Consider the following 144,179-nt stretch of genomic DNA (forward strand, 5'->3'; position numbering starts at 1 on the left):
TGCATCACCAGAGTATCATCCGATAAATTAATGTGTACAAAATATAATTCTATCACGAATATCAAACCGCGGCATGCAGAATTGATTGCCATATATATATTTAGGATTGAGTGACGTACAAGGATGGTGGGCTCTGTTATCAGATATCATCCTTCTTGTAACTCGGTTAAGACTCTGGATATCTAGTTTTGTCCAGTCATCTGCTCCAAAGGAATAGGACAGGACTGGCAGAACAAAAGTATTGGTGGCTCTGACTTGTTCCGAACTATTAGCCCTTGGTTTTTAGCTCCTGATTTTCTTTAAGTGAGTTTTATAATCGGCCTGAAGTCTTTCTTGTCATCCATGTAAAGAGGATGAATAGGGAGTTTGGGGGTACCTGAGCAATCTCTTTATTGACAGACAGCTCAGATGATTCAAAGACAAACCAAAAGGCAAAGCCAAGTCACGTTGTTGGCCAACAGGCAACAAAGACACATTACCTTGATAAATGTCACACTGTAGCTAAAGCTCAGATCCGTAGCCGTGATGATATCTGGTAGCAATGGCATTCCTGTGAATAATAAATTATATATCCTTTTAAGGGTGATAACAACAAGTGCATTTTATGGATTAAATGTGTAAATCAGTCCTTGAAATTGCTACGGACACACTGGGTGTGTATATTTAGTAACTGACAGGTGTGCGTGTGCGTGTGCGTGTGCGTGTGCGTGTGCGTGTGCGTGTGCTATTGTACAGGTCTAGACAAATGTCAATTTACAACGTTGTCTCACTGACCGACTGACTGAATGTATTTTTCGCTGCTTTCAGCAATATTCTTGCAACATGACGGCGGGAACACCAGAAATAGGCTTCACCCATTGTACCCATGTGGGGAATCGAACTCGGGTGTTCCGAGTGACGAGCGAACGCTTAACCGCTACGCCATCGCTCCTGTGTATATATGGAAACTGAAGCTCTAAGTTGATGAATTAGAAGTAACAATGTTGAATTATCTCACAGCTATTCTGCTGTTGAAAACAGACGAAAATTAAACCGTGTCTACACGTATATCTCTACAATTTATGTAGCTGATATGAGAAAGTGTGAAATATCTGTTGAAATAAGTTTGGCGTAACTACAGCTCCAGCGGTAAATCCCTTACCGAGGAGAGATTAGTGCAGAACTGATTAATGCGGATTTTCTTTTCGAAGTCCACAGCGAATTATTTGGAACAGACCATGCCTTCATGCAGTCTAGTGTGCGATGATATTGTATTATGAAGGACGCTACAGTGAAAGCTGTCTCAACCAGCATGTGTCCAATCCGGCAAGTTGTCAACACCGGCTTATAATCTCGGTCCATGCCTTGTACATTTATCACCAGCTCTACAATCTGGCACATTGTCTAAGCAGGAGTGTTTCTTCAGTCCCAATAAGTGCCGGTTTGGACACCTTAAACTGTGTTTAAATGCCCATTTTGAAATTAGAATTAGCTTCTTTATAAACGATAGCTGACGTAAAAAATACTTTCATGCTGACACGTAAGGATGTAGGTAGCATGGAATCTCACTATCACTACTGCTAGACACATATTAGATGATCCTAAACGCATTTGTGACAAGAGAGGCAGTACAACGAATCGGGCGAGTACAGGTAGCTTGACGATTATGCACGTGCAATACATGCTAACCGTGACATGAAATCGACACCGCTGCTGATTAAAACCTGTCTCGCTACTGTGTAACTCTTGTCTCGCTACTGTACTGTTTGAATACTAACTATTTCTCTGGAACCGGTTATATAAATTTCCAAGACATGTATTCCCGGTCGATCATCAGCGGAATTATGGCCGAAAATCAGCACGTACAGAGAAATAGGAACAAAAGTATGGGATAAAAATATTTCCCCCTTGGTACTCTGATTTAGCCACCACCATTCAGTAACAGATAACTTTTAACATATTAAAAAGTTAAATGAAACACAATTAACTATATGTAGTTATTATCTATTTAATATTTAGCAGACGAAAAGTCAACTTTACCCATTAAAACAACACCGCATATTCCTTCGAATGATAAGACTGCAATTTCAGGCATAAGATACTGATATTCCACGCTAACCTTTAGTTAAGCCCAAGACAAATAGATGATTGGGGCATTGACAAGCATTTTAGATATGCAACAATTTTGTTAAAAAAAACAGGAAAATGCCATTTGCTTTGTGAAATGGATCCGTGGTCCTAAACATATTTGCTCAGCATATTGTGTTGATTCAATTCGTTGGGATTGTACTTGTTCCCAAATCGAGTGTGCTATAACAATGCATGCGTGAAACGCACGAGGAAAATGAACTTCTCGATATTTATCAGACAACCTGCCTCCCTCTTGTTTCAAGTGGATCGTTCTGTGGGGCGTTCCCAAGTATGCAAATTAGGGTCATTTGTCAGGTCGTGGATCATCTTATATGTGTTTACCAGTAGAAAAAGAAACACTTAGGAGGGGTCGTCTCGAGAGCAAAACCAGGGCGGGCGAAGCAGATGATGGTTGGGGTCGGGTTGGGGGATAGAGGTTGGGGATATAGCATGGTGAGTGAGTGAGTGAGTGAGTGAGTGAGTATAAGTTTACGCCGCTTTTAGCAGTATTTCAGCAATATCACAGGGACACCAGAAAATGGGCTTCACAAATTGTGCCCATGTGGGGAATCGAACCCGGGTGTCCGGAGTGACGAACGAAAGCTTTAACCGCTAGGCTACTCCACCGCCCTATATTTATGGCATGGGGCGACGTTCCCATGCAGGTTCTTACATGGTTATCAAGCTAAGAGTGATACCTTAACTTGATAACGACGAGATAACCCACATTGAAACGTCGCTGTATGCAATAAATAAGAAGTTATCAGCCATGAAGTTGTATGTTTCATTTCTGGAAAGAACGTTTATCAATTGTATTCAGACAAAGTTGTGGTTATCTCTATTCTATGCGTGTTTTGACACGACAAGACACTTAAAAGTCATCCACGAAAGATGATCCATCAACTGAATCATTTGAAACCTTACTAAAGAGTATTACAGACAACATACTGCATTTGGAACACCGTGATTCTGATTGCAATGACAGGGTTCCTACTTGAAATTGCTTGCCTGTTAAAAACATGTCAATAAAATGACTTTAACGACCTCTAAAACCAAAATTATTTAAATCCATTATAATGCCATGCTTCCAAGTTGTATCACATGCTTTTTCAAGATCAAAGAATATTGATACTGCGTGTTGTTTACTTATAATAGCATTTTTCTTTTACAAAAGATTCGAATTCGAAGTCACATTGTATATTTGTAATCAGGTTATTTGTTTCCAGATGCCAAATTAATTTGTTCCATGGTTTTACAAGCACAGGTGATGACAGATATGGGTCTGTAATTTGATGAATCTGTATGATACCGGACAGGGTTTGGTATTGGGACCGCAATGGTATTCCCCCCATAAGAAAAAATTCCAGAAGTCCATATTTGGTCATAGATATCTAAAAGTGTCACCAGACATGGTTCAGGCAAGTGTTTCAATAGCTGATAATGGATATTGTCGTGCGCGTTGCAGTGATATGAGCTTGCTCAAGAGCTGTATGTAGCTCATGTAATGACTATATTTCATTGTAGTCATCACCATTATTTGATTCAAAAGTAGCTTTCGTCTTTCTCTGTTGTTCCTGATATCTCTGAAACTGCCTGGACATACATTGCCGATGATGTATTGTGAGCAAGAGTTTCGCCAATTATATGTTCAGTGATGTTATTATCACCATCTTTAAGATGTTGAATAGCAGCTTTTGAACCTTTGTCTTTTATTCTCTGAACTATGTTCCATACCTTGGACCTGTGTAAATCATTTAGCTCCTCCAGCACTGCCGTTTGTTTTGTTTGTAGGTACGACGCGCTTTTGCATTGAGTATTTTAAATTTATTTAGGTTATGGACAGTTGGACGGTGACGGAAATAATGTTCTACCTTTTTTCTCGCTTATCTGGCTTGCCTACAATCTGTATTAAATCATGGTTTTCATACATGTGGACTAGCAGGGAACTTTGGTAAACTCAGCTATCAGCTACTTCCTTTAGAACGTCACGCCATGGTGTACAGTCTTTGGAAAAGGATGAATCACTGCCTCAACAATTTGTACATTTCTTAAATAAGTGTCAGTGCAGTCTTTCGTTACATGAGAAGTCTCGCTACAATGAGCACGTCACAGGCTTTCTGTTCACATCATGACCATATTTTTGACATCTAAAACAAATCAAAGGATGTTGGACTGCAGCTGTGACAGTACAGTAGTCCATTTTAGGGGATTTCGAGATGAGAATGAAAACGGGTGTGTGTTTGTTGGAATCGCGGGTGGTAAACCTTTTTCGACTTATGTTACGCTCTGACCTTTCATTTCCGATGCAGTGTCAAGTTCTGACATATATCCATGTATAGTCTGGCTTCGAACAAGAATGACGAATACTTAAATAACTCGAAATAGGGACGGGTGCTTATAACATATATGAGACACATGGTCCTGAAACCACTTTACCCAACAAGATTTGAAATGTGATGTTTCCTTATCACTTTTCAAATAGTTGTTTAAGAAACATTGTTCCAGTTTCACTCATCCCATTTGGTGACAAACAGTAGGTGCAACAGCAAATATGCAAGTTCATCGTCACATCGGCAATGTTTCAACCATATCGAGACGAGAAAAAATAATTTATATCAATGTGAAAATCAATAAATTTAGAAATTAAAGGTCATATGCAACGTAAAACACAACTTTGCATATTCTGATACCTTTTGGTATGCACTTGTCGAAACAAATCATCAAAAATGCCAATTCAACCCAAAAAGTTGAAAATGAACGTGATGAAAAATGCCTGTGAAATCAGAGTTCAAACGATTCACTAATTTTCCCCCAGCGCTGGGGGAAAAAGTTGTTTCAATTGCTGTGCTGCACTGCCGCCCATACGCGTGCCCAGTGAACTGGTTAGCGGAGCTTGAAACAGTATGCATGCCCGGAGTATGAGGTCGTGAGCAGTAGTCTAATCTTGATTGTGTGCACAAACAATCAAATAATCTATTCGATACCGAAAAAACACATGTTGATTGTGATAACCAGACCCTGTCACAGACAAAACTCTGAAATGTGTAGTATATTGACACCTATATGTCTGCCTGCCTGTCTGCTAATGACAATATGCAATATTCATCTTCAAATCACTGACCACATGAAATTTGAAATTAACACCTATCGGGCTTATACGCCATAAACAGAGAGCCGGCTAAGCGTATCGGCAAATGAGCAACTGCTCTGACTTTGTTCGGTATCCGGGGTCCTTGATTTCATGCGTAGTGGGCCCAAGTACACAATGTTGCACTTTTATTCGTGATTGTACTCTCATAGTTTTGTTTATTTGATTTTTCATAATCAGCAATGCGTATTATGTCATGAATAGGTGATACTTGTGTTTTAATTATGTTGGATTTTTTGGTTGCATGTGACCTTTAAAACCTGTCTCTAAAGAACAGTCAAATTACTAACGTATCACAGATATACAGTTATTACGCTAGTCTTGATATGACCTCCTCAGACTGGACTGACCACCCAGGTGGGTATAACCATTAGTTGGTTTAATAGTCTAATCTAAGGACAGACACTATTGTATTAATAACTTGCTTGGTAACAGCCTCAATACCCTACACAGAAACATCGCACTCATTGCAAAGAATGTGACTAGCCAAAGAACTTGGGTTTCCTTCACCTATACAACTTCTATAATGACTCTCTAAGAAATATCGCATAGGCTGGTTACAAGAAAATTACATAATCTAATAATTTCAATTAAAAGTGGATGTTGACGGGATTATTTGTACCCGAGTGAGGAGAAGAAAGAGAGCTTGAAGAGATTCCATACAGCCTATGGGTGGATTGTTTGCTATATATATAAATCCAACTAAATCCATGTTCATCCTGTCATGAATGTTTACCATTACAGTGCCGTTTAAAACTATTTGGTACGTCTGCAAGCATGAAGCTATCCAACCGAAGATTTAATGTGTTATATGGTGTCGAGATCTGGCATCTCTAGAATCTTACTGATACCTTAGTTACAGGACTGAAAAACACAACACTAGACTTACAGGGCGAGTTTATAAGCGCGTTTTTTCTTTCATCGTATGATTTCTTAAACTAAAGGTTGCCATTAACTGCCCCAAATTCAATGAAAACACATGTAAACTATTAAATCGTGAAACTGAGAATTTGACAATTCAATGTGGTCATTCATATCTATGTTGAAACGATTTCACGACTGTGAAGAATTCTCTATAACATATATACTGTTCATAATAATATATTTAATTGAAAAGATCGGGTTCGCCACAGTAATTCTTATTTAATTCTGTTTTAAAGTGAAATATCATTCTTCAGTGACCTTTAAAGTGAATTAATATTTAAGGTAACATTGGCACAATTTCAGCCATATTGTTTCGAGGACAATCGATACATTAAACCTAAATAAATCTTTACCATAATAACCTGTCGTCAAACTATGGTGAAAACACCGGACTGTGTCAGATTTGGTTTACAATCAGTTTGTAGTAATAAGTGGATCAGTACAGTAAACGACGCCCATTTATTTCAAGTTGCTCGTCACGCCGAAGACGGGGGTTCGATTCCCAACATGTGTGAAGCCCATTTCCGGTGTCCCCTGCCGTGATATTGCTGGAATATTGCTAAAAGCGGTGTAAGACAAAAGTCACTTACTCACTCACTACAGAAAACAATACAGTATGAAAACGGGATACACATCACCAGCACCATCGGGACTTACAATACTTTTGCTGCCTGCATGGAGTCTAACCGATTTACTCCATCCCTACAGGTGCTGGTGAGTTTTGAAAATCGCACCGAACATTAAAAGGATATTTTACTATTGCAAGAAAGGTAGATGTATAAATTCTTTGAAATGTGACCTACGTACATCTCAGGGGGACGATACGTTTATAGTACTTCAACCTGGCTTTGGTTTAGTTTGATGGAATTGTTAACTTACATTAATATATGTCAGTGCTGGAATTTCGTAAAATTATTTTTCCATGATTGTGACATTGTGGTCACGATGACATCCAAATTCATTGAAAAATGTGAACTTTTAAGAATTGTAATGTTTGAATAAATTGGTTTACCGTTCCTGAACGCCTTGATAATAACATGGTGGATTAGTGTAGATTCGACAAACGTTTATGGACAATATGATATGAAAAAAAACATCCTGCTGATCACCAGCCACTGAAGGCACGTCACCGAACCAGGGGCGGATTATCTCCAAACATTATGGCAGTGCCATTCCATCGGGATGAAGGTCCGTTAAATTATTGTCCTTTGATACTTACATTTAGGTCGTAATGACATCTAAGTAAATTGAAGAAAAAGGAATTTTATTTTAGGCAGAGTTGTGTTTGAATGGATGCCTGACGGTTCCTCCAGGGTTATGACGATTGGTGTGTACACAGGGACATGATGATCCATTCTTGCAGTTCCAGGGTGACGCACAGACTCGTGGTGCCGTCCAGTGCAAACAGCAAGACGTGTGTATAGTCAGTCGTGACCGACGTTTAGTGTGTGTCGGTAAGTTATTTAAATTTTGCATTTTCAGATAATATTTCACATTGATCAGATGTGCTTGTTGTGTGTGATAGATAAAATACCATTCAAAGATTGTCGGTAAATTATTGAAATAAGAGACAATATTCCTAAAATTATATAAAAATTATACCAATTTGATACGATCGTTTTGTTTGGTACCATTTGGGTTGTGTTTGTTTCAAATCGACATGGGTAAGCTGATTTTGTTACACATCTGTTGAATAACATCTTCCTTCTTGTACGGCTTCCTCAAGTCGAGTTCGTCATACATTTGTTGGAAGGGCAGATTTGCTTTAAACTTGTTACGTCACGTCGTTTTAGACCATCTGTTTATGAGGGGACAAAAGAGGCGATAAAGTAATCCAACGTGATTAAAACCTAGGAAAACAAATATGTGTTCAATTAAAATACTATCTCCTAAAAATGTATTTAAACAATCTATTAATTACATATTGCGTTCAAACAATCGGCAAAATATGTAACAAAAGTGTTGATAACATGATTTTACACAAGTGCACAAGTAAAAAGTCGACTTTACCTGAAAATGTTGATTTTGATGATATTTCTTACAAGGATTAGAAAGGCATCACCAGAAAGCAACAGAAATCACCTGGCAGGTGAAGTTGTGCAGCAAAGAGCATTCACTGTCTCGCAACAGAAACCAGATTACTTTCAGAGACTCGCATTCGTTTTGACGGAGTTCCAAGGTCAAACCACTACGTGACGTCTTGACTCTGCGACACGGAACATCCCCACTGAATCTGTGTTGGGTTGGAGATTACCAATCTTCTTTTGCCAGGCGTCTGAATGTTAGTCTGAGCAAGATATCATGGCTTGCAGCTCGTTGCAACTGAATAGGTATACCAAATGACCGTCCCGAACAGGCAGGCGTGGCGTTACCACTGTAGCCCAAGATCGGCACATCCGGGTACTACAGTGGCGTGATCGTACTGCCACGAGTGAGAGAGAGCTCAACAACCGGACAGGTTCAAAGAGATTTGTCTAATAGCCAGGAAACGTCGGGGTTGTGCTACGTCGTTACCATCGCGCTCAGCGTCTCCGTTATCTAAAAGTATTCACTTGGTTGTATAGACATTACCTTTGTCTAAAGTTCATGCACTTAAGTCTATTAGTGGATGAGGTATAAATGTTTCCTGTCTATGCGTTTCGTGTTTGGATAGTATGTGTTCCACTGTGTCGTATTATCAAGACAATGAAAATGATAACCGCATATTGCTGGCCTAATGACAAACTAATAACATGTTTATTCAAAATTTTATTTCTGATCCAAGGCAAGTTAAGAGCATAAAAAGAAAAAAACCTGAACAAAAGTGATATTCACTTTGTACGTTATAGGAAAATATTGGAAAAGAGGTGAGGTGAAATACGATATAAAGTCCTACCTGCTCATATGAGGACGTGCACGCGTGTGTATTTGTGCCAGACTTAGACTGGTTTTATAGTGCTAGCTCCGAGTCGATCAGACTATGTGTTCAGGCTCGCTGACTTGGATGGCACATGTCATCGTGACCCAATTGCCTAGATACGTGCCCTTGCTGTTGATCACTGTGTTGTCTGGTTTAGACTCGATTATTTACAGACAGGTGCATTATAGCTGAAATATTAAATACGAAGATTAGTAGCTTAAAAGCCTCACATGTAAAGAAAAGGAAGGATTCCGTCATCTATTTGTTGATCTATATTTGTTGATCTATATTTGTTGATCTATATTTGTTGATCTATATTTGTTGATCTATATTTGTTGATCTATATTTGTGTAGGAGGGCGCCTTGATCCACTCCTCACTACGAATTAGAAAGGACTTTCAACAAGTCAAGCGCCATCAGGGATCTATTTTCAGATATTTGATATGCCGGATAAGGCCCCAGAACATGGCTTCCTTGAAATCATTGATGGTAGGGCCATTTAAAATAGTTATGGGTCCTTTTGCGGCTTATATTTTCTACTGAAATGTTATGCAGTTAGTTTTTGACTGGTGTTTGAAAATTTAAAGCCGTTTTTAAGACACCATTTAATTATTTTGTTTAAATACAACTGAAGTTGCAGTTAAATAGTATGCATATTTAACCGTGAGAAGAAATAAAATCATTCACAAAATGTGATCTATCGATTGAATCATTTAAAACCTTGGATAACTGTTGATACTTGCAGTGTGATAGACAAACTACTACCTTAGGACACCCTGATCCTGAATGTAATAGCCAGACAGGGTTGAAAACACTCGACTTGAAACTGCCTGTCTGTTAAAAATTGTGATATGAAAAGAGGTAAACGACCCCCAAACCAAATCCTTCCAAATGCCATTTTTCCAGGTGGTACTGTATGTACTCTCGAGATCAAAGAATATGGGCACTGCATGTTGTGTATTTGTACTAGCATTTTTAACAAAAGATCAGTGGTTTCAAGGTTCCAAGGTAATGTATTATTGACCATTCGTTCATGTTTTCCCCGACACAACTTGTTGAAGATATTGGTCTGTAAGCAGAAGGATAAGTATGGTCCTAGATAGGCGTTGGAATAGGGACAACAATAGTATTATGCCATGGAGGTGGAAAATCCCCTGAAGTCCATATTTAATTATAAAAAATCTGACTTTCTGACAATGATTCAGGCAAATGCTTCATAAGCTGATTGTGTGTATTATTTGCTGTATGTTGAGATTGCCCAAGGATAATTCGTTACCATGTTCGCCATTATCCAATTTAAGATTTATCCTTTTCCTCTGGTGTTTCTGGTATTATTGAAACTCGGGGTCATAATTTCAAGAAGTAGATTTTGATCCATTGCCTTTACGCCTTTGTATCGTATTCCCAAACTTGGAAATAGGTGTGCGGCGAGTTAGAAACATGGTTTCTCCAAGACTGACGCTTATTCATTTCATGGCAGTTAACATTTTAACTTTGGACGGAATTATGGACGAAAAGTACTTTTGTAAAAACTCTTCCTGGCCTGTTTACATTACTTATTAAACCATGGTTTACGAATGTGTGGAAGCGCGGAGGTCTTGGGTAGAGCTTGGTCAGCAATGCCATTGAGGATATATATTAGAAAACGACTGTTTTGGATTTTCACTGTTCCTAAAAAGCTCATGTTTTAAGTGTTCAACACGCAGAGTCTCACATAATGACCAATAAGCCTCGCCAAAATTCCTTCTTGATAATGGTGGCTCATCACCATTGATAATTATTTTGACAATGGTGGGTAAGTGATCACTCCCACATAGGTCATCACGGACCACCCATTCAAATTCATTACACAAGGTCAGTCAGAAAGTGATGGACCAAGAGAAGAATATGCTCCCGTAGTTGGATGTCCTTATATGGCAGAATAATTGACAATACATTAATTATTACAGGACGTGAATTCCTCAACTGTTTTTACATTTGGTGTTTGTGTTGGCATTTCACCAAAGCTGGTTGTGTCCTTTGAGGTCACCAATGATGAGACATGACTTTGGAAACTGGTGAGATAGATTTTGTCCTTTGAGGTCACCAATGATGAGACATGGCCTTGGAAACTGATGATATAGATTTTGTCCTTTGAGGTCACCAATGATGAGACATGGCTTTGGAAATTGGTGAGATAGATTTTGAAGATCTCGAATATCAGAAGAAGGGGGGATATACAGGCTGCACAAAGTAAGTGCAATGAACAGACGAAAAGCTACAGTCTGAAGACTGGTATTAAGAAATGCGGGGCTATGAATAATGAACTGGCGCATTTTGCTTTATCTCTCGGTGGAGATGTTATCAGTATCCTGTCTCATATTAAAGTTATCAGTATTTGGTTTTTAAATAGGTCTCTTGAAGACCTACTTGACGGTTTATAATCTTTCAACAAACCGGTCTCTTTGAATCTATTTTTCAATCCTCTGCAATTGCACAGTTGGTCCATGGTGCATCGATTGGTGCTCGCTCTCTTGAATGTGAGGAGGATCCATTCCTCCGTCTGTCTTGTGTAGACAGGGTAACCGCCACATCTAAAGACCAAAAGAGCTTTCTTGAGGAACCTCTGAAGGAATGGTAGGGGGATGTTTGTTTAATTTCGTTTCTTTTCTTTGTATTCACAATTGATGGATGAGAAGAAGACGTTTGAGATGAATTGCCTGGCAGGCTATCTGTTAGAATGGCTGACACAACAGGTTTCTCTGACTTGACCTATATCAAGTCAATATGACACGAAAAAAATAATGCAGCCTCGATTACAAGGAATAGAGATCAGGAGTCATCAAAGGAGGACACTGTTCTTGCAGATTCGTCAACAACATTATAACAGGATAAAAGTCCTCTTTTCGTTGTTACATGAATCAGGTTGTTGTTGAGTCATTGTGAAAGGAACTTTGTTCCGCACCACTGTTCCCCACTCACAATGGAATGTCAACAATGACGGTGTCAGTATGCACCAGGGATACAGGGGTGTTATACACCAGATAGTGTGGCGCGAATAGTTGCATTATCTTCCAACTAAATACCAGTTCGGTTTGGCCCATGGCAAGAAATTGGAGACATACACTATTCAGAGGTCATTATCACCAGATGGGCCCATGGGCCACCGCCTACTTGCAACTCTAGGCGATTTTATGTATAACTAATTTGTATCATGAACATCGAAATTAAAGCAAGAAAATAATAAAAATGTGCAGATTGTTAACTATGCACAGGGCTTGGAAGGACAAGCCGATTGATAGGATCGGGCTAGTCCTGCTGGGTACAGTAACGCTGATCTTTGAACAAGTGCCCTCAAACACCAGAATCACTTTTTCCACCGATACGGGGGCGCAACCCAGGGCAAACAGGTTGCCCAATTCGTACAACCAGCAATCGGGTGCTGTAGACCCATTCAACCCCTGGTCCACACCGGGAGCAAAGAACTAATGACGTTGGCCAGCACCCACCACGGTGGGTTGCTTTTCAAGTGTGCACAGTGGGAGTAATAACCGAATCCCCCCCCACCCATAAAAAAAAAAAAGAAATTATCGCTTAGGTCTTCTTGGGGGCAACGGTTCCTACAGGCCATAACACTGTAACAATAATATCCAAATTCTGCAACCGTACATATTATCATGCTTCGGTTGCATCAAAGTTCCGATTGCATATGTCAACCAGTGAGTAGTGACGAAAGAATCTCTGAGGTAATCGGAAACCTTATTACGTTGTGAGGGGCCCAAACCGTAACGTTTCCTCAATGTAAATTGCAATGTTGTTATTACGTTATGGCACAAAGTTATACAACGACGTATACTAACCAATCTGCGGCCTTCTTTAACGTTGTGAAAGCGTTCTGTGTTAGCCGGGAAGCTGATAACCGCATATTGCTAGCCTAACAACAAACTAATAACATTTATATTCATCTTATTATTTCAGAGCCAACGCATGCTAAGAGCATAAAAGAGAGAAAGATTGTGCGTAAGTGGCATACACTTTCTTTACATGTTATGGGGAAGACAGGAATATATAAATGTAACGTGATTTGCTGGTCGTGCCATAGAGGATGTTTTAGAAGTGATTCACCCGTGAAGATCCGGGTTAGAACTGATCTTCAGTGACCCATTTTTGTCGTATGATGCGACAAACAGGATCGGGTTGTCAGGCTCACTTGACACATGTCATCGTATCCCAATTGTGTGGATCCATGTTCATGATATTGATCACGGGATTGTCTGGTCCAGACTCGATTATTTACAGACCGTCGCCAAATAGATGGAATATTGCTGAATACGACGTTAACCAACCAACCAACCAACCAACTTACATGATCGATATGAGTACGCCTGGTTAATTAAAGGCTCATCAGAAGAGGTTGTTAAAGACTTTCAACATCGTATTCTCTGGGACATAGCCTGATTAATCACGAGTTGCTAACACCGTGTAGGTGTAGCAGTGAGTGAGTGAACTTAGTTTTACGCCTCTTTTAGCAATATTCCAGCAATGTCAAGGCGGGGGACACCAAAAATGGGCATCGACTAACGGGATCGGGTCAGGCTGGCTGACTTGGATGACATCGTATTCTCTGGGACATAGCCTGATTAATCACGAGTTGCTAACACCGTGTAGGTGTAGCAGTGAGTGAGTGAACTTAGTTTTACGCCTCTTTTAGCAATATTCCAGCAATGTCAAGGCGGGGAACACCAAAAATGGGCTTCTTCAGCGTGACGAGCCAACACTTTAACCACTGGGCTACGCCACCGCCTCTCTAGGTGTAGTAGGTAACAAGGTGATAAGAGTGTTTGCTGGAACATAACCTCACTTCACTAAAACTGCTGAATTCAACGCTAACGTTCCGCACTAGATTTGCAAGCATCTGCAATTGGTAGTTCCTACCAGATTCTGGTAAGTCTCAAGTTCATTGCATCTGTAAATGAAATGCGGTATGCCGTATTGTTTTACTCTTTCAGGGACCCTTGAAGCTCCAGGGTAACGTAGGCCTTCAGCAACCCATGCTTGTCATAACAGGCGACTATGCTTGTCGTAAGAGGCGACTAACGGGATCGGGTCAGGCTGGCTGACTTGGATGACACATGTCATCGGTTCCCAGTTGCGAAGGTCGATGCTCATGCTATTGATCACTGGTCCAGACTCGATTATTTAGAGACCTCCGCCATATAGCTGGACTATTGCTGAGTGGCGTAAAACTAAACTGATTCGTTACCCTTCCAGGTCCATCAATGAAATTCAGCGAGTACAAGACTGATCGCTGCACCGTCCTTGCAAAGACGTTCCACTTTAGCAGTAGCAAGAATGACAGTTGCCTTGTCTACACCAGCGGAGGTTTCAACAATGAGGGCAACTACTACTGGACCATATCTTTCAAACCAGGGAATGCTACAGTCAATCACAATGTCAGGAAAACCAAGTTGTGTCATTTTCAGGTTGGTCAAATGAACAGTAGCCTTAGAAACGGGTTTAGTTTCCAGTTTATAAACTCGAATCACTCGACAAAAAGCATAGTCAATTTGTTTAAGATTCGCTCGGATCTGAAACTTCTGAGTTATGTAACATTAACGAAAAAGGTATACCTCGGATTTTACATCGATGTGGCGGGTAAGAATTTCGTTGTGGTCGCCCCGCACAAGAATAAAATCTTAGGGTATGTGGATATACCCACGTCTACGGACATTCACTTCACAGGGGATTTGACTTTTCCTTCTGTGGAATCATGTGAGCTTGTGACAGGGGCAGATGATACAAATCAGCCACCACAAGCTCTGTTGAGAATGACACATCTAACGCTAGAATAAGAAGAAGGCATGGCGACAACACAGATCTCCCGTGGACAATATAAAACGATGGAAAGAAGAAATAAAGTTTTATGAATTAAATAAATAATGCATGCAAATTGTTCTCACCTAATTGGTTTTGGTATTAGCCTTTTCAGGTGCGACTACACCGAACTCCTGTGTGCAACATCGAACAAAGGGAAAAAATAAAAAAATGTATTCAAAATGTATGCAAATTGTAGTCCCATAACTGGTTTTGTGTTCTCAGGTGCGTAGCAAGGCATTTCTTTCGTGTAAGCCAGACAGTTTTATATTTTGGTAATATTGAGGGCTTGCCCAATTTTCAAAGCAAAAATCATATGCAAACCCGGGGTTTTTTTTATAGGAGATCGGGAGTCAGCGGTTGGTTGTTGGTCGGTTGTAGTTTAACATCTCATTCCGCAATATTTCAACTATATGGCGGTAGGCAGTTAACGAAGAAAAGAGAAGCAGCCCAGTCGTTTCCGATATGTAATTACTCCAACATTGTTTCCGGTAATGTGTAATGTACGGACCTACTGACATTAGGTATCGTGGTCCTGTCCTGGATCACACACCATTTATCTTCTCCTAAAAATCTTCAAAGCTCAAAACTTACATACAACGCAATAAAAAAATATCAAAAATGCAAGTTCAGCCTATAAAGTTGAAAAATAACGCGATGAAAAAATCCTGCGGATTCGGAGCTCAAACCATTGACTGGCTGGGGTAAAATGTGGTTCCGACGTCTGTGTTGCGCTGCGCACATAACGTATACGCAGTGGTTAGGTTTACGCGGCTTGAACCGGGATGCCCGAATGGTTTAATCCCTATAAGTCGACTCGTAAAAACACAGCAAGTTATGCGTGCAAAGATGTTTCTTGTGATTACAAGCATCTTCTGCCTGTCGTAATAAAACTACACTGCTTCCATAAGGATACAGCCTTTTGAGAAATGGGGGTGCGTAGTCGCCTTTTATGGCAAGCATGGGTTGCTGAAGGCCTATTCTACCCCGGGACATTTACGGATCCCAAGACGTTGGAATATTCCAATGCAAGAAATGTAACAACAAATATGGTATTCTTGTATGCAAGTCATCGCCTAGATGTGCAAATTTGCTGTCTGTGACAAGGATGCTACGGAATTAATGAACCATACAAGCCATGACATCAAATTTATATGGTTTCTTCTTGACCGTAACTCGCCAATGGTCTTGCTTCTATGTGCAGATGTGTGAATCGTCATTCAGCTGACGTCACATTTGGAAACGAGGCCGAAGTAGCGTTCAATATGGCCATTCATTTACATTGACGAAATGACCACGTATTTGTTACTAAAACTGAATTGACACCTGAGTTTGACAGGATGAATGAACACGTATTTTGTCCTACAGTGATATTCCCCTATTTAAACACATCATTACTTCAACGCTTTGACAAAGGGGCACTTTAGAAATAAACCAGTTGCATCCTGTGTGTCTGTTATGTGTGGTTCTTGATGCGACTCCGGTGCGTAGGATGCGACCAACGGGATCTGGAGGTCAGGCACGCTGACATGGCTGACACATGTCATCGTGTCCCAAATGCGTGGAACCGTGCATACTGAACACTGGATTATCTGGTCACTCCTGCACGCAAGCACGCACAAACATACACACTTTGATCTGCACCCAAAAGCATGCTCGAACCACTAGCACTTAAATATACAGTATTGTTAGATCGTTTTCATGACCGGTAGATGAAACAACTGATATTTTTAGTGACTGTGCCCTCAAAGGCGGATTAAAGTGCTGTAACAATTTTTGTCCACCTGTAAAGTAAATTTACGTATACAGGGAACTAATGTATGTCTTATTTTGAGAACAATCGCCAAAGGTTGAAGGATGAAGTAAATCAATCCGGGGGCATGCGGGTAGAACAAGCACTGTAAATCACTATTGTCCGTAGTTTGGTGATCTACTTTCAGTTGTTGGCGATTTATATCGCGTTATTTATATTGTTCTTCTGTTGTACAGTGTAATTTGGTTCTTTTTCAGATTTTAATTACGACCCGTGAAGGTCCCGGAGTAGAATAGGCCTTCAGCAACCCATGCTTGCCATAAAAGGTGACTGTGCTTGTCGTAAGAGGCGACTAACGGGATCGGGTGGTCAGAGACCCGATTATTTCCAGACTGCCGCCACATAGCTGGAATATTGCTGAGTGCGGAGTAAAAGTAAATTCAGTCACGCACTCACTCACATTTTAGTTATACGCTTCTTATCCGTATGCTGAATCACTCCGGGCGCGACATAAACGGTGATGGTTAGCCAGACCCTATGATCTTATACGGTTTCGGTTTGCATCTCCTAAATGCATGAAAAAGAGGCATAACTTATGCCTTGCATAGGGTAAGTAGTACATTCGGATGACCACTGATGTTTCTTTATAATGTATGACTGTATGAAATGCAATTTATCCGTCCAAATAGTCTCAATATCTAATTTATTTATTATTGTGTGACTGTCACCTTCTCTTGCATTGACTTACGAATGCGTTTCAGTTTCACAGCAATTGTATGTACAAATTTACCAGGCTTGTGTATACAGTAGCAGATGTATCAGTAACAAGGAACTGTAATATTTTAAAACTGGAACTGAGTAATTTTTTAATTGGTCAACACTCCACATGTTTGAGATGCAAGTTTGAAGCGTCCATAAACTTTTTTTGATTTAAACATTGTCTGTTACATACAGTTTTTAGACCTGAAAAGTGATTTATCTATTATTCTGTGCATGGGGGATGTGGCCTTTGTTATGTTAAAATCTTTGTTATGCAGAAGCTATTTACAGATTTTTGTATTGTTTTGCTGTTTTTTACCCGCTCAAAGGAATACAGTTTTGAAGATTCCAGTGCAATATGGGTTAAGTTGCAGTATAGTACAATTGTATTGCCTTTCATAGTTATATTATCTCAGCTGAGATTGACACAGTACAATTGTATTGCCTTACATAGTTATATTATCTCAGCTCAGATTTGCACAGTGCAATTGTAATGCCTTTCATAGTTAAGATATTTTAGAGTTTCATACCAGTTTTATAATCATATCCTTCTTAGTTATTTTCACTGTCCATCGCAGACAGTTTTTTGTAATTAACCAGGATTGTTTTTTTTATGAAATTGTTGTATTTGGTCACGATACGACAGAAATATTGCCGATTTGCCGATGTGATTTGATATCAGAACTCACTTACTAACTCACTCTTATCTCTTTATCAGTAATTCATGTAGTACTTATGGCTCAGAGGTGTGTGCGTGGCTAATGATAGTATGGACAGAAATAAACTGAATATTGAACTGCTTGACATCTGTCGAGTTCCTGGTGTTGCATTGCCACGCTGAACTGATATCATGTGTGTGTGTGTGTGTGTGTGTGTGTGTGTGTGTGTGTGTGTGTGTGTTTGCGTGCGCTCAGCTGAAATTGTAGGTCGCACTGACTGTGTTTCAGCCATATAGCGATGAGGGAGATTTTTCTTTGTTCAGCAAAAATCCAGTTATATGACGGTGGTCTGTAAATAATATAGTCTGGATCAGACCATCCAGTGATCAACAACAACAGCTTCGATGTGCGCAACTAGGATACAATTACCACTCTTCAAACATATAACGAGACCAGAATAACCATATCACGAGGACGCCACCGACACCAACGGGGTAAACCACCATCCTTGGGGCCATAAGGTCTTAGTGTACTTTGTTACGTGCAGACCACCCAAACTAGATTTGTGCAATCTCTCTACCTGGTAACGTGCCATTTTAGATAGACAGACGTAAAGAATACATACTATGTTATCAAGACCATGGATAACAGGTAAATGTTTTGAATGAAGAGGAGCCTACTTACCCTGTCAGGGACACCCGGATCTTTAAAAGATCAGGCGCGGGGAACGGAGTAACCTAGTGGTTAAAGCGTTAGATCATCGCGCGGAAGACTAAGGTTCGATTCGACACATGGTGCAGTGTGTGAAACCCATTTCTGATGTCCGCTTTCGTGTCATTGCCTGCAACATTGCTAAAGGCGGCGTAAAACTAAACTCACTCACTTTTGGCTGGTGATTGAAATAACTTCCCTTCATTGCTCCGAACCTTTGCCAAGCCCATATCAGGTGTCGCAGTGATATCACAGGATTAATGCTAAAAGCGGCGTAAAACCAACCTCACTCACTCGCTTGTTTACAATCGGTGTTAAAGCAGTGACTTCCGTACACGTGTACCTTTGTAGGACTTTGGTATGTATTCTTCTGCTTTTCCATTTGAAACATTATTCTAAAATTCCCCTCCACACAAACATGGGGTACATGTACAGAATACCAGAAAGTGTTTTAAGTTAATTTATTCAATAAAATGCGTGTTATCAGAGCAGCAACGGAAGGATCACACATGCGCATAGCGATGCAACAACTTACGCACAATTATACCACATAAATGTAGTAATATTTCTTCATCCATCTGAGAAAACATGTGAATTATTCCAATGTGTAGTTGCGGAAGCCATGCATCACAATTCAGTTTATGTGGACAGTCAGCTTCTTTATTGCAATGGGTGCGACGTTTCGGTGTAGGTTCTGACACCGTTGTCATGCAAGTGATACATAGAGCCGTAACATGGAGTATATATACATGGCTGGAAGTGTTTATATACAATTGACAAGGCTGATGTACACTGGATTGCTGGTGAGTGATTTGAGCAAAGATTTCACACGTAAGATGTTAATCAGTAGATGAGACATGTTCAGCACACATGAGAGAACAAAATATCTTTGAGAAAATATCCTTGTAGAAGGTATTGCAGCTTCCATGTGAAGTAAATGTCAATTGATGCGTCCACCTGCACATAATTTAAGATTTTATTACCCACAGGGTTGACCACTAAGAACTGTCCAATTTTCATGTCGACCAAAAATCCAAGGCAAATGGTTCGTGCGTGTAATTTTTATTCATGAACTTTGACCTCAGTGTGGAATTTAACAATAGTGCTCAAGTTTGTCCGAGGGCCCGTGTCCTCTACTAAAGTCATCTCCAAACTTGAAAGTGAACCCGTCTGTAGCACTTCTGTTCAGATGGTCAATCTGGAAATGAGGCGACTGAGTCTCGTCGTGTGATGGGTCTAATTGGATGTGTATGGTCCAATAGTAACATGCTTTATCCCTGACATCTCCACCAGCGGGTACCAGGTCGGAGAATGATATGCTTTTAAGCACAAATTACCCTTTAATTACGTGTATGCTGAAATCAATGTGTGGACCTGGAAGAGTGGAAGCAATATTGTATAGTATGTATTGCTGAAAGTTTTCGAGTTGTGCTCCAAAAACGAATCCCATCCCTCCATTTTGAGATTAAGTCCGAATCGTTTCTGTGGGAACTGAGAAAATGATAAATCACAAAAACCTGTTAATGTTATGTCCGAATCATTTCTGTCGAAACTGGGAAAATCATAAATCACAAAAACCTGTACATAGCAAAAGACACCACTTTAGGTTCTGATTGATATATCTACCAAGTTTTGCAGAAAAATATTGAACGGTTTTTCAGTTCTGCTCCGGAAACGAAGTCCACGCCTCCTTTTTGAGATTAAGTCCGAATCGTTTCCATTGAAACCGACAAAATAATAAATCTCAAAAACCTGTAAATAGCAAAAGGCACCACATATATCTACGAAGTTTTACTGACAAATATTAAGAAGTTTTTGTGTTCTGCTCCGGAAACGAAACACACCTCTAACTTTTGAGACTAAATTCGAAACGTTTTCATGGGAACTGAGAAAATAATAAATCACAAAATCTTGTAAATAGCAAAAGGCACCACTTCTGGTTCTGACTGAGACATCTACCAAGTTTTGCAGAAAAATATTGAACGTTTTTTTAGTTCTGCTCCCGAAACGAAGCCCATCGCAACATTAGCCTAACACCAAAATGTTCCATGGAAAAACAACAACAAAAAAATATGAATGCCAAAATTTTGTAAACAGAAGAAGGCACAACCATAGGTTCAGATTATTATATCTATCAATTTTAGTCTAAACATGTTGAAATGTTTTTGAGTTATGATCCGGAAACAAAATGAATACGGGTGGACGAACGGGCGGACGGACATACAGACGAGGCGTCGACTGTATCCCCCCGCATTACATGCCGGGGGATGAAAACTGATTCATACGTTTTAGAATTCTTAATGTTTTGTAAAATATAGCCGTGGAGTTGTTGATAAACAATGAAGTTCAGCTGGATATACAATTATTAAATAAGACGTTACAAACATAATATCATACTATCAGATTTATAGTATTCCCAGAAATTATTGAGAATCATGTTGCGTCATGTAACTCATTACGTTTATTAACTTCTGGCGTTTTACTTACATAAACATGTTAAAACATCATCCTTTTACAGTCTCAGTCTTGTTTCAGTACTTTGTTAGACCTCCTCGCTCAGCAATGCATGCCTGAATACGCCTAGGCACACTACCCATCAAAGTTTGTAGGTAATCGTGTGACAGGGTATCCCAATATTGGACCACCTCGGCCTTCATATCTTCAATATTTCTCAGTCCCTTTTGGTTTATTCTGTCCTTCATGACTCCCCACACATTCTCAATTGGGTTTAGGTCTGGGCTGTAACTGGGCCAGTCTAAAACTTGAACATTTTCGCCCGACAACCACTGTTTTGTGTAGCGCGCAGTGTGTTTTGGGTCATTATCATGCTGGAAAATCCAATCATCTTCATACAATGTTTGTGCTGTCGGAAGAAGGTGACCATTTAGAATGTCAACGTATCTTTCTTTTGTCAAGTTTCCCGTGAAAACACACAATGGGGTCACTCCGCGAGCCGATATGCCACCCCACATGTGAAACTTCGGGCTATGTTTTGGTCGCTGGTAGATAGGTTTGACAGTATCTTTGGTCCAAATTTTCACACAATTAGGGAAAAGCCAAACAGAACTTTCATCCGAAAAGAAAACATTATCCCAATCTTGATTTTCATGAGCCCGACACCAGTTTTAAAAACGTTTTTCTTTTTGTGCATCTTTCATCAACGGCGAGGGAATTCCACGTTTTTTCACCCAATTAAGTCTCTGTAATTCCTGCCTAACTGTTTCATTGCATACCTGAGGACTTCCTCTGCTAATCATTTCATTTCTGATGTTCTCAACACTTTTCAATTTGCCCCTACTCACAATCTGCCCAAGTCTTCGGCGATCCACAACACTGAATTTCCTAGGCCGACCTGCCCCTGCTTTGTGCTCTATCCCGGTTCCTGTTTGAATATTCTTCAAAGTTCTGTCTACTGTAGACAGAGGAATACCATGTCTACAAGCTAACACTTTAGCATCAGCCTCACCCCTTTCAAAATCATCTAGAATGAGCTTTCTTTTCTCTCTTGCTGTAAATTCTGCCATGTCAACACAGGAAGCCGTCTGCTCAGACAAGGGAGATAACTCTTGACGTAATGAGCTGCCTTCTAAGCCTTCAAGAGTTGTCTCCTTTATTTAGTATGCTTAGTGCATAGTGAAAGCCCTTTTTCCAATCTTAGCATCATTAGAAAAAAACCCAAAGATTTTCTCAATAATTTCTAGGAACACTGACTGTATATATGTATACTTAGATATTTTGATATTGAAGGAATCAAATGAATTGTTTGAGGTCTTAACGTTGTCTCAATTTGTTTTTTTCGAGTAAATTTTCTACTTATAGTTTTGCAACTCGTTGCGATTAACGACTGCGTTGCCTTAAACTGCTGGAATCGCACGCACAACCGCAGCAACACGTCCGCAAGATCGTCTGAAATATACTCAGTTAGACTAGTCACATCGGAAGTATTTTTCAGCCATATCGTGATTAAAACAAGTTGTAAATTCACCAGAACCTGTCAACGAAGGACAATAAAATCAGCAAAAATATCACATTACTTTAGAAGAAGAAAATAACTTGATCACCATACTTGGGACCACTTGGATCAGTGAGAGTCGTTATGTCAACAAAAGCACGTTCGTGTTTGTGAATCTCTCACCATCAATCGGATGATTCTCATAAAAATGTAGAAGACCGAGAGTGACCACTTCTGCTCAGGACCGACTCACCTACATCACCGATTCGCTAAAGCAACGGACACTGCAGGACAGGTGCCTAGTCTTACGACGTAACCGTCAGAGAAGTGGAAATTCGAGCATGGACCTGTCCTGACCTCGCCGACACGTGTCCAGTGGGCAACAGGGTACAGGCATGGAACTTTGGGAATGCATGGAACACCTTTGGTTCAGCATTGTACCTCGTTTCTCCTTTGACTTAAATGTCAATATCAAAGGACAATAATTTAACGGAACTTCATCCCGATGGAATGGCACTGCCATAATGTTTGGAGATAATCCGTCCCTGGTTCGGTGACGTGCCTTCAGTGACTGGTGGTCACCAGGATGTTTTTTCTTATCGTATTGTCCATAAAAGTTTGTCGAATCTACACTAATCCACCATGTTATTATCAAATCGTTCAGGAACGGTCAGGCAATTTATTCAAACATTACAATTATTGAAAAAGTTCCCATTTTTCAATGAATTTGGATGTCATTATGACCACAATGTCACAGTCATGGAAAAATAGCTTTACGAAATATAACTTATTTCAATAATTTACCGACCACCTTTGAATGGTATTTTATCTATCACATACAACAAGCACATCTGATCAATGTGAAATATTATCTGAAAATGCAAAATTTAAATAACTTACCGACACACACTAAACGTTGGTCATGACTGAGTATACACACGTCTTGCTGCTTGAACTGGACTGTACCGCGAGTTCGTGCGTCACCCTGGAACTGCAAGAATGGATCATCATGTCCCTGTGTACATCAGTCCTTCAGGATATGGTCATAACCTTGGAGGAACCGCCAGGCATTCATTCAAACATAACATCGCCACGATATGACTGAACTATTATTAAATTGGAACTCACTCACTCACTTACTAGTTCTTAAATATATATCTGTGATAGACTAGCTGTTTTACTGTCCTTCATTGACTGGTTTTAAAAACAGTGCCTATAATTATTATAAATATATAAACTGGTGTAGCCACGACAGGGCTGACAGAATGCCGATTTGACCAGACATCATATCTCTTCACTACTTTCTTTTTACCTACATTAGCAGCATTTCCAAAACCATCAACACACGATTGCCAAAACGGAATTTCTCATGGTTCATAGTCACGGTTGGTTTCCACGTATGTCTGCGACAGGATTTCACGATGTGAAGAAAAGGTATACAAATCAGAGTGAGTGAGTGAGTGAGTGAGTGAGTGAGTGAGTGAGTGAGTGAGTGAGTGAGTGAGTGAGTGAGTGAGTGAGTGAGTGAGTGAGTGAGTGAGTGAGTGAGTGAGTGAGTGAGTGAGTGAGTGAGTGAGGATTTAAAGTCACACCGGCAATATTTCTGCCATATCGTGGCAAAATTAATCCTAGTGCATGAAACATACAAGGGCTATTTAGCGCCAACAACTGAAGGAACATCACCATACTAGGGTCAATGGGGACTTACATTACTCTTGCTAGCTGCACGGACTTTATCTGGTTTTACACCATCCCAACTAACTTTTATGTTAAGATTTCGCCATACATTAAAATGACAAAACTTGGTACGATTAAAAACCTGGTAGACTTAAATTTACATAAGATGTTTAAGGACTTACGTATCCTCTCACGTTGTGTTGTACGCTATGTTTCTTTTACAAAAGACAGACGTATGGCATTTTTGACAAAGTAAACACAAATGATACTGGCTGGGGGAACTAGAACATACAGCAGGTGAGGGAATAACTTTAAATCACTAGATGATATTGTTCATGCTCCCTCACCATGCTTCCTGGAATCCCACCGTATAATATAAACTAGTGAGTGATTGAGTTACAATTTTAAGTCATGTCGGCAATATTTCAACCATGTCTAAGAACAAGCTACATTTTCATAATAAAAAAGGTAAAATATGAAACCCTGTAAAGGAAGGACAGTAAAATAAATAAATAAATAAATAACTTGTTTGTCACATATTTCAATTTGAGACTAGTAATAAATTTGTTCACATTCATTGATGGGTTTACCTGCACGTTGTGGCGAAAAAGCGATTTGCGTGTGTCTGTGAAGTCGGTTCAAGGAAAACGTTTTCGTTTATTTGCGGTAAAGTTTCGTATAAACCGTTTTGTTTTCAAGTTGAGAAAATTCCGTAACTACATTTGGATTTATGAAATAATAACAAAACAAATATTTTACTGTAGACTTTCGCAGATTCGCCGGAGCAACAACATTGTGGCAGTTCTGGCTAAGTGTTCACAGCTAAATTAAATGTTTCATGCTATACTCATGGAAACGAATAAGGGAACACAAGAATGTACAAGTGTTCCTTTATTCTTTTTAGGTTTCTTCTCAAGGTATGTATTGCACTGAGGGTGAAATTATTAAAATTAATAAAGGAACACCTGTATGCAGGTATTTTTGCGAATATCGATTAACAAATATCTACATTTCAACAATAAATAGTGCAGCTGTGAATTTGCCTTTTCGAATGATTCTTTTGGTATGTGGGTAACGTGTGATATTATCTTACCTCACACCATGAATGTCGCTTTCTGATTGCCTAAACGCTATTCTATTATTTTCAATGTACCCCGCTTACAGCCGAGGTATTATTTTCAATGTACACCGCTGGGAATTCCGAACTCTTCTGGTGCTTCATGGTAGTACTTCTTTGTCTCGAATACCATTGAATCACGCACGCAGCACGGAAATTACCGATGTTTTGAAAATCGATGGAAGGGAGATAACTCGAAATCTGTTTATATTGTGTCCTCTCCAAAATGGCGATTCTCCTCGCATTCAACAGAAGTGCTTCAAACAGTTAAAAATTAACATTCAGGTGTTCTGTAAGATAAATAAGTTGTTCACTGGTCCTGCGGTCTCGGGGAACATAAACAAACCTCGAGGGTACATGAGCCCATGGCCCCGGAGGGACCAGTGAAACCAAATATGTATAGAGGAAATATGTGACAGTTTTGAAACTGCTGAGATAAATGGCTTGTAAGTCCTCTTTCAAACCAGCAAAATAAAACCACAGATGACTCTGTAATATTCAAATGCATATTCAATAAACAAGTTTACAATGAATGACAGTACCGAATTCTGATTCAATGCAATTGGTTCGCAAATCTAACAGACTGGGTGACAAATCTAAATTGGTAACTCACCAAATTGCTGATATTGCCAGTAAAATCATGTGTAGTGCCTGAAGATTGTTGACAGCTGGGGAAAGTTCAGTGTAAACGAGGCCTCTTGAAACGTTAATGTTAGCAGACAGATGAGCACAAATCCAAAGTAGAATTCCCTAAATACTTCGAATTCAACAACCGTAGCTAATATAACTGTTATACACGTTTGGGGTTGCTAACAAAACCCATTCTACATTACGACAATCTAGATACTACTTTCTACTCACAGCTTAACCGAAACTGGAAGCAAACAAAGGGACGTAACTCAGCGCTTTAACTTTTGTGGCCCATAACAACTAGACGCTAATTGATGTGACATTACAGTCAGCAAAAACACATCCTCACAACGCTCACCTCCTTAAAAAAACCCAAACTTTCGGTTACAATCATAATACGATAACTACCATAATAAGACTGATTGTTCAATCACAAGGGATCAATATTTCCAATCATCATCAATGAAGGAATTTTTTAATTGAATTAGTTCACATTTAATCATCGGTTTTAACAGGAAATTGACTTATTTGATAACGTTTGATGCGTCTAGTTGAAGATGTTTGAATCAGGTTGGATACAATTATTATTATGATAATTATTAACTGAACTTGTTCTTTCCTCGAAGAGTCCCTCAATACTTCAACAACCATATCTAATATACCTGTTATACACATCTGGGGATACTAACAAAAAAACACGCTACATTATGACCATGTATAAATTCATGATAGCTTACAGGTTAACCGAAACCGGAAGCAAAAAAAGGGGACGTAATCCAAGAGGCCACTCTTAACAGGCAAAAATGCACACCTTAAGTTCAAGATGTGAGTTCAAATTCAAACTCATTCATTACAGTCAGCGAAAACACACCCTCACAACGCTCTCCCCCTTAAAGAAAAGAAAATATCAAGGAAACTTTCGATTACAATCATAGTTGGGTAACTGCCATAATGAGACTGATTTTTCAATCACAAGGGGTCAACATTTCCTGTCATCATTAGTGAAGGAACTTTTTAATTGAATTAGTTTACATTTAATCATTGCTTTAAGAGGATATTGACGTATTTGGTGTATCTAGATAAACATGTTTTATTCAGGTTGGATGTAATTAGTATATTAACTGAACTTGGTCAAGGCGATTTCAAGAGGGTTGAAAAACAGTAAAATCATAGTCCTCCTGAGAGGATATGTTAGTCTATGTCTTTCAAGGTCTGTTTGTACCATACACTTTATCAAGATCCAAGAATATCGACACTACATGTTGTTTACTTATTATAGCATTTTCAACAAAGGATTCCAAATCCACTAAATGATCAGTAGTACTTTTGAATGATCAGTGATGCTTCGATTTTTCCCCACTCCATTTTGAATGAATGACAGCTCAATTTTATAGCACCTAGTATCCACCTTATTGCTTGCTCAGTGGCGCTTTACAGAAAGATTACGCAACAATGCTTCAAAAAGACTGTAAAAGCAAATGATGAATGTAGGGGAAGGGTCGAGGATTCAAAGCCAAAATATTGTTTGAATAGGTGTGTTTTAAGTTTTTAAATCCTTGATTTTGCAGTTTTCAGTTCAGTTAGAGGTTCATTCGCCCTTTCGCCCATTTTTGGTGGTTCTGAAGATCATTCAAAACACTGCTGGATCGAGGAGTTCTTTTTTAAGTTTTGTATGAAATGAGGCGTCTTAGGTACTCAGGAGCAGTGGGATCATTCGGGCCTTCACATTGTCGAAAAAGCAGCTTATAGATGACTCGTTGTTGTACAGGAGGCCAGTGTAGCCCATTCAGCATTAGAGTGATTTTACAGTATTTTCTGGAACACGCTACATTATGTACGAGCTCGTGATGTGACGAGCAGGGGTGTCTCGGTAGATGCTGTCGGAGTTTGATGTTTGAGCAAGTCGTGATGCGATACGTGTTTGCACAAGAGACAGAAAGAGACAGAACGACACTAAATATTTGTTATAAAGTTATCGCTTTCAGGTCACCAAATATACAATTCGCTAGAGAGGATGGTCTGTAATTAGACGGGTGATTGATCAGTATATGGTCCTAGCCAAGCGTGGTATTGGGGCTACAATGGCCCAACGTCACGAAGTTTGGATGTATCCTGAGCATACAGCCCATGTAGTGAAAGTAGTTCGTTGTAGTCTACACTGAGAATGGAATTAATTCTTTTTTTTTCTCTGTTGGTTCTTCGCAAGATACTTTTGCTAAGACCGACGCTTATTCTACCTAAAAGCGCATCGAGGTTGGGATTTGATTTTTTACTTTGTCTAAATTAAGGATGTCGCCGAAAATACCTTCCTTACAGTTTTCTTCCTACTCTTTCTAACCTGTTTACAGTCATAGGTAAATCATGATTTACGAATTCTCCTGGGACCCCGCAATGATTTTTTCCCCCTACAACCCAGACAGGTCTGGCTTTATTGTCAAATATGGATCACTTATGAAGGGGATAGACTCAGTTCCAATCCATCGAGCACTTCCCCAAAGTTGTGTTGCAAACAGGTACTTTACGACCCTATGTTACTGTTAACGAATGTATGTCACCTGATGAAATATGTGAGTTAATAAACGATGCTGAAAAGTTAGAATCAGCTGATATCTCGCTTGAGAGATTTAATCTGGACAAAAGCAAAGCTTACTAGAAAGTTTTTACACGTAAAAAGAGATGTCTCCTCCTTCCCCCGAATTCAACGTTCAGACCTCAAACAATTCATTTGAGTCCTTCAATTTCAAACTTTCTGTGTATTAAAATACATATTATTGATAGTATGCTATGTTGTTTGCATTAAGTCTTCATTTAATACTTTTATAATCAGTCGAACTTAATTGCTCATCTACAGATCAACAAATACCCAGGTATATTTTACAAAACATTCAGAATTATACATTATTCTAAATGCACGTATGGAATGAATCTGTTGCTCCGGAAACGAACTTTACCCAAGTCCAAATTGTTGCCATGAAAAAATGATAATAGTAAAAAAATGAAAACTGTCAATCCCCTAAAAGGCACATCTGCACGGTACCGAGAGGCACCATACCAAATTTGGTGAAAATTGTTCATGGGAGGGGGGTGGGGTGGGGGAGACTAACTTTAACTTTTATTCTTTAACAACATGTACATTGTCAGCAGCAGAATTCAATTTGGTTCTGGTGTAAATGTCATACGAACCATGTTAAAACTTTAAATTGCACGACTTCAACCTATTGAACTCTGATACCCATATCTTTCTATACAAGACAAGACAAGCACGCCCCTCATCATCTCTTGAAGCACTCACCAGAACCATGTTGTGAAACCCCTCTGTCATTTTTTCATGAATACCGAACTCTAGGTGCGTTTGCAAAACCATGGAACGCACGTTCATCATTAGATTAACACGGTACCTAGAAATCTAATAATTTATTCACAATTGTTCTGTGTGGATTTTGCAAAAAAATCTTGAAATACTGTTGCCCATGTAACTGAGTTGGTGTCACTTAAGATCGCTGAATGTAGATCACCGTACTAGAGACCATTGGGGTTTACCTTTCAGTTGCTTCTTGTATGGATCCTAGCTGGATTTACGTCAGCTCTGACAATCTAGTAATTAGATTATATACATATGGACATATATACTACGATTAAAAAGTAGTTTAAACTTAGAAGGCTTACATACCTTCTCAGGAGGACAACAATTTCACAGTACTTTAACACCTTTGGGGATACAAGCACTAACAATCTCAGTTTATGATCTAACCTACCAATTTAAAAAAACCCAAACAAACAAAATATTACATATTTACAAACCATATGTAAACATTCGTGCAACAATTCAGTTTCTTTAAAAATCAATATTTATATGAAAATTAAAGTAAGATATCCCTAAATAATGTTTTATTTGGTATTTAGCAGATTCTTGCATTTCAGGGATACAACTACATGCATGGTTGGATGTTAACACTACACAACTGCATTACACGTAACGCTATTCCAAAAAGTGTTCAAACCGATCAATACAGCAGTTAAATTAATAATAAAAGTCTTTAAATGGAACACCCATTTACTTATTTTGGAAGTTGGCATTTTATAATCTCTACGCAACAGCTTATCTGTTCATGGATCACTGCCAGTATGCAACAAGGCAAACGTATTCAGTAACACCAGTCACATGTCACAAACATGTCAAGCACGCATACATAATTCACTGACGATTTGTATTGGGAATATCTCCTTGTAGCTACCGTAAAACTACTGTTAAACCTCAAACGTATTACCATTTCCACGAATGAACAACTTTACAACAAGAGTTGTGTGGTGTTCTTCGGCATCTAAGAACATGTTCAATTATGTTGTTACAGCTGCCGAATGTAGACTGGAAGAGCTAGAATGTGGAATGAAGAGAGAGTTTGGAAAGACGCATTAATCCTTTTTCATTGCATTTTGAATGTTCATGCATAGCTGTAAAATGGTCCGTATTGTTTCCAGTCAGTGAGTGAGCCAGTGAGTGAGTGAGTGAGTGAGTTAAGATTTTAAGTCACATCGGCAACTTTCAGCCATATCGTGGCTAAATCAAATTTTGTTTATTGTTATTGAAAGTAAATTATGAAACAATTGGATTATCGCTGATCTAGATTTAAAGCTAGAAAATTGCAGCTGGCAATTTTAACAAATCAAGTCATAAATTGAAAGAGCTCATATTCTATGACTGAAAAGGTGGTACTTTAGAATTTACTTCAGGTGTTTCTTTCTGGTATGGTGATCTACTTTCAGTTGTTGTCAGTATATTGCCTGTTTTACCTCGTATTGTCATTATCTGATAATGACTCTGATTGTATTGTATCTTTACAATTTACCATTAATTACTATGCTTAAACTTAATTGTTCTCGTTGCGATATGGGTGAAATATTGGGTGACGATGAAAGTTAACGCACTCACTCACTTTAAATGTTTCGGAACTTGCACTTCTTTCCAATGGTTCGGTTCAGGACTTGCATAGATCAAAATCAAAACACCAGACAGATTCACTGGTCAAAATTATTTCTATCTAAGGGTGACAAGTTGATGGAAGGTTATTTATTGGCTGCATCACAGATTTTGAGCGATACTTGTACCCCGATATAGTTTTAAACTAAACTTACACTCCTGAGGCAAATCCGCATGTTTTGTCTATACTAAGAAGAAACAGATCAACCAAGAAGGAACATAACTGCTGACATTTGAACTATGAACCAAGCGCTTTTGTAAACAATATTTCTGGTTTATAGTGCCACGACTGGATCCACAATACAGTTTCCATACATATAGTATTCCCAGAAATTATTGAGAATCATGTTGCGTCATGTAACTCATTACGTTTATTAACTTCTGGCGTTTTACTTACATAAACATGTTAAAACATCATCCTTTTACAGTCTCAGTCTTGTTTCAGTACTTTGTTAGACCTCCTCGCTCAGCAATGCATGCCTGAATACGCCTAGGCACACTACCCATCAAAGTTTGTAGGTAATCGTGTGACAGGGTATCCCAATATTGGACCACTTCGGCCTTCATATCTTCAATATTTCTCAGTCCCTTTTGGTTTATTCTGTCCTTCATGACTCCCCACACATTCTCAATTGGGTTTAGGTCTGGGCTGTAACTCGGCCAGTCTAAAGCTTGAACATTTTCGCCCGACAACCACTGTTTTGTGTAGCGCGCAGTGTGTTTTGGGTCATTATCATGCTGGAAAATCCAATCATCTTCATACAATGTTTGTGCTGTCGGAAGAAGGTGACCATTTAGAATGTCAACATATCTTTCTTTTGTCAAGTTTCCCGTGAAAACACACAATGGGGTCACTCCGCGAGCCGATATGCCACCCCACATGTGAAACTTCGGGCTATGTTTTGGTCGCTGGTAGATAGGTTTGACAGTATCTTTGGTCCAAATTTTCACACAATTAGGGAAAAGCCAAACAGAACTTTCATCCGAAAAGAAAACATTATCCCAATCTTGATTTTCATGAGCCCGACACCAGTTTTAAAAACGTTTTTCTTTTTGTGCATCTTTCATCAACGGCGAGGGAATTCCACGTTTTTTCACCCAATTAAGTCTCTGTAATTCCTGCCTAACTGTTTCATTGCATACCTGAGGACTTTCTCTGCTAATCATTTCATTTCTGATGTTCTCAACACTTTTCAATTTGCCCCTACTCACAATCTGCCCAAGTCTTCGGCGATCCACAACACTGAATTTCCTAGGCCGACCTGCCCCTGCTTTGTGCTCTATCCCGGTTCCTGTTTGAATATTCTTCAAAGTTCTGTCTACTGTAGACAGAGGAATACCATGTCTACAAGCTAACACTTTAGCATCAGCCTCACCCCTTTCAAAATCATCTAGAATGAGCTTTCTTTTCTCTCTTGCTGTAAATTCTGCCATGTCAACACAGGAAGCCGTCTGCTCAGACAAGGGAGATAACTCTTGACGTAATGAGCTGCCTTCTAAGCCTTCAAGAGTTGTCTCCCTTATTTAGTATGCTTAGTGCATAGTGAAAGCCCTTTTTCCAATCTTAGCATCATTAGAAAAAAAACAAAGATTTTCTCAATAATTTCTGGGAACACTGTAAGGAGTGGGTGAGTGAGGCAGTGAGTCAACAATATTCAAGCTACATGGCGACGGTCTGTTGATAATCGAGTTTGGACCAGACATTCCAGTCATCAATAGAATGATTCTCAATCTACGCATCTGGGATACGATGATATGTGTCAACCAAGTCATGTGCCAGCAATTGAACAAGTGGTATATCAGGAAAATTCCACGAATGTTCAGTCCCATTTGTGATTCTTAAAACCTATTCAGAAATATACGTTTGGAAATATATGGTTTGCATCTGGTAATAATTACCTTTCAATATGTCTTTACAAATATTAATTTCGCATGCTTTTAGTTGTTTCAAAGAGGTTTAGTTTGGTTTGAAATAAATGAATAAATATAAACAAAGCCAGCAATAAAAGGCATGAGATATTAAATACCATTGCAATCAAACAAGAACAGATTATCATCCTTGATTAAAATAGTTCTTATGTTTCTACGCTGACATAAAATCTTCGGCTGTTGGCGGAATAACACGAGTTGGTCAGGAATGACTTCGACCACTTTTCCTTGTGAACGCGATCTCTGATCTCTGAACCTATTGTCTTCAAATTTGGCGACAACCTTCATTGGATGAGTAGACACGCTCTAGTCGATATGGGTGACATTAACCTTTTCTTCAAGGTCACCATAACACTTTGACCACTTTTTAATCTTATGTACACGCGATATCACATAAAATTTTTCACCCAATTTTAGCGTTCTAGGTGGAGAATATATTGTCATATCTTACAAACGTAATAACATACAGGTATAAGGGTATGTAGGGTAGGATAATGGGAATGGAGGATGGGGCATCCGGGTTCAAAATTTGGCCCCGTCCCAGCATTAAGACACATTTGTTCCCAGAGTGGATGTGCATCTTCATCTATACACTGAAATCCAGTATGTTCCTGAAATATCTTCAGCGTTAGGACAAGATTCTGAGAAGTGACCATGACTAAAAACTACATCACATCAAAAACTATAAAATAGGTCCACGCGGAGTCAACTAAGTGGACTAGCGCACGTGTGTGCAATGATCTTTGACGGAAAGTTCAAGCCCTTTCAACTCTTATTTATTCATACAACGACCCTATTGCGCCTGTGAGTGATTTTAGTTTTACGCCGCACACAGCAACATTACAGCTATAGAACGGCTGTCCGTAAATACTCGAGTCTGGACCAGACAATCCAGTGCTCAACAGCATAAGCGTCGATCTGCGCAGTTGATAACAGATGATAAGTCCACCAAGTCAGTGAGCCTGACCACCGGATCCTTTTATTCGCCTCTTACGGCTTCGGACGTCGGTGGGTCAGTGGGTAAAACATTCGCTCCCCAGTAGGAAGATATCCAATTGACCACATAAGTAAACTGTGTGCTGCCAATTTTGGGTGTCTCACGCCCATTACTGTTCTGCATTAATACGATTTTATTTTATCTACCCCAGCATTCAACATATGAAGGTTCCTTTGTCCTTTACAGTACTGAACTTAACACTCATTATCTGGGAAGCCTTTTCTATCAATACATAATGTGTCTACCATTAGATAGTATGTATTAGCGTAAATATCAGGGCATGAAATCGAGACATTTTTAGCGATAAAATAATTTTTGATTTTCTAACCCACTGAGTAATCAGGGATGTTATCAGATAGTACGTTCCAAATGTCTTATGTTCTAATGACAGGATCTGAGATAGATCCAGATTGATGTTATCATAACTGCATCTAGATGCAGTAATGTGCAGCAGTTTCTGTTGATATAATAGTTTTACAGGCGTTCATGAAATAAATCCTTCGGTCGATATCATTTGCATAATTTGGATAATGGGGAATTTATGTACTGTGGATGATTGCGGCCTAGCCATGTAAGACAAGTAAACTTTCTTTATAGTGAAAGAAAATTTAACTCAGAGGTTATAATTAAAACTTTAATGTTTTTCACAATCAAGTTGAAACCTTTGTTGCGAGAGTGTGTTTTGTGTAATTTGTATCATAATTGATTAAGTGATAGATATTATTGGGTCACAGCGTATAGAGTTTTGAGTGATAGTTATTATGGATCACATTTCGTATCACGGTAATAGTATTTTAGCGGAACCCATTTTAAGGTAGTGCTTTAGAGTTGCCTCCCTTTATGCGCTCCTCTGCATATGAGTATGTGTTTTTGACTGTTGGTAAACACGAGGCCGAACGACAAAGTTCTAAGTTAATGACGATGAGATTTGAATCGGTTGCTTTGTACTAGAAACCTCTGTCGTGAACCATTGTCTTGCACTTGTTTGCTCAATACAAAATATTGAATATTTTAGACTTGTCTGTGTTATGTTTTCCTGGTTCATAGGGGATTTCTTATATCTTTTCTAACAGCTTAACCGACATATGTATCCTTTCTGTCCAACAGAATTTTTATTTTCAGCTTCAGGAGAGAAGTAAAAGTAGTAATACTAAATGTGGTAGTATTAGTAGTTGTGGGTGGTGTTGGTACTTGTACTTGTAGTAGTTGGTGGATTAGTTTATGAAGTGCAGTGAACAGTAGACAGTGCAAGGTCAGCTGAGGGATAGTGCATCACCTCAGAGCGTGGTGATTTAAAGCTTTCAGTAATTTTACCGTGCATTCTCGTACTTATTCTCACGACATATGCCCGGAAGTAACTAATCTCAGGCTGCAGACCCTCACCAAATAGTTGAGGGAGCCTCTGACTGGATAATATAGTTGCACGTTAAAAGAGGTGGGAATAGTAGAAGACGCTGTCCAATCAGAGACTCGCTCCAGTATTCGGTGCGGGTCTGTAGCCGAAAAAATCTATTACTTCCGGGCAGTGGAGGAGACGAAAACCTGTCGCCGATTCACAGTGAAAGTCCTGGAGTATCACAGATATAAATATGCAACTATCATGTAAAACTAAAGCAATTTAATTAAAGAAGACAATACAATTTGAAACACGGGCTACTGATCGCCAACAACTGAAGGTAGATGATCCTACTAGGGCCGATGAGGACTAACAGTGCCTTTGTTGCCTGCACGGACCCTAGTTGGATTTACATCATCCCTTCAGACGTTAACGACTGTAGACAAATCTAACCATAAGTTGAAATGACATATATACTACAGTTAAAATAATAGTAAATTTGAATTTACTTTGAAGGTTTGGGGACTTACGTACCCTCTCGAGGACAATAATTGTACGATACTTTCAGCCACTAACAACGTCAGTTGTTAATTCCGACTCCTAATCATAACACATTTTACTAAACTCATGGGTAAAAGAAAGTGAACACGTATGTTGACTTTTGTTCAAGATAATAAAATTCTTTTAGCGAAACGGTTCTCCCACACACTGGTTAACCATGCCCCCTCAAACGCAGCATGTTGACTGTGTGAAAAATGACAAAACGTGCATCGCGGAGATTCTGAAAAATGCCTGCCCGGAGCTGGTATAAAAAGGCAGCGAGTAGGTGGTCATACATCTCAGCTGACAGAAACCAAACCGAAATTTTGTCACGGATAATAGCGCAAGAGAGAGCTCGAGAAGGTCATGGGTATGAGGCAGATGGGCGCCAACCAGAATCCATACTGCAATGGCCCTGAATTGTACACGTGATACAATCATCAGGTTGTTCCAGCGTTATATACAGACTGGCAGCACCAAAGACAGGCCACGTGTGACGACCCCACAGGAAGACCAACATTTGCGTACTCTTAATCTGTGCAACCGGGTCATCATGGCAACGGAAACGGTGGCAACGGCTCAAGGACATGTCATCAGTCGACATACCGTGCTACGGCGTCTACATGCAGCAAGTATCAGAGCTCGACGTGATCTCTCAGGAATGGCATTGACCAAGGAACATCGTCGTCCTATGCTACAGTGGGCAGGAACTGTACGCCACTGGCTAGTACGAAATTGGCAGCGATTGGTTTTTACAGACGAAAGTCGAATCACTGTGTTACAGAATAATGGTCGGGTGGGAGTATACCGTCGTAGGGGATAAAGACTAACGCCGAAATGCGTCCAAGAAGTGCATCCTTTTGGTGTGGTGATGGTGTGGGGAGGAATTTGTGGGAATCAACATACTCGACTCGTTTTATACATGGAATCGTGAACGCTCAGACATGACATTCTTCAACCCGCGGCAATAACATTTATCATACAATGGGTAGTGTTCTCGGCAGGATAATGCCAACGGATATTTTCGGTATCCTTTGGGGTCACATGCGGATACCGATGCAAATTAGAGAGGTCATATGGTAGGGTAGGGACTACTTTCGCCGAGCTTGTGACGTCACGGATTACTACGCACATATTTGTAACGTCATAGAAATGCCGGCAGATCTGAGGAAGTTCAGTTTCATGATCTGGGGCAAATGAAATCACATTTTTAAAAACTTTTATAGTAAGAATGACATTGTATGATAAATAGGTTATCACACTTGCATGTTTTGGGATGGTTAATATCCTGCATTAGGAATTAGACCCTATGTATTTAGCTCGCCGAGGCTCGCTAAATACAATGTTTATTCCCAATGCAGGATATTAACCAAAACACACTCGCGTAATAACCTATATTTCTCCGCCAGCGAAATGCTTCATAAACCTAAAGGTAGTTGAAGGACGATGCCTCAATGTTTAATGTTTCCATGTCTCCATTTCCTTCTGAGCAAATACTCGGCTCTGTTGCACGGCACAACTTTCTCATCGTCAGGAAGATCCTGCTTATTGGCAACAACTACGACAGGAACGTCTTTGTCCATCTTCAACTCGACGATTTCGTGACATAACCTTTGCATCATCATATAAGGCCGATTGTTGTGTTGACGACACACACGGAAAATTAGACTCAGAGTACTTTAGTCTATTTACATCTATCTGACCCGTTGCCAACGTTGACCTACTTTCAAGAAAGCTCGCTGCGAAAGATTTTGTAGAACTGTTTCTGACTGAAGACTTTGGTGAGTTGATACTGTAATTGTGACCCATTACTTCAGGTTTGACTAAGTTGCATTGTACTGGAAACCTGTACTGTGAATCTTTGTGTCTTGCTCTTGTGTGATCAATACGTCATATTGAATATTTTGGACTTGTCTGTGTTATAATTTGCCGGTTATTAAACATTTTGTCACGGCAAATGTTTAACCGTAACAGTTATCATTACATTAAACATAGTCAATGATGACTGATGATCACTTTTACAGCAGAGCACAGTATTACCATGTTCGTGTTCCTGAGAGTGTACGTAAGTCCACAAACATTCAAGCAAAGTAAAATACAACTTTCCGCGTTTTCTTCATGTGTTGCTAGATTTTCTGATTTTTTAAAACACAAACATTAAAATAAATTACATATTATATTTTAATCATCATTGATGATATACAAGGAAAATAAGTGCAATTAATTCTGTCAGCAAATATATACAAACTGCACCTATACATAAGAACGTTAATAATTTTGCCATAGGTAATGTTAGAAAAATGAATTGAGATTCAGCAAACAATCCTTTCTACAGTTTGTTACTATTCTACAGAATGAAGTCATAACTGCCCACATCTGAATGGCATGACCTGTGCTGATGCACCTTTGAGTATTTTTTTTTATAGAAATAGTCCTTTCGTATGGTTCTAGACATAAATGACATCTTCAGTGCAGGCAAGAAAAACAACATTCCACATGCAAATACGAGTGAATTAATTAATAACCTCTATAGCTTGATAATTGGTTGCATTTGTGATGCTGTTGATATCTCTCTAATTGCAATAGACAATGGACATGATATCCATCAAACGTTTAGACTAGTGAAAATGTAACCACTTACTTCAGTCAACTGTTCGAAACTGGATTTTGCAAAATATTCCATACTGTTTGTAGAGACTGTTTACACATGAAGTCGTGTATTGTAAAACAAATTTGTAACATTGAAATGGTTATTGTGATGAGATCTATAAATGATGAAACCCGGTGAAATTGGCGAATTCTTAACATAACTTTATGCCGAAACGCAACTGTTCATATGCATGATATTTGGACTTGCTTTTTAGCAGTCTGGGGCATGAACCTCATGCAGTTCTTTTTTTTCATTATCATTATTCCACATTTTTCGGTGCAGTATATTATACTTCTGTGATTAGACTACAGTTGGCATATACAATGTATGTGACAAGATGATTTGGCCTTAGAAATTAATGTTGCATCATTCACAAGCGGTGTCAAACAGTAATCAGTGGCAACTGGACCAAAACTTATTGTAATCACAGGTTGAATATGCTATTGCATTAGTAATATTGTAGCAGTTTGACATCTCTTGTTAAACAACTTCAAGACTCAGTTGTCTTTGTTTGAAATATGATTTGAAAATGAGGTCTTTTATCACCAGATTTATAGCATTTAAGGGGTCATTGTTTTAGCAGGAGATCCTAAAATAACATTCTCTTTACTGTAAAAAATTCTAGTTTCTGCGACATACATTGTTTATCCAATGTTGAATATCAGTCCATAAAGAGTTGACATGTTTGTGGCTGATATCACAATCTATTTCTTTCTTTACACACAGTACACGCTGGGGACTGATTATGTCCCATCTTGAAAAGATATTTTTCAACAGGAATGACTCTATTTAATGCTTTGTGCTGGACTGATTTCCTATATTTCTAACAGCTGAAGGGATGACGTACTCTAGCTAGGCGTCTCATGCAGGAAGCAAATGTACCGTAAGTCACCATGGCTCCTAGAATTGTCATCCAGGTTCAGTTTTGGCGATTTACGTGTACTGTCGTTTCTAGTTAAATGTTTTAGATTTAATAACTAGTTTTAAATGGATATATGTGCTACACTAGTAGTTTTACTGTTTTCGTCAACAAGTTTAAGTTTTAATTTCATGATGTCATCGATCTATTATATAATTACGCGATTGAAACGCATAGCATGCCAAATCTAACGTCTGCACAACGTCATGAGGCCATTGGGATGGTCCGTGGTGGAATGTCTGAACGACAATTGGTACACATTTCCACTGCCATCGGAACATCATTCCTGCTCTGGTGAGACGCTAACAGAACACAAATGACGTCATCGATCGGCAAGCTTCCGGACGTCCACGTGTAACAATGCTAAAACAGTACAGACAGATATTGGTGACCATCTTCGGTACAAGTTTCAGACTGCACTGATGAAATGCTCGGACCATCCCAGGACTTCGCTGTATTCACCCCAACACAGTTCGACAACGTTTACATCATCACAGGATCAGACCACGACGTCCCGCCATACAACCTATCCTGACACAACGTCATCGACAAGCTCGCCGAATGTGGTGCCGAAATCATGTCCCACACCGTCTTCCTCATCCGCCATATAACGTCCTTGACCCTGCAACAGAACTTGAGAGAATCTGGCGTGGCATCCCACAAGCCTTCCTTGCGCGTTTGAAAGGCTCTATGCGTAGTCGATGGACTGCTGTTGTCAATGCCGATGGTGGACATACCCGTTATTGAGCTTGTGACATGGTCGTTTGACCCCTGTCCCGTTTGTGTACTCATTGTGATTGACTTTTCAATTGAAATTCTCCCCACTTGTCATCGTCAATGATCCCTCCATTACAGTTTATAATGTACTTTTGACATAGTTATCGTACTTATCAACTGTGATAATATTTTGACAATGCACAGTTTCTTTATGTGCCTAGTATAATTGTTCTCGTCAGGACATGGCTGAAACATTGCAATTTGACGATAAATATTAACTCACTCACTCACTCACTCACTCATTCAAACAAATATGTAAATCAAATACAGGGAAATTAAGATTGCGAATCCAATTGCACATTTAAATCTCAGAATTTTATTCAACTGAGGATAAAAGTTGTTTAACAAACGATCATAGCTTCCAATCACTATTACAGGTTTAAAGTTATATGTTTAATCTGAAATTCATCGGTACGTTTTCACGGCAAACAGAGTATAGTCTATTTCAAGTATACTTTTAGTGTTAATGTTCCTCAGCATGATTTGTATTATATGTTGCCACAATGGCTTCAAATCTTAAATATGTTAACATTTATTAATTGGGTTGTTGTTATCAGTAATATTTAACACACTGTGAGTGTTTTTGTGGTCTTACTTATATGTACTATTTATGTAATTATATGTACTTATATATGTTTACTTATATGTAGTATTTATTTTGTCGTACTGTATTTGTTGCCAACATCAACCGTGTATAGCAAATATATATCCTTCGTGATCATAAAGCATAAAGCATTACATCCCATTTGTGTACAGGCTTGAATCACGACCTCGGGGTTGTCTTTATAAGAATACATCCGTTTGTTTATAAATGTGGAATGTAAGCTTCATACTGAAATAACGTCCTTTTTAATGTATTATGAATGATTTTTTGCAAGCAGTCGTGTTAACAACAGCCGATATCAACCAACCATGCAAGGATGGGCCCTTTTAAGGGTCATACATTATCTAGATTTTTTTTTATGAAGCCCATGCTTGCCGTAAGAGGCGACTAACGGGATCGGGTGATCAGGATCGCTGACATGGTTGACATATATCACCTTTTCCCAGTTCCGTAGGTCGATGCTCATGCTGTTGATCACTGGATTGTATTGCTGAGTGCTACGTAAACCTAAAGTCACTGGTGTTGGGTAACATCAACAAGTCAAATATTATTTAATAATTGATGTTTTGACCAAAAATAATGGTTTGAAAAGTTTTGTTAAATATATATTGTAATTATACAATCAGCACAGACGTCAGCGACAAAGGTCATGGTGTGAATCCAGATAGGACCCATACAGGGTTAGACTCCATGGTCCTTAGTATGGTGATCTGTCTTCTGTAGCTTGTTTTATGTTGTATTATCTATAGGTATTTATATACATGTTGAATGAACACCTGCATCTGTAGTTTTATTGTTGCTTTTACGGTAGTTTGTCCACGGGTTTGTATTTTCGTGATTTATGTGTCATGAAACTTGTTTTAGTAACCATATGTCTGCAATTCTGCTGATGTGACTAGAAATCTTAACTCACTCACCCATCGTCTCTCAGCGCACTTAAGGAACCCTGTGTGAAGGTGTGGAGGCTGGGGCAGTAGTCAGAAATTCGCTCGTGCTTTAAACCTCATACTTTCGGAGTCATTACTTTTTCGGAATGACATGCCATGGCCATGTTGAAGGTGAGCCCGTACATAGGTTTTCCTTCATTCAAGTGGGCGGTGCGGTAGCCTAGTGGTTAAAGTGTACGCTCGTCATGCCGAAGACCGTGTTCGATTCCCCATATTGGTATAATGGAAATAGTCTCTATAATTTATTTCATTCTCTTTGGTTTCATTTTTATAATGAGAATTGTCGTTTAAAATTGTTTTTGGAAAAACTAATTAGATGTGGCTTGAACAGTAAATGGATCACTGGATAATAGTAAATAGATAAATGTTATTTTAGTATAAATGGTAATATAAATTAGCAACTCGATTGTTTGATTAAAGTATTGTAAAATCATCTGGTCCAGACTCGACTATTTACAGACTGCTACCATATAGATAGAATATTGAGTTCGGCGTAACACTAAACTTACTGACTCCTTACAGTCATATCATCTTTGTCCACAATATTATTTCTTACAAGGTAGCATGAAGGAGCATTGTGCTTTCCAGAATGCGTGTGCGTTTGTGACCGCGTGTGCGTTTGTGACCGCGTTTCAGCAGTAAGCAAAACACAATGTATATCTACATGTATTCAAGCCGTGAAGATCCGGGCTACAACTAATGTTCAGCAACTATGAATACTGTATCCTGTGATCAGGCTAACTGATGTGGTTGTCATTGAGTAGATCGGTGCTTATGATGTCAGTCACAGGTTTGTTTGTCTAGACGCGATTAATTCCAGACCGCCTTCATACAGCTGGCATATGCATATTGGTGAATGCAGAGTTAAACAAGAAACAAACAATAATTCTATTCACAAAATACAATCAAAAGGTTGCAGTTTAACAAAATAAGTATTAATTCATCTTTCTCCTTTATACTTGTACTATTATAGCGACCCGTGAAGGTCCAGGGTAGTGTAGGCCTTCAGCAACCCATGCTTGCCTTAAAAGGCGACCATGTTTGTCGTAAGAGGCAACTAACGGGATCGGATGTTCAGGCCCACTGACTTTTTGACTCATTCCCAATTACGCAGATCGATGCTAATGCTGTTGATCACTGAATTGTCTGGTCCAGACTCGATTATTCACTGACCGCCGCCATATAGCTGGAATATTGCTGAGTGCGGCGTAAAACTAAACTCACTCACTATTGAAGATCTTCTAATAAATGTAGACGTACCAATTCACTCGTTTCTTCTTACACAATAATACCAAATACACTGTGTGGTTAAATATTACCTGTACGTTAACAACTGAAAATACTTTTGCATTTACGTCTGTCATATAAGTGAACGCCCTCCCCTTCACTTATGCAATAAAGATTTTTATCTGCCCAGTCGTGTTTAGTTAGCGAAGCGTGTAATATAACTACAACGACATATGTCCATTGTCATCCATCACTCCACCTGTTCCCAGCGTTACGTACGTTCCCTCGCTATGATAATCAAGACGTTACAAACTCCAGGCAACCTGCATGTCGCGTTTCTCCTCTGTCTCATCAGTCCATGTTTGTCAACTGACGTCTACAAATATTTTACAACCCATGGGAGAGACCGCCTTTTGGAGGCCTTGTTTGACGGAGATGGAGGCTATGCTGATTGCGCTGTCTTCGGGGACAGGTAAGACGCACGCAATATTCATTGCTATTGTTGTGTCACTCGTGGCTCCTTCCTACCTCAATAACATTTAAAAAAAATTATTAATGCATAATTCAGAATATTGTAATCTGGATTGTTTATTTACGTTTCTTATAATCCAAACCATAACAGCTGAAGTACCTCATGTCTGTTCCATTTGTAAATGTGACTCCGTGTGATTTAAAATATGTACATGTTTTCCTCGTCAAACACATTAACTTGTTTGTGGATGATTTTGTTAATGTAAATCATTCAGCCATAAAAACACAACACAACTATTCAAAATATATATTGTATTCTTGTTTATATGGTTAATGGAAATAATACACACCGCCTCAATCCGTGACTGTACAGTGTTATTCATCTCTGTCAGGCTGTCTTGCCACAGATACGTACTTAATGTGCTCTTGAACAATGCTTATATACCATATTTACGTGCGTAGACACTATTAATGCAATGTGCATTGTACACACTGTGACTCGCAGGTTTCACATCTTGCGCTTGCATACTGAGACAAGTTCAATGTCATAAAACAAATTGATACCACATGGTCAACGATTTATATCTTCCTGCTCTCGATATCTTACGTATGTGTACATGGGCATGTAGTGTTCATACATTTAAGGCAGAAATATATTTCTCTGCTACTAATAGCGGATTTTAATACGTTCTCTCCCGCTATTGACTCACCTAATTTGTTTGTAACATTTCATTTTAGTCGTAAGTCAAACTTGCGACACAATTCAAGTCCATATTGTATCAACATATGATTCTAGTCAAACACTCTTGGCTTTCACTGCAACACGTAAAATTCAAAAGTCCACTTGCGCATCTCTTCGAGCTGACTGGTGACACGTTTCTTGAAGCGAATGTTCAATAAATAGTCATGGACAAGGCTTTCTTGTTTGTCGACAGCCCGGTCGTCTTTTCCCACATTCTTAACGGCGTTACACTGTTATTTTTGACGTCAGGGACTGCAGTCGTTGAAAGTGGCCATGTTGAACAAGTCGGTGTCCGAGATGAGGAGTTAGATGTCAATTATGTAGTATTGGTTGATTGATGATCCCCGGTTCAAAACCCGTGTGTTGACATTGACGTCGATGACACTCTTCATCACTTTTAACCAATTGATCAGACCAACGGTACTGACATTGATATGAGCGACACTCTTCAGCACTTTCAGCAATTGATCGGATCAAAGGTTTGCATGTAAACACCCAGACAGAATAAGATGCTTTTCAGACATTTGACAATACTCAATGACATTTAACTTGGATAAGGATAAACTTTATAGATGAACTTTACGCTTCGACAACGAAACAAGATTCTACTGAATAAAGATATTGTTCATCGATAAGATTTGTCCTTATCTGACTCAAACTTCTAAACGGAGCAGTCGGGTAGACTAGTGATTAAAATGTCCCCCACAGACCCATGATTATAATCCATTTCTGGTGTCCCCGCCGTGATATTCCTGGAATATTGCTAAATGCGGCTTAAAACTAGACTAACTCACACGCTTGTTTTCATATTGTATTGTCATTGGTAGTTAAAACTGAAATTTGTATATAACTGGAAATATGTTTTATTCGTGGAGAGGTTTCTATAATTTACCTTTTTTAATTGTAACATTATTAATTGTTTGTAGTCACCATATGACTGAAACATTACCAAAGTAACTTGATAAAATCTTAACTCACTCACAAACTGTAGATACAGATACATGTACATAAAGGTGAGCGTTTGACTCATTCGTACATACAGCGTTTTCAGTTCTGTTTCAGAAGGGATTAATCCCGGTGTTGCAAGTTGAAAAAATACCCGACGAATATATGCTGTTAGATATTATCATTGTCTTAATGGATTTCAGCGAATACGATTACGATATTAAGAAAGTGGCTTGTTACTGGTTGAGGTGTTGTTGTAGTCATGATTTCAGGATCTTGATCAACTAATTCCATAAATCAAAAATTGATAAATCACTTCTCGCTGTTTTTGTCTGTACAGAAAATATGATGTGATTTTTGAATGAACATGTTAGTTCATGCGACTAGTTCATATACATGTTATAGAGGACATTGTCCCTACCTCTCTTCATAATTCACATTCCGAAGACACAGCATTGCCCAGTATCAAATTAATGTTGAAGTCCATGTCAGTACGATGTACATCAAATGCAGCGTTGACTGACCTCACACAGCCAAACACATGGCCTGTTAACACAAGGTTGCTCCCCTATCGTCCCCTTATTACGAGGCGACTTCGCGTACCTGTCTGTTAGGTGATGTTGACTTTGGTATACCGCGTTAGGCGAATTTGTGCAAATTACACTCAACACTGCACACATATGCACAGACACATACACACACATGCACTTTAAGTGTGTTTACGTCTCTGTGTGTGCATGAGTGAGTGCATATTTCTTAACGCCGCATCACCAATGTTGCAGCTTTTGGCGGCCAGAACATGTCTTTTGCTTTACCATACACTGAAGAGGATAAAAGTGGTGACGAGAGGTGAACATGAAGTGAACATTTTATCAATTATTTTCTTGTACAACGGGAAAGATGAAACACACCGGACGTACAGACCCGTGCAAAATAGTATTCGGACACTTGACGTAGAAGTTATTTCAGTGTAACATAAATAATTTTCACGAAGCGAGTTTAGGGTGGATCTTTGTAAAATATTTTCGCAAAATGGAAATCATCACTGCTCTGCGCACATAATTTCAGTTCAATTTTCCGCCTGAGAACGGGTAGGCACCCTGAAAAATGCATATCAGAACTAAAATCTGGTTAGCCAAGACGAGGGGATGAAATACCTAAGAGTCGGTGAGCAGAAACTGCATCCAAGTGTTTCTTTCCATTCCTTTCTCGGAGTTTGGCTCCGAGTGGTTCTGAAGATCCTGAAAGTGTATGTATATGTTGGGAATTCCTTCGGTGCTACATGGAATCTCTGTAAATGGCACTTTGGTGGCCATAACTTAACTATTTATGATAATTGTAAACGAACACATTAATACGTGCCCAAAGCTACCTTTTAGAAAGCAGGAATCACAATGAACACAAAAGAAATTTAATTACTTCTTTACACAAAAATATTGCAAATTCATCTCAGGTAGATAATATAACTCCTCCTGAAATCAAATTTCCAAGAAAATGCATCCACACACTCACTGTACAGTATTGTCGAACAGCAGTCGAGTGCATCAAACTGCGTGATAGATATGTCTGCACTATATTACGTAATGATGATTATAACTACAGATGTTCCTGTTCGTTGGTCTAATTTGAAACGCTGTCGTTTTGAACATAACAGGAACACAAATTGACATAGATTTAAGTCTACCTGCGTTCGTGCAAAGCTAAATATTTTTGCCTTTAGGACAAACAAACGGTGTACTATCTCCACTGATCCTTACATAGAGAAGTCGCAATGAATAAAACATTCGTTATGCTTGTTTCACATGTTTTAATGTCACAAAGATAAGACGAACATCTAACTCTCGAAAGACAACGCATTGTGTGTTTAATATCGGTAGCAGTTTTAAACGCAAGGAGGTGCATTTCGCGTAAATGAAGTACGCTATCATCCAAAATACGTTAAATTTTTGTCATGTGCAAGGCCATTTCATTACAAACGTGTTGAGATTTTGAGGTGTTTCTTTCGGCGGTTTGGACTTGTGCATACTTTATAGTACCAATCCTGTGATATTACCTTGCCGCAGTTAAACATGACTATCCCAATCTGAAACATTTCACACCGACTCCGAGTTGCCTATAGCTTGTTTTACACCTTAGTGTCGAATTAAGGACAGGGTATCAACAAATACCATTTAATTCGCTTGGTATGATGCGGCAAAAGGTCAAAAGGTTCGAACCACCGACCTTACGTACGCCGTGTAGGTAGAAGCTTCGGAGGTGGGTAGGGGGTGGGGGAGGCGGGGATTTGTTGACCGTTGTTACCGTTGTTATGAAATATAACGTGATAATGGCCAGTGTATTTGTGACAGTTTGCATCCATGTCACTGTTGTCATAGTAACAACGTTTTTTGTTTAGAATAGGACGATCTAATATTTTTTCAAACCTGTGAAATGCAAGGAGAACCGTTTAGCCTCATTTATCCATACATTTGGAGGTGGCGTGGGGTGCCGTGGGCGGGAGAAGGTGTGCGGTGGGTATCAGTGGGTGGTTGTTGGGGGCTGCGTTATCGGAGCCGCTGCTATTCACTGGTTGTGCTGACCTGCGCATTAGAGTTGTACGTTCTCATCCTGCTTCGATGTCTGTTTAAATATCCAACGCCAAAGGCATGTTGTAATATATATCCTCCTGATAAGCACATGGACCAAATAATGACCACTAACATGGAGTATGCGTAGAAAGTCTATTTCCATATCAGGTATGTTTTGTTTTCATTGTAAACAGAACCACCGACATGTATTCCCAACTCACATTACTCAACCAACCTTACATTCACACACCATATGTAGACAAGGAGAACTTGATTCATAATTCATAAATGCTACACTGAGGTTCCATTCAAAGTAGTGCATTTTTTATTATAGGAACGTGATTGGAAATATTTTGAAAGAAGTCTCAGCAGAAAAGATAGACGAGATCAGTAAAAGTGACCTTGACCTGTATATTCAAAAATGTCACGAGTTTCACCTGACTTTGGACGACAGTCCCCTGAGAAGAAAAAGATTTGCCGCCATATACCCAGGTAAGGCAACAGATAATAACAGTCATACCAGGATTTATGACTCATGAACGATTTATGTCTATGGATGAACGTTGTGTTCACCTGGACAAGTCAAGTCAAAACATCACCAACACAACCACCAAAGAAGGTAGGGGGTGTCCCAACAGCTTGACAGGTTAGGCCACCATGTGCTTGCATGCCAAGAGAATCACTATTGGTGGACTTCTAATGCACCAGACATTTAAGGGTGAATATTGGCCGCACTTTAGAGTCATTTATGTGAGAAAAAAAGATGGGAAGCAGAGTAAAGGTGTGCCAACTGATGTCTTACACCAGAACCTCAGTTACATTTGATCACATTCCGAACGGCGTTGTGTATTCATATTTGATCATCCGTAAATCATCCACAAATCATCCTCACTGTTAGTTCATTCGCGTTACGACTTGAAAACAATACATACCACAAGAAGTCAGTATGTCATGTGCATGCCTTTTAACTGATGGAAATCTGAGTGCAACATTGACCGATGACATGACTATATTTTGCAGCTCCCATGTTTTGTTCCACCACGATGAATGAAATTGGTTCAGCGTGTAACGGTAATTAATTAATGAACGGTAATTAACGGTAATTAATTAACGGTAATTAATTACGGTAGTAATCCAGTTATTCAAATGTCCATATCTCTCTTCACAAGGAACCAAGTGGTGCGGCGTCGGCAACATCTCCAGTCCTTCAGCCGAGCTGGGTGTTCACAACCACACCGACGCCTGCTGCCGTGAGCACGACTATTGTCCAGACTACATACTCCCCTTCACATCGAAGCATGGCCTGTATAACTTTGCCCTGTATACCAGGTATGGTGTAAGGCGTAAGAGTGTGTGTATTTGTGAACGTCGTTTTGGATCAGTTTCAGTCATCAGATTTCAATGGAAAGCTGAGCGATATGTGTTAATTTCCCCGAAAGGTTTTCAGCAACCATGTCGAACAAGGATGTTAGAAGGAAAAAGTTTTTATGGATTCCAACTTCTTTATTATACGGAACACAACGTTTCGGAGTATATCCTTGCTCCTCCATCGGGTGAATCAGCTTCTTTATTATAATTTCAACTCTTCTTTATGTGTATCACTTCTCAATGCCATTCAATGAACTTATGTTTGACAATCGGGACAAATATAACTGTGCATGGACAGATCATAATTTCTTCACAGGTTAAAGTAAGGGATCGATGGGCCTCATCCTTGAGTAGCATCTTGATACAGGAGAAACCCGGGGGAAAACTAATACATGTTAGAGTCGAAAGAATAGAAACAAGTGATTCAAGGAATATAAGCTGTTTTGCCAACTACAAAGGCCACGTAGACGATTAAAATACTCACGGTGTGTCTTGTCGTTTAAGGTTTGACTGTGCCTGCGACAAGAAGTTCTTCCAGTGTCTGAAGGCGTCTCCGGACGATGCTGCTGACAACGTTGGCAAGATATACTTTAATCTGCTGAGCATCAAGTGCATGGGGTACGGATATCCCCAGAAGTGTATTAAAAGGTGGGGACATACGGAAACTGGTATTATTTTAAGTTATTACAAAAAAATTACAAACCATCAAATTGTGATCTTTGTGTGAAAAGTCCTTGGGCCGGATTTTTCTTTAGTTCAAAACCTGAGTTAAAGATATGTTTTTGATTTATCTCCTGAGATAAAATGAACGGATACTGGTCTATTTTATCTAATATGGATGTGTATTGTTTCATCTGGGATAGAGGTATCGCCGTAATGTGCTTCACGCGACATTAGGAACAATTAGTCAGCTAAAGTATGACAGCGCTCTAGAACGGATTGCGTCTTACTGAAAGGGTTATATTGCACCAGATTCAATGTCGCTCTAGTTATCAGTCTACAGTTTCCATATAGTCGTGTTCAAATGTTGACACATTCGGATTTATCTCGCTAACACTGTTGAACTCATAACATGCCCAGATTGTTCAATAACTTTTCTTATGGTGACGAGTTATATCTGTTTGGAACTCATTTTTCTGCCTTGTCATTGCAATACAATACAAACACATTTGCATTCAATTGACTGTCATAAATCAAGAGGAATGCTATCAACAGTCCTAAGATCTGAAGAATAAGAAGGGTGTATCAACTGGTGCTTGGGTTATAGAAATTTCATTTGGAACAATGACACATTTTTGACCTCAAATATGCTGTACACGAAATAGCATAAACATATGGACCGAAGGCACAGATAAACTGTTTATAGACATATGGACCGAAGTACAGATAAACTGTTTATAGACATATGGACCGAAGGTACAGATAAATTGTTTATAGACATATGGACCGAAGGTACAGATAAACTGTTTATAAACATATGGACCGAAGGTACAGATAAACTGTTTATAGACATATGGACCGAAGGTACAGATAAACTGTTTATAGACATATGGACCGAAGGTACAGATAAACTGTTTATAGACATATGGACCGAAGGTATAGATAAACTGTTTATAGACATATGGACCGAAGGTACAGATAAACAACGCCTATCCTGTGCCCTGTGCACAATCCATAATTGTCTGTGTGGATAAGTGTCAGTATCATTCAATGTTTATTTCCGTGTTCAAGAGGCCACAGGCCTATAGTACAAATACAGGGAATAACAACTGATCAGAACAACAACTTTTAAGAATTGTTTTCTGTATGTGGTCGCGTAACAGATATACATGGATAATCATTCTACTTTAGTAGAATTTGTTAAAAGGGATATGAATTTACAAATGTCAGGATATACAAAGTGGTAGTTCTTAGTATACTTATTTCTCAACACAACAGGCTGAACATAAACAAAGACAATGGTACTCGTCTTCAATTACATTGAATTTCACATTTTATACATCCTGTGTTCTTTTATTATGCCTAAATACCCACCAGATCCTAATATCATGAAATGGACAGAAGAATTGCCCACGGCTTATTCTGTTCAAATACTTTGTGGATAGATTGTTTAATCATTTTACGTGGTGTGTCATGATCTTAGTCGCTTGTCAAGGTACCATCACATTCCAACATCAAAAGTCTTGGATGATTATGGCTGAACATTCAAAAGACATTTTTGGAGATTTTTTCTCAGGATTCAATATATATAAAGCAGCAAACAGTTTATGACATAGTGTAACAAATTATGTTGTCATGGTTGATTTAGATCGTTTTAAAAAACAGTGAAGAAAATGTTTGTGCCAGACATGACAAAGAAACACGTTTTTCACACGTGTTGACATGCCATTATGTGTTGTAAATAAACCTGTTATTTAACAACCTGGAGCCAACCCTTTCTCACAGCTGAAGCTGATAATGTGATCTACATTTCAAATGTTTAGAAGGTTCATAAACACGCGACCCGTGAAGGTCCTGGGGTAGAATAGGCCTTCAGCAACCCATGCTTGCCATAGAAGGCGACTCAGCTTGTCGTAAGAGGCGACTAACGGGATCGGGTGGTCAGACTCGCTGACTTGGTTGACACATGTCATCGGTTCCCAATTGCGCAGATCGATGTTCATGCTGTTTTGATAACTGAATTGTCAGGTCCAGACTCGATTATTTACAGACCGTCGCCATATAGCTGGAATATTGGTGAGTGCGGCGTAAAACTAAACTCACTCACTCACTCATAAACACGCAACGGAAACCATGCTGGGGAGCACTACATATGATTTAAACAATAACATCGTTTCCCTCTCCCAATGACTCCGTACATTTTGATGCAAGGGGCTATTCATAGAGAGTATTAAGACTCGTGTAAACTTGGATTTTCAACAACAGCCAGAAATTGTACCTGAATTACAAAGAGTTGAACCGACATAAAGAACAAGTTCAAAGATTTGAATTTACAACCTTGATGTAATCCTACGAAATACGCAAATGAAACGCCTTTATCCGTAGATCCTTGTTATGGGGGATATATACATGTTCTGACATTTTTACATTCAGAAGTTGAAGACGTTCATCAATGACATGACGGGTGGGGTCACCTATAAGACCAATGTGCCATCTGGCAAAACGTATTGATTAGTCTAGTGCTTAAAGTGTTCACGTTTCACGAAGATTCTCTTTGTACATTGCGTGAACCCATCTGTGACTTACCCGACGTGACGTTGCTGAAATTGTGCTCAAACGGCTTAAATCCATGCCCATTCACTCAGTGAGCGGGGATGTAGGGAATCCCAGTATATCGTATCACATTTGTCTCAAAATAACAATAAACGTGTTTGTAAGTTGTTTTTGTCATGTCCGAACATGTCTACCCACGACCTGGTGTATAAGTCGATAGTTCAAAACCATATCTTGGCTGACCTTGAAGCCGTGGCTTTCAGGGATTATTCTGTACATTGTACCTTCGTGTTATGATAAACATACCGGGAGCATTCGCAATCAATAAGTCGGCTTAAACACTCGACCAAACTATTGAAACAAGGGGGCGAAATGGTAATCAAGCTTATGGTGATGAGTCCTGTAATGCTAATGTTCATCTGTGGTATAACATGTGTCCAGACTGTGTTGAGTTGGTTGTTGATTTCCAGCTCATGAGCGAGAGGATGTGCGTGCTTGGTGATGGTAAAGTGTTGTTAAAAGAAAAGTGTGTTTTTTCAAACCCGTGGTGGTGAAAGTGTCCAGAATACATGTCTTAATAGGACGAAGATAAACGTTTAATATGAAATTCTACTCGTAACCACCAGCTGTTGCTTGTATCGCTAGTTTGTTCTAGCCTTCATTTGTAACCACCAGCTGTTGTTGGTCTCGTAAAGGTGTTCCAGACTCCCTTGATGAACACCTGCTTTGTTGTTGCCGCTAGTGTGTTCCAGTCTCCCTTGGTGAACACCAGCACTGTTGGTGTCGCTAATGTGTTCCAGTCTCCCTTGGTGAACACCAGCACTGTTGGTGTCGCTAATGTGTTCCAGCCTCCGTGTTTAAACATCCTCTGTTATTGTGTTCCAGATGGTGGTTCATCTGTTTGAAGTATGGCGAGGACAAGTCAAGGCGTGTCAGGAAATTCACCAATAGTCCCCGTTTTTGATGCGGACCCTGTCGACGTTGTCGACATGTTTTTTTCTTTCTTTATTACTTTAAACAAATAAAACACTGAACAAATGTCAAACAGCACTGTGTCATTGACTGTCAGCGCCATTCACTCTAAGATGTATGGAAATTTTGACACGACTGTTATGGCAGCGTTTTGTGAGAGGATCTTGTCCATGTTAAAAGATGCATTATGTATACAGATCAAACGTCATTGCTTAGAGGAATACAAATGACGAGTCGAATATACACACACTGACGCACACAGATATGTGTTTGTATGTATTTATGTTTGCCGTGTATATTTTAAGTTGTATGCTCTCTCGAGGGTAATACGGTTTGATGTAGGCTTCTTTGCAGTAGTCTCACCTGATCCGGGATCACACTGTCACAAAAAGACGTACATCAGACCGTATAAGAAGCATGGTACAGCGTATTTATTTTACCGCCATGTTATATGTACAAAATATCATTTTATTTTAATTTGAAGACCGCTCTCGGCTGGATTTTTAAAACCAGTGAAACATATTCTGACAAGCTTAAAACTGCTACAAAATGGTTAATAATGTTTACGTTAAGTGTGCAAACGATTCAATGTATAAAATAACTTATATAAAGAAGTACAAGTCGGTAAGATAAGTGTGTGAAGTACAAGTCGGTAAGATAAGTGTGTGAAGTACAAGTCGGTAAGATATGTGTGGGAAGTACAAGTCGGTAGGGTAAGTGTGGGAAGCACAAGTCGGTAAGATAAGTGTGTGAAGTACATGTCGGTAAGAAAAGTGTGTGAAGTACAAGTCGGTAGGATAAGTGTGTGAAGTACAAGTCGGTAAGATAAGTGTGTGAAGTACCTGTCGGTAAGACAACTGTGTGAAGTACAAGTCGGTAAGATAAGTGTGTGAAGTACATGTCGGTAAGACAATTGTGTGAAGTACATGTCGGTAAGATAAGTGTGCCAAGTACAAGTCGGTAAGACAAGTGTGCCAAGTACATGTCGGTAAGATTAGTGTGTGAAGTACAAGTCGGTAAGATAAGTGTGTGAAGTACAAGTCGGTAAGATAAGTGTGTGGAGTACATGTCGGTAAGACAAGTGTGTGAAGTACAAGTCGGCAAGATAAGTGTGTGAAGTACATGTCGGTAAGATAAGTGTGCCAAGTACAAGTCGGTAAGACAAGTGTGTGAAGGACAAGTCGGTAAGATATGTGTGTGAAGTACAAGTCGGTAAGATAAGTGTGTGAAGTACAAGTCGGTAAGATATGTGTGAAGCACATGTCGGTAAGATATGTGTGTGAAGTACAAGTCGGTAAGATAAGTGTGCCAAATACAAGTCGGTAAGATAAGTGTGTGAAGTACAAGTCGGTAAGATATGTGTGTGAAGTGCAAGTCGGTAAGATAAGTGTGTGAAGTACAAGTCGGTAAGATAAGTGTGTGAAGTACAAGTCGGTAAGATAAGTGTGTGAAGTACATGTCGGTAAGACAAGTGTGTGAAGTACAAGTCGGCAAGATAAGTGTGTGAAGTACATGTCGGTAAGACAAGTGTGCCAAGTACAAGTCGGTAAGACAAGTGTGCCAAGTACATGTCGGTAAGATTAGTGTGTGAAGTACAAGTCGGTAAGATAAGTGTGTGAAGTACAAGTCGGTAAGACAAGTTTGTGAAGTACAGGTCGGTAAGATATGTGTGTGAAGTACATGTCGGTACGATAAGTGTGTGAAGTACAAGTCGGTAAGATAAGTGTGTGAAGTACAAGTCGGTAAGATAAGTGTGTGAAGTACAGGTCGGTAAGACAAGTGTGTAAAGTACAAGTCGGTAAAATATGTGTGAAGCACATGTCGGTAAGATATGTGTGTGAAGTACAAGTCGGTAAGATAAGTGTGCCAAGTACATGTCGGTAAGATAAGTGTGTGAAGTACATGTCGGGAAGATATGTGTGTGAAGTACAAGTCGGTAAGGTAAGTGTGCCAAGTACATGTCGGTGAGATATGTGTGTGAAGTACAAGTCGGTAGGATAAGTGTGTGAAGTACAAGTCGGTAAGATAAGTGTGTGAAGTACATGTCGGTAAGATAAGTGTGTGAAGTACATGTCGGTAAGATAAGTGTGTGAAGTACATGTCGGTAAGATAAGTGTGTGAAGTACAAGTCGGTAAGATAAGTGTGTGAAGTACAAGTCGGTAAGATAAGTGTGTGAAGTACAAGTCGGTAAGACAAGTGTGTGAAGTACAAGTCGGTAAGATATGTGTGTGAAGTACAAGTCGGTGGGATAAGTGTGTGAAGTACAAGTCGGTAAGACAGGTGTGTGAAGTACAAGTCGGTAAGATATGTGTGTGAAGTACAAGTCGGTAAGATATGTGTGTGAAGTACAAGTCGGTAATATAAGTGTGCCAAGTACAAGTCGGTAAGATAAGTGTGTGAAGTACATGTCGGTAAGATAAGTGTGTGTCGGTAAGACAAGTGTGTGAAGTACAAGTCGGCAAGATATGTGTGTGAAGTACATGTCGGTAAGATAAGTGTGTGAAGTACATGTCGGTAAGATAAGTGTGCCAAGTACAAGTCGGTAAGATAAGTGTGTGAAGTACAAGTCGGTAAGATAAGTGTGTGTCGGTAAGACAAGTGTGTGAAGTACAAGTCGGTAAGATATGTGTGTGAAGTACAAGTCGGTAGGAGAAGTCTGGGAAGTACAAGTCGGTAAGATAAGTGTGGGAAGTACATGTCAGTAAGATATGTGTGTGAAGTACAAGTCGGTAAGGTAAGTGTGCCAAGTACATGTCGGTGAGATATGTGTGTGAAGTACAAGTCGGTAGGATAAGTGTGTGAAGTACAAGTCGGTAAGATAAGTGTGTGAAGTACAAGTCGGTAAGATAAGTGTGTGAAGTACATGTCGGTAAGAGAAGTGTGTGAAGTACAAGTCGGTAAGATAAGTGTGTGAAGTACAAGTCGGTAAGATAAGTGTGTGAAGTACAAATCGGTAAGATAAGTGTGTGAAGTACAAGTCGGTAAGACAAGAGTGTGAAGTACAAGTCGGTAAGATATGTGTGTGAAGTACAAGTCGGTAGGATAAGTGTGCCAAGTACAAGTCGGTAAGATATGTGTGTGAAGTTCAAGTCGGTAAGATATGTGTGTGAAGTACATGTCGGTAAGATATGTGTGTGAAGTACATGTCGGTAAGATAAGTGTGTGAAGTACATGTCGGTAAAATAAGTGTGTGTCGGTAAGACAAGTGTGTGAAGTACAAGTGGGTAAGATATGTGTGTGAAGTACAGGTCGGGAAGATAAGTGTGCCAAGTACATGTCGGTGAGATATGTGTGTGAAGTACAAGTCGGTAGGATAAGTGTGTGAAGTACAAGTCGGTAAGATATGTGTATGAAGTACAAGTCGGTAAGATAAGTGTGCCGAGTACATGTCGGTAAGATAAGTGTGTGAAGTACAAGTCGGTAAGATAAGTGTGTGAATTACATGTCGGTAAGATACGTGTGGGAAGTAGAAGTCGGTAAGATATGTGTGTGAAGTACATGTGGGTAAGATATGTGTGTGAAGTACAAGTCGGTAAGATATGTGTGTGAAGTACAAGTCGGTAGGATAAGTGTGCCAAGTACATGTCGGTAAGACAGGTGTGTGAAGTACAAGTCGGTAAGATATGTGTGTGAAGTACATGTCGGTAAGATAAGTGTGTGAAGTACATGTCGGTAAGATAAGTGTGTGTCGGTAAGACAAGTGTGTGAAGTACAAGTGGGTAAGATATGTGTGTGAAGTACAGGTCGGGAAGATAAGTGTGTGCAATACAAGTCGGTAAGATAAGTGTGTGAAGTACAAGTCGGTAAGATAAGTGTGTGAAGTACATGTCGGTAGGATAAGTGTGTGAAGTACAAGTCGGTAAGATATGTGTATGAAGTACAAGTCGGTAAGACAAGTGTGCCAAGTACATGTCGGTAAGATAAGTGTGTGAAGTACAAGTCGGTAAGATAAGTGTTCCAAGTACAAGTCGGTAAGACAAGTGTGAAGTACAAGTCGGTAAGACAAGTGTGTGAATTACATGTCGGTAAGATACGTGTGGGAAGTAGAAGTCGGTAACATATATGTGTGAAGTACATGTCGGTAAGATATGTGTGTGAAGTACAAGTCGGTAAGATAAGTGTGTGAAGTACAAGTCGGTAAGATAAGTGTGTGAAGTACATGTCGGTAAGATAAGTGTGTGAAGTACAAGTCGGTAAGATAAGTGTGCCAAGTACAAGTCGGTGAGATATGTGTGTGAAGTACAAGTCTGTAAGATATGCGTGTGAAGTACAAGTCGGTAAGATAAGTGTGTGAAGTACAAGTCGGTAAGATATGTGTGTGAAGTACAAGTCGGTAAGATAAGTGTGTGAAGTACAAGTCGGTAAGATAAGTGTGGCAAGTACAAGTCGGTAAGATAAGTGTGTGAAGTATATGTCGGTAAGATAAGTGTGGGAAGTACAAGTCGGTAAGATACGTGTGTGAAGTACATGTCGGTAAGATAAGTGTGCCAAGTACATGTCGGTGCGATAAGTGTGTGAAGTACAAGTCGGTAAGACAAGTGTGTGAAGTACAAGTCGGGAAGATTAGTGTGTGAAGGACAAGTCGGTAGGATAAGTGTGAGAAGTACATGTCGGTAGGATAAGTGTGTGAAGTACAAGTCGGTAAGATAAGTGTGTGAAGTACAAGTCGGTAAGACAGGTGTGTGAAGTACAAGTCGGTAAGATAAGTGTGTGAAGTACAAGTCGGTGAGATATGTGTGTGAAGTAGAAGTCGGTAAGATATGTGTGTGAAGTACATGTCGGTAAGATATGTGTGTGAAGTACATGTCGGTAAGATAAGTGTGCCAAGTACAAGTCGGTAAGACAAGTGTGTGTCGGTAAGACAAGTGTGTGAAGTACAAGTGGGTAAGATAAGTGTGTGAAGTACAAGTCGGTAAGACAAGTGTGTGAAGTACATGTCGGCAAGATATGTGTGTGAAGTACAGGTCGGGAAGATAAGTGTGTGTAAATACAAGTCGGTAAAATAAGTGTGTGAAGTACAAGTCGGTAAGATAAGTGTGTGAAGTGCAGGTCGGGAAGATAAGTGTGTGAAATACAAGTCGGTAAGATAAGTGTGTGAAGTACAAGTCGGTAAGATAAGTGTGTGAAGTACAAGTCGGTAAGATAAGTGTGTGAAGTACAAGTCGCTAAGATATGTGTGTGAAGTACATGTCGGTAAGACAAGTGTGTACCTAGTGAACTCTGGGCACTGCATGCGTCATATTATATGACCTCATACAATTGTTAGAGATACAGTTTCTCTAAAATTAATAATGATAACAATTATAAAAAACACTCGACTGAAACAGATTGTTTGTTTCGGGTAGCGAAACTGGGAGTAGTCATAATGGGAATGAACCATATTCACAGACTGCGTTTAATTTTAGTAATAAGCTGAGTGTTATAATCACTGAAGGATTTTACTGTTAACATTTTCATTCTGTGAGTCATTGCCATAAAGTGCTGCTTTAGTATCAAATCGTAGAACATAAAAACATATATGTTTTTTAAAAATATTTTATAACAGGTCAGATGGTTGAGTAAAAGTAAATTTGTGGTATACCCTTTTATTACACCTTCACTCGTAACAACGAAACTTTTCTAAATTACTTTCACATTCAATTGGAAACACAATAAACATCAGAGCTAATGAAATATATCTTTTGTTCATGTTACAATTTTTCCACAAAGGTTTTATTTCTTCTAAAGGTGACAGACTGTATCTTTTCTGATCGTTATGGTATAAATTTGAAAACCGATGTACAAACCATGAGAATCCGTTGTTGATGTTCATACTGTATGAATCCTCTTTGTGGATTATTTCAGTTTGCCAGATTTCTTTGTTGATCCTCAATGAACAGAAAACAATATACAGTCAATCCATGTATTGTACAATAACAACAGCTGACATCTACAAGTCTAGACAAGGCATCAACATATATCATGTTCTATTTCGTTTTGTATGGTGCGAGAAAGGTGTCGAACCATCGACCTTACGCTCTGGGTCACTACGCTCGCAGAAGCTTCAACCACCAAGCCGTGCATGGAGGCAGTGGTGATTTGTTGATCTATATTTTAACAGGTTATCCATTCCTTAAAAGATGACAATATCGGTGTATTTTCTTGTGACATAGTAGGCATGCATGCAACTGTTGTCATAGTAACACATTGTGTTGTTTCGTTTGTTTAAAGTTGGCAGAATCTCCCAATACAAGAAGGAGAAGTGGTGATTAAAAATTTGTTTGCTGCTCTCAATAACTCAAAAGTTGATAATTTTCCGTGTATTTCTTGTGATAGTTTGCACTCATGTCACAGTTGACACGTAACAGCGGTTTGGGTTTGTCACAGGACTAAATGAGATTATTTCAAACCTGTAAATACAAGAACCCTTCAATCTCCTTTAGTCCTCCTCAGAAGATACGCAAGTCCTAAAAAAATTCGAAGTAAATTAAAACTCTCCACGTTTTCAATCGTACAATACGTGTGTTTTAATGCATGGCAAGATTTGCTGACAGTTGACGAGATGGTGAAAATCCAGCTAGGGCCCATGCAGGCAAGCAAATGTACTGTTAGTCCCCGTGGTCCCTAGCATGGTGATCTGCCTTCGGTTGTTGGCAATAAATAGTCTGTATTTACCTTGTATTGTCGTCTATAGTTACACTGTTTAGATCTAATCACTAGTTTCTACTTCGATTCTGAGATAATCTAGTTCTTTTACTGTCCTTCGTTGACAGATTTTTACAAGTTACTATGAATTATTGTGTATAAACGTAATTGTTCTCGTCATAGCTGAAATGTTGCCGATGTGACGATTAATATTAACCCACTCATAAACGTTTCAAGAGGGTTTGCGGGTTATCATGAGTGGGGTGAGGCGTGGTTAATAGGCGTGGAAAGGGGTGGGTGTCGCATCCGAGAGCTGCCTTGATTAAGTTTCGATGTTTGTTTGTTTATCCAACACCAAAGACATGTCGTGATATATCCGAGATAATCTTGAAAGGCACGCTGACCAAATAATGACCATTATTTAAAGTGACGTATGTTTGGCTAAATGTAACAGTTTTACCATCAACGTCATCTTGCCATTTCTTTTAAACAGAAACGACAAAACCGCTTCCACATTCACATGTCGATTGTACAGTTGTGACTATATCATGAGCAGATTTTCAGCAGAATTACAGCTGTAAAATATAGTGTTGTTTGTAAACAAATCGCATCTGAACCAGACAATAAAGTGATTGTTACCATGCAATACGATGACCGAGCATGTGTTTATGAATCACTATGAAATAATGATGATACCGGCTTGGTACCGGTGTTCGCGAAAAAGTGGCACATGTCATCAACATATCTTAAGTGTTATCACTTGTATAGTACAAGTCAAAATAGGGAGTTGCATATGATATCATTTTTGTCACAGATGCATGACATTTTTGTCACAGATGCATGACATTTTTGTCACAGATGCATGACATTTTTGTCACTGATGCACGACTTTTTTTGTCACAGATGCACGACATTTTTGTCACAGATGCATGACATTTTTGTCACTGATGCATGACATTTTTGTCACTGATGCATGACATTTTTGCCACTGATGCATGACATTTTTCTCACTGATGCATGACATTTTTCTCACTGATGACATTTTTGCCACTGATGCATGACATTTTTGTCACTGATGACATTTTTGCCACTGATGCATGACTCTCTCACCATAAAACCTCTTTAAAGCTTTACTGAGGCCTTGACTGTTGTGACATTTATACATGTATTATATGTATACTGAGCATAGCATTATGTTTATATAATATTTTACGACGGAATGATATAACACATGTGATCATAACATTTGGATAAACACCAGATACTATTGCACAAATATAGACAAGGCAAGGCCTGTGTTTGTGAAGTCATTTCAAACTTGCAGGGGTGATGGGATAGCCTAGTGGTTAAAGCGTTCGCTCACTACTGAGTCGACGGCCCGGGCTCGATTCCCCACATTTTTATAATGTGTGAAGCCCATTTCTGGTGTCGACCTCCGTCACACAGCCGAAATAATGCTAGTAGAGATGTAAAATCACCCCATTCACTCACCCAGACTTCTAACATTTATGTGAATGCCATGTTGATCCAGTACATTATTGTATTTTTATAGAGATATAATATTTTGAGTACTGTGCCGCATGCAGTGATTCGCATGCATTACATCTGAATCCGTGCTTTACTTAAATTACTTTTATCAAGCTGATTAAACATCCAAAATTAAAACAATACTCATCCACATATTAAATAATTTATATATTATATAATTTATATGTTTTATACACATTTCATTTAAACAGGGTGTACTGTATTTCTTTGATGGGCATTAAGTTGAGTTGATGAAGAATGATGACAATGTTGATGGAAAGGCGACAGATTGAGAGAATACATACGGCTCGTGTACATATTCTCTCATTTTGTTTCTCATATATCACTTACTTGACGACATCAGAATCAATGTTGAAACGTCGTCTTTCACAGAATAACAGATGTTATGATTATAAAATTATCCATATGAATTGTCATCATTTTCATTGCGCATTGTCGTAAAAGTCGTAAAATACAAAATACCGAAGAGGGATACTTACGTCACCTAGTATAGTACGTTTACTCTACTGTCACGTGCCCAGTGAACAAAACAGTTTAATCATGGGTATATTATACTATATATAGACCAAGAAACCTGCAGAGCTGTTGAGATTGAGGTAATAATTTGTCCCCACCCACAGGGTACAGATACCGTGCTGAGTAAAAACTCACGAAAGCAGAAATAATTATCTAAAGCAGGGATACTCTATAACTCTCTATATAGGCTCCCTGTCTAAAGAAACAAATGTAATACACATAATGCTAAAACGCTAACGCGTGAAAAATATTAACCCACACGAAATCATTCGAACCTCTCTTGAAAACTTAACGATGTGAAAATAATCACTGCAGTTGAGGAATATTTACCTCCCTTGGAAGACTAAACGTGAACTCGTGTTTCAAAGTCATAGGATTCGCTACCAATGATAATGGTATAGCCAAGCTTTGCATGGAGTTGAGGTCACATATCGGAGAGCGGAAATGGCAAGAAACACACTAGATTCGTTTTAAAACTTTTAATTACATGAATGATTTGAAGATAAGTATGAGTGGCAGAAAGAAGCAGCGCTCACCGGTGAAATGTGTCGTGTTTCAGGCAATGCAAAGTGTAGACATAGACGCTTTGAGCGAATGTAGCGAATCCGACATTCGACCGGTGCTTGTCAGTCTTGTTCGTATGGCGTTGTGTTCCCCCTTAGAAACTAGTGACAGTTGGACAAAAGCAAGAAAAGATGTCTTGAAGATACTCTCAGGTCTAGATGTTGTGAACAGCATTGTGGCTCTGTTATCCATCGATTTTCACGCATTGGAACAGGACGTTAAGAAGGAACAGCAATTAAGGTAATAATAGATTTTGGTATTAATCTGCGAACTACCCATTCAGTTATGAGCATGCGTTACGAGTACAACTGTACCGGTGCACTACACTATCCCTTAAAATTTATATTTCCGGACCCCAAGGGTCATAAAGCAGTACCCAGAGACCACATAATCTATTATATGGTCTCTGCAGTACCTAAGCCTAAGCATCTTGAAAGATTGTTTTACTGTTTTAGCTGCAAGGGCTACACAGGATTTTTTTAATACTGGCGTCTCCTATTCTCGCGGTACTTACAAACATCAGCTGAAAAATAATATAAACAGTTCTTTTCGTGTGTACGTTTGTTGTTTTTAAATGAAGAGACCCCCTCTAACATCTGCATCTATCAACTGCTTGATCCATCAAGTGTATTATGTTGTGAGCTCGATGAAAAACATGGTTGTCCGCCGCTGACTTTTCTAGGCGTCTCCTATTCTCACGGTACAATGAGAAAGTAATGTTATTAGGTGTAAGGAAAGTGAATCTTATCGGGAAGGGCAGGGGAAAGTTACGATTTTTCCAAGTTGGTTAAAACTCACGAATATTTGTTACACTGAAAAATTTTGATAATTCACAGACTTTGGCCACTTCCTAGTTACTGGTCAATGATGTAAACAACCACTAAGTATCACGCATCGGCGATCTCGGCAGAAAATCTGTTTACCGCGAGAATAGGAAACTCACGAGAAAAGGAGATGGCCCTATGTATCCAAATCAGTCAATATTTTACAAATGCCAGAAATGCACCATTCCATAGAAATGTCCCTTAACATGTATGGGATAGTTCGTTTCTGACATTTGCAATTTTGAATTGCAAATAATTAAGCAATGACACAGGGGGTGATGACAGAACCCTTATTTAAGTTTGGAGCACCTTTAGAATTCAGCACCACAACGTTTTGTGAGGATGTTCTCTGTAGGTCACATATCACTGAGACAGGCAACCAGTTTGTGAGAATCCGTCAGATGCAAGTGCGCTGTCTACGTTTTGTTAGCCTGAGAGCTAACTGCATGACTGAGAGCTAACTGACTGAGCTGTGGCCACACTGTTATACAATATTCAAATTTATCTACTCATTCCTGAGACGTTACAGAAATGAATGGAAATAGTTAAAAAGGTCATGAAGAATTATGAAGGTTCAAGGTAACCTTGGTGTCTCATAATGTGAATCTAGGGTCAATTGATGAATGTCTTTTTTCAGAGCTAAATGATGACTGTCTGTTTTCAGAGCTAAACTAGGGGGTAACCAAGGTGACAGTATTCTTGTATCACAGCTGCATCATGGGCTGGCGCTGGAGTTTGAACGAAGTGATGCACCTCGACGAATTAGATTACTGCTGAGTGAACTTCTTTACATCATGTCAGAGGTAAACAAAACATAACTGTTTAAACTGCGGTTGGGCGTGGAGAGTCCTTAGATGGGTGATCATATTTGGCAGCTTGACTCCTGAACGTCGGTCCTGCCCTATAAAGAAGCACATGTGATACATGTAGTCCCACCACAGGCTATTGAGTTCGTTCAAAATTGCCTCTCTTCACCCAGGTGAAAATGGGTACTTGGTGAAATAAGTTGTGAGAATACTAGCGCCTATCTGGCAGATTGGGTTATTAGGGGTAATAATGATCGGACTCGACTGTGTGCTTTTGAGCAAGATATCTAGCCAGGAAAAGGGATGTTATAAATATAAACCAAACTTCTCTTCTGAAAGTGGGACAGTAGGGTAGTCAAGTGGTTAAGGTGTTCGCTCATTAAGCCAAGGGCCCATAATCTTATTCAAATATTACTATGAGTGGCGTGAAACTCAATCACTCACTCACTCCTTGTTAAAGATAGTGTTGATATGTGTATCAATAGCTGAGCACAAATTACAATCAAAATAGATCCAACTTTGGACCTGCACCTATACTGCAAACTAATGCTTAAACTCTATGGAACCATCCAGATAAATACTCAAGAAAATTGCTGTAGGCAGTTGCTGGCATTGTTGAAAGGGTAATATCACACTTAAGAAAGTAGTCTGTCTACATTGTACAAGTTTGTATATGTATGATATTGATCACTTTTGACTGATAAATTTGTACAGGCATATTTCTGAAGTTTTACTTGGGGTGGGATGGGGGTCAGTGGAAATAAACAATGCCAAAATCAAAAGGATGAAATTTTACCTTTCTTTAGTAGAAGATCACATGTGTAAACTCACTTGTTTCACTGTGTCAGTTAACTTGACACATCGTTGTTTAACCGTGGTCCAATTTCAGTGTATATATTAACTTGACACGCCATTGTTTGATAATGGTCCAAGCATTTTGCATTTACTTAGTGTCTTAATTTTTGTGCAGAAATGATCATCAATACTATATATTTTGTCATCAGTAGGTATAAAATGTAATTATGTGAAAGAATGTAGTAGAAGGCATAGTAGAGTTATGGTGTTGTTTTATTCGTGTACATCGGCCATAGGCCCATTGTACACCTACACAGCATGATAACAACTGTTTGACGAGTATGAGTGACTAGCGCTGGGTAGAATTTAATTACAAATGTTACTAAATCGTAAATCATACAACAGTACATGCATATGGTAGAGCCGAGACAATGCAAAGTGGCTTGAAACTAAATGCACTCTCCGAAAAAAGGAATTATGTTTTTTCTCTGTAAAACTCTCAAAGCGTTTTCATCACTTTCAAGTAGTAAACTTAATGTTTATAATTAACTAACATATTTCTCATTTTGACAAAATGTGGTAAGTAATAAGTAAGTTCATTACAGACTGTAAGTTTGTTACTTGTAAATGATGAAAATAATTTGTCAAGAGTTATGAACTTTAATGCATGTATTGTTGTGGAATAAGGCTGCAGTTTGAATAAGTCATAGTTGATGTTACATCATAAGGTTCAAAGAGAAAATGGCTGACTGACTGATGTCAATATTTTCCAGCAACAGCTAATTGAATTGGTGTTTGAGTTTGTTTTTATTGTCACTGGATATCATAGTCTCAGCTTCTCAGGTTCTTCAAATACGTTGATATAAATATAGTCTTTCCTTCCCCAGATAAAAGAACAGTCCAAGGGAGGTAACTACCAGAAGCAGAGTGAACTGTTTGAGAGTGAGGTGTACCTTGAAGAAGTGTGTGATGTTCTCTGTATAGCACAAGCTGGTGCGTACAACATGCCTGAACAGAACCAAATCTAGTTTATTATGTTGTATTGTTGACAAGTCTGTTGTAAATATTGCCAATGTCAGTCAGTTTTGGAGTTGCATTTGATTGAAACAATGCTGGCACGTTGGCTTAGGAACTCCATAGCACACAGATTTAATTAGTTTTTACACTGAAAGCTTGCCCAGAATAGTGGAATATGTGTGAACAAAACAGTTATATTACTGTATTAAACTTATTTCTTTTGGAAATTCTCAGTAATGTACGGATTCCAGTGCTTTTTGGGTTAAATCCTGTCCGGAATTTAGAGTGAGTACTGAGTATCTAAGTCTGCAATCCAAACCACTCAGGCAGTGTGCCTGCCAGTTCCACTAAACTAGTGTCTGGCAACTGGTAGTCTAGATCACATACTTTGTGTACCCCTCTGACATTGTACCTTAGTAGGGCCATGAATATACTATGGTGTTTAGAAAGTGGTCAGGTGGTCCTGTTATGATTTGGATGACACCATCTCTCAAAGAGAGTTCAGGTATATTCCTAAATGGTACTGAAAATGATGTGTAATGGAATCTGTTCTTAACTGAGAAAATGTAGTGTCAAGCAGCAATGCTGCCTGCATGAGCTGCAATGCATGAGCTGCAATGGTATATGATCTGTAACAATGCATGAGCTGAAATGATGTATGACCTGTAACAAGGCATGAGCTGCAATAGAGGAGCCATAATAGGGTATGATCTGTAACAAGGCATAAGCTGCAATAGAGGAGCTGTTATACTGTATGACCTGTAACAAGACATGAGCTGCAATAGAAGAGCTGTAATGGTCTATGACCTGTAACAATGCATAAGCTGCAATAGAGGAGCCATAATAGTGTATGATCTGTAACAAGGCATAAGCTGCAATAGAGGAGCCGTTATATTGTATGACCTGTAACAAGACATGAGCTGCAATAGAAGAGCCGTTATATTGTATGACCTGTAACAAGACATGAGCTGCAATAGAGGAGCCGTTATATTGTATGACCTGTAACAAGACATGAGCTGCAATAGGGAGCTGGAATGGTCTATGACCTGTAACAAGGCATGAGCTGCAACAAAGGAGTTGTAATAGTGTATGATCTGTAACAATGCATGAGCTGAAATGATGTATGACCTGTAACAAGACATGAGCTGCAATAGAGGAGCCATAATAGGGTATGACCTGTAACAAGACATGAGCTGCAATAGAGGAGCAGTTATATTGTATGACCTGTAACAAGACATGAGCTGCAATAGAAGAGCTGTAATAGTGTATGATCTATAACAATGCGTGAGCTGCAATAGAGGACACATAATGGTGTATGATCTGTAACAATGCATGAGCTGCAATAGAGGCGCCGTAATAGTGTATTACCTATAACAATGCATGAGCTGCAACAAAGGAGCCGTAATAGTGTATGATCTGTAACAATGCATGAGCTGCAATAGAGGAGCAGTAATAGTGTATGACCTATAACAATACATGAGCTGCAATAGTGTATGGCCTGTAGTAGTGACTGACCTGTAATAATGCATATGGTGTAAGAGTGTATGTTCTGTAATAATGCATGTTCTGTAAAAATGCATGACCTGTAAACATGTACAAGCAGTAATAGTGCATGATTTGCATAATAGTGTATGATCTGTAACAATGCATGAGCTGTATTAGTAAGCTTCAATAATTTATGAGCCATGTTTCTAGAGCTGCCGAACCTTCTGCCGATGACAGAACTTGCGGAGGCGCTGCTGTGTGTGAGGAACGGAGCCTGGCTGCTCTGTCAGCTAGTGGCCAATTCTCCACAGTGCTTCATGACAGGTAAATACAATCTTTTGGAAATTGAATCTATTTTAGCGTGACGAGTGAATGCCTTAACCAATAAACTACTCCACTGCCCCCATTGAAGTTATAAGACCATATTTTATATCATTATATTGTTAATGTTTATAGCATTACCCAAACAACCCATGCATAACTAATGCTCAGAGTACCCCTGTCATTTCCAGCAGCATAAAGTTTATAAGAGGCAACTCACAGGATCGGCTCAGAGTACCCCTGTCATTTCCAGCAGCATAATGTTTGTAAGAGGCAACTCACAGGATCGGCTCAGAGTACCCCTATCATTTCCAGCAGCATAATGTTTATAAGAGGCAACTCACAGGATCGGCTCAGAGTACCCCTGTCATTTCCAGCAGCATAATGTTTATAAGAGGCAACTCACAGGATCGGCTCAGAGTACCCCTGTCATTTCCAGCAGCATAATGTTTATAAGAGGCAACTCACAGGATCGGGTGGTCAGACTTGGTGACCCGGTTGACGCATGTCATTGGTTCCCAATTGCGCAGATCGATGCTTATGTTGTTGATCACTGGATTATCTGGTCCTGACTTGATTATTTACAGACCACCGCCATATAGCTGGAATATCGCTGAGTGCGGTGTATAACTAAACTCACTCAATCCCAAGATACAGTCCTGAATTTGTGTATTTGTGATAGGTTTACAACACAGATGAATGGAAATATCATTCCTAATGTTAATAATTTAGGGCTTGAACCAGAAATTCTGTCATCCAGTTTAATGCAATGTAACACTAACCTGCATTTATAGTGTGCAACAGCCTGGTGTCACGAGGGGAGCGTGTGGAAGAGGAGACACTGGGAGGCAGGCAGAGACTGGAGATGCTGAGGATGTTATGTACCATTAACCCCAAGGAGGCCCTGAATGTCAGGAGGATGTGTGTAAGTACTGTTGTGTTTGATTGGGAGCAGAGTGGGCACAGTGTTCACTACAGTGGTGTCTGTATTGGGTTTGAATCCCAGTTTACCCAGGTTTGTCAGATTCCGATCTTTTCTCATGGATTTTTCCACCTTGATGACAAAGGCAACTACATCCAGGCCACCCAGTGATATAACTGTCATACCACTTAAGGTTGCATTAAGCTAAGTATAAGTCACTTATTTACAGTGTTTATTCAGTCTGATCTAAATATAGATATGCATGTTCTGGCCCTCATCTATTGTGCAAAACTGCCATTGGCCCAATAGCCCATGGCTAGTAAAAATCCATTCGGATCAGTGAATCTCCACAGTCACATGTCAAACTGGCTAGTGAATTTTCATGGGATCATATTGTAAATATATCGCTTTCTCTGATTTGTTAAGTTAAAATACACTTTAAAATCAACTTACTTGAATATATTAGAAATATGTTTTCATGTTTGTTTTTGATGTTTCTTTACCTCTTTGTAATCTTCTGCTTACTTTCTACATTCACATTTTGGGCAAGTGAATTATTTTGTGGGCTTTCTGGCATAGCTTAGCACATGCAAGTGAAATCAGTTGTCACAATCCACTTGTTTGGTTGGTAATTGTTTGCGGCGAAATGTCTTGAGTTCAAATCCGATTTTATGTCTTTTTCTCAAGGTCCAACACTGTACAATGCCTGGTCTAGCAATAGCTTTAACTCTACAAGTAGCACAAGTGTCGCACTCAGAGGAGGAACTTGTCTCCTTCATCAGCTGTTTGTTGCTTGGCAATGACCAGGCAGTGAGACTCTGGTTTTCCCAGTTCATTAAGGCTGGCCAGAAGGTGAGTGTAAGCTCTGTTGCGATTGGCTGTGGCATGTTTGACATTAATGCTTTGTTTTGATTGGTTAGCCAGAAGGTGAGTGTAAGCTCTGTTGTGATTGGCTGTGGCATGTTTGACATGAATGCCTTGTTTTGATTGGTTAGCCAGAAGGTGAGTGCTCTGTAGTGATTGGCTGTGACATGTGTAATGCTGATCCTTTGTTTTGATTGGCTGGCCATAATTTGAGTGGTCTGTTGTGATTGGCTTTGGCATGTGTGCCAATGATGCTTTGTTTTGACTGGCTGGCCATAATATGAGTTGTCTGTTTTGATTGGCTTTGGCATGTGTGACAATGATGCTTTGTTTTGATTGGCTGGCCAGAATTTGAATGCTCTGTTGTGATTGACTGTGGCATGTTTTACATTTGTGATATATCATCTCCTAATGACTAATGTCTGTAGAGGTACAGCCCCAAAAACCGAGAGCTGTGAACAATAAAACATGCTCTGTTTCTATGTCTTCAACATGTCTGTGATCCTAATGTGTTGCTGCATAGGTGCATATGTCTGTATATGAGGTCTTGGTAATCTACTCCGGTGATGGTATCAAGAGACCATCCACCATTTTATTCGAGGGAGATAGGGGAGAAAATTATGGAAAGGAGGAGGGTGTCATTGATTTTGTTCATGGCAAGCGGGTGTTACTCACATACTGCATACACTGGAGTGGGGTTGGGGAGGGGGTCATTCACTGTGTGCTTGTTCCTCCATGTAAATCCTCATCACCCCCTAGTAGCCATAAATTATGGTTGGTCACTTACTTTTTTATCACTAATACTTAGTACTTGTAAACACAAATCAGTTATACCATGGCCTACTTTTAGAAGTGTTTTGTACCTATCTAAATTAAAATGTTTGCAATGTGCACTGACAGGGTAATACGAGCTCATTTCAGGTAAGCCATGAGAAAGTTTTGAATGTCCACAATATGATGGGTGAACTCACAGAAGTAGTACACAAGTTTGGGATCGGTTCTCATTGTTCATTGACATACAGTTCATTTAAATCTGTTGGACTTTGCACCTGGCCTGCACAAGTTGTTTATTAAATCTGTTCATGATGGCACAGTTTTCAGCATGTTTTAGCTCACCTTGACGAAGTGTCAGGTGAGCCATTGTTTTGCACTTCTTGTCAGGGATGCATGCATTGTCAGCCACATACTAGTATTGTAAGCAGCTTCAGATGCCACTGAAACGATAATCTGGAATCTTCAAGCCCTTGGATCCATATGGTAGATACCCAAGTCTATTCAAGATGTTGGGACTTGAAATCATGTTTATAGCTATAGCCCACTCATTTTTATGTGAAGTCAAAAGAAATCCTCCATGTGTTATTTTTCTTGGAGCTCAGTTGCCGTGAATCTTTTTCATGATCTTGACCTTGGTTTCCTATTTTGTTTTGACCATGTCCTTGACTTTTTAAAAAAAATGTATTTGGATTTGTGAACATCTTTAAAGTTGCCGGACAGAGGAAGATGCACATTGTTGTATCTTTTAAATCATATCATTGTTCAGACATATCATGCCTAAGAATGTTGTGTCGGTTATTAGTCGTCAGTATTTACCAAGACAAGGTTCTTCGTCATGTAGTGGTTAGAGCATCCGACTGGGGAGTGGAAGGTTGCGGGTGCAATCCCTCGACCTCATGTAACTATTCCTGTCCAATTTTAATTTAGAAATCATCCATTGACAATGTTTAACATGTTCTGGGTGTTCTGGTTTAAAGATAACAATCTAAAAATGGAGCAGATTTATTTGAAAAAGTCATTTAATGTAGTTAAGAGGAGTTAAATATTGTGCATTGATCTCTGTATCAATTCAACAGAGTGAATTATGGGCAGTGTCACTCTATATCATGTAGATAGTTGCTGAAACATGATAATTACAACAGTCTGTGAAATTGAAGGCATTGGTTAAGAATGCACTGTGTCTTGTACCATTGTTTTCTGTTTTGTTTTCATGCACTAGTGAATTAAAATGGTGAGCAGACTATTACAGATTGTGAGTAATGGATAACTGAGAGATTCTCTCTGATACTGCCTGTTCATCTTATGACTTTGGTTTTTAGCGAAAACGGGAACCATCGGGATGTATGCTGTACACACTGCGACAACAGCTCCTTGACCAGGTTACCTCTATTGTTCCAACCACACGGGGAGACAGGATGGCAGAGAGTGGCGTAGTCCAGGCCAGCATGCTGATAAGGCTGTACTGTGCACTGAGAGGGATGGCCACGCTCAAGTAAGTGGAGTGAGTGAGTGAGTTTAGTTTTACGCCACACTCAGCAATATTACAGCTATATGGCGGCGGTCTGTAAATAATCGAGTCTGGACCAGACAATCCAGTGATCAACAACATGAGCATCGATCTGCGCAATTGGGAACCGATGACATGTGTCAACCAAGTCAGCGAGTCTGACCACCCGATCCCGTTAGTCGCCTCTTACGACAAGCTGAGTCGCCTTTTATGGCAAGCATGGGTTGCTGAAGGCCTATTCTACCCCGGGACCTTCACGGGTCTCAAGTAAGTGGAACCCTAACTTAGTGGTATGATGAAAGTAGTAAATGGAGTACTGACATGTTGTGTACATGATACTCGGATGGCGTCACAATGTTTCATTAGACACTCAGTTAAGACCACAAGATGCGTTGACTAGGTACTATGATGAGGTCACATGTTGTTTTGACAAGATAATCACAAGTTTTGTGTTGTTTGGTCTAGATACTCTGATGAAGAAATGGTGGCTCTGCTGGACTTGGTGACAGCTCGACCCCCTCCCTCAAAGGCTGGTGCTCACTTTATATCCCTCGGACTGTGTACGCTAATAGCCTGTCCCTATCTCCTGGGGTGAGTATTTCATATCTGTTTGTGTTCAAAATTCCTTACATTTCCTTACCTTATGCATCAGTGACTTAAATGTCACAAAATAAAAACATTGGAAAAGATGCTATAAGGATTTACAAGGCTATAGGGGGTTCAAGAATTCCATTGCCTGACGCCTTTGACCAATTAATTTTCATTTCAGGCAATCAGATAATGGTATCTTCCCCATGGGCTACTGGATAATTTCCACTTCTGGTTTCAAACTGCAAATAAACTTGGATTTCATTTCATATCTGTTCAAAATGTGGCCATTAAATTTTGCATGATAGGAAAGTAGAGTTATCTATCTTTGCTAGTAACATCAAATACCATAATTGTGTCATAAAATCAGGGCAAATGCAAAACTCTGGCTATGGACTATGATGAGACTGTAGAAGTTGATATTTTACTACGTTCCATCTTTTGCAGGTCTTTGGACCAGGAGCAACAGGTCATCGACTGGATTAAATGGCTCATGACAAATGAGAGCATCTTCGAGAAGTGAGTGAATCTGTATCATGATTGGCATGTAGACTGTGCCCTTATTGACCAGACAGGGCTACCTCTCAGAACTGATACTCTTTGTCTTATGATTATTGCTTTGTTAAGCTGATGGTTTACATTAATCAGTTCTTAGTAAACACGTTTTGCTTTATCATGAGTACGTCGTATGGCACGCATATTATGCCTTATCAGGAGTGCTTCGTAGAGTAGACATGTTATCCCTTATCATGAGTGCTTCGTAAACCAGACACATTATGCCTTATCATCAGTGCTTCGTAAAGCAGACATGTTATGCCTTATTATCAACGTAAAGCAGACATGTTATGCTTTATCATGAGTGCTTTGTAGGGCAGGCAGGTTATGTCTTATCAGGAGTGCTTTGTAAAGCACACGTTATGCCTTATCAGGAGTTCTTTGTAGAACAGACATGTTTTGCCATATCAGGAATGCTTTGTAGGGCAGGCAGGTAATGCCTTATCAGGAGTGCTTTGTAAAGCACACATGTTACGCCTTATCAGGATTGCTTTGTAGTGCAGACATGTTATGCCTTATTAGGAGAGCTTTGTAGAACAGACACGTTATGCCTTATCAAGAGTACTTTGTGGAGTGGATGCTTCATGCTTTATAAGGAAAACTGTAAAATGATGAAGTGATCTTTCCCCTGTATCATTGCCATCTTGTAGCTGTTTTTCATGCATCATACAGATCGGAGTTATGATGCTGTTTCACAAAGCCACACGGCCATAATTATTGACTCCAATCTGAAACAAATCTCATTTGTTGATGTTCATTAAGACTGAGCCATCCTTTGTAACATCAAAACACACTTGTTTTCTTTCTGTGACCGGTGGTATGGTTGTACCTGCAGGGAAGCTGCATGTGGGACATCGTTTGGAGAGATGCTGTTCCTGATTGCCCTGCACTTCCACAACAACCAGATACATTCCATAGCTGACCTTGTGTGCAAGACTCTGGGAATGAAGGTACGCCACCCATACATGCAACGCAACATTGTCTTGATCATTATTGAATACTGTACACAGCTGCGAGGTGGTGAAGTAAGTTTTTGGAAGAAATCATAAATATATAATGGTTAATTGGCCAAAGCACTAGTTGGATGGCATGGATGTATGTTATGTTGTGGTTGATGTGCATGGTAACTGGTATGCAGCGATTAGGGTTAAATTGAGGTTAGGGTTATAGTATGATTGTAACATAGTGAGATTGTGTTCTGGCAGTTACAGGTTCACGTTATGCTTTATGACAAATGCGATTCAACCCTAAAAGAACCAGTGGTATGATTAGTTGAAATACTCGAGGATTAGTCTCAATGACTATGTGACCACGTTTTGTCATAATCGAACACAAACAGTTTTGGAACACTTTTTTGCACTGAAGATATTTATCACAATGCAGGTTTTGTGTGTTACGTCTCATAAGCACTGCAAACTCTTTCTTATACGTGACTGAATTTGTCTTAAAGACTGTAGGAAGTGTATGTCCCAAACATACTCATCATCGTTTAAATATGTGAAATTTGCAAATGCATTTTTATTGCAATTTGCTAAAAACCCTGAAAGAACTACTAGCATAACCAGGAACATTTGATAACTGACGCTAACCAATTATTTCCGATGGTTGATCAGTTGTAATGTAGCAATGATCAATTATGAGATTGTAACTTATGCACAACACTAGTATGTACCCACCCATGAGTGTATACGTGTGCTTAATGAAAATATTATGATTAGGAATTTGGTCACAAGGAAATACTTTGGTGTTTTCTGCTAATGCGTGCAGGTTATTAGCTGATCTTATTAGCTCAATATTATTCATTAGTTGCTGCTATCTCTGCATAAAGATCAGAAGACACCCATTACTGGTCATGTCAGAATGACCTTTTGTCCTATTGAGACTAATGAGAGCATACTTCAAGGATCTGGAAACTGGAAGCTTGACATTGTGTGGATCACGAAAGATTGATCATGAGCAATAAACAAATTAAATCTTAATATCTTCTTATTTCGGTGTTAATGTCATACTTAATTTGTAGTGTTACTGTCCTTGTTTCCAAAAAATTGGATGGAAAGATCAACGTTTGTATCCAGCGTTTTCCTGCTGGGTCATGAAAACCATGAGGAAAAACAAATACCAAACACTATCAACATCACCTGGTATAATACATATCGGAGACATTAATTAATTTGTTTTGGTACCTTTAACCTTTTTCATGCTTGTTTGAATTATTATTGTCATCATTTCTTATTTTTGATGTGGTTGTTTTTATTTAAGTTATTTATGTTATTGTTATCATCATTATGTCAGAGTGCAGTGAAGGCCAATGCTCTGTCCAGGATGCGACAGATATTCACACAGGAGCTGTTCACGGAACAGGTAGGTGCACATTAAAATTACCTGGAGTCTCAATCTCAGACATCGTGATCAAGAATGTTTTATAATATCCTTCACCTTTCTTGTTTCTCATTAACGCTAGTCTCTGTACTTGGTCCTGTGGTTTGCATAAATATCTTTGATAGGTCTGTGATTCATAAAGAATTGGTTGTTGTTGGGTACCCTAGCTAGTGGTTAGAGCATTCTCGTGTGACATCAGAGACCCGGGTTTAATTCCCACATGGGTACAATGTATGAGACCATGTCTGGTGTATCTCACTGTGATATTGCTGGAATATTGCTAAAAGTGGCATGAGATTATACTCATAGTTATTTGATAATGTTGGTATACAAAACCCCAATCCACTGTTATTGCAAGTGCTGTTGTGGGGGACAGGGACTCAAGCTTTGTGTCAGTGGACAGGCTGTATTGAGGGACAAAGCCTCACATACTAGCAACTTTAGGTATTAGGACATACAGGGATGTTATTGTTCGCTATGTAATACAATATGTATCATACTGTGCACAAACTGTCAGGACATGTATTATATTTGGGTGATGTGGGTAGCTTAGTGGTTTAAGCATTTGCTCATCACATTGAAGACTGGGTGTGATTGTCCAATTCTGGTGTCCCTTGCTGTGATATTGCTGGAATGTTGCTAAAAGTGGTGTGATACAATACTGAGTGAGTCAGTCAGTTTTATTTAGGTGATTATTGTATTGTGACATCTCTAATGATACTATAATGACCTGTGCCGTAAGATTGGAATCATGCCATGTCTCCATGGTTACATCCTTACTGAAGTTCTCAATGTGTGATGTTTGTTCCAGGTGATAGCTTCACATGCTGTCAAGATCCCCGTCACTCCCAACCTCAACTCCACCATGCTGGGTTATCTCCCCTTACACAGCATCTGTCAATTACTCAAGAGTCGTGTTTTCTCCAAACACAATGTTGCAATCAAGGTAACGTCCCAGTGGAAATACCGACTGTTGATTTCTGTAGAATTTGAGACCCTTGAAGATCCAGGTTAGAATTGGTCTTCAGCAACCCATGCCCATGCTTGTTGATGCCAGGATGGTCAGATGGTCAGGCAGTATTTATGCATGTGATAGGGGTTAAAAAATCTCATTGCCCGATGCCTGGGACAAGTCAATTTTCATTTTGGCCAGCCAAGTAATGGTATCTTTACTGGGCTACAAGATTATTTCTGTTTATGTTTTCAAACTGCAAATAAACTTGGATTTCATTTCATATATGCTCAAAATGTAGCTGTAAATTTTCGCAAGATAATAAAGTAGGGTTATCTTTTTTTGCTATTTATCACTTTTCAATAAATAGTCCAATAAACATTAACATCAAATACCATGTTGATTCATTCTTTCATAATTACATCATCACGATTATGTCATAAAATCAGGCCAAGTGGAAAATAGTAAGGACAAGTTACTTTCTTAAAGTCATTTGCCCTGTGGCAAGTGGCATTTAAAAAATATTTAAACCCCATTATTACAAAAACCTTTGAATCATTCGTTTGGGACCAGTCTGCATACATGTGTATGCATATGCTATGCTGAGCAATATTCTCACAGCAATGTTCAGGAATATTCACTCGACCCATGACGTTTTGTGGCAGAATAGGCCTTCAGCAACCCATGCTTGCCATGAAAGGCGACTGTGCTTGTCAGCTTGTCGTAAGAGGTTACTAACAGAATTGGGTGGTCAGGCTTGGTGACTTGGTTGACACGTCATTGGTTCTCACTTGGGCAGGCCGATGCTCATGCTCTCACTGGATTGTCTGGTTTAGACTGGATTATTTGCAGACTGCCACCATATAGCTGGAATATTGCTGAGTTCAGGGTGAAACCAAACTCACACACTCACTAACCCACTGATGTAGATCCTATGATCTGATTCATTTCATTGTTGGTTTTCAGGATTGGATCTACAAACAAATTTTACACAGTTCGCTTCCCTTACACCCTCTACTGCCACAAGTGATAGAGACATATGTAAACTCAATCATTGTGAAAGGTGCTAAAACTGAACACACAAATGAACCGTTGACTGAGCAGGAAATACTAGCAGTTTACAGAGACTCTGTGACACATTCAGCTACACAACGGCTCCAGCCTCAGTCGGACGTACTCCAGGACAATCTGTCTCCACAGCTACTGGTGCTGTATTATGTGCTATTGTATGAGGATACTCTCATGAACCACATGAAAACTATAGGTGAGTCAGGACTTTTACTTATGAAGATTATTGGTGAGTCAGGACTTTTACTTATGAAGATTATTGGTGAGTCAGGACTTTTACTTCTGAAGATTATTGGTGAGTCAGGACTTTTACTTATGAAGATTATCGGTTAGTCATTACTTTCATTTATGAAAACCTTTAGCGAGTCCGAACTTACATTTTTTAAGGCTATTGCTGAGTCAGGATCTTATGAAAGTTTATGAATTTGTGAAGGTTTTCATTGAGTTAGGGCTTTAATTTATGACGAATTTTAGTGAGTCGGGACTTCAATTTGTGGAAACTGTTAATGAGTCAGGACATTAATTTGTGAAGACTTTTAATGAGTCAGGACTTAACTTATGAGGATTGGAGGTAAGCTAGGACTTGAACTTTTAGCGAGTCAGGACTTTGACATATAATTTCTATATCTTCGTCAGGACAAACACGGTTAAGTTATGAAAACTAAAAGTGAAAAGTGAATAATAAAGAGTTGCAAGAACTCTAAAATCTGACTGGGGCCTAAAGGATTAAGTGCTCTGATCTATCATTTAAAGCAAGATCAGTTGGGAATTATTATGATTGTAACATGGCCACACCAACCAGAATACGGCAATGTAGGAGTTCTTGATCATAACAAGACTGTGGGGTAGCCTAGTGCTTAAAGCACTCGCTCATCACAACGAAGACCTGGGTTCAGTTGGTAAACGTGATATAAAACTAAACTTGATCATAACTGCTCACAGCTGATGACCTCTAATTGATTGACGTTTTTATATGTCAGTGTGAAGGGGGTCTGTGATGCATGGATAGTGTATATTTGTTCATGTTCAACTACCACTGGAATACCATCTTGCAATGGTGTACTTTTGGTTGCAGGTGATAAAATGTTTATACTAATTTGTCAGGTGTTTAATCTTTGCTAGAAGTTGAGAAGATGAATGTATTCTATAATGACTGAAGTTGGTCCACTGCTTATGTAGACAATCTTTAAAAAAAGAAATGTTGCCGTACGTCTCATTTTTCCACCAGTGTTGCTGAAAAGTCCTATCAAGTCCTACTCTGATACCATCATGTCCAAGATCCCCATCAACTACCTCATACAGGAGGCTCTCAAAGAACAACAGATGTATGCTGGCCTGTTTGCTCCTCTCACAAGGTAGGCCTGACTGAATCACTCAGATTATCACAGCCATTAATACCACCACTGGACATAAATTCTCTTGATATCAGTCTATTAGGCTATGTCTGATGTACTTGTTTGCCAGTTTGAGACCAAGGAGTGTGTAAAATGTTTAATAAAGGTTTATGTTTATTCTGATGCCTCCATGTTTCTTGGTCAAACATGGCAGTTGGCCTAGTGGTTAAGGTGTTTGCTTATGATGCCAAAGACTGGGTTCAGTTCTCCACATGGGTACTGTGTGTCAAGCCAACTTCTGGTGTCCCTCGCCATGATATTGCTGGAATATTGCTACAAGTAGCATAAAACTAAACTCCCTAAACATTGCTAAAAATCTTAAGAGATTGTTTAGAAAGTGCTCACACACTTTTCCACATTTATCTGAACACCTGCATATATTCAACATTATTATATGCTGGTAAGCTTTGTGTGTGCATGACTGTTGTGTTTCTTAGTGGACTGTTGATGAGTCGTCACAGTGGTTTATGGTCTTTCAGTCTTTGTGTCTTTTGTGTTTTCAGGCTGTTGGTGACACAGTACCCACACCTGTGTCTAGTGGAAGACTGGCTGGAGGAGAGTCTGACATCGCATCAGCAACAGCAGATGAAGAAGTCCAAGGTGGTCCACTTCTTCTCTCCATCAGCATATCAAAAAGGTAGGTTTCATGGTGAATATGGTTGGTTGTCTTTAGTGAACAGCCAATGTTTCATATGGTCAGCTGTAGGGTTGGTTGTCTGTAGTGAACAGCCGCTGTTTCATGTTATCAGCTGTAGGGTTGGTTTTCTCTAGTGAACAGCCGCTGTTTCATATGATTGGCTGTATGGTTGGTTGTCTCTAGTGAACAGCCACTGTTTCATACAATCAGCTGTATGGTTGCTTGTCTCTAGGGAACATCCACTGCTTCATATGATCAGCTGTATGGTTGGTTGTTTCTAGTGAACATCCACTGCTTCATATGATCAGCTGTATGGTTGGTTGTTTCTAGTGAACATCCACTGCTTCATATGATCAGCTGTATGGTTGGTTGTTTCTAGTGAACATCCACTGCTTCATATGATCAGCTGTATGGTTGGTTGTCTCTAGTGAACATCCACTGCTTCATGTGATCAGCTGTATGGTTGGTTGTTTCTAGTGAACATCCACTGCTTCATATGATCAGCTGTATGGTTGGTCGTTTCTAGTGAACATTCACTGTTTCATATGATCAGCTGTCTTGCATGCAATAGTTTGGAAAAAATACTCATTTCAAATCTTGTCTTCTGGAGGCTGATAGTCTCTGGAAACTAGGTGACGAAGGACTACTGAAAGATCCGGTAACCTTATTGTCTAGATTGATGCTCATGGTGTTGAATATTGGATTGTTTGGTCTAGACTTAATTGTTTACAGGCCGCCTCCATATTGTGGGAATATTGGTGTGTGTGGCTTTAAACAACAAACACCCAACCAATCCAAAGACAAGTTGATGGCATAAGTGTTATGATGACATACTAGCAGTGCCATAAAATTTTTATTCTGTAAGTTGCAGTGGATATATTTTTATATGTAGTGTTGACAATGTGATGTTCTTGATTCCAGCATTATCACAGCTACAGACGTGCCCCACTAAAGTAATAGCTCATCTGGAGCACCTGCTGTCTCTCCCCTCCCTGGATTTGATGCCTTACAATGATGTGCTGATTTCAAGCCTTCACAACATGCTGCAAGAGGGTACTCCCCGACGTGTCCTTGACCTAGCCAAGAAAACCTGGTTCAAGGCTCATGCAGTTTCCCCGAGAAGGTTTCTTTTTTCTCAGTATTTCACTTGTCTGTTGTGGTGACAGATATTGTAAAGGTTCATGGGACCAGCTGAAGTGTTGATAGACTCAAACTTTACATATCTGATATATGTGTATCACTACAGAAGATGGGATGGAAGGTTGTGTAGAGTTATGTCCTTTGTCTGCCAGGATCCAGAGTCCCACATAGATTGATCCCAATGTTTTATTAGTACCATTGTTTATTCTAACAATGATCTATGATTTGTCTTCACCATGTTTGTGTTTATTAGTTTCAGAAGTGACAGACTGTGGCACTTGTATTCATTTTTTTATTGTCAAAAACTCACTCACTCACTCACTCACTTACTCACTCTTTATTCCTTCCATCATAAACTGCTGCGCCGTCATAGGACTGGAGTAGTGATGTTAGACCTACTCATGATCTCACTGAAAAGAATTACAATCTTTCTTCTCCTTCTTTCATTTCCCCACACAGGCTCTTTATGCTCAGACAGTGATAATTCCAGGTGAACTTGCTTCCTTCATGAGGGTAGATGATATTTGTTGAGACTATCGGGAATTCAGATCGGAGAGAACATTATGTTAATGAATCAAGTTTATATTCCTGTTGTTGTTTTCAGTATTCGTCTGATGACTGTGAACGCCCTGCGGACCAAGACACAAGGGGTGTTCCAGGTGATGGCCTACACTGAGCAGGACATTGTGGTGGATCCCCTCATTGTTCTACGGTGTGACTGTCGAGTCTTCAGGTAAATACAAGGGATGAAATGGTGACTGTCTCACATCCAAGCCGAGAATAGTCTGATATTCTGTCCTCATGAAGCCCATCTTGCTTACTTTCTATATTTCAGGAACACCTCTAAACTGAGATCAGTCTGGTATTCTGTCCTAACAAACCCCTTCTTACTTGCTTTCTATGTTTCAGAAACCCCTCAATCCTGGAGATAGTTCTGCGTATCCTGTCTGCATACACCCAGGCATGTCAGGTGTATCTGACGAACCACATACAGACACATCCAATCCTTGACAACAACCTGCATGCGGAGCATGAGAGACAGGACCTGAAGATTGCCCTGTCTGCTGCCCAGGAGAGTGCCATCATACAGGTCCTGCTTGAGTGCTGTCTCGTCGACCAGGAGGAGGTCAGGCTGCAAATTGTCAGATATTAAGCGATATAATTTTCTTTTGCTATGAGTTTGTTCATGCAAATTGTGAAACGATTTTAACAATAAAGCCACTTATATAGCTACTTTATGGTGCTTAAAGTCCATGCTGCACAGACAAGCTCTAAGCGTATTCAACATGTTTGACATTCTTTCCTTTGTTCACCCAAGCTGCCTGTGAGGCACTTCGGGGATAATAGTCGTATGACTTATACCACCGAGTACCCATTCACTGCTTAGTAAACAGATGTATTTTTGAACATTCATTTGTTTATATGAAACCACCTGTATCACATGTGCTTCGTTGTGGAGCAGGGTTGAAGTCCTACAAACTCTCAGACAAGCTGCTAAACACAGTCACCCATCCAAGGACTCGCCTTGGCCAGTGTTTCTCAGCTTTAACTGATTTGTGTCCAGAGCTCGATGCATAAGACCACACCCCACCACTATTTTCTGCTAACTGTGTCTTGTCAATGCAACATTTATCAACTCATAGCAAATGATTCAAAATATTACCTTCATATGATGTGAATTTGCAGATGTCTATATGTGCCATTGTTTAACAATAGATGGCTTAGTTCATGTCTCTGTGTTGAGAAAAGAAAAAAAAATGAAGTAAGGAGAATTTTTGGAAAAGTCCATATGCAACTCAGTATTACAGATTGTCTCACCCTGTAATAGTGTTAAAAGTACCTGTTTGGTAGTTTGGGATAGATAGGGTGCAACATTTACCAGTTGTTCTATATCTGTTCCCAAACTAAGTAAATCTGTGTGAGAGGGACACTGCTGACTGATTTTGTATTGAATATCTTTTGTACTTCAGTGCATTTAAGTAAGGACCAGAAAATGTACGTCCAATTTGACTCTCTGATCATAGCAGTGCAAATATTTTCTTGCATTATAATAACTGAAAAACAGCCAGAAAGACTTCCATTATTTGTTTATAAAAGAAACCCCCTAAATGTTTGGTTGCAGAATTATTGAACACAGTTACAACTTGTTCTTTCCGTTTCCGTCAGATTCCCACAGGACAACTGTCTGATCTACGTGAGGTCCAGTGTCTCATTTTCTCCCATCTCCACCAAGTCTTCATTGCGGATCCCAACCTTGCTAAGCTGGTCCACTTCCAGGTACTGCACTGTACAGTTACGATTTAATGAACACGCAGAAGTATTGTTACCTCTTTATCCGCCAGCCACTTTGGTTGATAGAGTGTAAACTTGTTTTACAACACACTCCACAGTATCCTTACGAGAATGTCTCAAATTGTGTTTTCAGGGCTATCCGAGTGAGCTGATCCCGTTGCTTGTGGCAGGAGTTCCCTCTATGCACATCTGTCTCGACTTCATTCCAGAGCTGCTTGGTCAGCCACAGATAGAAAAACAGGTCAGTAATGTTCAGATTGATGTTCAGATAAACAGATCAGTCATATGTCAACATTTTCAGACAAACAGGTGAGTCATGTGTCAACATGGTCAGACAACAGGTCAGTTATGTGTCGACATGGTCAGACAACAGGTCAGTTATGTGTCAACATTTTCAGACAAACAGGTCAGTCGTGTGTCGGCATGGTCAGACAAACAGGTCAGTCATGTGTCAACATTTTCAGACAAGCAGGTCAGTCATGTGTCAACACGGTCAAAGACTCAATTCAGTCATGTCAAGATATTCAGAAGACAGGTTATTCATATGAACATGAATAGAGAAACAATTGTCCGTCACATGGCATCAAGTGCAGAACAAGAGTTCAGTCAGTCCATTCCTGGGATTCCTTACTGACAATAGCATCAGACAAGTTGAGTATTTTGTGTTTATCATCATGTTAAGTTTATCCACCATTTTTGTATTTACACATGTTTGTTTCATTGTTATGAGGAAGCCACAAGCTTTGTTTTAAAAGTTGGTCCTTATCCCCAAATCTAATCCTTATTCTCTGATTGCTGCTAATCTAGTGCTTATCCTTGATGGCTGCAAATCTAATCCTTATCCTGGATGGCTGCTAGTCATTGAAACCTGCTGGGATGTTGGTCAAACTTTATCCAGGTGGTATTTCTGGTGTAGACTTGGCTGTTTGTAAGTTACTGTGCTATACCTGATATTCAGCTTGCTACAACCTGAAAGAGCCGAGGCACTGCTTTACTTCCTCTTCTGACCTTGTTTCCCTTTGTACAGGTGTTCTCCATCAAGCTGTTGAGTCACCTGTGCTGCCAGTACTCTCTGCCCAAATCACTGAGTGTGGCCAAACTAGGTATCAACGTGATGTTCACCATGCTCACAGGTAAAACTGCTGCAGTGTTTGTCTTGGTGTAGAAAATTTCCTTCACGTTTGAGTGTAGACTTACTGGCCCTTGGCCCCATTTCACAATGTATTGTAGTGCTACGACTGTTGTAAGCGTATGTTCCCATATAGGAGATACAACAGTTGTAATGCCGTGAATGTTTTGTTTTGTGCCTTTGGCACCATTTCACAAAGCTATCGTTGTGCTCTGACTCTTGTAAGCTTATGTTCTAGTATAGGAGTTATGACAATGATATTACTGTGAATGTTTTGTGGACCGGGACCTTGGGCGCTGTTTCACAAAGCTATCTTAGTGGTATGACGGTATAGTCTTGTGAAATGTACTTCTTGTCGCAAATCAGAGTTGCATCCATTGGCATGCCAGGAACCTATGGTCATTAGTTGGAATCCTCGCTGCCTATTCTCGAAAATGACAGATCCTAACTAGTTAAGACAGACGTTAGGACATCATATTGTTGGGATAAGACCCATTCTGGAAACAATAATAATTTCACTCCTAACTTGAGTTACCAATCCTAGATAACATAGCAAGCTCTTCAGACGAGGAGATAGAAAAGCGATGGGCATTCTAACATGACGTCACATCTAGTGGGCAAATCCCCAAGCAGACGTCAAAATGTCAACTTCAAGCAAGATGGCAACTGTGGACAAGCAAGTCAACTGGATATGCAGTGAAGTTGATTGTCTAGTTGATGCAGAGAGTAAACATCAATTCTGTTTAGCTTGTTAACATCTACTGTGACCAACAGTTAAAGAAATAAATATAGATGGAAATATCAAACCGGTGAATTCAATATATATTGAGGGGAGCAGCCCTGTTATAGTATACCCTTTCTGCATTCTTCTTTCCCCAAACACTGCATGAACAAACAAGTATACTGCCATGTTATTTTTGTCTTGATTCTATTTAGGACAAGTCAAAACATATCCCAGTATTTGTCGTAAGTTAGGATATCCAAGCGCTGTGATACTTAAGGTAGGATCATAGTTAGGATATCTTTTGGCTAAGATCCTTTCGAGAATAGGAGCCCTGGTCCTTGAGTGAACTAGGCTTACAGACACTGTATTTGGTAGCACATTGCCCTCCACATTTAAACTAGTTGCTATCATAGAGGTTCTTATGGCACAGTGCTCCTCATTGCTGAGTGACATTTGTGAAAATTCAGGATCCTTTCGAGAATAGGGGCCCTGGTTCTCCCCTGCCATGTTTCTGGTTTGTCAGCATCATACCCGTTCTCATTGATTTAAAAAAAGTGGTTGACAACTACGACCTCACTTCTGGCTTACCGCTCACATTCACCTGGCATCCCATGATGCAACTGAAATACTGTTTTTAAAGTAAAACTCGTCTCTTTCATTCAGTTAACGTCTCCACACAACAAACATGTTTTCTCTTTCAGTGTCAAGAGTGCATTTGATAAGGCATGCATTTTCATGTTTAGTTGTAGATTCTTACACTATTTTCATGTTTAGTTGTAGATTCTTACACTATTTTCATGTTTAGTTGTAGATTCTTACACTATTTTCATGCTGTAAGAATCTATATTGAAACATTGCTCTGTGCAATAAACAAGAAGTTGTAATCCATAAAGTTATATGCTTCATTATTGGCTCAGCAACTTCTAGAATGCTGAGTAAGTAATCAGAGTTCATTTGACTTGCATGAACAGCTCCATGGAGTATTGTCCCTTTATAGTAAGAGGATTCTGTGAATATGATGGTGCTTCCTTAAAGGACCTTCAGTGTTTTTATCATGAGAGGAACACAATTCTGCAAACACTTAGGCAAAGTTTTTTGTAAATTTCGTAGTTTTACCCCTTTTTGACTTGAGGCATGCATTGTTATGATGAACTTTTCCTTGGATAGATCAGCTTATTGAAGTGAGTCTGGTGAATACGTATGTGAACATAGTGACATGTGTGTAAGCAGTAAGTCATTATCAACTGAAAAAGATTTGCTCATAGAAGCAAATAAGGGAACGCATGAAAGTACAAGTGTTCCTTTATTTCTTTCCAGAATTTGAAATACAGTTGTAAAGATACCGGGTAATATCCTTCCATTCATCAAACACCAGTTCTCAAGTTCCATGTTGAAGCTCCGATTAGAATTGATGAATTCTGTGACAGATAAATGCAAAATTCAATATGCTTTCTGCACAGATCTATGCATTTTCATGCCAAATGGCCATTCCTGCATTATATCACAGTTTCCTTGTGTACAGAGTGTTCTTGTGTTTCTCCTTCATGTGTCTTTGTCACATTGTATATCCACATTTTATTTTCTTCCCAGTCCTGGAGAGTGAGATGAGAGTTCTGTTCTTCCAAGAGACTGTACCCTGCTTGTTTAACATCTGCAAGGCTTTCCCTCCTCTGTGTGATGATGTCACTTCACTCCTCACGCAGATTGGCAGGGTCTGTTTCTCCCATCTCACAACCACAAACACAGTAGTGGGATCTGGTAAGTGTTTCCTGATGTCTCCTACCCGTGAAGGTCCCGGGGTAGAATAGGCCTTCAGCAACCCATGCTTGTCATAAAAGGTGACTATACTTATTGTAAGAGGCGACTAACGGGATCGGGTGGTCAGGCTTGCTGACTTAGTTGGCACATGTCATCGGTTCCCAATTGCTCAGATCGATGCTCATGTTGTTGATCACTGGATTGTCTGGTCCAGACTCGATTATTTACAGACTGCTGCTATATAGCTGTAATATTGCTGAGTGCGGTGTAAAACTAATCTCACTCACTCACTCATGATGTCTCCTCACTCACTCAGGAAGGGAATTAATGAGCCAGCGGGCCCATGGGCTGTAAATGTCATATGTCCCATCAGATTGCTGATCTTTTCAGTGTGGGGCAGGTCAAGGCCAAGGTCGTCAATGGGGAATGGGCACGACATATTCTTATTTGCGATGAATAAATGTATGTAAACTCATTATGAAAGTATGGCGTAAGTGTCTCCAAAAGAATTGATATTAGTGTGATGACAGGTTCCGTCAATTCATGTCGTTTGTGTATACTGTGAAATAAACAAGAAACTATTTGACTTACTGTGACAAATTCTGAGCAGAGATTTCAGCTTGGAATTGAGAAATCACTCAAAGTAGTGCTTTGATGTTTGTGTTGTATGTCTCATTTTGTAGGTAAATCTATTGGCTTGAAATGTGTGCATACTATTAATGGGATAGATAAAGTGATCATTGTTAAATTTGCCCTGAAACGAACTTGGTATGTTGACCTTGTTACATCCCTTTCCTTTTATATAGTGCAAAGACCCCATTTGTGACAGTACATACCTGTGTTAAACAATAAGCTCTACTTCTTCACTGGACATGCATGAGGTCATGTTTGGTTGGAGAGTTTTAGTACATTCAAGAAATATAATGTGCCTACTGCTATCTTTGTACACCATGAATATCTGGGTTAAAGCTGTTTTTCAGTAACCTGTGCTTGATATAAAATCTGACTAACAGGATCTGGTGGTCAGGCGCGCTGACCTGTTTGACTCATGACATCGGTTCCCGTTTCTGTAGATACTCATGCTGTTGATCTCTGGTGTCTGATTGAAACTCGATTACTTATAGAACGAGGGGTGAGAGAATAAGCCTGGTGATTTTGTTCATTTGGGGATCTACTGGAGATTTTATTGATTTAGGATACTGAGAAAGACTGAACAGCATTTTTTTCAATTTTCATTGAACAGAAAGTTCAATGGCCATGTGCCGAAAGTGAGGTATAACCAGCTAAATGCTGAAGATTGGGATGATATGTCATCTTTTGATGACTGTTATTCTGTTATTTGCTGGTTTGGGTGATGAACATATTGAGTAACATCTCTGATTTCAAATGGGAGCAAGATTTGCTGTGCAAACATTGAAGTCTTTTTATCTTTCTAATTTCAAATGGGAGCAATGTCTGTCATCTAAATGTATATTTAAGTCCTTTTATCCTTTCTCACAGATTTCTCCCTGGTTCCAGTTCAGGATGGTCACACAGATACACCAGAGCCCACTTATAAACGGCAGCGGATGAGTGAGGTGTCATCTTACAGCCAGCTGTACATAACTGTACAACAGACATTCCAGGAGCTGGCCAGTCAGGCTGTCGTCACCAACAGTATCTTCTGATCCTTCAATAAACTTGTACAGAAACACTTGTGTTGTTGATAGTGTGCCAGTAACACAATAGTTAGCTGCAGTTGATTCATGATTGTGTTTGTGATGCTGTACACTGATGTCAGTATTTTACATGATTGTGTATGGTTTAAAATTAATAATTTTACTATGGTAGTGTGGAGCCCCGTGAAGATCCAGATTAGGATTATTTTTTATCTTCAGTGCTTGTTGTAAGAGACAACTAATGGAATGGGTGGTGAGACTCGCTGACTTGGTTGACACACATCATCGTAATCCATTTGTGTAGGTTGATGTTTATGCTGTTGATCGCTGGATTGTCTGGTACAAACTTGATTGTTTACAGGCTGCCACCATATAAGTGTGTATGATGTACAACTAAACTCACTCACTCATTTACTAGGCCAGTAATACTGCTGAAACAAAAAAATATATATATAGATAGGATATGTAGATAGATAGGATATTTATATAGCGCACATATCCACGCACTAGTGCATGCTCAAGGCACTGGTATTTTCCCCTCGATCACTGAATGTCAATCTCAACAGCACATCGTATTTCAATCTCAACTCCCAGGGGAGTATACAACTCTTGCTGCCACCAGGTGCACCGAGTTTATTGTGGCCCTCATCCTAATTAGGTACCCGATTGACAGCTGGGTGGACTGGGACACCTAGTCACAGCACTTTGTCCAAGTTTACTGCACGTTGCTGTAGCCGCAACTAGGTGTATGCACGTGTTCATGTGGCCACCATCTGGTCATATACCAACGGGTTCGTGGGTTCAAGGTTGCACAGGGTTGTGTACTGTACACTAGGGGTTGTGACAACACTGAAAGAGTGCACACAAAGTTGACTCCAAGGTTTTTACACCTGGTCACAGGTGGGCTCGATCCCGAAACCTCAACCTCGCTGGATCACTAGCCTGGCGCCTTAATCAGCTCGCCCACCATGTCCCCACCATTATGATACAGTCATTATTGTACAATCGTCTCATCTTTTACCACAGATGTCTTTGGATATGGAAAGGGTTTTGTCCCTTTGCTTATTTGCGTATAGTGATGGATGAGATGATGAACAAAAACTGACATCTACAGGATTCATCTTTCAACAAGCATAGTTGGATGATTGCTTTGCCAACTGAAAGTTCGCTTGATAAAACAAGGACAAGGTGGCTTGGATTTTGTATACTGACTGAGGTAACCATGATAAAACAAGGACTAGATGACTTGAGTCTGCATACAGACTGAAGTATGCATGATAGAACATGGACTAGATGACTTGGAGTCTTTATACAGACTGAAGTATGCATGATAGAACATGGACTAGATGACTTGGAGTCTGTAGAAAGACAGAGGTATCCATGATAAGACACGGACTAGATGACTTGGAGTCTGTGTACCAATCCATGTTAACACTGTGGCATAGTAGGATTAATAGTTCAGTTTGTCAGTTTTTACATAAGCCTTTAGATGGACAAATCTCCACAGTCTAGCAGTACGTACTGCTGCCATGAAGCTTGAACGATGTGTTCCATATACGTGACACGATCTGTAGCAAAGAAAGACACTATTGAGAGAACTTTTTTAACGTCCGTTATTACAGGTAATGAGGCAGGTGGTCTGTTATATGTTAACATGTTAAGAAAAGAAATGTGTAGCAATTAGAATGATAACATACATCAGAAACTGAAAAGTATCTACCATAAATAGTGTGGACATATTGATGTTTTTTAGCTTTTGCTGAGCATAATTAAGCTAAGCTATAGTTTGGGAGCTACGGTTATCTAACAGACATTTTAGGAACTGGCCAGTTTTACATGCACACTATTGTACAACTGACATTAACGGAGCTGGCACGTTTTACATGTACACCGTTGTGCAGTAGACATTTCAGGAGCTGGCCAGCTGTACAATGGACTCTCCAGAAGACCAGGTAAAGCCACTGTCCAAGAAATACATTCCTCCAAGCCACATGTCTACAATGGGGGTTTTAAATATGATACTCACCACGCTAAAACACTATAAACAATAACAGCAAACCAACTAAACAAATTTATTATTAAAACCCTACAACCAAGAAAGACAGCAAATAAATACAGAAGCGAAACAAACCCCAAACTAACAAAACCAGAAAAAAGACAACAAAACACCCAAATTCACCTCAATTAATCCAATAAAAACATCCATGAAAGAACTACTATTATGATCTCAATTCTAGCTTTCTACCTTGGTATTTATAAATCTTTCAAAATGAATCATAGTACATTGGGAAAATTTAATCAGGTTCTTCAAATCTTGCATGTCCGTGAAAGAAAGTATTTATTAATGAAACCGGAACTGTCTCAATATATGAACAGACACGGTGGTGTTCGCAATATGGCCTTTATTTATACTCATGTAGAAAAAACCCTGAAACAAATAAAACATCCTTTAAGTACAACGTAAGTATATGCTGATAGATAATATCAGTCATTAATACAATCTGTGTATATATATGACCATTTACAGAATATCATCATTGCTGAGCCATTTCATACACTTTGCCTCAATACTTAATTGATAGCAGATTCCATATACTAGTATACTTTAATTCATACATAGAACACAAATATCTACGTACACATCATATCACACGGAGAAACAAACTAATATCGTACATTGAATATATCAAGTAATCATTACATAATGCGTTAAATACACTGAACCCACCAAGTATGTGGACCTGGGTCTGCTGACTGAAAGACACTACAGCTGCACGAGCAATACAGCTACATCTGCACAAATAAATGAAACATATACACACACTGTGCAGACTAATCGAATGGCAGCAACAACAATGCAAACAAGTATGTTTAGGAATTGTTGATCAATGGGAAACACTTAACATATATTTATTGGTAAAACCCTGCTTCATTCTTACATGCATTCGTTCATTTACACATTATACATTCGTACATTTACACATAACGTACACATTCACTCATCACGCATTTACACATCGTACATGTATATCACTTACCGAATTATTTACCATTTGTAAATAATTAAACTCATGGTTTATTGCAATCTGCAAAACAACTAATTATCACAAACTACTCAATACCTACAATATGACAAAGCAGCCAAATTATCAAAGCATATATACACTGTACGCATGACATGAATATGTGCATCCATAAAAAGTATTGAAAGCGATTAACCTCTGGAAATGATCCCGACAGCTCCAATAAACTAAATGTCCAAATCAAATCATCCAAATGTGCTTTGTGACCAGTAGAAATGTTAAAACTCAACTGCTAATAGACAACAAACTTTAAACAGGGGACAGCTAGTAAGCTGACAAAGTTTATGACAAAGGGACGCTAAGTGGCGCGCTTGGGTTGGCTATTGTGTGGCAGTGCTCAGGGTAATTGTAAGCTGAGAGAAAGTGGTTAGAGAAACTGGAGAGTGAAGTGTATAGTGTTTAAAAATATGCTAAACTGAATATCTAATTCAGTTAAAACTAAAGAATAAAAACGCAGAATATTTACAAATATTTCATCCTGTCACATTAAGAATCACTTCACTGGCAATCCCTCGTGGTAATATAATACACCGCGGTTTATAATTATCTACAGAAACTGCAGCATTGTGTATCGACCTCAAAACTTGGGCTTAGTGTGGTGTACGTTTTTCCCATCTTAAAGACACCTGTCATAATAATTATTGATCATTTGAACTGGATATCGGCGCTATGCAAATAATAGGATAATAATGATAATATTGAAAAGGCCGATTAATTTTCACAGATTTCAGTTTGAACAATTGTATTCTATATAATGCTTGTACAGGTGATAGGCTATACATTAAAGTAAACTAATCACTGTGGTAAAGATAATAATGGTGACACATAAAGGAGAAATAGATGCAGTTTATGACCAATCTTAACGGACCTCTTTCAAGACACTTGAAAACAGTGAAAAGGGGGAAAATGACAACTCGTCCCCACAATATTTAACCAAGACGTTATGGTTTTTCACTGTGCCATGATAGAATGTAAATTGCCCTGACATGTTTTTAATTCTTAGGAAACATCTCATCTAAATGTACAAACTACTTAGTATATCTCCTGAAAACATAACTGATGCAAACAATGCTGGGCTCCCATAACACAAGCCGTGAACGTTGACAGTTGTATATTAATACACCTTGTTAAGAGAAAAAATATTTACTGGGGTTTTCGAAAGCAAGCCCAGGGCTTCTATACGGAAAATAGTTTTTTTGACAAATGGGCTTCTATTCCGAATAGCATCCCACGGGCTTCTAAACGAGAGGGCTTGCTTTCGGTAAACCCAGGTAACACGTACATCAGAAGCTGAAATGTATTTATCATAAATGGTCATTTCTTAGTTTTTGCACAGTTATCATATGGAACAGATGTCCTTATTGTGTGGGCAAGTCCTTAAAGGCGACCGATGTGTTTCTGTTCCTTTGCGCATGGATAGCGGTTGTGTAGAATACAAGCAGGGTTTGTGAAAACGTCTTACAAACCTGCAACAGACAGAACTGGAGTACAGACACGCGAAACAGTGTGTGTTGGTGAGTGAGTCCAGCTTTACATCGCTTTTAGCCATGTTCCAGGCCTGAGTGTTGATTGGTAACTGTGGTGTTAAAAGGTCATTTTTGTCTCCAGATTTTGTTCATATTTATTGATCGATCCCCTTCAGCCCGAGTTCCAGTTTTCTCTCCATTGTGTGTTTCAGGAAGCACAGCTTTTCGACAAATGCGCTGTTGGCTTCATCATCTATGATTCTCTGATCATCCACTATTTGTTCAATATGCAAAACGATGCTCTGAACTGAAGCAAGTGCTGCAACCACTCCAATCATACCATAGAAATTAGTTGATTTCACTTCTCGCCCAAATATTTCCAATACTGCCTTTTCATCCACTTCAAAGTAGCTTACTGGGGGTTTCTCTTGTAGTGCTTTGCTGTAGGCACCGGCAGTGCCTGCTGCGAATGGACTTTCGGCAAATGGAATAGCACCCCTAATGAGGCTCGTTTCAGTCTTCAACATTGACTTAAGCCATTTGTCATCCTCTGGCATCTTCTTAGTGTACCTTGCACGAATCAGGGCCGTTGTCTCTTCTCCAAATCTCTTCAGTCGTGATCGAATCTCTTTAGCTCTGCTGTTTTCTTTTGTCTTTTGGAAGATATTAACTGCTGTGTGTGCAATCCCTCCAATCGTGGCTAACCCCGATCCAGCTACAGCCACTGCAGCAGCGGATGCCCCACCTGTGAAGGGTGCCAATACTAGGCCTGCTAGGATAAGTACGCTTCCTAGAATACCTAAACCATTTGCCATTTGTCGTTTATTGGCATTGTTGATTGAAATCTTTTTAAGTTCAACGATATATTCTTCAATTAAGTCGACAACACCCTTTCCTTCTTTATGCCATCTTCTCACTTGATACGCCATTCCGAAAACCTGAATAAGAAAGATTTTGTTGATATTCGTTGATTTTGTGTTATTGTGGTACTGCTGATATTGAGAGAGAGAGAGACAGACAGAGAGACAGAGAGAGACAGACAGAGAGAGAGAGAGAGAGAGAGAGATGCATATTGACTGACTACAACAGTACTGTACTGCGATTCTCCTCATTGCACAGAAGGATCTCTCGCTTCATGCTGATCTAACGAGCATAGTGGTGCTTTATCGAAAAAAGTAACTATCGGCACGTGCCTAATGGCAGGTGCGTTACTGCATAAGATCATCATTCCTCTGTGCCTTTCTTCCTCTTTCTCCTCACACGCACGCACGCACGCACACACGCTTATACACACCCTAGTGAGTTTAGATTTACGGTAGGCTATAATAGTTTCAGACACGTATCGACTTACAGTAAGTAGTATCAGGGATAATCTACAACTATATATATTGTCTCCCTAGTAGTATTAGCAGGTTTCGAACTGTTTTCGTGTAAATGGTCTTTCTACACCGTGCAAACCGTGAGTACCAACGTGTTTATTGGGAAAACATTAACGCTGGTCCCTACCTTAACAGACTCTGTTGTTGACTGTTTATGAGTATTGTTTTTTTTAGTGCCAAGTGATTGCTAAATATAACGCTTGGGTTTATATCCACGTAAGCGCATGATGTTGAGTGTAAAAATAAATGGGAAACCCTGTATAGAGCTAGCGCTATAAATAGACGGTATTTCCCCAAGTGATCTATTTCGACAGACAAATGACAGGCCTATGAGCTCTTCTGAGTATTTGCTATTGTCTGACCCAAGATGTTTCTGACCTCACTAGTACAAACACTGATGTAAGGATAATTCATAAAACTACAGAATGGAATTATTAAACGGCCTTCGGGTGTAAATAATCAACTTTCAGACATCCTGGTCGTCTCTGATGAATGACACATTCATACGTACACTGACTCAGCACAAAGGGGGATCCACTGAGGGGTGTGTGTTTTCCTGAGGAATCACAAGTTGAATCTTCACGATAAAGGTGTGTCTGAGTATGGTTTTACGCCGCTTTAAGCAATGTCCAAGCAATGTCAAGACGGAGGACACAGAAGACACGCACACAAAACCGGGTTCGGCGTGACTTAACCATTAGGCTCTCTCTCCGCCTCCCCTGATAAAGAGGCCTCTTTGGAAACTGTTTTTCATAGATATGTTTTAATAATATTTTCGAGTATGAGACCTGTCTGACAAACAGTTTTGATTACTTGGACAGTGTGTTTAACCAGTGGATAAATACATCTTCTTGCGTGAACTGCCTGGACACATGCAAGCTTGAACCTTAGAATTCGTACTTATTGTGAGCGTAATACACGAATGAGTATTTGTGTCACAGCACACCGTTAGAGCATTATTTTGGCGCAGCCTACAAGCTTGAAAACAGGTGCAGGTGACATATTAGAGGTCACTGAGTGTACAACACTGTACAACAGACATTCCAAGAACTGCCCAGCTGTACACCTCTGTACAACAGACATTCCAACAGCTGGCCATCTGTACAACACTGTACAACAGACATCCAAGGAGCTGTCCAGCTGTACAACACTGTACAACAGACATTCCAGGTGTTGGGAGAGAGGCGAGGAGGGTTCAAGCATCATGGTGTGGGATGCAACCAGTCATAACCAGTTAACTGACACCTTAGTGTTTCAGAATCTTGGTCCAGGATGAAGAATGACGTCACACCTGCTTGCTATATTGACCAAGTCACAGTTTGGACGTTACAGAAATTCTTCTTCTCATCTTCTTCTTCTTACATTTTCTTCAAGACAACGCTCATACCCACACTGGTAGTGAAACATTGAACTTCCTAAGAGTAGGTGGAAAAGTACCCAGCCACACACAAACAATAGCATTCCTAAGCCAAACACTATAACATTCCACAACTATGAATGACATTCCAGTATCAAACAAAGACATTCCTAAAGGCGCAACGTGAAAAAATGTATGAATGGCTCAAGAATGACAATACATATTCCTTCAGACATTCCTCAGGTGCATACAGATTCGCTAACTCGAATTCCTTAGATACGGCATTTGTCAATGCACATTCCTTCCATACAATACAAAATTCTAATAGTTTTTCTTTGTTTTATGTAAAAATAAACTATTCAAGTTGTTTTACACTCCATTTAATCATGTTCACTTCAAAACAGTTTTACATGTAGATAAGATAGACGTAACTATGCGGTGAAAGGGTTAACCGCACTTATTCACCACATGCGACAAACCCTCCCGTGTACACTCGAACGCCATGTTTACATAACCATACACGGTATAGTTATAATCTACCTCTTTAGTAGTGCATAAAATTCAAACACAAAGTATACTACTAGGACAGTGAGTTGAATTCAAGTCATAATGTAGGATGTCTTGTCTTGCATACTCGTACTTAGAATTGTTTACTAGAACAGTGAGGTAAATTCAGCTTTAATCATTCAGTTTGTTTTACACTCCTAGTCGTGCTTATTTAACACAGCCAAGTGCATTCACACCTCATGCTGTCATCACAAGCTTTCATAACGTATATAATGTAGGCCGCTTTGTCACTCATACAGGGTATCGTTATATAATGTTTGCTTGCTAACAATTCAAACATGCATTTTTAGAACTGATAAACTGGGTCAGCTGACTCTATGTATATATTTTTCAAAAGTAGACTGCAAAGTAAATAGGGTCTAAGCGATATAGGGAGTGAATTGAAAGAAGTGTAAATATCCAACACTTACTGAACCGAAAACTAGACTTGCAAAGTCCTTAACATTGATAAAAAATTCATCACGTTTAGTTTAAAATACTGCTTTCATAGGAAAGAAAACAAATAATTGTTGCTTAATGAACATATTATGAATTTACCCACATTGAATGCATACATAGGCATGAGAAATCCAGCATCAATACAAAAAATCTCATTCTCTTTATCCAATCAATCCAGTCACTGCAGATCAAATCCCTCTTCGTGGAAGAACAAGCATATACTTGTAGAAAAACAATCGGATAAAGGGTAATAGCAGTTATGTTGTCTTACTCAACTAAAAAACACAATGACAAGAGAAAGAGACTTTCATCAGCTCGTGTTAACCAGCAGACAATGTCAACTTGGTATTGAAATGTTCCCATAAAGTATACAAGCTTATGATAACTTATCCTGTTACCTTAATGTTCACATGACTATTATAATGAAACAACCATAACTGAGAGATGATATAACAAAACGTAAAAAGTAGAAACCCTTTTGTTCTTCCTATCTTTAACAGAAAATCGTCCTCCTGATAGGAAACATCCATCTCCTCCTCCTGATGAGAACATTCCATTCCCTCCTCCTGGAACATCCACGACCCTCCTTCTTCTCCTCCTCCTCCTCCAACTCCCTCCCTCTCTTGATGGGAACATCCACGACCCTCCTTCTATTCCTCCTCCTCCTCCAACTCCCTCCCTCTCTTGATGGGAACATAAACCCTCTACACACTTACATACGCATACTCTGAGGACTGAAGTAAACCTAGGTCTTTAACAGTCTTGTACATGTCAAAAGAAATAATAAACCTCACTGGTATCTAGCAAAGAGACGGTTTTATGCTTTCCGGCTTAGAGAAAGGACATACTGTTGAACCATGAGGACAAATTCAACAGATGATATATTTGGACCTTTATCATCACAGAGAAGGAGAGCAAAATCATGTAAAAGAGCATCATGGAAGAAAAGAAAAGATAATTTAATCTACAAGAAAGAGAAGAGGAACATGAGAGACAAGGTAGGAACAAAGCCTCCACAGAAAATACAGCCTGTGAAGATAAAATACGTTTCCACAACACATCAGCAGCGTACCTACCTGCTCGTAGCGAACTGCACCAAGGACACCTGCAAGAACTGTGGATTCTCGGGGAATACTGGATAAGCCCGACTATCTAAATATAGCTTCTTTCATTTCAACTGGTGCGTTCTGGATCAATGTTTGTGACACGTGACGATGTTACACAACACTGAAAACCTTCGCGATTTCGTTTACCTATAAACGTCATATCACAGTACGTTCTAGATTCAATACGTTCATCTCCGCACATTCTTGTGACTTTTCACTGGTTACAGTTAGTGTGTGAGAATAGTTCTATGGCGTTTGCGCATCATTTCAATCACATAAGGGCGAGGTGAAGGTGAGGTATGTTATGGTGAAGGTGATGCGGGTTTGAAAATTATATTCACTTTTAAAAAAGTAGGAGAACCTGAGCTTTCAGTTTGCACCGGAAGAGTAAGCGTTGTCAAACTTTTCAAAGAAAGCCACCACCATTTCTCTTTGCCATTTCTCCTAAACGCAACGCATGGAATGCACGTGCATATGGTATCAGTCTTGTAGGTTGTAGGTTGGTAGGTACGTGTGTGGATGGGTGTGCGAGTGGGTAGATAGGTAGGTAGGTGGGCGTGTGGGGTTAGGCTGGTTGGTAGGCAGGCGGGCGGGATTGAGTGAGTATGTTGGTAGGTAGGTAGACAGGCGGGTAGATAGATAGGTGGATGGGTAGGTAGGTCTGCGGGTGGATTAGGTGAGTATGTTAGAAGGCTGGTAGGTATGTAGGTAGGTGTGCGTTGAGTCTAAGCAGGTAGATAGCTGGGTAGGTATGCGAGCTGTGAGCTGGCGGGCGCCAGGGTAGGTAGGAAGGTGTGCGGAGTTGGGAGGGTAGAAAGTTCGGGAAGAAAGTAGGTCCGTGGGTAAAACTGGTATTACATTGAAGCTTGTTTAAAGTATTCTACAGCTCCCATATCCACCTCATTAAAACATAAATTTACCATCCATACTTCCTCCTTGTGGCTTACAGTCAGTGCAAGCTGAGCAGCCGGTGACCTGAAATAATTGTCACTGTCATGTAAAAAAAAATATGTGTGAATAATCAATATCCAAGCTGGGGATGCATTAAATGAATATCTTTGACAGCTTCATTGTTCTGCGATCCATTTTGGGAGAAATATCGTATCCTGAGGATTGCTGGGTGAGCCCAGATTTCTAAAATTTAACTTTCAGCTCCATATGGAACTATGACTCAACAGTTTCTTGTATACCTTTAACAGTTTCATTACCATATGTCCTACATTCAACCGTCGGGCTATTCAGGACACCCATTTCGGGTTATTCAGGACACTCATATCGAGCTATTGAGGACAACCATGTCGGACAATTCAGAACATCCTTGTCGGGGTATTCAGGACACCCATGTCGGGCAAGTCAGGAAATCCTTGTAGGGCTATTCAAGACATCCCTGTCGGGCAATTCAGGATACACTTGTCGGGCATTTCAGGACATCCTTGTCGGGCTATTCAGGGCATCCTTGTCGGGCTATTCAGGACAGTTATCCGGCTGTTAAGGACACCCATGTCGGGCTATTGAGGACATCCTTGTCGGGCACCTCAGGACATCCTTGTCGGGCAATTCAGTACACCCATGTCGGGCTATTGAGGGCATCCTTGTCGGGCACCTCAGGACATCCTTGTCGGTCTATTGAGGACACCCTTGTCGGGCTATTCAGGACATCCTTGTCGGGCGCTTCAGGACATCCTTGTCGGGCTATTCAGGACAGTTATCGGGCTGTTAAGGACACCCATGTCGGACTATTCTGGACAATCAAGTCGGACTGTTTAGGACATCCTTGTCGGGCAATTCAGTACACACTTGTTTGGCTATTCAGGACACCCATGTCGGGCAATTCAGGACATCCTTGTCGGGCACCTCAGGACATCCTTGGCGGGCTATTCAGGACACCCATGTCGAGCAATCCAGGACATCCTTGTCGGGCTATTGAGGACACCCATGTAGGGCCATTCAGGATACAGGATTTAGGACATTCTTTTCGGGTTACTCAGGACACCCTTGTCGGGCTATTCAGGACATCATTGTCGCTCTATTCAGGGCATCCTTGTCGGGCACCTCAGGACATCCTTGTCGGGCAATTCAGGACATCCTTGTCGGGCAATTCAGGATATGCTTGTCGGGCTACTGAGGACACCCATGTCTGGCTATTGAGGACACCCATGTCGGGCAATTTAGGACACCCATGTCGGGCAATTCAGGACACCCGTATCGTGCTATTCAGGACACCCATGTCCATCCATTTAGGATACACTTGTCTGACTATTCAGGACATTCTTTTCGGGCGCTTCAGGACATCCTTGTCGGGCAATTCAGTAAATCCTTGTCGGGCTATTGAGGACACCCATGTCGAGCTTTTCAGGACACCCATGTCGGGCAATTCAGAACATATCTGTCGGGCTATTCATTACACACTTGTCGGGCGCTTCAGAACATCCTTGTCTTTTGACAGTTATCGGGCTGTTAAGGACACCCATGTCGGACTATTCAGGACAAACATGTCGGGCAATTCAGGACATCATTGTCGGGCAATTCAGTACACACTTGTCTGGCTATTCAGGACACCCATGTCGGGCAATTCAGGATATCCTTGTCGGGCACCTCAGGACATCCTTGTCGGGCAATTCAGGACATCCTTGATGGGCTATTCAGGACACCCATGTCGGGCAATTCAGGATATGCTTGTCTGGCTACTGAGGACACCCATGTCTGGCTATTGAGGACACCCATGTCGAGCTATTCAGGACACCCGTATCGTGCTATTCAGGACACCCATGTCGGGCCATTCAGGATACACTTGTCGCGCTATTAAGGACATTCTTTTCGGGCTATTTAGGACACCTATGTCGGGCAATTCAGGACACCTTTGTCGTCCTATTGAGGACACCCATGTCGGGCTATTCAGGACAACCATGTCGGGCAATTGAGGACACCCATATCGGACTATTCAGGACACCCTTGTCGTACTATTCAGGACACCCTTGTCAGGGTATTCAGAACACGTATGTCGGGCAATACAGGATACACTTTTCGGGCTATTCTGGGCACACATTTCGGGCTATTTAGGACTCGCTTGGCGTGCTATTCAGGACACCCATGTCGGGCTATTCAGTGTGCACTTGTCGGGGTATTTAGGACACACTTAAGGGGCTATTCAGGATACATCGGGCTGTTCAATACGCCCGTGTCACTCAATTCAGGGCATATATATCGATCTATTCAGGACACATTTGTCGGGCTATTCAGGACACGCATTAAAATTTCCCCCGGAACCCTGTGTAAAGTTATTCAGGGCATCCGTGTCTGACTATTCTGAAGATAAAAAGCTATTCAGGACACCCAAATATCGATTCCTGAGGATTACTGGGTAGGTCCAAATGAAGCTGCAGTTCCTGCAGTGTAATTCAATGTGAACACAGGTGTACATGTGCATATTTGTGAATATGTAACTAATTCGGATTACTTTTTGTTCTGTGATTTGTTACATTGGTAGTGCATTTTTCGTCCAATATCTACCATTTTTTTGGTATATTATTTTTGTTTTGGCAATGTTTGTCTCAGATATCATTCACAGAGTCAGCAACGAATCCCGTTCATCATTTATGACAGTTCCAAGCATTAGTTTTTTGTTCTATACCGCAGGGACCGTGGGTTAGCCCAGTGGTTAAAGTATCCGCTCGTCACGCCAAAGACCCGGGTTTCATTCCCTACATGGGCACAATATATGAAGCCCATTTCTGGTGTCCCTTGAATAAATACCTACTGAAAGTGATTCGCTGTAATGTATCTGAAATACTGCACAGCAACGTGTGCCTCAATCAGTCGGAGAAAGTGAATTCGCCCTTGTGGAAAGTGAACTATCAAAGGCACAGTTATCTCAGAGTTGCCTCCCCTTAAATGTTGTCGGAATGCTTTATTGTATTATGTCATTGTTTAGTAAATAATAAAAAAATATATATTGTCATAGTGATAGCATGATAGTTGTAGCTGACAGGACTGTGCCGTCTCATGTGAAGATTATAATAAGGATTCATAACGATATTGACATGAACGGTAAGAGATTCAAATATACTCATGCCCCTGTGTTTACATTGGAGGTTCTCCTATTTTCACTTGAGTGTTTGTCGGGCTATTTGCGGACAAGTGTTGGAGATTTTACGTGCGCTTTCGACATTTTTAGTTATGTAATTATATATAAATAGCCATGATCGAGTTGCAAGTCAATACATAGCTAATCACCTGTAAAGTTGATCACTTTCATTTTACTTAACTGGTGATATTTTAGCCTGATATTTCATGGATCCTTTCTATCTTGTCAGCTTATACAACATATACTCCACCTGGGGTATGACATCAAGGCTGCAAGCCATAACAGTTCAAACAGCTGGTAGTCATGATATGGCTGAAACAGTGCCGATGTGACGTTAAGTAATTATAATTGACTTGAATTGACACCGTGTACTTTAAATAATAACCATCATCACCATCATCATCATCATCATCATCATCATCATCATTTTGTTATTAATTTTAACAAATAAAAATCTTATGATTTTTTAAAGAAGTGTTTTTCGGCTGCTTCTGTAATGTTTATTACTGTTGGAATAGAGTTATTGTTCCTGTTTGAAGCAGCTCTGATGTTCCTATGCCAATATGAAATCCTTCCACAGAGGCACGAGTCGCTTTTCCGCTTGTCCCTGAACAACACGATTTGGTAACGAATGTGGAATGCAATCGCTGATCTGTCAGCTTTTCCGACTTACACATATAAATGCAACATGCTACATGTTGTCAGCTAGTGTCAAGGTGCCCAGGGAATGATCTACCCTGTTTGTGCCTCTCTGTACCCTGTTTGTGTCTCTCAACCAGTGTTTTCAATACTTTAATTTACCAGCAGACCCAATGAAAACAAAATAGACTACATTATACACAGTTTCACGCCGATTCAACAAACTCAAGCGAAGCCTATGGCGAAAAGAGGAGTTTTACTTTGTCAGACTGGTGTTGAGAGTCCCTCGCCACAGCGCTGAAATACCAGGAAGTGAAACTGTAAGTTATTTTAACATGACGGATCGTGTATTATTCCCGATACAATAACAACTGGGCAGGCGGTTATTTCGAACGCTGGTCTCGAGTTTGAAGCTGCCCAATGACAATCCGTTTCTCCCTGCGTAAGCAGATACGCGTAGACCCTAGTTTCCTCCCTTTGAGAAACAAAGGGTTATAGGTCGATTCAGTTCTGATTGACTACACATGCGGCAACAAGAAATGGAGACCCCACCTTTGAGGAAACGACACGGAAAATGTTTTCCCACGCAAACCGATCAAAAGCTAGTATTTTGTTGTTGAAATGAGCTTTCTTACACACATCCGAACTAACGTTACGTATGAAATAATATGAAAATCAAGCCAGGTGATATTTCCAAATCGACACCTTTATTTGCACTATACATCAGTTCCAAGCAAAACATTGCAATTTCGATTCAAACTTCCACGGTTCTTGCTATCACCCTCAAACCTCCCCTTCCCATCCTTCACACACATGCACGCACACACACTCTCACAATATCCGTGGTGTTCGCAGGAAATAATGAGGCGACAGGGGCCAGTTCCACTGGGGTATAAACTATCGGCATTTTTTATGCTTAACTCTGGGAAAGAGGCGTCAAGTGCACATAGCTGCCATTACATTACATGTTCATTGGACACACTTATACACGGGGAAGGAAGCATTTCATATAATCTCAGAGGATGTGTGAGATTTCTATTGAGAACCCCTCGTCGGCAGAATGTAGACGGTTGTAGTAGGTGTGGTTGGAGCTGTAGTTCGCTTTGTGGTTGTCGTTGTTATCTGTGCCGTAGTTGTAGGCATTGTGGTTGGTCTGGTCGTTGTAGCTGCAGTCGTGGGTGCAGGTGTAGTCGGCGTGGTGGTTGGAGGCATTGTGGTAGGTCTGGCCGTTGTAGCTGCAGTCGTGGGTGCAGGTGTTGTCGGTGTTGTGGTTGGAGGCATTGTGGTAGATCTGGTCGTCGTAGCTGCAGTCGAGCGTGTAGTTGAGGTAGCATGTGTTACAGAGCACCCTGGTAGTCGATGACAAAGTCGACAGCATATCCTCCGTTGCTTCTCTAAGAAGACCAAACGTGACAAACCCCAACGTCCATACAAACCTGGCGTTACTGTATGGAATCTGTAGTGAAAACCTGGTGTTCTGGGGTTCAGTGCCTGTAATCTCTGTCGTAGGTTGAAGAGGGACCGGTAAACCTGATGACCATAACTGGACATGCCATTCCTATAGAGTGCAGGTCTCTGCGAGAACAGTTGATAACATACGAGTAGCTGTCGCTGTTGTACTCTTTTCCCTGTGGAGAAATAAACACGCTGATCGAGAAAAAAGCTCACAAGTGCTATTTAGCAAAAATGGAGGATTATTTTCAAGCTCAGGGTGAACATGAGTATTCAACGTTGTCGCATTATCCTGGAGGTCAAATTATAACTATACTCTACAACCAGCAGTCCATTCAAGTCACATTCATGTCTCCAACTCAACTTTCTGCTCCGACTCTAACTGTATAGTTTAGATAGATCTGGTATTTAAGTTCAGTGTATAATTTACGTAGATCTGGTATTCAGTTTCATCGTTTGACTTACAGAGACCTGGTAGTCAACTTCATCGTATCATTTACTTAGATCTGCTATTCATCTTCACAGTATGATGTACTGAGATCTGGTTTATTTCTTCATTTTATAATTAGCCTAGATATGGTATTCAGCTTCGTTGTATGATTTAGATAGATCTGGTATTTAACCTCTTTGTTTGATTTACTTAGATGTATTTAACTTCGTTGTATGGTTTAGATAGATCTGGTATTTAACCTCTTTGTTTGATTTACTTAGATGTATTCAGCTTCGTTGTATGATTTAGATAGATCTGGTATTTAACCTCTTTGTTTGATTTACTTAGATGTATTTAACTTCGCTGTATGGTTTAGATAGATCTGGTATTTAACCTCTTTGTTTGATTTACTTAGATGTATTTAACTTCGTTGTATGGTTTAGATGGATCTGGTATTTAACCTCTTTGTTTGATTTACTTAGATGTATTTAACTTCGTTGTATGGTTTAGATAGATCTGGTATTTAACCTCTTTGTTTGATTTACTTAGATGTATTTAACTTCGTTGTATGATTTAGATGGATCTGGTATTTAACCTCTTTGTTTGATTTACTTAGATGTATTTAACTTCGTTGTATGGTTTAGATGGATCTGGTATTTAACCTCTTTGTTTGATTTACTTAGATGTATTTAACTTCGTTGTATGGTTTAGATAGATCTGGTATTTAACCTCTTTGTTTGATTTACTTAGATGTATTTAACTTCGTTGTATGGTTTAGATAGATCTGGTATTTAACCTCTTTGTTTGATTTACTTAGATGTATTTAACTTCGCTGTATGGTTTAGATGGATCTGGTATTTAACCTCTTTGTTTGATTTACTTAGATGTATTTAACTTCGTTGTATGGTTTAGATAGATCTGGTATTTAACCTCTTTGTTTGATTTACTTAGATGTATTTAACTTCGTTGTATGATTTAGATGGATCTGGTATTTAACCTCTTTGTTTGATTTACTTAGATGTATTTAACTTCGTTGTATGGTTTAGATGGATCTGGTATTTAACCTCTTTGTTTGATTTACTTAGATGTATTTAACTTCGTTGTATGATTTAGATGGATCTGGTATTTAACCTCTTTGTTTGATTTACTTAGATGTATTTAACTTCGTTGTATGCTTTAGATGGATCTGGTATTTAACCTCTTTGTTTGATTTACTTAGATGTATTTAACTTCGTTGTATGGTTTAGATGGATCTGGTATTTAACCTCTTTGTTTGATTTACTTAGATGTATTTAACTTCGTTGTATGATTTAGATGGATCTGGTATTTAACCTCTTTGTTTGATTTACTTAAATGTATTTAACTTCGTTGTATGGTTTAGATAGATCTGGTATTTAACCTCTTTGTTTGATTTACTTAGATGTATTTAACTTCGTTGTATGGTTTAGATAGATCTGGTATTCAACCTCTTTGTTTGATTTACTTAGATGTATTTAACTTCGTTGTATGGTTTAGATGGATCTGGTATTTAACCTCTTTGTTTGATTTACTTAGATGTATTTAACTTCGTTGTATGGTTTAGATAGATCTGGTATTTAACCTCTTTGTTTGATTTACTTAGATGTATTTAACTTCGTTGTATGATTTAGATAGATCTGGTATTTAACCTCTTTGTTTGATTTACTTAGATGTATTTAACTTCGTTGTATGATTTAGATGGATCTGGTATTTAACCTCTTTGTTTGATTTACTTAGATGTATTTAACTTCGTTGTATGGTTTAGATAGATCTGGTATTTAACCTCTTTGTTTGATTTACTTAGATGTATTTAACTTCGTTGTATGGTTTAGATAGATCTGGTATTTAACCTCTTTGTTTGATTTACTTAGATGTATTTAACTTCGTTGTATGATTTAGATAGATCTGGTATTTAACCTCTTTGTTTGATTTACTTAGATGTATTTAACTTCGTTGTATGGTTTAGATAGATCTGGTATTTAACCTCTTTGTTTGATTTACTTAGATGTATTTAACTTCGTTGTATGGTTTAGATAGATCTGGTATTTAACCTCTTTGTTTGATTTACTTAGATGTATTTAACTTCGTTGTATGATTTAGATAGATCTGGTATTTAACCTCTTTGTTTGATTTACTTAGATGTATTTAACTTCGTTGTATGGTTTAGATGGATCTGGTATTTAACCTCTTTGTTTGATTTACTTAGATGTATTTAACTTCGTTGTATGATTTAGATGGATCTGGTATTTAACCTCTTTGTTTGATTTACTTAAATGTGTTTAACTTCGTTGTATGGTTTAGATAGATCTGGTATTTAACCTCTTTGTTTGATTTACTTAGATGTATTTAACTTCGTTGTATGATTTAGATAGATCTGGTATTTAACCTCTTTGTTTGATTTACTTAGATGTATTTAACTTCGTTGTATGATTTGGATAGATCTGGTATTTAACCTCTTTGTTTGATTTACTTAGATGTATTTAACTTCGTTGTATGGTTTAGATAGATCTGGTATTTAACCTCTTTGTTTGATTTACTTAGATGTATTTAACTTCGTTGTATGGTTTAGATGGATCTGGTATTTAACCTCTTTGTTTGATTTACTTAGATGTATTTAACTTCGTTGTATGGTTTAGATAGATCTGGTATTTAACCTCTTTGTTTGATTTACTTAGATGTATTTAACTTCGTTGTATGGTTTAGATGGATCTGGTATTTAACCTCTTTGTTTGATTTACTTAGATGTATTTAACTTCGTTGTATGGTTTAGATAGATCTGGTATTTAACCTCTTTGTTTGATTTACTTAGATGTATTTAACTTCGTTGTATGGTTTAGATGGATCTGGTATTTAACCTCTTTGTTTGATTTACTTAGATGTATTTAACTTCGTTGTATGGTTTAGATAGATCTGGTATTTAACCTCTTTGTTTGATTTACTTAGATGTATTTAACTTCGTTGTATGGTTTAGATGGATCTGGTATTTAACCTCTTTGTTTGATTTACTTAGATGTATTTAACTTCGTTGTATGGTTTAGATAGATCTGGTATTTAACCTCTTTGTTTGATTTACTTAGATGTATTTAACTTCGTTGTATGATTTAGATAGATCTGGTATTTAACCTCTTTGTTTGATTTACTTAGATGTATTTAACTTCGTTGTATGATTTAGATGGATCTGGTATTTAACCTCTTTGTTTGATTTACTTAGATGTATTTAACTTCGTTGTATGGTTTAGATAGATCTGGTATTTAACCTCTTTGTTTGATTTACTTAGATGTATTTAACTTCGTTGTATGGTTTAGATGGATCTGGTATTTAACCTCTTTGTTTGATTTACTTAGATGTATTTAACTTCGTTGTATGATTTAGATAGATCTGGTATTTAACCTCTTTGTTTGATTTACTTAGATGTATTTAACTTCGTTGTATGGTTTAGATAGATCTGGTATTTAACCTCTTTGTTTGATTTACTTAGATGTATTTAACTTCGTTGTATGGTTTAGATAGATCTGGTATTTAACCTCTTTGTTTGATTTACTTAGATGTATTTAACTTCGTTGTATGATTTAGATAGATCTGGTATTTAACCTCTTTGTTTGATTTACTTAGATGTATTTAACTTCGTTGTATGGTTTAGATGGATCTGGTATTTAACCTCTTTGTTTGATTTACTTAGATGTATTTAACTTCGTTGTATGATTTAGATGGATCTGGTATTTAACCTCTTTGTTTGATTTACTTAGATGTATTTAACTTCGTTGTATGGTTTAGATAGATCTGGTATTTAACCTCTTTGTTTGATTTACTTAGATGTATTTAACTTCGTTGTATGATTTAGATAGATCTGGTATTTAACCTCTTTGTTTGATTTACTTAGATGTATTTAACTTCGTTGTATGATTTGGATAGATCTGGTATTTAACCTCTTTGTTTGATTTACTTAGATGTATTTAACTTCGTTGTATGGTTTAGATAGATCTGGTATTTAACCTCTTTGTTTGATTTACTTAGATGTATTTAACTTCGTTGTATGGTTTAGATAGATCTGGTATTTAACCTCTTTGTTTGATTTACTTAGATGTATTTAACTTCGTTGTATGGTTTAGATAGATCTGGTATTTAACCTCTTTGTTTGATTTACTTAGATGTATTTAACTTCGTTGTATGGTTTAGATGGATCTGGTATTTAACCTCTTTGTTTGATTTACTTAGATGTATTTAACTTCGTTGTATGGTTTAGATAGATCTGGTATTTAACCTCTTTGTTTGATTTACTTAGATGTATTTAACTTCGTTGTATGGTTTAGATGGATCTGGTATTCAACCTCTTTGTTTGATTTACTTAGATGTATTTAACTTCGTTGTATGGTTTAGATGGATCTGGTATTTAACCTCTTTGTTTGATTTACTTAGATGTATTTAACTTCGCTGTATGGTTTAGATAGATCTGGTATTTAACCTCTTTGTTTGATTTACTTAGATGTATTTAACTTCGTTGTATGGTTTAGATGGATCTGGTATTCAACCTCTTTGTTTGATTTACTTAGATGTATTTAACTTCGTTGTATGGTTTAGATGGATCTGGTATTTAACCTCTTTGTTTGATTTACTTAGATGTATTTAACTTCGCTGTATGGTTTAGATAGATCTGGTATTTAAACTCTTTGTTTGATTTACTTAGATGTATTTAACTTCGTTGTATGGTTTAGATACATCTGGTATTTAACCTCTTTGTTTGATTTACTTAGATGTATTTAACTTCGTTGTATGGTTTAGATAGATCTGGTATTTAACCTCTTTGTTTGATTTACTTAGATGTATTTAACTTCGTTGTATGGTTTAGATAGATCTGGTATTTAACCTCTTTGTTTGATTTACTTAGATGTATTTAACTTCGTTGTATGGTTTAGATGGATCTGGTATTTAACCTCTTTGTTTGATTTACTTAGATGTATTTAACTTCGTTGTATGGTTTAGATAGATCTGGTATTTAACCTCTTTGTTTGATTTACTTAGATGTATTTAACTTCGTTGTATGGTTTAGATGGATCTGGTATTCAACCTCTTTGTTTGATTTACTTAGATGTATTTAACTTCGTTGTATGGTTTAGATGGATCTGGTATTTAACCTCTTTGTTTGATTTACTTAGATGTATTTAACTTCGCTGTATGGTTTAGATAGATCTGGTATTTAACCTCTTTGTTTGATTTACTTAGATGTATTTAACTTCGTTGTATGGTTTAGATGGATCTGGTATTCAACCTCTTTGTTTGATTTACTTAGATGTATTTAACTTCGTTGTATGGTTTAGATGGATCTGGTATTTAACCTCTTTGTTTGATTTACTTAGATGTATTTAACTTCGCTGTATGGTTTAGATAGATCTGGTATTTAAACTCTTTGTTTGATTTACTTAGATGTATTTAACTTCGTTGTATGGTTTAGATAGATCTGGTATTTAACCTCTTTGTTTGATTTACTTAGATGTATTTAACTTCGTTGTATGGTTTAGATAGATCTGGTATTAAACCTCTTTGTTTGATTTACTTAGATGTATTTAACTTCGTTGTATGGTTTAGATAGATCTGGTATTTAACCTCTTTGTTTGATTTACTTAGATGTATTTAACTTCGTTGTATGGTTTAGATAGATCTGGTATTAAACCTCTTTGTTTGATTTACTTAGATGTATTTAACTTCGTTGTATGGTTTAGATAGATCTGGTATTTAACCTCTTTGTTTGATTTACTTAGATGTATTTAACTTCGTTGTATGGTTTAAATAGATCTGGTATTTAACCTCTTTGTTTGATTTACTTAGATGTATTTAACTTCGTTGTATGGTTTAGATAGATCTGGTATTTAACCTCTTTGTTTGATTTACTTAGATGTATTTAACTTCGTTGTATGGTTTAGATAGATCTGGTATTTAACCTCTTTGTTTGATTTACTTAGATGTATTTAACTTCGTTGTATGATTTAGATAGATCTGGTATTTAACCTCTTTGTTTGATTTACTTAGATGTATTTAACTTCGTTGTATGGTTTAGATAGATCTGGTATTTAACCTCTTTGTTTGATTTACTTAGGTGTATTTAACTTCGCTGTATGGTTTAGATAGATCTGGTGTTTAACCTCTTTGTTTGATTTACTTAGATGTATTTAACTTCGTTGTATGGTTTAGATGGATGACATTTACTTTCGTACAGGTCGCAACGTTGCGAATGTGTAGGGATCGCTACCCACTTTCTGCGAAACCAAACATCTCGCAAATGAAGCATGCAAGTAAATAACGAGCATGTTAACGATGTAAAATGTACATCGAACCCCCGCTCTATGCATAAATCAAAAAGTTGTCATCCGTTAAGGTGTAAGTTTCATTTTTTACTTTTAGACTGCCGACCATACAGTTTAAAAACATCTCGTCTATGAATACAACGGATAGGTACATATATGGTGCGTCTACTCACAGAAACTTCGCCTAGACCAGGTTGCGTTGCCCGGAGTTAGGATAACTGTCAATAAAACGGGGTTTGAATTAGTCATACATGACACACCTTGCTCAGAGCTTCCAGCCCTAAGATCACCACAATAGCTGGAACAGTGCTGAGTGCGACATAAAACTAGACTCACTCATTCCAACCCAAGAGTACACAAAAGCCATGCCTGGTCTGAATCCAACGTATAATAGTAAATTCATTTCCCAGAAAATGATGTAATCAAACCTATTTGTACCATTTTTAACGGATTTTAATTCATCTGAAGCCAATTTGGCGCGAGCTTTATCAGTTTTGGTTTCGTCGTGAGGGTGAGTGAGTGAGTGAGTGAGTTTAGGTTTACGCAACTTTTAGCAGTTTTCCAGCAATATCACGAGACCAGAAATGTCTTCACACGTTGTATTCCTGTGAGGAATCGAACCCGTGTCCTCGGCGTGACAAGTGAACGCTTTAGCCACTAGGCTACTCCTCAGCCCCTTTGCTGTGAGAGCATGACATGAGTAATAAAAGCGAGAATATCAGCTAACCTGGCAGGTATGCTTCTTTTTGACAAACTGATGCCGCTTTAAGCAGGATTAACACCCAAGATGCCAGGATCGGTTTAGAATTGTCTTTGACTGAGTGAGTGAGTGAGTATATGTTTACTCCCAACTCAACACTTTTCCAACGGTCTGTAAATAATCGAATCTGGACTAGACAAGCAAGTGATCAACATCATGAGCATCGATCGACGAAATTGGGAGCCGAAGATATGTGTCAGCCAAGTCAGCGAGCCTGACCACCCGATCCCGTTAGTCGTCTCTTACGACAATAACTGACATGTCATCGGTTGCCAATTGTGCAGATCGATGGTCATGTTGTTGGTCACTGGATTGTCTGGTCCAGACTCGATTATTCACAGACCGCCGTCATATAGCTGAAGTGCGACATAAAACTGAACTCACTTACTCACTCACCCACTCACGTATCTGTGATGCGATGACCTGGATCAATCACAAGTCCCACCCTTACAAAACGATTCTGTAATCGACCTTTCCGAAAAGCATGGGTTGCTGAACACCAGCATAAGTCCGATGTCCGCAAGTGCTGTTGAGATACATGCCTTCGTTCTTTAAGCCTGTGTAGTAAGGACATATGGTTCGATCCTAAACATGTGTTGGTCGGAGACTTTATTTGAATATGCAAAACGTCTTGTCCCTTAAGATTACAATAAATGTTGTTTAATCAAAGATTTTCAGGGAAAACATATTTTAAAGTAAACGAATCTAGCCCGCGATGAAATAAGCAAAGAATATTCACGTTTACAGTTCAAGATATGAATGTCAGTTCCATAGTTTCTGTGAATGTGATTTGAAATAATATTTATTTCTTTAAATATTCAAGTAATAAGTCATTTTTCAGCTTCATACTCCCTGTAAACGACAAACCAACCAACCAATCTTTAGTGTGCAGTTTGCTCGAGCCGTGAAGATACGGGTTAGATTTCATCTTCAGCAACCCATGTTCGTTGTGAAAGTCGACAAATGGGATCGGGTGGTCAGGCTCAATAACTTGATTGTCACATGTCATCGTATGCTCATGATGTTGATCACTGGGTTGTTAGGACCAGACTCGATTATTTACAGACCACCGTTATATTACTTGATGTTGATGAGTGCGGCATTAGAAAACAAACCAGCGAAAGGGTTGTTCATTAGAGTATGTTTTGAGGATTGCATACTGCCGACGATATAAACTCCAACTTACCCAGAGCCACGAGGATGACCACTGCTGTCTTCATGCTGTGGATATCAGTAGTTCGCTGGAATCGACGAGACTATATTTTGTGCATACCGGTCTCTTTATACAAGCTCCCACACCCGGACCTGCACAGTGCTTCCTGGGCGGAGAGAATAATGTTGCACGGTGTTTGCGGGAAGTGACCGCATGAGTCATATGTTCTTAGTTAATGTATTGTTATGTTATTGTAACACAATACAATTTAATGATTACGGATTGTCATTGCTCTTGGTATTGTTGTTCAAGTAAGTCCCGCCCACCTTGACGTCACATATCACGACCTTGACTTCCCCACTTGGTGACACCCACCGGTCAGTGTCACTAGCGATATACTGTGTATTTATTTGTTGTAATGTTGTAACAGGCAGAATGTGTCGCCTGCAGCGTCGTGTGCAAAATCTTGTAGTGGAAGAAATGCATGCAGTACAGCAGCATACAATATGAGGTGATGTCAGCAGTTTTTGGCATGCGGTGTGAGAACTGTAGAGGTGGTAAACAAGACACTTTATGGCTGGTATAGTCCTGCCTAGTTTACATCCAGGGACAGCAGCACACAGTCCGCTTGACCTCCACACCACCGCTAAATGTTTGAGACGGAGCTGCACCCATTATATCAAGGATGGCCTCCTCATCCCATCCAAATATCCCAGTCTGACCTCGACACGGTCTGCATGTATCCCAAATAGATCTAAATGCCACCTCAATATACCGCAGCTTAACCCCAAAATCACCGCCATATACCCCAGCTCAAGCTCCACACCGCCTTCCTATACCCCAACTTGAGTTCCACACAACCTACATACACCCCCAGCTTGACATCCACACCACCGCCATATACCCCAGCTTGACCTCTACACCACCTCCATGTACCCCAGCTTGAGCTTCACACAACCTACATATACCTAGTTTGAACTCCACACTACCTCCATATACCCCGTTTGACCTCTACACCACCTCCATACACTGTAGCTTGATCTCTACACCACCTCCACATACCTAGCTTGAACTCCACACCACCCATATATACTCCACACCATTTCATATGACAATCATTGGTAGCTGCGGACGCAGGGTGTTTTAGAATTACAATAACATTAATAACAATAATGTTATGTCGAGGTGTGTTTCAGAACTGATCCACGGTGAGACTGTATATCAGTTTATGAAACTTGTGAAAGTCTTTGTTCAAGAGTTTAGAGATCACAACTGGGATACAACAGGACCGACAAGCTACAATGCATCCTTCCGACCTAGTTGTCGTAATTGTGACACATTGTAATTCATTTCCAATTGTGTCATAATTGGGTGAAGTAGTCTCATTGTCTGGTATAAGATACACTGGCTATGACGACGTTCCCATGGTATACTTTCTATATATATTTATTAAAATCAGTAGGTACAAATATACAAGACCCGTGAAGGTCCCGGGGTAGAATAGGCCTTCAGCAGCCCATGCTTGCCATTAAAGGCGACTATACCTGTCGTAAGAGGCGACTAACGGGATCGCGTGGTCAGGCTAGCTGACTTAGTTGACACATGTCATCAGTTCATAATTGCGCAGATCGATGCGCATGCTGTTGATCACTGGATTGTCTGGGCTAGACTCGATTATTTACAGACCGTCGCCATATAGCTGGAATATTGCTAAGTGCGACGTAAAACTAAACTCACTCACTCACTCATTCACAAATATACAAAACATAATGCAACAGAACTAGTGCACGGTAGGACGGTTCATATGGGTAGACGTTTTACATACTGGAACTTTCATTCAATATTACGCTGGGAGTATATGCAGTAGCGGTGACCATTTTCTATCAAGTTGTAATATTGTTTTATTCATATTGGCAATAAACTTTGCGTTTTTCAAAATATCCCCCAATATTTTAGAAATGTATCCAGTCATAACTTGTTCCTTTGTAATAATTGATACATGAATGAATTTTTACCAGCTAGAAGTATATGGTTCTATAGGTCAGTATTATTTCCGCTAATAAAGATTGTATATTTTGTCAGAGTAACATGCTCTTCTGTATTACTCTTTCAGTTTCAACCAGGATGGTTTTACACATTCATATTCCCAATAGACATGTATCAATTTTTCCGAAATTAATTTACAGAATTTTCAAAGTTCATCATCAACTAAAGTGAATCAATATATTATCTTTTGTACATCATTTTATATTTTTTTGAAAATATGTCCTCATTTGAATGGCAATATCAAAGGTAAGTTGCCATTTTTCACATATAAACTTTTTTCCAGCGTATACTTTGATACCTTTACAACAGGAAGGTGTAAGGTTGCCACTTTGAATTAACGAAACTCTACATGAAAACTTTTCACCTGATGATATGCAGGCTAACTTCAAAATAAAGAAACTCACTCCGAATGCTAGAATAGGAAGACGTAGCGGTGCCACTTTGAAATAAGGAAACTCCTTAAGAATGCTCTTTTTCTTTAGAATAGAAGGCCTAAAGATGCCACTTTGAAATAAAGAAACTCCCTACCAATACTCTTTACCTGAATAGGAAGGCGAAATAACGAACCTCCTCGGCCGACAAATACTAAAGTCTTGTTATCTGTGAAATCTCCGTATAATTGGTTTAAGACGAGGTCTAATCCAATCGGAATCAGATAACTGGTCTGATATTCACGTTATACTGTGCCATGGTGTCTCAGTTGCCTAGCCGGCATTCGTCCAGACTCGAACAATCAGGAACATTAACCCGTTCATACACGTCACTTGACGCCAGACCCCACCGTGGAATAATGGCTTCACACGTGTAAATGTAACGTTTCAAATATGAGTGAAGTGAGTGAGCATGGTTTTACACCGCTCACGGTGGCGACAGCAGAAATAGGATTCACGGGTTGAGTGGGTTCGAACCCGAGTCTCCGGCGGGCGAACTCTTTAACCACAAGGTTAACTCGACACTGATTCAGCTGTGTAAGATTTCCCGACATTCCATTCGTGATAATTTACACTTACTAATGGATATTTGCAAGAATTACTTATTTTTAATTAGTCAATCAAGGATACATTTCTGTATTTCAGATATGATCATGTTCCTAATATTTGTTTTGTTGGTCATGCTTTCCACTAGCAATGTGGTGTGGATTAAGACATTCACCATTAAGTTATTTGTAATACATTTCCTTTGGTTTTTAACCCATGAGTATCCAGGTTAGAATTGTTCATCAACAAACATTCGAGACTTGACCAGAGCATCCAGTGACTCTGGATCTAGGTGGTTTGAATACGATGCTATGCTTCAACCACGTCAGCAAGCCTGACCACCGTCAATTGCGTCTTACAAGTATGGTTACCCGGATGCTTACTGGTTAATAATCAGGAAGTGTTGTGGATGTTTTTTACCCCAAGTTTTATCTACCTTTCAACATCCGTGAAGATCCGGGATAAAACTAGTCTTCAGTAACCCATGCTTGTCGTAAGAGGCGACATACGGGATCGCTGGAATATTGTTGAGTGTGTCGTAAAACTAAACTCTTTCACTCACACTCCACCTACCAACATTCAAGAAGTTGACTTCATCACCAAAATCTGATATTTGTACTAATTTAGCGAAACACTCATGCTATGCGCTTAATACTAACACTAATTTAATAAAATACAAATTAATAATATTAATTTGTACTTAGTGCCTGATTCTGTGGAAACCTTTTGTACGTGAAGGCCTGACGCCTAAGATCCTGAACTAGACACTTAATTTGGCTTACGTGACCAAAGCATGTTCCTGACACCTACTCAGGGCTGATACATCCAGCCAGGAGGATGTAGAGGCTGTTGGCGTGCTCACCTTATTAGTCACCGACGTAACATCTCAGAATCTAGGATGCAGCTATCACGAATACTGAGAACGAGGAGAAGACTCAGCAGTAACATGGCCCTGCATCCTGTTGCCATGTCAGCCTGATGTGCTATATATACTGACCAGCAAAAGAAACGCAAGTTTCGAAAAAATGAAATCTCCTAAAAGTAAGCGTTCATGTTTACGTTTTCTGTTTAAAAACTTAACAACAACACCAACAAAAAATGAGTTGAATTTCTTTTGCTGTTCAGAATATTAAATCCTTCAGATTTGGGGCTTTGAGGTGTTCACGGCATGCCGAGGTCTCGGGTTCGATTCCCACATTTCTGTTGTTCCCCAACTAAAAGCGTCGTAAGCCTAATCTCATTCCGTCCTTTTGTTTGAAGCATCCCGGATTATCCTGTCTGTCACATCTCCGTCATAATTTAATAAATATCTTAGATTATGTTTCTGCTGCAGCTTTCTGTGAAAACGATGAAAAACCACGGCTTTACAATGTTTTAACCAACTAAATTACTCTGCGTTCGATATATGTTGGAAACCTGGAATATTGATTATGAACAATTGGTTCAGTGAGTATTGAGAAGTTTTGTATCATCAATTTTGCCGCAGATCTCGAGGTTCGAACGTACTGCAAAATGTTCTTATTTATAAGATGGAGACGTGTAACACTCAGACCCTCCTATCTATGAGATTTAAAAGCGTTGAATGAGATAATAATGATGGCACTTTTGTAGCATAACATCCGTTTTGCAGTCTAATGCGTTCTCTATACGAACAAAATGAGGTACCATAGGATTTGACAGAGGTCGTAAGAGGAGTACGTGGGCATCCCCTATGCAAAACCCGGTAGAATACAACTGAATAACTTCGGCTGTATCCGTCAGAAACCGATCGTAGTCGAGTGACAACACCATTTCCGGTAAACACAGCGTGCGACAAATGGCGGACAAATACAAAATAAGTGGCGAGGTGAGTCATTTCATTTGTATATTCGGGATTGACACTGTTTTATCGGAGACTTCAATGTGTAAAAATGCTCTGTTACGTCTTGATTCCCGTCTTGAAAATGAAAAGTTAACTGGAAATCATGCCGCAAAAGAACAAGCTGTGAATCCGACAGACAACAAAGAATCTAATTTACGGTTGCATTCTAAAGTTTTCAAAGACCACAAAAAACAAAAACAACAACAACAACATAAAAAAAAAATAAAAAAAATATGGTATAGCAGACCATACAAACTATGACAGCCAGTAGAATATAATAATTATAGTGTACAATGCAATAAAGATCCGTGGTAGGTAACGGAATGAATATTCAGCTCAGTAAACGGTGCTCGTCGTAAGAGGCGACTAAAGGGATCGGGTGGTGAGGTTCGATGACTTGCTTGACACAAACCTGTCATGTCAATGAACAGAAGGATGCTCATGATGTTGATCACTGGATTGTCTGGTTCAGATTCGATTGTTTACAGACCGCCGTCTAATAGCTTGAATATTGATTAGTGCGACGTTAAACAAAAACCATTACCAATCGGACAGTGAGGGTTCAATTCCTCATATGGGTACAGTGTGTGAAGACCATCTCTGGTGTCCCCCGTCGTGATATTGCTGGAATATTGCTAAAAAAGGGAGAAAAAAACCCAGTGTAAACGTACATTCGCGTCATATGTTATTGTATTAAACACACATACACACATACAAAGAAGAGCATTTATAGGAGAGATTTTTCAGAGTGAGTGAGTGAGTTTAGTTTTACGCCGCACTCACCAATATTCCAGCTATATGGCAGCGGTCTGTAAATAATCAAGTCTGGACCAGACAATCCCGTGATCAACAACATGAGCATCGATCTGCGCAATTGGGAACCGATGACATGTGTCAACCAAGTCAGCGAGCCTTACCGCCCAATCCCGTTAGTCGCCTCTTACGACAAGCAAAGTCGCCTTTTATGGCAAGCATGGGTTACTGAAGGCCTATTCTACCCCGGGACCTTCACGAATAATTTGTTCAGAGCCATTTAGAGATAGCATTAGGTTTGCCTTTTAAGAGGTCACGGATGGCTCAATATACCATTCCGAGTTAATGCTCATGGCGGTTTGGCCAAACTGCCGATGGTTAATGTTACCGTCAATGATTTAGGTCTAATGCTGTTGCTATATAGTACCGTAAATGATTAAACCTAGGTCAACCTCTAATACCGTAGGCATCATGTGGACACAACCTGTTATGCGATTTACTTCCTTCTTAGTTAAAATCTCCAAAGTCATCTCACAATATATGCCCACCGGACTTGGAGGCCATAGCACGGACGGAACAGCGGTGAACACGTTAATTCTAAACGTGATAAACGTTACGTCATCATACAACGTTACATGGCATTAAGTAAATATTTAATGCGACTGTGAAAATAGTTTTTCACTTTAAAGGCACAATGACATATATTTTCTATAACATTTTAGCCTTTACATTGGAAGCTGTCAAAACCAGCATCTGTCCAATCCATTACTTTGTGAACACCGGCATAAAATCTCAGTCCCGTCTGTGGTTTGTACAATTATATCATCAGCTCTATAATCCGGCACATTGTCTAAAGTAAATTATTTCTTCAGTCCCGATGAGTGCCGGTTTAGAAAGCTTCCATGTTGATGCAATAGAAGACTTATTATCCCTTACGACTTGCCAGAAATCGAAACTTTCAGGCGATCAGCTCCCAAACAGGGAACTCTCGGCATATATGAAACGTACATGGGAAAACTGTCGCGAGCTGTCTTGTCGCTCTTTACCGAACCGGTTTCAGTCACAAGTTGTAGGATATTCTAAAGAACGAATAAACACACATTTTTTTTATTCTTTTAACCATTACATATGTAAGCCTTGTGGTTAGTCTTAAGCAGAACACCATTCTTTTTCTTAAAATATGCGTGGTTAATTAATACCACACAGGTATACCTCACATTACGTCACGGAGGCGCGAGCCTCTTCTATTGGTTCAAACTTTGTTCGCGGAAGGGAATTGTGCACTGTTGTCAAAAAGATCGATTTAAGGTAACTAAATATCGAAATGAGTAGTTTTACTGACGCGGTTTCATTTATAAAAATGTCAATAAATGATTTATGTATTTGTAACCCCTTAGAGTGTATATGATCTTTAAAGAGCGTTCCAAGGGACATAACTCTATGGGGTTCGCTTGAAATAACGTTCGGTCGATAGAGGGCGTGAAGGTACAAGAGTAGATTTTATGCAACGTAGCATTAATTCATTCGAACTTACGTATTTTTGTTTAATGAATTGTAAAAAAGCTTCACTTAGGGCTGTTAGTTAGTATTATTGAGAGAAGTGCATTATTTATTTTCGTGTGTGGTGTGATACAGTGCCTTTAAATTATATCCTCTGGGAACCAGCCAGACATGTTGTTGGTAATGAGTCACATCCTTCACGTTTGCTAACTCAACTCATCTTGGTTGGTTGGTTGTTGTTTAACGCAGCACCCAACAGTATTCCAGCTATATGCCAGTGGTCTGTTAATAATCGAGTCTGGAGCAGACAACCCAGTGATCAATAGCATGAGCATCGGTCGACGCACGTGGGATCCGATGACATGTGTCAACCGAATCATCGCACCTGACAACCCGATCCCGTAAACCTTCTCTTCTGACAAACATGAATTATGAAAAGCCAATTCAAACCAGGCTCTTCATGGGTCATTTAGGTCATTAGATCTTGACCTGCACGTTACTCGCACCCACCACCAGGAGGACATGATAGATGATGATGGTGATGATGATGATGATGATGATGATGATGATAAAATGTGACGACTGATATATGTGCACGTGACGGCTTGGCGAGGACAGCATGTAAATGATGCAGTAGGGCTGTGACAGGTAATCCGGATACTCGGGACAGGTACATAATGGGTCGGGCCTGTGTACCCGTCTCAGTACATGGGCCCCTTATGAATGTGTGACTAATATATTAAAGAATGTGCTATCCTATTCTTTCATGTGTTTGAGGATTTAGACATGATTTACTGTCACATGTTTTTAATTTGACGCATGGTAAATATATTGAAAACTAGGAATTTTAACACGCTAGTCGAAGAATTTATTGCCATTTCTTACAAATTAGACGTCAGGAATTAGCATAACGGGTATCTGAGTAGGGTAGGGTAATCGGGGACGTGGTACACCGGTAGAAAATTTGGACCCGTCACAGTCATAATCTGTTTAGTCTGGTCTGTCTCTGTTAAACAAACAACCGTTTAAAAGGTACATAACTCAGAGTGATATATTACCATAGTTTAATACTTGAGGGCAGTGTGCAAAATATTTTCCTGGCTAGTCTGGCTAGCTATGCTACTATCACACAATATAATTCACTTGTGTGCAATGCAGTGAAGACAACGGTTTTATCATAAAGATGCTGATATGATGAACATTTAATCAGACCTTAATCTTGCATTATTTAAAGGTGTGATATAACTGAACAAGCTGGAAAAAGTGATACATTTACAAATTGACCACATGCAAATGACTGGAAATTTACTGGCTCGACAATATTTTTAGTACACACGGGCTACCGGGCCAGAACTATTTCGTACTCTGCTTTAGAGCTCTGCTAGTTTTTAGATGGACGTGTTTGACACCTGTAATGGGTTTCACTCGTTGTATCCATATGGGGAATCGAACCAAGGCGAGCGGACGCTTTAACTAAAAGGCTACTACAACGAAAGATTATTTAATCAGCAACAAACGCCATTACTTGCCAATTTTAACTCTTATCCCTGTTCTTGCACACGCACACATACTCACTCACGAAACCACAAGCTCAAGCACTCACGCACGCCAACACGCACGCACGCACGAACATACACTTCCATCTTGATGCATGTACGGACACGTTCGCATGGACTTCAGTGGAGGGCTCACCCGTCCCCCTTTATCACGAGTACTAGACGTCTTTGTCGTTGACAAGTTATGTATACAATGTGTGAAGCCCATTTCTGCTGTCCCCTGCCGTGATATTGCTGAAATATTGCTAAAAACGGTGTAAAGCCGAACTCACTCACTATAAACTTGATGGGAGTAGTTGATGGGTGAGCTCAGTTTTAGCAATATTACAACAATATCACGGCGAGGGACACTAGAAATGATATTCACACATTGTCCCCATGTGGGGAATCGAACCCGGGTTTTCGGTGTGCCGAGAGAACGCTTTTACCACTGGGCTACCTCATCTCCCCCATATTTGCGATGGGAGTACTCTATAACGACTAACAACAATGATACGTGATTTCATAGCATTTATACTTTCATACACATACACATGCACACGCGCGCACAGGCGCCTGGACGCGCGCACTCATAGACGCCTGCACGAACATACATGCATATATATGTTATATGTATGCACTCTGGTGGAAACGGACACAACTGTCCCCATTTAACAAGAATGCTGGGAATTATATTCGTTTACGAGCTGCAAAATGGATGGATAAATAAAGAATTACTTTACGTTGTTGCTGAACGATTCGAACACCCGACAGTTGATTTTTCACAATCACTCAAGGGAAGCAACTCTACACTGCATGTACGACGCGTTTGACAACGGGTCCAAAAATGCGACCTCGTAATATCTCAAACAGGTCAAAATTATATATTACATATATGCTGCTGCAGAGCATATGTCAGTTTCTTTGCTTGGAAGATGAATAGCATTCCCCAGCAACGCGGATGCTGCCGCACATTACATAATTTGCAGCACAAGGGTCTGCAGTGTGTGAGGTCGATAACTGGTTGTGGGGCCTCATCGTGTTGAAGAGGTCGTAAAAGAGTTCTTTGACGAAGGAATGAACTCGAACAAAACTGGCAAGTAGTACGTGTGTGACACAGTCCAAACACTTTTACAAATATTTACGTTGATCACCACATGCTTGATAACGGTGGTAGTACCAACACCGGAGCGCACACACTGGAATGAAAAAAGTTGACAATGAGTTGCCTTCATCCTTATAACTTCTAAAATGCTTCTGAAAGAAGAGACCCGTGAAGGTCCCGGGGTAGAACAGGCCTTCATCAACCCATGCTTGTCATGAAAGGCGACTGTGCTTGTCGTAAGAGGTGACTAACGGGATGTGGTGGTCAGACTCGCTGACTTGGTCGACACATGTCATTGGTTCCCAATTGCGCAGATCGATGCTCATGTTGTTGATCACTGGATTGTCTGGTCCAGACTTGATTGTTTACAGACCGCCTCCATATAGCTGAAATAGTGCTGAGTGTGGCGTAAAACTAAACTCACTCACTCACTCACTGAAAGAAGAAATGGTTCAACCTGTAACTGAAGGCTTTAGGGTTTCTGAATGGATTTGGGTAGTTGGTAGAATTGCAACTGTTCGTGTTTCAGCTTTATTGCTTTGTTTGAGAGAATCACTGTTAAACGTGGAAGCTACTGTCGGGGGAGGGGAGCACTGCCTCACACATCCAACTGTGACATTCCTGCCTTCACCAGATCCACACCCAAGTCACCGTTAGACCTGTCTGGGTCATAGTTCATGCGCTAGTAATTACTATGCAGTGTTAGTTGTTCAACACAGAAGTCCAACCTTGTATCGCACGATGCTGGGAAACAGTTCTTGGTAGTATCGCAGTGTTCTATCCGTATCCGGCAAACAGTTCTTGGTAGTATCGCAGTGTTCTATCCGTATCCGGCAAACAGTTCTTGGTAGTATCGCAGTGTTCTATCCGTATCCGGCAAACAGTTCTTGGTAGTATCGCAGTGTTCTATCCGTATCCGGCAAACAGTTCTTGGTAGTATCGCAGTGTTCTATCCGTATCCGGCAAACAGTTCTTGGTAGTATCGCAGTGTTCTATCCGTATCCGGCAAACAGTTCTTGGTAGTATCGCAGTGTTCTATCCGTATCCAGCAAACAGTTCTTGGTAGTATCGCAGTGTTCTATCCGTATCCGGCAAACAGTTCTTGGTAGTATCGCAGTGTTCTATCCGTATCCGGCAAACAGTTCTTGGTAGTATCGCAGTGTTCTATCCGTATCCGGCAAACAGTTCTTGGTAGTATCGCAGTGTTCTATCCGTATCCGGCAAACAGTTCTTGGTAGTATCGCAGTGTTCTATCCGTATCCGGCAAACAGTTCTTGGTAGTATCGCAGTGTTCTATCCGTATCCGGCAAACAGTTCTTGGTAGTATCGCAGTGTTCTATCCGTATCCGGCAAACAGTTCTTCCAGTATCAGAGTGTTCTCTCCGTATCCGGCAAACAGTTCTTGGTAGTATCGCAGTGTTCTCTCCGTAACCTGCAAACAGTTTCTAGAGTATCGAGGCGTTCTCTCCGTAACCTGCAAACAGTTTCTAGAGTATCGAGGCGTTCTCTCCGTAACCTGCAAACAGTTTCTAGAGTATCGAGGCGTTCTCTCCGTAACCTGCAAACAGTTTCTAGAGTATCGAGGCGTTCTCTCTGTAACCTGCAAACAGTTTCTAGAGTATCGAGACGTTCTCTTCGTAACCGACAAAACACGAAAACAAAAGATTCCCAGACGAGCAAAGTACTTTATATTCAAAAGCGTCCCATTTCATACTCACACAAATCTATTGACGGGAAGTTCTATTCATTGCATCGCTCATATTAAAAGTAAGTATTACAAAATGCACAACGATTCATTAAAATACAAACTAACACGCATATTATGATTTACAAACAGCAACAGAACACCTAAAGCATTAAGAGAATGATACATGTATATATGACCGGTAGTAAGAATGAAACTACAGGATACTGTTACACGTATACACAGGCACGATATCACTTTCATTTCTAATCTCGGGTCCATACAATTATGATACATTACATACTTTACATGACCAAATACAGCTGGCAATGTTCCATGCCAACAGCGCTTGTGTACAAAAGTCGGGTTAACCGTTATGCATTCGACTGTAATTGGCAAGCCGGGCTCAACGCTGTATTGAATAGCAGCTCAGCTATATCAACGTATGTATACTTGATGCGGGAGAAAATCCGGCTTGATCCGGTGTGGCATGAGTGAGTGAGTATAGTTTTGAACCGTTTTTGACAATATTCCAGCAATATTTCGGCGGGGGAGAACAGAAATGGGCTTCATACAATATACCCACGTGGAGAAGGTATCGCATGAACGAACCATTGTAAATACAATCAGGGAAAGCCAGGTTCGAACCTTTGACTATCAGTGCGATAATTCATTTTATTTTGCAACTTCGAACAGGAATTCACAATACCAGGCGTCAGGTTAATAGTCGAGGCGGTGTATACGTTTTTCACCGTTACATGAACATGGGTATGATGCAAAGAAACAATGTCACATAACAGGAGCAAACCTTGGACTCGAACCCACTCCCAGTGGATCCTGTCAGGCAAGGGAAATAACTCTCATCATCCAAATGCGGCAACTCAGGATGCGTGACCATCTCACTTGATGCTTCTTCTGCTGTGTGGAACTATAGCTAGTTACGCTGCTTAGTGCAACAATTCAAATTGTGCTGAAGAAAGAAAACACCATATCTCAAATATACATGTGCTGTCAAGCAGACAAACATGATGCTATGGCGAAGCAGCATTCTTACAAGATCTGCTCACTTACAGCGGCTACACAACATTTAAATAAATGTACTCGTTGGGTGTACGCATGTTTACCGATGCTTATGCCTGAGGTCCACGTATGGCCAAGTTCCTCTATTCCATGTGTATAATTCATGATAATACATGTGTGAAATGCTATCAATGCAAATTCCTATGTAGGTGGACCTTTTCAGGACATCCACATGAACTGACTTGATCTGATTGAGAGTATGCAATGCTGTCGATTGGCATCGTTTACGTCGACCGTATTCTAACAATTGGTAGTACGCAAGTCAACCTATTGTAACACTAGGTAGCATGTAAGTCAACCCATGTAACAATTGGTAGCATGTAAGTCAACCCATGTAACAATTGGTAGCGTATAAGTCAACCTATTGTATCAATTGGTAGCATGTACGTCAACCTATTGTGACAATTAAAGCATGTAGGACAAGTTAATGTAACAGTAGGTAGCATGTACGTCAACCTGTGTAACAACTGGTAGCGTGTAAGTCAAACTATTGTAACAGTTGGTAGCATGCACGTAAACGTATTGCAACAACTGGTAGCACGTAAGTCAACGTATTGCAACAACTGGTAGCACGTAAGTCAACGTGTTGTAACTACTGGCAGCACGTAAGTCAACGTGTTGTAACAACTGGTAGCACATAAGTCAACGTGTTTTAACTACTGGCAGCACGTAAGTCAACGTATTGCAACAACTGGTAGCATGTAAGTCAACGTGTTGTAACTACTGGTAGCACGTAAGTCAACGTGTTGTAACTACTGGCAGCACGTAAGTCAACGTATCGCAACAACTGGTAGCACGTAAGTCAACGTGTTGTAACTACTGGTAGCACGTAAGTCAACGTATCGCAACAACTGGTAGCACGTAAGTCAACGTGTTGTAACTACTGGCAGCACGTAAGTCTACGTATAGCAACAACTGGTAGCACGTAAGTCAACGTGTTGTAACTACTGGTAGCACGTAAGTCAACGTATCGCAACAACTGGTAGCATGTAAGTCAACGTGTTGTAACTACTGGTAGCACGTAAGTCAACGTGTTGTAACAACTGGTAGCACGTAAGTCAACGTGTTTTAACTACTGGTAGCACGTAAGTCAACGTGTTGTAACTACTGGCAGCACGTAAGTCAACGTATCGCAACAACTGATAGCACGTAAGTCAACGTGTTGTAACTACTGGTAGCACGTAAGTCAACGTATCGCAACAACTGGTAGCACGTAAGTCAACGTGTTGTAACTACTGGTAGCACGTAAGTCAACGTATCGCAACAACTGGTAGCATGTAAGTCAACGTGTTGTAACTACTGGCAGCACGTAAGTCTACGTATCGCAACAACTGGTAGCACGTAAGTCAACGTGTTGTAACTACTGGTAGCACGTAAGTCAACGTATCGCAACAACTGGTAGCATGTAAGTCAACGTGTTGTAACTACTGGTAGCACGTAAGTCAACGTGTTGTAACAACTGGTAGCATGTAAGTCAACGTATTGCAACAACTGGTAGCACGTAAGTCAACGTGTTGTAACTACTGGCAGCACGTAAGTCAACGTATCGCAACAACTGGTAGCATGTAAGTCAACGTGTTGTAACTACTGGTAGCACGTAAGTCAACGGGTTGTAACAACTGGTGGCACGTAAGTCAACGTATTGCAACAACTGGTAGCACGTAAGTCCACGTGTTGTAACTACTGGCAGCACGTGAGTCTACGTATCGCAACAACTGGTAGCACGTAAGTCAACGTGTTGTAACTACTGGCAGCACGTAAGTCAACGTATTGCAACAACTGGTAGCACGTAAGTCAACGTGTTGTAACAACTGGTAGCACGTAAGTCAACGGGTTGTAACTACTGGTAGCACGTAAGTCAACGTATCGCAACAACTGGTAGCACGTAAGTCAACGTGTTGTAACTACTGGTAGCACGTAAGTCAACGTATCGCAACAACTGGTAGCACGTAAGTAACCAAAGAAATCTGGATCGGTAAAAAGCACTTGCTCGTGTAAATACCTCTCCGGGTAATGATTTGACACATCTGGTTGTACCTTTTACAAAGAAGTGGTAAACATAATGTACATTTTTTTTCAAACGGAATAATTAAACTCGACATTTTGAAGTCAACGGTGTCTGTGGAAAATATGTAAATGCAGTTATCAAAATCTTTCGCTTTGAACTATGGCCATGGAGAAATGATTTCAGGTCACGCCCATGTCTGTAGAAGCAGTTACGCTTTCTGATATTGTCGTATTTGTGGCAGGCAAAGAAAATATATGTTGTATCCTCACATTGATATCCGCAGTCTCGGGATTGTGATACATGGCGTGTAAACGTATCAGCGTTCATTTCTCTGCAGCCGAGTCTGAGGCGACAGTGGACAATTTGACAGTAATTTAAGTCCAGTATTTGCGGGCTGATTGTGTCACCGTGGACAACGAATAAAACAGCGTGAGTAGAATAGCGTGTGGGGATCGACCATTTCACATAAGTATCATTTGTATGAAAATGAATGTTGCATTTCTGTTGTTAATGATCTTTTAGTCGTTTGTTATATTAACATAAAATTCATGTTAAGGTTCGTGTTTCATGCTGCACACATGCCCATTTATGCTTATGCGCAAAAAATACAACCAAACTACAAATATAATGGGCCTGGCATTGGAGCAAAGCTCACCACATGCAGTGGTGTTCCCGCCGAACCTGCGATGCGTTGTTATAAATGACATGTCGTTACTGATTTAAATACCGAGTTTGAAGTTTGTTATCTCCCCTTGGGCCATGACATAATATAAGGATATTATCGCATCCCTCCGAAGCTAAATTGGAAACGGAAACTTTGGACTTTGACCTCCCAATCTGAAGATTTTGTTATTTTAAATTATGTTTGGATGCCTTGGTTAATTATAACGTAGATCTGGTTTATCATCAAACTATACTTTCTCGTCAAATGGGCAGGATTTTACAACACGAAAGTATGTAACAGGGTCGAGTTCGTTAAAGGAGTTGATTTGGTGCGAGTTAAATACCTCTCGGAATAAATTGCTGACCTAATTCTGGGGTGTGTCGTTCCAACTGTGAGGTGTAACTGAGGTCAGCATGAAGCACATTGGATCATTTGCTTCTAATGAACCTTAAGTACCCTCTATACCATACTGTATGTTTTTGTTCATGATCACTTCATTAATACCTCAGAATTGCCTGCCTCCTCCCTGGCAAGGAAATGACATCGAAGGGCATTGGAGCAACCTCTAAAAACACGAATAATGTTCTTGTATATGGGTCACAACGATTTGCATTGAATTCCTGGATCAATTATTTGCTGTTTGTTCACCCACATATTGCGGTTGACGTTGAGCCGTACTTCACAGAGGAGTCTGATACCTACACAAATACTACACAATTACATATTGACTAGTACTACAATACTTCTTTGTACAAATCTTTCGGTCTGTGGTCCCAGTACAATAGTAGGTCACGATCTGGTCCTGTTTAAACCTTGTAGGTCCAGATTTCGATATCCCTATTGCTCTGGCTAAACCTACAATACTTCTTTGTACAACCCAAATACTTCGGTCTGTGGTCCCAGTACAATAGTAAGTCAAGATTCGGTTCTGTTCAAACCTTGTCCGGTCCAGATTTAGATATCCCCAGTGCTCTGGCTAAGCTTTTGAATATTTCCCTAACCTCAGACTGCATCAAGTCGAAGCACATTGATATCAAGGCAAGGCCGAACAGAAGGTACAAGGTGCATGAGACGCGTTTCGCTTGGTTGTGCCACGAGCCATGATGATACCCAGGGACATAGTCTCCAAACCCAATAGTACTCAAGGTTATGAAACAGAAGTACGAGCCTTCCAAATAATTCCATTCCGGCTCCCACAGGGTGAACAACATGGCTCCAAGGAATATATACCCTGCGAGGAGCAATAGGCACACAAAAATTGGTATTCTCACAACAGTGTTGTTGTGATCCGGAGGGCTTTCCACAACCCTGTCAATAATTTCTTCATTTCCGTATGTATAGCTCTTTCTGCCTCGGTCGGACTTTCGATGAAGGATCCTTCCTTGCCGGTTACTTTTATCGCATTGGCACCGTGGGATCTTTTTCCAAAAGAACCGAAAACACTTCGCCATGAGGCTGCCGATGTTGGCGAGGCAGAGAAGAGTAAGGGGAATCCCCACTATGGCGTATGCTATGGTTGCTAGGCGACCCCAGAAGGTACGAGGGGTCAGCTGTCCGTAGCCTGAAAAGAAACGCAACATTATTATGAACGTATATGGAAAGTTGGAAAAAGATTATGTAGCTGTATTTGGAAGGGTGTAAACCAAGAACGGAGACAGAATTGGTCATCAGTAATCCATGCTTGCCGGACTATGGATCGAGTGGTCAGGCGTGCTGACGTAGATGCAACATTTCAGCTGCGTAGACCACCAGATCCCGTTAGTCGCCTCTTACGACAAACATGGGTTGTTGAAGACCAATTCTATCTAACCCGATCCTCACGCGTCTCAAAGCATATCTTCGCTATTTAAGTTTCAACAAAGAGCGAGGCTCAATTACGTTCCAAGACGAAGGGCCACCTGTTCTAAAGACCTTATCTGTCTTGTTCATCACTTAAGCTGTGTTTATACTCAAAGGGTGAGGACATGATATGAGTTATACAATGCCAACTAGATAAATGATACAGAACACTCCTTTTAGAGACCACCTTGGAAAGAAGAATCCTAAATGTAGCATGAAATATTCCTCAGGATGTGGTGACACAGTATGGTTATTTGGAAGCTAATGGCATCTAACATCCCTTATCACGACTTCCACGTAATGAAAACAGAAGTCTCCGTGGGAAGTATGGAGACCAGATCGGTAGATACAAAAGTAGCATTGTGCACCATCGAGTCCTAAAACGGAATCAGCATCATAAACTGATCATCACGGTGGGGTCAGACTGGGAGTTCTGAGAAAGCCGTAACGAGGTGACATGGGTCAGATTTATTGTGTCTCCACGAGACGTCACAATCTACGTTTACTGAACAATACCGACATTCAATTTTGTTTCTGCTCGAGAGACGTTATTTGACATTTGTGACTGTGAATCTGTACACACCTGTATCATATTTCAATAACTTCGCACGAGAAGGCTTGGGTGGACTCTGCTTGGCTCCGAAAGGTTTTTCAGACATGCGTAAACATCTGTGCATTGATAGTGTGGACGTGCGTTAATAATTCCATGAGTACACATTTTACAATAACGATCAAGAACTACGCAATTCGCGTTACGTCTGAAACCTTACTTGCATACTCCCCACTGTACCGTTTTTAAATTTAAACAAATAAATGTTTACCTCAGCAAAATTCCAATGTCCAGGTGGGTAACTAGATCGGTATCTTAGAGGGTTCAGTAAGCATTTTCTACACATTCCTAAAACATGAAATTCTCGCTCACAAGAAGGCACGCCTTCTCCACGCGTTCTCTAGAAACATAAGAACATGCCAATTATCTATATTAAAACGATGCATTTCGATGTAAGTCATTATTCAGGGCCATCCCAGGAGATGGAGGGGTTCCTCCCTTGATATGTCACTTTTTGTTTACTCCAGTTTACTCTCCCAAACTTCCATGTTTTCAGAAATGCCACACTGTAATCTATTCAACCTGATTTGATTCGCGATACACACCAAGCTGGTTTCACATTTCCCATGATGACTGCAACGGATACTCCCACTTTGGTCACAGAGAAAATCATTTCTCTGTGATAAAGTGATGTTTGCTTATTAATACGACCAAGTGAAATTAAATTCTGATAAATATTTGAGTTGTCAGGAGGCAATTCAGTCATGCTGCCACAGATTTAGTGCTTCTGTCAGACCGAATGTGACGTATCGCTCCTCACGGAGGGGTAGTGGGTATAGAATATCGGCGGGCAAGAGCGCCTCTGGGAGATTGGTTAATTGAGTAATCTATCATTGTAATCGGCGTGTCATCGTTTGTGAACAAGTTTACCTAAGCTATATTTGTTGGAACAAATAGTTATAACGATTGTAAATATAAATAAGAAAACTGAGAGGCTCAGTCGTTGGAGGAACAGAGTTTGACGACCGGAGCATAGAAATCTCTGTTATCTGTACCGAGTTGCCCGTGGTGATTGGCTCTCACCATGATGATCTTGTAAGGTGAAACGCAGATCATGCTTAGCATGACTGCTGTTATCTTTACCAATGATGATCACGATTTAGGATAAACTTCCTTTGTGTTGCCAAGAAACGTCAACTGGAGCAGTATTAAAACCCGTATTAAATAGTGAATATTGTTTTGATTTGTATGGTTTGGATACATAACAAGGGAAGTGAGCATGGCTTCACGCTGATTTTGTAATTCAGCAATATCACGGCTGGGGTCAAAACAAACGGATTTACACATTATATCCAAATGGAGAATGGCACCCGGGTTTTCGATGATTGCTTTAACCAGGATCGAGTTAGTTGTGGTGCAATGTTAAACTTTATCTTGCTGTCAGGAAGACAGAATCACTTATAATATAAGGTCCTCCGTTTAATCTTCAAAGCAAGGACAGGCCTAGCCTCTGTTATCTCCAGGACCTCCTTCTGGAGCACAAGCCCGCGAGGACTCGATCTATGGGACAAGGCATGCTGTGTGTTCCACATGAAGGGACCACGTACTACCCATAGAGATCGATTCTTTACCAGAGAAGCCCCATGACACTGGAGTGATCTGTTATTAAAACTGAAACTTGTAAATAACTTGGCCAGTTTTAAAACCAATCTCAAAACCCTTATCTCAAGGACATGGGCCCAGACCAAGTGTACATTGTTGATACATGTGACATGCTTCCTCTCAAAGCGCTTTAGAGCAGTTATGCTGACTGGATTCTAAGCTGATGAGGTGCAATTCTCGTTTGCATGACCAACAAGTCTCAGATAATGTTGCTATATCAACATGGTTTCCACTTGGCAAGTATCTCTGTGAAATATACTACTTAACATTATACGGGTATCCGCCCCCAGAGTCAATCATTAACTTTACAGCACGTCAGTACGTAGGTTAGGTTGAATTATCCCCAAGGAGTTGAGAATGGAAATGTAATGGATTCTGATCGATTGATGGGTGATGATGTGCAGATACAATATAGGCTGTGGATTTGACGCACGTGTTATGGGTATCTCGAAAGGTGACAAATTTTAATCTTACAGGACCTCATAACGCAGGTTGGGTTATATACTAATACATTAGATAGTAATACATTGATGGGTAATAATGTGAATATAAAATTTAGATAGTGCATTTGATGCAACCTTAATATACATACTCAACCTGCTTTGTTGAAAACATTACGGTATGGACTAGTCGCCGACATATCATTGTCCTTTTAATAAGTATATAACATTATACTGGATGCATGTTCGCCACGGGAGAGTTATACAGTATTTAAACCCTGGTATTTACAGATGTGGGAAATAGCTAGTCTGTATGACCATGTCAACACATCAGGGTGAGTGAGTAAGATTTTACGCCGTTTTTAGCAATATTCCAGCAATACCACGGCGGGGGACACCTGAAATGGGCTTCCTACATAGTTCCCGTGTGGGGAATCGAACCCGGGCCTTCGGTGTGACGAGCGAACACTAGGCTACCCCACCGCCCCACTCATCAGAGATAACTATAACGAATTCGAGTTAGATGAAATAAGAATCGACACATTCATATCTATTCATTTCAGTGTCAAATCGACTAATTAGTTTCAACGACATGACCCCACCAGTGCCTATGCTAATATCAAATAATTCACATGTTAAGAAAACCTGATTGGACCCGCCTTCATTGCATTGCAATTATGTATTCCATTGGGGAAAGGGATGTAAACGCATTAAGCATCCATCATGCAACGACTGTTATGTCAATTACTTGAAATGTATTGCACAGGCACGTGTAGCTTCAAGGACAATACACACATACTACATCATATATATTTCATTGGTCTGATGTATTGTTTCACATGAAACAACACACAGTGTCATGATGTCTGTGCTGTGTACTTATAGTACCAGTTATTCTGTTTTCAACGTAAATACTATTAGAATCCTTGCTGTTAGATGTTGCAACGTGACAATACCCAATTGATCGCAGTACTCAGTACAAGTGTTTAATACATTAGAATGATGTCTCTACTGTTTACACGCTATTTTTATTGTGTACACAAGATTATAATGAATCTGAGCTGTTGAATGATTGAAACGCTCGCTGTTCAGACTGGAGGTGTCATTGCGTTCACAGAACGACACCAGGTTATTTTTTTATTTTTTTCCTAGAGTTTGGTCGATATTGCAGACAGATCAAAAGAAGGGATATTAGATTTGGAGTGAGTGTGTGAGTTTAGTTTTACGCGGCACTCAGCAATATTTCAGCTGTATAGCGGCTGTCTGTAAATAATCGAATCTGGACCAGACAATCCAGTGATCAACAGCATGAGCATCGATCTGCACAAATGGTAACCGATGACCAAGTCAGCGAGCCTGACCACTCGATCCCGTTAGTCGCCTGTTATGGCAAGCATGGGTTTCCGAAGGCCTATCCTACCCAGGGACCTTCACGGGTCTTAGATTTGGAACTACAATGATGGTCCGTATTGTGCTGTTTGATGACACAGGGTTTGATGTCATTATGATGATTTATACAGTAATATACTACAATCAAAAAGTATGTGAACACCCTAACATTGGATAGTTATGTATAAACTAAAACAGTTGCCACAAGCTGCATGCAAGCTGCATGGGAAGTCTGTCTTCTACATGCACTAGGCTGTCGTGTTTGGGCGTTTGAACCAAACATTGTGCTGGTGTGTTTCAGCTACTTTGTTTTTCGCTCCTTTTGACAACGTTTCATTTGACTCAAACTCAACGAATATTGAATCAGTTGCATCACTGCAGGTTATAACGAGTCGTTTAAAGTGCCAACAGAAAGCTGCATTTACTCTAGAGTATAAATGATCTCGCCACGTTTTAGTTGATACACGACTCTCAAATGTTAGGGCGTTCCCAACTGTATGGCTGTTATAGAACAGTTTCAATAAAGGTAAGAATATTTCGACGTCAATATTGTTTTTCACATTGATGGACAACGCGTTAATTACAATGGTGAGATAACAAGGGAAGACAACAAGGGAACCAAGAGTTGTAACTACTGGCTTCCCTTGTTATCTTATCATCTATATAGCTGCCTGTTTCCTAGTCTTTCATTCATCCGTGAAGATCCGTGAAGATGCGGTATAGAACTGATGTTCAGTAATCCATGCTTGTCAGTAATATTTCAGCTATATGGTGGCGTCTGTCTGAACCTGACCATCCGGTGATCAACAGCGTACACAACGATCTACACAATTAGCATGCACAGACATGAGTCCACCAAGTCAATCAACCGATCATGTTAGTCGCCTCTTATAATTAATCCAAAAAATCCACGAACACGGATATGCCACAGAATCTCTGTGAACTGGACAAAGCGGTTTCTGGCGCGGTCAAGGGACGCAACTCTGTATAGCCATTTAAACAACTGGGTCACCCTTCTCGTATATGATATTTTAAAGTGTTTTTACTGTAATGAACATATAGATGGTATAGATGTCACTGATTATAGTGTTAACAGTGTTAGGTATCTACCAAACATCTGGGCCGTGTAATGTTACAACCGGTTATAAAGAATCTGACTTTCCTGTTACTCACCAACTTCTAAAATGCCAATCAAACCGCTGGGGTATAGAGGTCTGATGTGTCTGATAACCAAGATGGAATTATCACGTCACACGACAATGAATGACTCGGTCATTATAGTAAATTGTCGGCAGTATGACTAATTGTCAGTTCGTATTGTCACCCGCAGTTATCAGTCGACGTAAAATCACTCAGTTGATTAAGATTGGAACATAATCACTTTCTGATTGCTGCCCTCAGCATATTGTTACACATGTACCATGTGTAGTACACTAGCGAGGCGTGTGGCGATGGAGAGAGAGAGAGAGAGAGAGAGAGAGAGAGGGAGGGAGAGGGAGAGAGAGAGAGAGGGAGAGAGAGAGGGAGAGGGAGAGGGAGAGGGAGGGAGAGAGAGGGAGAGAGAGAGAGAGAGAGAGAGAGATAGCGGGGGGCTGAGGGGGAGAGAGACGGGAGAGACAGAGCCAGGGGTGGAATAAAGATATTTATATGCAAAATTTATGTCTTCACTGGGCTTTCCAAAATGAGTATTCCTGCAGCTGTTGTTGTAATGACATTTTGATTTAAAGTTGAAACGTCACACTACTGTTGATGGACAGTTCTTGCCCAAGCCTCTCTGCTGATGCGACATACTAATCATACAAACCAAAGTTGTTTAAATGAAGGCATAAAAAATAATGCATCAATTTCTCATTGCATCATGAGTAGATAAGTACAAGAGCCAAACCATCCAACACCACTTGCGTCTTGTTTTGGTATGATCCAATGTTTTGACACGTTTATATTGACATGTACGCAGAGGGGATTGTGACTGTATTCCATCAATGTCTTGTGTGCACGCTCTTACCAACTTGGGTTAAGATGTAACCCATTGATGGGAGAATGGCCTAATATCTACTCAGCAATATTCAAACAACTATCACGGGACGTCAGAAATGGGCCTTACATATTGTGCTCATTTGGGGAATCGAACTCGAGTCTTCGGCGTGACGAGCGAACGCTTTCACCACTAGGCCCCCCCATCGCCACCGATACCCGAGACCACATCCTTATAAACTTTTGAACGTATAACTGAAAGCATTGAATAATTCGCATTTCCCTCGCCCATGCATTACACATACATTGAATAATGCGACGTCTCTTCCGAAGCCACGTTTTGATGACAAGGGGTCCAGGTGATTAATAGAATGGAAATATAATTCCCTACATCTGCGAAGATGGTATTTTTTCTGAATCTTCTTCCTACGTTCCGTATAGTGACATGTCACAAATTCGTGCTGCTTCCATTGAATTAGAATGAAATTGTGGCTGAGCAAGAAAATGTATTTTAGCATGAAGTCTGAATGAAGAGGTTTTCTCTTCCGTAGCCACGGCCATTTACGTTTCAGACACAAACGGAGATATATTGGAGCAATAAACCATTTCTGTTGAGCCATGCAAATTATTAAACTTGTGCGCATCAATCACATTTTAGATAGCGATATTGCAATGCATTGTGCATTATATACACCTACCGCTGACTCCAAATCTCGTTTGCATGTAAAATTGTTGAGATGAGATCAAGCCAGACCTTTTCAGGGAGGTTCATCTTTATTCAAAGTTAATAATAACGTTATTTGGCTGATTTCAGCCGGTCTTTCTGAGGCATCAAAGGGCATATCGTGTCAGATGGAGAACGGAGCTCCTTGACATGGACAAGCTGATTCGGGAAATAAAGTTTTATGTGTTTATTTATATAACTCTGTCATTCAATGTTTAGCATGGAAGTAGAACCCTCGAAATATGAATCTCCTCCACACAAGACATCACTGATGTTTAAGATAAGAAGATGTGAGTGTAAGTAGATATATTAGAATACACACAAGCGCTGAAGCAGAGAATCAGAGAACGCTGCACCTAAAGCGATACTAGGAGTGAAGAACTGATGTATATTGTTCTCATCTGTGTGTATTCTGGGATAAGATAGGTTCCTTGAAATATAAGCATTCAGTGGGATTCGTCTAATACATCCGAAGGTCTGATTTGGTTTTAGTTGACCTGAAATCGTAACCCAACTTCGGGGGGACACGTCACTTACAATGTCCACCCGTGGTCTGCATAAATAGAGGATATACTAAACAGCTCTGGATTGAAGAAACGCAACTCTGTGTTTTTTAAAATAGAAGACTTAAACATGAACGCTTACATTTTTTTCGAAACTTCCGCTTCTTTTGCTGATCAGTATATTATATGAGTGCCCATGTCATACTTTGTTTACGACACAAGTGCCTAAATTTCGGTATATCCCTCGCGAGAGCCGATAATAAGGTACGAATGTCGTAAATGTAACGTGGTATGATACGGGCATGATATTCTATATATTTGGGTTCATATTTTTCATACGATGCCTCAGGACAAAATATCACTTTGTCATGGTGACGTGAACAGTGCTATGGCGTCATGTTTGTCTCAGTTGTATGTGGCCTTAAGTGAAAGCCCACTATCCTTCAGTGTTTCATTCAATTACCAAGACGATATAGTTCAGTATTAACCGTACCTCGTCTTTCATTAGCGATGTATCCAATTTCTGCATTCTGATTTTATTTGATCTAGACTTTAGCCAGTTTGCAGTCATTCAATACAGAATTTGTTTGTCTGGGAGAAAGTCACATGTGTCGACGTTTATATTTACTTCACAGCAACAAATACTGCCACATCAACTAATGTAAAGCAATCAAGCATTCTGTACACAATGTAAACAATCAAGATCAACATGAGAAATGGGTTGCGGGCAGCAGTCCCGAACACATTCCCATAATGTTAATTTTCTGTCATTACATACACTGACATAAATAAATTAAAGGAAAACAAGATAATTTGTCATGGTAATTGTTGTTCTCGTTTACCGTCATTACAGTATTGAGCTGGCTGACAAACAAGTCATTTTTGAGAAACTTGAATAAAATTTCTTAGTCACTGACAAATATCCAGACGGGGTCTGGATCCACATTGAAAACTCACCTATGGTTGTGATAACAGTAACGGAGTAAAGTAGCGCCCCTGCATAAGTCCACTCGGAAGCTTCTTCCGTCTCTGTGCCATCCCAGCCCGTCTCTCTCACAGTCTTATAAATATTTTGTTGAAAATCCTTGAAAATTTCATCCGCTCTTGCCGACCAGTTAGCCTCAAAGAGAATGTTGAGATTTTGCGTTACATCCCACAGCCTCTTCACATACAATTGTCTCGTAAATCCTACTTCAAATTTATTCTGTATTTCTTGCTCAGCTTCTAACTTCATGAAGATGAACCCTCCCATGATGGAGTACCCTATAACCAAGCAGGTCAGACCTACCTGTGAGACCATAAAGACTAAAAACTTTTTAGCGAAGCTGATCAAATTCTTCTTTACTCTGTCCGATCTCCGTACCTCGAGACCAGCCTGGGGAGGCATGTGTGTGTTGTTTTCAACACTCCTGATAGACGGTGACGCTTTGGAGATCTCCTCCATAATAGGCCGTCCGGGAGAATCACACATTTTTAAAGTTTTTTCAGACTGCTGTGCGAATGATCTGTATTAAACGCGTGTTCCTAGAAACACAGAATTTTCAGATTTTCACGGGACAGTAAGTAGCACAGGAAATGTAACCATTTTAAACTGTTCATAGGTTCACTGACAGTGTCCAAAGCAATGTGTATATTTTTTTCCATCAATCTGATACCCATCCATTATCATCTGTGATGCTCATTGATTGTACATGCATCCGACGAATGTCTTTCACAACATTCGTTAAACGGTGGTCCTCATTTAATGCATCTGCGTGTCTTATCTGATTTCACACATACGATAATGCACGTCACCAAACTATATTCACCAAGTTTTTTCACAAGCAGTTCCCACAGTTGCCAATTTCTTCATTCAGGTCCTTTCTTCAAAAGACGTTGCCCTGCAAGGACGAAGTTTACGTTAAGAGAAATCAATGACATATTTTACATAATAAAGGCTATACGAGTGAAATCATACTCTGGGGATGTCGTGTTCATGATTAAATAATGTTCATCAACTTCACAAGTCTGTTGTCATGTCATTCATGGGTTCAATATTCAAACATGCCAAAGACTGATTTGGAAAAGACGTATTCAATGTGGGCGATACGCGGCCTGGTGATCCAAACGTTCATTTCATGGTCAAATGTGCTGGTAATCGGCAACGCCTAGCACACAGGTGACGTGGTATTGATCAAACACACACACACACACTCACTCATTTAATTTACTGTTCACTGAGCAATATTCCGTCCAGGCAATCCAGTGATCAGCAGCATGAGTATCGATGACAGATGACCTGTTAACCAAGTCAGCGAGCCTGACCACCCGTTCCCACTAGTCGCCTCTTACGACAAGCATAGTCGCCTTTTAGGGCAAGCATTCGTTTCTGAAGACCTATTCTACCCCGGACCTTCACGGGTCAGTTCACATACGTAGGGGCATTCATACAAAAGGTAATACATTGTACATGCTGAAGAGCCATGTCACATCCGTTCATGCTGCAAGCAATGGTAGTCATTTGTTCATACGTTCATTTGGTCGCTTTTTCATTCTAACAACATGACTTTCAACTTGAACGATTATCTTTCAAAGTAACAATGAAGGATTGAAAAACAAAGGTTCTTTTTAAACATACAGCCTATATATACATGTCTTATTCCAGCATTGAGTAGGTGCGTTCCTACACCACTACACAAAGGTCATGCATAGTACATGCATAGTCTTGAAGAGTCATGACACATCAGTCCGTTTTGTAAGTAATGGTAGTCGTTTGTTCATACATTCACTTGGTTAGTTTTTCAACTTGAAAAATATCTAACAAGGAGTTTCTTCTTTCTCCAAGCAAGAAATATACCAGATGTGACGCGACATTAAAGACTCTAAGCTCAGGATTATGTCTAAGTTATGCCCCAACTATACAGTACCGAGTCATGCATGTATAGTTTCCTACTATGAGTCCAGTAGTAAACGAAGTCCTGAGTTTTTTGTTAAATCTGTACACAAGGGCATCGACGTAATAGACTGGGATAACAATGCCCAGATATCATTTTTCTGATATGAATAATTCGTTTCTTGTACATACGCAGCCAAACGAAGACGAAATGTCTGCCAGATCTAAAACATTGCGAACGTGAAAGAGATCAACAATGTCTACAGATTGACCAATACAATAGAGCAATATGGTCTCTGTTACATGCACTTTTGCACGAAAGTATCAAAACTAATTCCTCCTACAATTTACTGCAACAATATTTTATGGCTCAAAAGCAAACAGGAAGTGTAAACATCGACATGCATGTTTGACATTTCAAGAGTTCCAAATGGGATTAAAGTTCATCCAGTCTGAACCTTTGCACGGGATCTGACTAAATTACGCACTCCCTGGAAGAGATGATTACTGATGATAATGATTATCTCGTCGAGAACTGACAGTGATGATGTCAAGGTTGTTGTCGCGTCGAGAGCTGATGTCAAGATTGTTAGTTTTAGTTTCAATGAATGACATATTCAGTATTGCAAGCCAGCATCGGGCGTGAAGACAGTCCCAGGTCTAAGCATGTTTGTTGTTTAATGCCGCCCTCAACTACATTCAAGCTTTATGGCGGTGGAAATAATCGAGTCTGGACCTGACAATCCAGTGATCAACAGCATGAGTATCAATCTACTCAATGGGGATACGATAACTTGTCAAAGAAGCCTGGACACCCAGTCCAATCGTGGTTTTGCTGAAGACCAATTCTAATCTTCACGCTCACATTTCTAACATCAATGTTCACGAACAGGGCTCGTAAGTAGGTCACGTCACTTCGCGACAACGTAGTACTTCCGGTGACAAACAAGGTTTCGTAACTTTCCGAATGTTCTCATGGTCGCCTCTTGAAATAAGGAACAGATAATCCTTAGATGAATAACAAATTTCCGATCTAACCATCACCAAATCAGCCAACTATTACGACTGTCAACAGTTGTGACAACCAAGCATGGCAGTACACTTTGTTCTGTCTCGTAAAGTCATGTTTGGCAGTCGCGCAATCTGGAACCTGAACTGAACAGAACAGAACATATGCTTGACACAGGAAATCGGGTACCGGAAGTAAGCTGAACTCCCGTGTCGCATATTGCAAGCTGGTGCGCGCAAAGAGAGTCGGGAACGAAGATTAGTACCGGAAGTAGCTAATCGGAAAAATTACAAGAGCTAACAATAAACTATCATCATTGGTACAGATAGATTTTAATTCTAACCGGCTTCAGCTGCCAGTATGACATCATGAAATGAAGTTGCTATACTTTGTGTATAGCCTATAAACTCGGACTGCATCAGATGTTTAGACACGAAATAATAACATGATCGCTCTTGAAAAGGTCATTTATGTAACTGGAGTGTCATGTTTAACCGTAGAAATATTAAAGTATTCATCTTTGTGCAGTATGGCCCTACCGCCATTGCATCTAACACGAAAGAAAACTTCGTGAAGAGTAATCCTGCGAGAATTATAAGATCAACTGCATAGTTTCAGTCATAAAACCCTAAAAGGAACTGATGTATTGTGCAACGTCACCCTGCATAAATTGTACGGTACGTTTTACGGATGCACAAAATTATTTTGCTACGGTATTGTTACCTTGCATCCATATGAACAGAAGCTTCAGGTGTTCAGATGATGATAATCTCAATGAAAATCCTAAATATTTTTCGATACTAAAGTTATTTAGATTCATTACATGTTTTAAGCAAACGTCTGACAGTGTCATTTGCTTGTACCGTGTTGCATAGTAAGAAAACAACCATGCCGCAGTACGATGGAGTTCTCTCCCCTGGAAGAGCTTAACAGGCATGTTGGTTCGTCTAATGGATTTCTAATCGCTGAAAATTAATTGAAAGTTGAAATCCTAATTTTTGTTACAAATATGTTGATTAAATCTCATAATAAAATAACCCTTGAGAGTTGATTCTCCGGTTACGGATATATCAAGTACCGTGATATTGTCAAGTACCGTGATACTATCAAGTACCGTGATACTATAAAGTACCGTGATATTATCAAGTTCCGTGATACTATCAAGTACCGTGATACTTCAAATACTTGAGGCACGCATGGTTGCTCTGATGGCACATTATTTCGTACCATCTTCAAAATGATGCCATTACTAAATATTAGTAGAATAAAATTTTGGTAATACTGGAAATACTGGTATGCTGTTGTAATAAATTGTCTTGCAGCAGTGTTAGGCGTCGGAAAGGCACCATTTACCATCAACTGATCCCGCTAAATGGGTGAGAGTTGTATGTAAATTCTACCACAAGGGAATCCTCCCTAGGCGGATGTAAATTCTGGATGAAACAACAACGAGCATTGATGTGGGCACAACGGTCTGCCATCAGGGGACACCCTCTACGTCAATGACGGAAGCTTCCGGGTCTGGGGCTTCACTGGTGCCTCAGTGACTCTCAAAACATGTTTAACAATTCACGAGTCATTACTTCTGTGTAAAAGTCAAACATAAATAACCAATGCAATTTGACAGTTGCAATGGTTTACTCAGTGAAAAACTGATTTGTAAAAGAATAGAAATCCGTAAATAAATCATGTGGAGAACCGATTGAATCAAAGCAGCAGCAGAACAAAAGATTTGCTGAATAGATTTCTGCCCTTATGTTGTTGTAGTTCCATTCCATTCACACACAGAAAAACAAGTCAATGCATCTGTAAACAATGTATCTGCATACGTAATTAACGTGCAATTGTAAAGATGACAACCCCGCCGAAATGTACCCTAAACTCGTGCGATTGTTTGTGCTAACGCTCGATTATAACCAAAAGTGGTTTCATAAAGATTACGATGGGTGGTTGAAAAGTTGTGAACCTCGCTCTGGTTGTTGCTTTGGTATGGAAACGCATTACAAACGAAAACGACCTACACGCCTTAGTCAGGACAAACATGGGAGTAAGTACGTTATGCCAGTGACCCTTCCCGTCAGAATAGTTACATGGGGTTTGCTCAACAGTTATCCCACACCATAACCTATCAACAGCCTAATATGTTATGTCTCATGTTGACATTAGATTAATCCTAATATTCATTTAATCCATTTCGATATCTCCAGACCAGCCACATCTTAGAAGAAATTCCAAAGTGAATCGAGACTAATCTACAAACAAGTAGTAGCAGCATGACACATTACCAGGAACGATTCCCCCAGTTTAGGCACTGTGTCCAGATGGCAAATGTCGGCAATATGGAGATGCATTGCATTTATATGACTTCTAATGATACTAAAGTAGCCTGATGAAAGGTATGCAGCTAAAGAATTTAGTCCAAAGAGCCGTGGGCATTAATCGTTCTTGTACTGTTGTCGATGACCTGGAACAAGACCCACCGTCAATATGTTTGGGTATGTTTTTAACTGGTAATAGTATGCTACTCACCACAGAGTAACATTGAACATGTTTGGCACTACAGACTCATTTCTCCTGGCCGTCTGTGTGCTTGATCCTGACGCCCCAGTACTACTTCATACACAACAGTACATGTAATCAATGAAATTTTACAGACGTTTAATGTCTCCTTTCCAGAAGGCTTGTCATCAGGTATTGTCTGATTTATCATTGCGTAGCCGAGGACTTTCTCACATAACTAATGCAGTAGGCATCTTCCGTGTAAGAGCGGCATTCAGAGGAATGACCAGGGGATCAGGTTTGGTTCTGGGCATCCAAGGCATCTGTCTTCTGATCAGAGTCACTTCAGGATCACCACGACACGAGATAATGTATGTCTTTTCGAAGCACACCCAGCTGCCTTTGTTGAGGGATTTGTAACCAGCAGTCAAAAGCATTGGGAGCATGTTACATCTATTCCAAAGAGGACAAAGTATGTTCCATCTGTCTGCTTCGGGTTTCTGGCATTCCAATGGCGTTCTACTGATGGACTACCTACTGAAAGATTAGAGCGTTAATGGCCATGTTTATACTTGAAGACTAAACGTCGTTTAAGAGTCATTTCATGTGTGTGGGCCACCCAGCACTATGCACCTTTCCATAAATCTGTATTTGCCATGTATTCGATGCTAGACCGTATTTTAAAACGCAAGTGTGACATCGTCAGATTCAACTTCCACCCCAAACGTAAAGAATGAACAGCGAAGCAAGCATACTGTAAATGAAGAGGTTATTCCTGGTTTGAAGAACTCTTTACATCACCAAGTGGAATCGTTCTATTTCCGTGTCAACCGAACATTCAGAAACGCTGGCAGAAGAATGTGGACATGGTAGGACAGTATGCCAGTAAAGCTAACTGGCAACCAACTCCTTCTTAGTCAGACATTCAGCCACCCTTCGTTTCACCTTTTCATGTTGATACGTCCATCTGATGTTGGAAACACTGGTCAAGACGACAGAAGTGGACAAGTGCATGCCTCTCTCATTTCATATAACCTGGAGACCAGGGATGGGAATAA

General features: G+C 39.7%; 5 protein-coding genes across 7 annotated transcripts; 2 read left to right on the top strand and 3 right to left on the bottom strand.

Annotated features, from left to right (window-relative positions):
* The first annotated feature begins 43,295 nt into the window (after positions 1-43,295).
* On the top strand, positions 43,296-53,446 carry LOC137283472 (group 3 secretory phospholipase A2-like). The gene is made up of 5 exons (XM_067814991.1): positions 43,296-43,567; positions 48,155-48,312; positions 48,990-49,149; positions 49,693-49,836; positions 53,287-53,446. Exons 1-5 carry the CDS (start codon positions 43,329-43,331, stop codon positions 53,363-53,365), a joined length of 780 nt encoding a protein of 259 aa, XP_067671092.1. The 5' UTR covers positions 43,296-43,328; the 3' UTR covers positions 53,366-53,446.
* A 9,004-nt stretch (positions 53,447-62,450) lies between these two features.
* On the top strand, positions 62,451-88,248 carry LOC137298073 (integrator complex subunit 2-like). Of its 2 annotated transcripts, XM_067830133.1 has the most exons (24): positions 62,451-62,866; positions 64,115-64,253; positions 65,939-66,044; positions 67,764-67,877; positions 68,669-68,799; positions 69,484-69,648; positions 70,561-70,581; positions 71,754-71,926; positions 72,407-72,532; positions 72,977-73,048; positions 73,920-74,034; positions 75,377-75,445; positions 76,275-76,409; positions 77,382-77,679; positions 78,712-78,838; positions 79,381-79,514; positions 80,436-80,637; positions 81,259-81,387; positions 81,564-81,780; positions 82,821-82,931; positions 83,080-83,187; positions 83,974-84,079; positions 86,390-86,557; positions 88,058-88,248. In XM_067830133.1, exons 1-24 carry the CDS (start codon positions 62,550-62,552, stop codon positions 88,222-88,224), a joined length of 3,450 nt encoding a protein of 1,149 aa, XP_067686234.1. In that variant the 5' UTR covers positions 62,451-62,549; the 3' UTR covers positions 88,225-88,248. The 2 variants fall into 2 exon arrangements, with proteins under 2 accessions (XP_067686234.1, XP_067686242.1); XM_067830141.1 differs by lacking the exon at positions 70,561-70,581 and having other exon boundaries at positions 62,454-62,866.
* Positions 88,249-90,273: 2,025 nt separating this feature from the next.
* LOC137298082 (uncharacterized) lies at positions 90,274-97,635 on the bottom strand. 2 transcript variants are annotated; one of them, XR_010957716.1, is made up of 5 exons: positions 97,582-97,632; positions 92,765-93,702; positions 91,435-91,527; positions 90,944-91,008; positions 90,603-90,643 (listed from the first exon to the last, which is right to left on the bottom strand). XR_010957716.1 is itself a non-coding variant. In XM_067830154.1 (2 exons), exon 2 carries the CDS (start codon positions 93,691-93,693, stop codon positions 92,920-92,922), a length of 774 nt encoding a protein of 257 aa, XP_067686255.1. In that variant the 5' UTR covers positions 93,694-93,702; positions 97,582-97,635; the 3' UTR covers positions 90,274-92,919. The 2 variants fall into 2 exon arrangements, 1 of the variants encoding a protein (XP_067686255.1); XM_067830154.1 differs by having other exon boundaries at positions 90,274-93,702; positions 97,582-97,635.
* A 5,384-nt stretch (positions 97,636-103,019) lies between these two features.
* On the bottom strand, positions 103,020-112,724 carry LOC137283479 (uncharacterized). Its single transcript, XM_067815004.1, has 3 exons — positions 112,481-112,724; positions 110,708-110,752; positions 103,020-103,962 (listed from the first exon to the last, which is right to left on the bottom strand). The coding sequence occupies exon 3, from the start codon at positions 103,710-103,712 to the stop codon at positions 103,350-103,352; it is 363 nt and encodes a 120-aa protein (XP_067671105.1). The 5' UTR covers positions 103,713-103,962; positions 110,708-110,752; positions 112,481-112,724; the 3' UTR covers positions 103,020-103,349.
* Positions 112,725-128,164: 15,440 nt separating this feature from the next.
* LOC137298091 (TWiK family of potassium channels protein 18-like) lies at positions 128,165-138,212 on the bottom strand. The gene is made up of 2 exons (XM_067830171.1): positions 137,699-138,212; positions 128,165-129,221 (listed from the first exon to the last, which is right to left on the bottom strand). The coding sequence occupies exons 1-2, from the start codon at positions 138,210-138,212 to the stop codon at positions 128,593-128,595; spliced, it is 1,143 nt and encodes a 380-aa protein (XP_067686272.1). The 3' UTR covers positions 128,165-128,592.
* Between the last annotated feature and the right edge of the window lie 5,967 nt (positions 138,213-144,179).

The sequence above is a fragment of the Haliotis asinina genome, chromosome 1 (assembly GCF_037392515.1).
Source record: "Haliotis asinina isolate JCU_RB_2024 chromosome 1, JCU_Hal_asi_v2, whole genome shotgun sequence".
Classification (NCBI taxonomy): domain Eukaryota; kingdom Metazoa; phylum Mollusca; class Gastropoda; order Lepetellida; family Haliotidae; genus Haliotis; species Haliotis asinina.

What these genes read in the sequence shown, in the direction of transcription:
- LOC137283472 (XM_067814991.1), top strand. Translation starts at nt 43,329, where the DNA reads ATGTCCATTGTCATCCATCACTCCACCTGTTCCCAGCGTTACGTACGT. An exon ending in TGCGCTGTCTTCGGGGACAG is followed by an intron (nt 43,568 to 48,154) that starts GTAAGACGCACG and finishes TTTTTATTATAG; the next exon opens with GAACGTGATTGGAAATATTT. An exon ending in AACTTTGCCCTGTATACCAG is followed by an intron (nt 49,150 to 49,692) that starts GTATGGTGTAAG and finishes TTGTCGTTTAAG; the next exon opens with GTTTGACTGTGCCTGCGACA.
- LOC137298073 (XM_067830133.1), top strand. Translation starts at nt 62,550, where the DNA reads ATGAATGATTTGAAGATAAGTATGAGTGGCAGAAAGAAGCAGCGCTCA. An exon ending in TGAATGTCAGGAGGATGTGT is followed by an intron (nt 68,800 to 69,483) that starts GTAAGTACTGTT and finishes CTTTTTCTCAAG; the next exon opens with GTCCAACACTGTACAATGCC. An exon ending in GCCTGTCCCTATCTCCTGGG is followed by an intron (nt 72,533 to 72,976) that starts GTGAGTATTTCA and finishes CATCTTTTGCAG; the next exon opens with GTCTTTGGACCAGGAGCAAC.
- LOC137298082 (XM_067830154.1), bottom strand. Translation starts at nt 93,693, where the DNA reads ATGGCGTATCAAGTGAGAAGATGGCATAAAGAAGGAAAGGGTGTTGTC.
- LOC137283479 (XM_067815004.1), bottom strand. Translation starts at nt 103,712, where the DNA reads ATGCTGTCGACTTTGTCATCGACTACCAGGGTGCTCTGTAACACATGC.
- LOC137298091 (XM_067830171.1), bottom strand. Translation starts at nt 138,212, where the DNA reads ATGTGTGATTCTCCCGGACGGCCTATTATGGAGGAGATCTCCAAAGCG. An exon ending in TACTGTTATCACAACCATAG is followed by an intron (nt 129,222 to 137,698) that starts GTGAGTTTTCAA and finishes GTTTCTTTTCAG; the next exon opens with GCTACGGACAGCTGACCCCT.